The following is a 132,542-nucleotide window of genomic DNA, read 5'->3' as shown; positions in this document are numbered from 1 at the left end:
GTACAAAACCTTGTGGCCTGCATCTCCGCGGAGGGGTCCTGGCATTCCTCAGTCAGGGGCGAGGGTGCAGGGGGAGGACACGGGCCAGTCTTTTGCGGCTTCTTCCTCCTCTCCAATGCCACCTCCAGCCTGAGCCTGCTGGCTTAGCCAGGGTGTCACCCAGTGGCCCCTTGGAAATCAAGGGGTTTACACCTTGGGAATCCAAGGCCTCCCCTTCCAGGGCGGGGAGGGACCAGCGACACGGGCTCTGCAGCCAAAGGCAGGAATGTTCACAAGTGCGTCTTCAAGGGGGGACCTCAGCCCACGCGAGCTCTCGGGATGCTTCTTTTGAGTCAAGTCACTGCTGTATCTTTGTCTGGCTTACAGCACACTCGTCAGCTCAGCGAATCGAGGACTCGGGGTCTCTGATGCAGGACGGGTGGCCGGTGGAGACGGACGCCTGTGACGTTATGCACCACAGAGCACCCTGTTGCTCGTGGTGTGGTTCCGAGTGAGCACGGCCCAGCCACACCCGAGGCCCACAGCCACGTCTGGCCCCTTGTTTCGGTCTTTGGCACGCACCTCCAGGGACGCATGACTCTTCCGTCCCAACACCCCTGGACGGAGAGTTTGGGTTCTGCTCCCAGCACTGGTGGCTGTGGCCATCACACATGCTGGGTTCGGTGTGAGCTGCTGGTTTTGTACCCTCCTTGGGTATTTTCTGGTCCACAGCCCCCGTCCTCAGGCTGCGGGGGCCCTCGGCATGCATCTCTGGGTGCCGGGATGGGGCATTCTTCCTCAGAGTTCTCTTCTCATGCCCCCTCCCCAGTCCCACTTCCTTGGGCGGGAGTCTCCCCAGTGCAGTGTGCCCTGGGTTCTGGGCCGATCCTGGGTCGCCCCTCTGATAACCGAAGGCAGCTTCTGGAAGAGCTGCACGGCCTTTGCCATGGGCCCTGGGGGCTTGGCGGATCTACTTCGTGTCAGAGACTCTGACACCTGCGGGTTACAGGTCACTGTGTGGTACCCCAGCGTGGTTGGGAGGGTGCTGCCCCCCGACCTCCTCTTTGAGGTGGGCCACCTGAAGGTCCTCGTTGTCCCGGGAGCAACACCTGGTGACATTCAAACCCTCCCCATCAGAAAAAGCCAATCTTCCTCTTTTCTCCTCCTGCAATGAGGTAATTCCTTGGTCCCCTCTGCTGTGTCTGCTTCTCTTTCCCTCCGTTTGGTCTCCTCCAGTGGGACCCTGCTGGTGGGCGAACAGGGAGGCTGGTGCAGAGGGTCTGGCAGCGTCACCCCCGACCAGAGCAGACGAAGGGGGAAAGCCAGCTCTGCCCCTCAATCCCACTGTCTCGGTCTCCCAGCTCCCCACGGTCATGCAGTCCTTGCCTGGTGGTTCAGGTAGAGAGATGTTCGGACGAGCCTCTTGGCCAAGGGAAAAACAGGACATGTCCCAGGGCACCTGTGGGCTGATATCCCTGGGGTGTGACCTCGGGGGGTTCTCTTATCTCTCAGGTCATCAGCCTTTCTGTTTGTAAAATATAGGTACTAATTCCATCCCTGGCCATGCTGTAGTGGAAGTAAAACTAACCTTCGTGAGCTGCCTGGTACCCAGTGGGCTCCTTCTGGAGCGTCTGGACAGAAGTGACTCTGCTCTTTTGTCCTGATAAGACCATGCTGGGACCTGCTGAAAAGCCCCTACTGTGTGCATTCCCTTGCCCAAGGCTTGTCTGTGTCCATGTGAACAGCTGTGGGAGGTTTCCAGGCCATTCCTGGGAGTTTCCTGCACTTCCCTGAACCCAGATGGATTGGGGACAGAGGAGCCGCCTTGGTCCACAGCACCTGAAAGAGCGTGACCCCTGCTGCAGCCCAGCCAGGCTCCCCTGGAAGCTCAGACACAGATGGGCTGATACCACGGCTCCAGGGCAGGATGACCAGCTTTCCACAAGGTCCCGTGGGTGGCCGACTCCGTATGATTTCCTGTCACCCAAAGAGAGAACTTCGTAAGTGCTCAAGCTTCATCAGCACAGTCAGAAATGTGGCTTCGAGGAAAGAAGGACCACCATTCTGCTTGTCGTCTTTGGGACAGGTGGCTAATGGATGTGAAGAGCTTCCGGCCAAGGACACGCACACGGCAGTCCTCCAGCGCCCTCTGCTGGCCACCCTGGGAGAGCGCTGCCCCTGCCGTCCCCTCCTTGGGCATGGCGGGTGTCAACCGGCCGCGAATGTGTGGTGTCTGCTATACTTGGCCTCCCAGCGTCAAGAGAGTCATCTCGATGACTATTGTGACTAAACTGATCACAGAAGTCACCCTTCTGTGTCGTGAGATTCCTTCTTCGACTACGTGAGACAAGAACCCTGTGACCCTGTAACACTATTAGATCAGGGTCTTTAAGCTTAATTACATCTGTAACCCCACCCCCACCCCAACCCCATCTCCAAATACCATCAACCTGAGGACGGGGGCTTCAACATATGCACGTGGGGGGATGACCCAGTCACAGCATCATTAATCAGCTCAGTCTTTGCTCTAGTAACACTGATAATGCTAACAGTTAAACCTTAAAGGTGTTTTTTTTTTTTAATTAGCTCGATGGAGGTATAATTCAATATAATAAAAATTGCCTGTTTTAAGTGAATTGACTCGCTGAGTTTTGAAAGATGTGCACACTCACGGAGACGCTACCACAGCAAAGATGTCGAATCCCCTCTGCCTTTTCACGGTCGATACCCACCTCCCGCCTCCAGCCCCAAACACCAGTGATCCGCTTTCTTTCACTACAGTTTGACTCTTCTGGAATTTCACACAAATAACCCAACAGCCTGTGCTCCTGGGCCTGTCTTCTCTCACTCAGCACCACACTCCCAAATCGCATCCTGGTCTCTGCTCTGTGTGTGTGTAAGGGGGCTCCCCTCCTCTCCCCTGTCCCCCAGCAGGGACATCTGACACCGGTACCGCCCACCAGCTGATGGAGTCCTGGCAGGTTCCCGGTTCTTTAGTCTGAACCAAGCTGCGATGAATAATGACGTACAGGTCTCCCTGGACTTTGGGTAAATACCTTTTCTCGGGGTAAAAGTCCGCAGGTGAGATTGCTGGGTAGCATGGGAAGTGTCAGTGCTACTTTGTAAGAATCGAATAAACCCTTCTCCAGAGTAATTGTCCCGTTCTGCCTGCCCAGCAACAACGTATGAGAATTTCAGGCGTTCTGTATCCACTTCTATACTTGGTATCATTTGTTTTTCCATTGTAGCCAGGCTCCTGGATGTGATATCATATTTCATTTTCATTTTCATTTATATTTCCCTAGCAGCTAGTGACGTGTTGTGTCTTTTCAAAGCGGGCTTGTCTTTGTCTTACATCTTCTCTGCTAAAGCCTTTGCCCAAATCTTCACACCATTTTACTCAGGGGCTTCGTCCTCTTCACCCTGAGCTGTCGGGGCTCTTCATCTATTCTGCAAACAAGTTCTTCAGCTATCGGGTGTTGTGCGAACACGTGCCCCCGTCCGTGACTTGCTCTTCCCTTTCCTTAGCAGTACCTTTCAAAGAGCAAGTGTGTTTCCATTTGCTCAAGCCCACCTCTATGACTCACACTTTATGTGTCCCCCGCTAAAAAAAAATCTGCCTAATCCAAGGCCACAGAGGTTTTCTATTCTATATTCTTCTAGAAGGTTTATAGCTTTAGCATTTTGGGTTTACGACACTTTTCAAGTTAATTTTTCAGTATGAATTTGGACGTTTTCCTTTGTTTTTTATTCTCTGGAACAATCTCTATAGCCAAGGGACCACTTGCTGTTTGCAGCTTTGTTAGAATTTCCCTGCGAGAGTCTCTGGGCATGAAGAATCTCACAGGTGTGTGCCTGGGTAACGTTCTCTATTTCTCCTGCAGGTTGTTTGAGCTTTCTGTCTCTATTGGGGCAATTTTGGGGAACCGTGCTTTTCCTAGGGACTTCTCCATCTCATCCAGATTTCCCAAATTGCACAGAGTTGCGTAAAGTTGTGCAGAGTGGCTTCGTATAAGTTGTACAGTTTCCTTTGTTTCAGTAGGTGTTTCCCCTTCGTCAATCCTTATTTCGTATATTGGGGTTTTCCCCCCTCCTTTTTTCTCCCTTAATTAGGTTGGCTGGTGGTTTGAAATTTTAGCCGTTTTGTGTGGTTATTTTTTTGAAGAACAGGCATTTTGATGTGTTGCTTAATTGTACACTTTTCCCCTTAGCTCCTTCATCAAGTGCTTTATTTGGGCTCATGTGATTCCTTATGCCGGAAATTTAATCCACTTATTCTTGATCTGTGTTTAAAGCTATACATTTTACTGCCATCGATATTTTAAACATTCTTTATACATTCAGAAATTCGGTGTTTTTATTATGATTTTTTTAAAAATTCTGTAATTCTGGTTCATAGTTTATGTTTTAGCCACGAGTGTTTACTTTATATTTAAAGTATGTAAACATCCATGTGCAAAAACCTTTTAAAAATGTTGTCCTGACTTCCTAGTTTTGTTGTCTTTGACCACCGAGCGATTGTAAGGCTTCCACTCTGTGGAACATCATGCTTTCCTGGCAGGCAGGCATATGACAAAGTCTTGTGCTCCTTTCCCGTGGACACTTACGAGGTCACGTCGTCAGGACTGAAAGCCTCATGTGCATGTGTCCCTAAGATCTACCTTACTGATTACTCTGCTGGTGTCTCTATTTTCTTACTTAGTTTTCTGTTCACATGACTTGTCTTAGGCCCAGCATGGTGTCCCCAACATTCATCGATTGTGTTTTTATCCATTTCTGCCTGCATGACCCATTCTTTCTGGTTTGTAAAGTAGAACACCTTTGCCTAGCCTTTTATTGGTACAAACATGTTTATAACTGTTACATCCTCATTGTGACTTGCGGCTTATCTAGTGTCCTTCTTGGTCATGAGTGAGTGCTTTGGCCTGAATTCTATTTTGTGGGACCATCAAGATGGCACCCTACTCGCTCAGTGTCCTGCTGGATAAATCCCTTCTGATCATTAGTGTTTTAAAGTTCTATATTTTTAGATTTTTTTTTAGATCTATATTTTTAGATTTTTTATTTTAGATTTATTTTTTATTATTTTTAATACATATACTTTATTTTATAATGTATTATAATATAATATAGTCTATAATACATATTGTAGACTATATTATATATAAATATATATTTATTATTTATTATTTATATTATTGTATATTTATATTATATCATAATATAATAATATATATTATATATAATTATATTATATTATTTATATATAATTAATATAATATAATATAAATTTATTTTTAATAAATATAATTTATCAATAAATTCCAATTATTACAATTTTTAATCATGACGACTATTGGTTAAAAGCAGAAAGCAAATGGAATACTGGTCAAGAAATATAGGAAGCGAATGAGGAGAATCATAATACAAATAATTACAGTGAAAATCCAACTTTGGATCTTCAGCACGAGAAGTTATCTGATGGATTAACTTAAAAATCTTGTCAGGAGCATCCACATTTCTCCAGAAAGTGAAAACAATGTTAAAAAGAAAAAAAAATGGCCAGAATATAAACTATTGTGTTTTAAATGAAGCACTTATCAGAAGTGAAATATTCGCATATCGATGCATTTTACCCTGTACCCTGCAAAGTTACTACCAACTATTCTTCGTCATCCCTACAAAAGGGCTTGACACTTTGTTCTCCGTCAGAAGTGTCCACAGACGGGAGGTTTGGGACGCGTGGCTCGATGTCCGCTTCTGTACCGCCTACCACTCTTGACCCTCGTAATGACTCACGAGTGCTTATTGGCTCCAGGATCTGAACTTTCCGGCGTTGTGCTGCCCTGTTCTGCAAGATGGACCCTGGTGCACTGAGTGTGTTGAATCATGATCCAAAAATCCTTCGTCAAGGAAATGAAACCACGTGGCGTTCCGGTCTGCCCGCTCTCGGTTTGTTTTACCGGGGGGTCCATAAAAGTGTGATGATAAGCAAATTCTCAGCCTCCGCTTTCCATTCACTCGGTAGCCACCGGGCGCTTGCCTGGAGTGATGCCGTTTGCTGGGTAACTAGTGGATAATGTGGCCTCGGGGTGGAGCACTGTGTTATAGCTTCCTCACCCGTGAGCCTCAGGCCAGGTCCCTTCACGGATCCATCCTGCAGCCAAAAGCAGGCACCTCTGTCCTCCCACAGGTGGGAGCTGAGCAGCAAGTGGCTTCCAGCTCAGGAGAAGGGCGGGAAGGTCAGCTGAAGCCAGGGATCTGCTCCAGGACTGGTCAGCAGCTCTGGGCGTACAACTCAGGAGTCTGGTTAGCAAGTTAGACCAAGGCCCATGGAACTGAGTCGTGAGGGACGAGGGATGGCTATCGTTTGCACCCCCAGATCATCAATAAAGCGGTCACTGCATGGGCCCCCGTCATGTAGACAACGCCCCCGCTGCTGGGGAGAGGACGGCGTCCTACCTCAGGTCACACTGAGCGTCACTGCTTGACTCACGCCGCCTGGAAAGGCACCGTGGTTATCCAGCCGGAAACCGTGCTGCAGGTGTCCGGGGACACCCGTGGAAGCTCGAATCCCAGTCTCTGTCTCTAGACCGTCAGGGTCATCGTTTCTCAACCTTCCCACTCCACATAAAAGATGGGGAAGGGCCCAGGCCGTGACCACTCTGCTTGGTTCTTGCCACCTGGAAGCCAAGTACCGGGGACTCTTCCGCCCCCTGGCTACCTGGGGTGTCTTCCACCGCTTACGCTCCGCGTCTGGGGGTGTCTTGCTCCGTCCTGATGCCCTGGAGAGAGGCACCTGCTTGCTGCATCTTTTCATGTTCACGCAACACACCTCCCATCGGCTCGATGACATCCCTGCTGCCTGGCAGAGCCCAGTACAGAGTCTCCTATTCCTTCAAAACCACCTCTGTTAGAAGAGTGACGCGCTAACGTCGATACCCCACGCCCACATATCTTTCCTCCCTCAGCCTTCGTGTGTGTTTGTGACCTCATTTTTGAAATTAACATATTCGCCTGCTGGATCCTTCTCAGTGTGCAAGCCACCAGAGGGCACTCGCTGCCGCGGTAGGGAGGTGGCCAGATCCCACCATGGGATCTTTGACTTCGACTTTATGATGCCCTCTCCATGACCGCAGTTTTCTTATCAGTGTTGACCACATCATCTTCTCCCTTTATGACCTCCCACAGTACCTGGGCTGAAGCCTGTGCACACAAAGAATGTTTGGTAAATATTGACCGATTGTCCTTTGTTCAATAATTTATCCACCTATAGGAGCTCAACAAATATTAACGCTTTGGTAACGCAAGATGTTCAGAACAAGATATCGTAGAGTGCTACGTATGTGTGAGTAATCTGCTCATGAACCACAGTATTTAGCTTCTTGATGTTTCATATGCAAAACAGGGCTATCACGGGTCTTGAGGCCCGGTGGACGGTGGACGTCTTTGTGACTAGGAACGACAGGGAGGCATTGGCCACCGAGGCTGGCTCTTGCCTGCGGACGTTGCCATTGTTTGTGATCTCACACTTTGCTTTCAGTTCCCCGATGGATTACATGCTTAATGGGGTGCATACGTGACAGTAGGGCAAGAGCATTCTTCGAAACGTTGAGTGATGCTGAGTACTGAAAGGGCCAACGTGAGAGACATACTTGCTTCAAATCCAACAAATACCCATGTGGCACCTTTAACACAAACCAGCCAGAATCCCTGTGAGCAGCAGCCCCGGAGAGATGGCTGGCGGTGAGGAATTTCTCGCCCGCTCAGAGGACTCTCCCTCCCCCACATAGACAGGTGCAAGGAAGAATGTGGAGAATCTGGCCCAGGTCATCTTGCATGTTCTCTTTGCAGTTTTGATGGTCCAATAGGTTTTTCGCTTTTGACAAACGATGCATTTCTTAAGGATGGGATCTGCTTTCAATTTCTTTTGAATTCCCTAAAAACTACCGCAGCTGAGCTAAACCTTGTCTGGGATGTGGTGGAAAAGACCAGGTATGACATAAGGTTGCATTTTATGGATGTAAGATACTTTCAACTCTGATCATTCTTATGTACCTTTTAGTGAAAAATCTAATGGGCCATTTTTTTTCTCCTCGGATGGATTAGTGCTCATTTCTAGAAAGTCAGAATCATAATCTGTAGTTTATTCTCTCTGACGGACTTTGAGGTGAAGGCTGAGAGGATGCACGTCAGAGAACACCCCAATAGCACACTTGGGTTCAGAGAGGAATAGTATGAACCCAGATCGCTTGGCACTTGCCCGCCGGGATACCAAGTCATACGCAAGCACTCTCTTCCTCCTCTCCCAGGAACATAGTCAGGTCTCCATATCGAACAGATTTGGCAAACCTGCTAATATGGAGAGAGAGCTGAGATTGCACTGAAGAAGCCCAGGGACCTAGGAATCAAAATCAGAAAACTTGAAATGACTGGAGACTTTATTCACTGTTAAGATGGATGCTGGATGGGATTCCAGAGTGGTCCCTCCCTCCTCCTGGACCAGATAAGCCCCTTTGATATTGACCAGGCATCCCGGATGGAACATTAAAATGGCTCCTCCAACCCAGGACCCAGTGTTCAGATCCCGAGCCTCAGAGCTGGCTTCTCCCAGGCTTGGTCACTCCCAGCGCTTTCTCCCCTTGCTTCCCAAACCACCTTATGTTACCTGGATTTCAAATCCTTTTCCTCAGATAAACCGTATGTAAAGTAGTGTTCCCCTATATACACACTACCCAGATTTATTCATGCTGGACTTTTGCTCTATTTGCCCTGATACCTCTCATTTTATAAAAAGAGATAAAACAATCAAAGCACCACCTTTATGCATACTTATCCCTCGCTTCCTGGAGTAAACAGGCATTCTGAAGTCAGTGTACATTATCCCATGCATACCCACAAATGGTACCTGGTGCTTGTTGTTTTCAAATAATCAGAAACGGTATTATAATATACCGGCTTTTGATCTTATATTTTACATTTAACTTCTGAAATGTATTCCTACTGATAAAAATGGGTCTGTTGCGTTCATTCTGATGCGGAGGGCATCCCCTACTGATGAGCAATTATGTATCTTATTCCTGGTGTCTTCCTATCAGAACAACACGCACTTCCGTTCCCTACGTATAGTCAGAATGCTTGGCCCAAGCAGATGCATTAATTACACTTGGCAACTTTGAAGCAGAGTTCCTTTTTCTCTATACCCTTGTCGGTGTTTTGTGACATGGGTACAATGTCATCCCGACCATGAGAGACATTGGACGTCTTTCCACCTTTACCGTAAATTACCTCTGTGTGTATTTTAACAACCGTGTTTGTCTTTTTCTCATTGGTGTGTAGAAATTCTTTATGTCTCCCTGATAGAGATCCTTTGTCAATTGCACGGGTTTCAAATATCTGTTCCTAGTTTGTGGCTTGGCTCTTTTAGTCGCCTGTCACGTCTTGCTGAATAGGGAGCCTGGATTTTGATTGAGTCCAACCTATCACCGATACCTTCACAATATGTGCGATTTTAGGAAATCCCAAGAAATCTTTAAAACCACAAAATGACAGGATACAACGTTAATATAAAAATGAATTGTGTTTTCATATGTTAGCAGCAAACAATTGGGTGTAAAGTTATCACCCGTGAATAAAGGCAGTCTTACTTCTTCTTTGTGATCTTCATGCCTTTTTTCCCTCTTGCCTTATGTCATCTATTAGACCCACCCTTAAACGTTAAATAGAAGCGAGGGTAAGAATCCTTGCCTTGGCCCCAGTCTTACGGGGAGAATGCTCGTATTTTACCATGAAGAATGGCGCTGGGTGCTTTTGGTAAACGGCATTTATCAGCTGCTGAAGGTCCCTCTCTATTCCTATTGTCTGACGGTCTGCACCATGTGTGAGTATATGATTTCGTTAAACACTTGTTACACGTTTATTGAAATGATCACGTTTTTTATTTTCATTTTTTCTATTAGTGTGGTGAATTGCATTGGTTGGTTATCTGATGTTAAACCTACCTCGTTATCGTTGGATAAACCCTTGCCCTCCATGACGTGTTACTGTTCTTATATGTTGTTGGATTCCGTTTGCCAGTATTTTCTTAAGTTTTTCTGAATCTATGTTCATGATGGTCTTTCATAGTTCATAACATATTTGCCAGGTTTTGGAATTAGATTTATGCTGGTCCCATAAAGGGATCTGGGAAGCAGTCCTTCCTCATCTTTTTTCTTAGTTTGTGTGAGATGGGAGCTCTTTGACAGAATGAAATAGTGAAACCACCTACCTAAACCTGAAACTTAGTTGTGGGAAAGTTTTTGACAGTAAACGCAAAATTTTCCATAGAAATCGGGCTGTTTAGATTTTCTATTTATTCTTATGTCCATTTGGTAAATTGTGTTTTTCAAGGGATTTGTCCATTTTATCTGAGTCATCAAATTTGTTGGTATAAAAATTAATTGATATTATTCCGCATATTACCTGATTTTCCTTTTAATGTCTGTAGGACTAAAGCGATACCCATCTTTCATTTCTCATGTTGGTAATACGTGTCTGCTCTCATTGTTTTCTTGGTGGGTCTCGTTAGAAATGTACTGATTGTTGTTTCATCTTCTCAAAGATCCAGGATGGTTAATTTTTTTCTTGTTTAGCTGTTGTTGTTGTTGTTTTTCTATTTTATTTCTATTAGACCTTGTGATACTGTCCCCACATGTCCGGGAAGTTTTGTCTGATGTTCCCCTTTGCCCCTCTGATCTTCCACCAGGGGAGGTGGAAATATCTGTGAGCAAGAAGAGAGCCCTCACGGAAGGTGACCGCGCTGGCACCACGATCCTCGACTTCCAGACTCCAGAGCTGTGAGAAATAAACCCTGCTCGCGAGCTACCCAGTCCATGGCCTCTGCCAGAGCAGACTGAGCACCCGGCGGGCCAGACACACACACTCACACCCACACACGCGTTTCCCATCAGCTCACAACACGTATGTCAGAACGTGACGGAGCATGACGCACTCACGTTTGATCGCATGGCTTGTGTGGTTCCAGAGCTTTGAAGAGTGTCTGTGCTCCATCAAAGTCACACGGACTCGAAAATGACCGCTACCCAGTGGGGGGCCGGCGGGATGCCCGCTTGGCAGGTGGACTTCATCCCATTGGGCCGGGATGATCCCCGTTCACACTTCTTCTCTGACTGGTATAATCATTGTTCGTGCCCTCCCTGTAGGCTCTGAAAAGTGTCCCAGTTTGGACAACTCATGACACAGTCACCTCCCTAAGGGGCCTCCCCTGGCCTGGGGGGGTGGAGCCTGGCCCAGCTTCGACCAGGATATGGGAGTCTCACAGTTGCCCACCAGCCTGTGTTGTCTTAGCCTCCCCAGAGACAAGGAAATTAGAACAAAGGACTCCTTGAGGATTATTTGGGTGAGGTATGGGAGGGCAGGAGCGGGCTCTACAAACAGTGGTGATTGATTACATATGGCCAGCGATTTGTAGAGACCAGAGATCGACGGTGCACAGGGAGGGCAAAGGCAGGCCCAGGACGGGTGTGGAAGCACAGGGCTGTGGTTGGCAGGATGGACAGGGTCCCGGGTGCAGGGGCACCAAGCACCAGGCAGAGCTCCCGGGAAGCCCAGTCAGGGTGGGAAAGGGGAAGGTCCCCGGGACATAAGCTCTCCAGGTCTCTGACTGTGTGCTTTCCTCCCCCTTGTGAGAAAATGCCAGTGAAGGTAGATCTCAGAGCTAGATGTGCCTCGAGGAGCAAAGGCCATTGAACTAGGTGGTTCCCGCAGAGAGATCTCTTTCCTTGCAGTCTGGGGGCCAGAAGTCTGAAATTAAGGTGGCGTAGGCTGCGCTCCCTCCCAGGGCTCTGGGGGAGGGTCCCTTAGCCTCTTCCACCCCTGACGGCCGCAAGTAGCCCTTAGCACTCCTCGGGGCTTCGCTCCGTCACCCCAGCCCGGGCCTCCATTGTCACGTGTTGTCTCCCCAAGTGTCTGTGTTTCTGTCCTTATAGGGACGCCAGTCATATTGGATTAAGGGCCACCCTGTTCCAGTCCGACCTCATCTTCATTTCAATAATTACGCTTGCCACCGCCCCATTCCAAATAAGCCATGCTCGGACGTTCCAGGAAGGATCTGAATTTGGGGAGGACACGATCCATTCCAGCACACTTGGGAAGTCACTTGGTGACAACGGCTTGATTCACAGGGAAGAGCACACCGGCTGTTCAGCTCGGCTGGCTGAGGGCCATCTTCCGCCTTCCCTGGCTGTCCTCCTGGGACACGGCTCGGTGCTGGGCCAAGCGCTGGCAAGCAACAGGTGCAGGTCGGGGGCATCTCCGTGTTTCATGTCAGTGCAACTGCCAGAGCCTGGGCTTCCTGTTGGAGCTGGTCCAGCTGCTCAGGAAAGGCCCATCCGGGTCTGAAAGGTGGGGCTGTCCATGAGGGGCCTGGTACCCCCAGGCCCATCTGCTCCCTGGCTATTAGCTCTGTTGATTCCTGACTTATCTCTCTTCCTTTGGTGTCCTGGTCATCAGCTAACTTATTCCCAGGAAACTTTCCTGGTTGTTACCGCACCCCAAGGAGCTCTGGGGTTAGGGCTACTATCACCGAAACCACCAGCAGGAGACTTTGGGCTAGACGTTGGTTCCTCCAGACACCCAGAGACTGTCGCATGCCCCTCTGTATCGTAGGACAGACCCCGGCCCGGTGCCGGAGGCAGGAGGCACAGGCTCCATGAGGGGACTCCTAGGGCTCCTGGCCTCTGTTCTGACTCACCCTCTGTCCTCTACCCGTCCTCCTCCAGAGTGGGTGGGAGACTCATTTGCACAGTTCTGCCCCCCAACCCTACGATTGTCCTCAGTGTAAACCTCCAGGAAGGGTCTGGAAGCCCCTCTCCGGGGAGCAGGAGGAGATTCCGTGCAGAACACAGAGGGCGGTGCCTCACCCAGGGCAGCTGCTCGACGGTGTGACAGCCGGTCAATAGGAGGCTCCCCAGGGTGTGTGAGTCCAGGGCTAACCCCGGTGTAACCCATCTTTCCCTCCGTCGGGCTCTCTGCTGGCTTGACCCAGAGTGACAATCCCAGTGAGCTGAGGGGCAGCACGGGATGTGTAAGCCTGCGTAGGCCACGCTGACTCTGGTGCTTGGGCAAGTTAGCAGTGCCCGCCTGAGACCCCCTCTGACCCGCACCCATCTGTGAGCTCCTATTCACTCCTCAAGACCCAGTTCAGACTGCCCTGCCAGCGAGGAGACCGCCGGGCAGCGTTCCACCAGTTCTTACCACATTGCATCGCAGTCCACGTGTCAAGACTTACTCTCCCTCACGGGCCCGCGGGCTCTGAGGTTGGGGGCTCTGCCTGGCGTCCTTAGGGTCCAAAATTAGCAGGTGGAGCACCTTGCCTTCGACGCACACTCAGTCCCCGCTTGTGCCGTGTATGTGCCCATGGCCGTGCACCTTGCGGGTGGGAGGCTGCAGCCCCAGCACCCGGGGCCAGAACCCCCGCTGCTGGGACCCGTCCGGGAGCACCTCACCTTCCCTGGGACATCAGCACACGCAGCCCAGGGCAGGAGGGATTCATAGGGGAGGGAACCCGGGACAGTCCAGACACATGGCCAGGGAGACTGTGGCAGAGGTAAGATTTCAGAGGCCGAAGAAGGAGAGAGCCCCCAGCAGGAGCCAGGCTGACCCTAGATTCAGGGTTGCCCAGGGCAGCGCCTGGTCAGGGTGGGGCTGGCGACCAGTCCGGGCCTGCAGCTTCTGCCCTGCTTTTCATTCACTCCTGGAAGATGAACGTCCCCCAAGAGGAGCAGGAAGGCTGGGGAAGCCTACAGGCCCATGAGCTCCGGGAGGCGGGGTGGGCTCTTTGGTCCCCAACCTCTGCCCCGAGCGGGAGGGTTCACCAGAACAGAGATGAGGAACACACAGGACATTCCCCCCACAAACATTTACCCACTGCTCTAGTCCCCATGGGCCAGCTCGAGCCCGCTGTCCTCCAGAAGCCTGTGCGGTCTCTGCCCAGCAGCCCAGTTCGGCCCCAGGCCGCCCTATCAGACCCAGGGGTCCCTGAGCCTGGACCCGCTGTGGCCTCGGCTACTATGCCACACCCGGCAGGTGCCTGGCTCAGCTCTGTGCTACCCACTCGTGCAGCCCTGTGAGTGAGGCGCTCTGGGACAGGTGGGGAAACTGAGGCACAGACGGTAAAGTGACTCGGGGCCAAACCTCTCAGCTTCCCATCAGAATCCCAACATGACCCTGTCTGCCCACAGGAGGCTCTTCAAGGGCAGGGATTTGTCACCTCAGTGCAAGCCCCAGACTCCGTTGACATCAGCTGAGGTAAATCGAAGCAAAAGGCCCAGTGGTTTTCCTCCGTGGTGGTGGTTCTGGGCGCCAGCTGCCCGGGACGACTCAGCAATCTGAATGACCGGCCCAGGCTGGGCGGGCAGGGGACAGTATCCGTAGGGTTCCAGTTCCCCCGGGGATTACAAGTGCGGCCAGATGGAAACCAGGTGCTCCAAGAGCCTTCAAATAGCTGTTCCTTCTGAGCCCTATTCTGGGGTGTTTGTGCTTTCCTGGAACCTGGCTCAGCTCCACACCCAGGCCGGGCCTGTTGTGGGATGTTGTGGGGAGTGGGAAGGCGGAGGGTGTCCAGAAAAGGCTCCCAGGGATTTTCTCTAGGATGATCTTTTCATAATAAAATTTGTGCCATCTGTTAGCTTGGACGCGTGCTCTCCTTCTGGGAGCAAAACAGCCCTGAAAACAACACAGACATTGCTCTCTGCAGTCTGCAGTTATCTTGGGGGTGGGGGGCGCGCAGAGCAGATTGTGGGGGTCGCCTGGGGTCGGTTCTTCAGGGGCTTGCTGAGTAGGAGGGGCTAGGCCTGGGCTGTCGCAAGGCGGGACTCCATGCTTGATGCCAGCACGTGCACGGCCAGGCCCCATCAGTCCCTGCGTGGAGGGCAGCTCTGGGCACAAACTCCGGGGTAGTTCAGGTCCTCCTCCCACCCCACACCCCCACCGGGGGCCGAGGGGACCAACAGGTGCACCTGCTTCCATCTCCTACACAGCTTCCTGGGTCCCTGCTCTGCCAGGCCCACGAGACGGAGCCCCACACAGGCACCTTGTCTTGTGAGCCTTAGTGCGTTCCTCTGCAAGGTGGGTGCAATTAGTCCCATCTTGTTCTTGATAAGTTGTTATAAAGTAATTTCCAGGATCTATCCTTCATTAAAAAAAAAAAAGGCAAGCTGAGCAAAGACGTCTAGTAAGCTCTCATTTGTGGTAAACACATGCTTGGATCCAGAGAGAACATTTCTGGAAAAATACCTAAGAAAGTGTTAAACACAGATACCTCTGGACAGGAGGGCTTTTTTTTTTTTGGATTGTCTAATTTTCAAAATCTATTGCATGTATTCTATTTTTATCAAAATATTACAATTTATTAACCTAAATTTTATTAAAATATTGAATAAGTTTATTGAATACATTTATGGAAGTGTACTTAATGATGAAAATCAATCTTACTGTCAACAATAGAGACAGAAAGGACAGGATCTTAAGAGTTATGAGGGAGGAATGAGATCCGTGTGCACAGCGTGCCTGACTCACAGGCAGTGGGGTGTGACCCATCTTTTCAAGTCCCCAAGGCCGGTCCGGGACTCTGGGTGCTGTGGTCACTGAGCAGGGAACCTTCTGGGCTGTTCCTGGCTGGGTTTCTGGCTGCCGTCCAGCCCCACGCTGAGCCTTCATGCTGTCCCCGAGGCCAGGCTAGCCTGGGACTGACAGCCCTGCTCTCCGGAGAGGAGTGTTAATCTGGAGACTGGAGTCTGGCCTCTCAGCTGGCTTGCTCTGCGCTGGTGGGGTCAGACCGCCCTGTCCCCCTCAGGAAGACGAGCCGCTGGGGGCTTCCCAGTCCTGTGCAGGGAAAAGCAGGTGCGGCCAGAGCCAGAGGGGAGGGCTGTCCCCGAACAAACAGAAGCCAGAGTACCTGTACAAACACAGCGGTATAAATGCGTCTTCTTGGCTGACGCGGCACATCTCTGAGCAGACGGGTCCCCGGAGCCCGCCCGCCCGTGACCATGGAGGCCAGAGCGCTCTGGCTGCTGGTGGTGGTCCTGGTGCTGGGGTCCTCCAGCTGGACAGCGGCGTACCAGGGCCTGTGTGAGTACTTCCTCTGACTTCCTCTCCACGCCGCAGGAAGGAGGGTGCTGGTGGCAGAGTGGGAAGGGACACCAGATCCAGGCTCGGGGGGACAGCTTGGGGGCTTGGGGAAGGTGACCAGACCCCCACGTGAATTAGTAACTGCCATTTACCGGACCCTACAAACTGGGTCTTACTGTTTCCATTTTACAGACAAGGAAACAGAGGCTCAGAAAGTTAGTAACTGACCACAGGCAACCCTCCCAGTCGGTGCTGGACCCAGGTTAGCACCCAGGTCTTCCTGGCCTGGCCGGCAGCCCCTGCCAACCCTACTACCCCATTGCCTTCTTGGCTGCAGATTTCTGAATTACCAGCTAGGTCTTGACGCACTGTGTGGACACATTTACCAACAGAAAGACCAATGAGCACAGTTTCTTCCAGAACATTTTCAGTACACACCAACAATTTCCACTCAGCCCTGGCCTTGCACCTGCAGGTGGGGGGTGTGGCCGTCCCATCCACCCAAGTTTGAAGAAATTAGGGTGTGGCTCTTATCAGGTGCCAAAGGCAGTGGTTCCCAGCCTGCGTGCCCGCCAGGGTCACCTGGACGGCTTTGCTCCTCCTGCTGCCCAGGAAGTGCCCCCCACACCACAGGGTCTCTGGGTTCCCAGCCCTAGTGAAACTCGGAAACCACTGGAATGAGGACTCACCCAGTGGCAGGGATAGAGAGGATTTGGGGGATTTCCTGTGGTTTCTGTTTTCCTAGGGAAAATCCCATTAGGTGACAAGGCAAACATTGCAGAACTTGAGACAACATAGTCTTGCTTCAAAAACAATTGTTGAGGACGCAAGGATGTGCCAGGAAGATGGGACACACCAAGCAATCGGGAGACAGGAAGACATGGAAAAGGAAGGGAAAACAGCATGCATTGTGGTTTTCTATTTTGAGTGTGCATCTCCTTTATACTATTCATTTTTTTAGGGGGACAGTTCTTGTGGATAAAACAGTGACGGGGAACCTTGTTTCTGGGTTTGGGGGCCCCCAGATGGCCACGGGTTCCTGCCAGCGGGAGGGAACCATGGTGCGTGGACCCCCAACAGGGCACTGGGGACACACAGTGCGAGGGGCACCCTGGCGGAGGCCAGAGCTCCGACAGGGCAAGTAAACCTTCCGCGGGAAGAGCGTCCTCCTCGAGCAGGTGTTGGGGTACGGGTGGGGTCATGTGCTTCGAACTCAGAAGCGGGGGGCCCGCTGGCAAACGGAAGTCAGCAAACCAACCCGGGGCCAGGCGGGCTCGGCGCTGACCGGGTGTCGTTTGGGACAGCGACGAACCTGTGCGAGGTGTCGCCCAAGGACAGGGTGGACTGTGGCTACCCCGAAATCACCTCCGAGCAGTGCAACAATCGGGGATGCTGCTTCGACTCCAGCATCCCTGGGGTGATCTGGTGCTTCAAGCCTCTGCAGGATACAGGTGAGCCGCCCCGCCTGCCCGGCATCCTTCCTGGGTCCCCGGAGGCCACACACGTCCGGGCAGGACACCCGACGCCGTGGCTGTCCATAGGCGGAGGCCTCAGTCAGAGGAGCCGTGCCCAGGGGCTGTCCCCTGCTGTCCTTCTGCCGAGCGGTTTGTGCCGACTCTAAAAGCCGTTGTTTCGAAAAGGTGTTCAAAGTCAAGGTGCTTTGTACAGGGAGCTAGTTTAAAACTACCCTGGAGAGGAGCAGAAAACGCACCGGTGTGCGAAGCGGGGCCAATGTCTGAAGCTACATTCAGCAAACAGCACTGTCGTTTGTGATGCGCTCCTGGTGGTGTAGACAGTGGTGGCTCTGGGCACGGAGCCTCGGTGTCTCTCTGCACCCCCCCATCTTCCCCCACTCTGCCTCCACCCAAAGTGCCCCCCTTCCCTTCCTCCTCAGTGCAGTGGGGTCAGGACAGCCACTCCGGGGAACCCCGAGTCAGCCGCAAGCAGGTGTCTGCACACACGGGGTGGGGGCAGGGGTGGGGTGTGCAGCCCTGGCTCCGTCAGTCCCGTCCCACATTTGGGGCGTGACGTCTGCTGGAAGCCACCTGGCAGTCCCAATGCCAGCTCATCTTCTAAGAAGGACACAGGCGCCTACACAAGGCACCTTCCTGGAATCGGCACGCGCCCTTTGTCCCCAGTAATGAGGGAGTGGGGCCGCCTTCCAGCTGATGCCGATGATGGGGCCCCGCCCACGGCCGCAGGCCTCCTGTCCCTTCTTGGCAAATCCAAGCAGAGGCTCAGATAAGGCTTTGGGACTAGGAGGGAGTTGTCCATTGCCTCTTTGCTGGCTGTCCCCATTCTTTGGGGGCCCCTCAGGGGGGAGAGATGGGGGTGTTACATCTTCTCCTTTGGGTGCTGACAGTGGCCCTGCCCAGGCCCATCCTTTCTATCACCTGCCAGAAGCCCTAGGTTCTGGTGGCACATATGGCTATTCTCCACGAGGTCGGACACTCAACACTTTCCCAGTGACTTGGGGAGAAAGCAGCACAAGGCGCTGACCTTGGAGACTGTCTTCACCTTCAGAAGCCCGGCACGTGGCGGGTGAGGCCGAGGCTGGTCATGGGGATGCATGCTTGTGCTTTGTTTCCAGAATGCAGATTCTGAAGCAACGTCCACTGGCCCTGGACACCCCGGGATACAACCTTCTGCACTCAGGGCACCTGCCTGTGTCCTCTGCCAGCTGCCGCGCGTCCCCGCTCTTCTCCCGCCTGCTCCCGGCAAGCCCTGCTGCCAGCTAGCGCCTGGGGCCTGATGTCTTTACCAATAAAGATGCTGTACTCAGCCGTTCCTCGTTCCTGAGACTCGATGCTCTTGTGTTTTATTTCTGCCAAGGGGCTCTCCTTTCTCGGCCTCTCCCAGACGGGGGTGGCGGGAGGGGGTGCGAGTGCCTCTGGCCCAGAGCCTCCCAGGCCCCTCCGACCGGAAAGATGACCCCTAAGCAGCCGCATGGTTTGCGTGAGGCTGTCACCGGCCTCAGACCGCACCTGCCATGGCGGGGGGCCCTGCAGCCTTCTCAGGGCCACCACCTCGGGCAAACTCAGACAAGACATTTCAGATGTAAGGTGCAGAAAAAAGAAGATGATTACCGTCTTCCTTCATGGAGAGAGCAAACCAATAAAACCGTCTCACCAACTGGCACTTTTCTGTATTTATCCGCAAGTGAAGTGTAACTCCTGTGACTCGTTGGAGGCCTTCTCTCACCTGTTTCTTCTGAAAACGGATGCAGCTTTGTGAAGAAATGAGCTAGTCTCACCATGAGGATTCCATCCCAGGTTCTCAGGACGTCCTAACGACCCCTAGATACAGGGTTGTTCCCTCCATCCCTGACTTTCTGGGACATGTATCTCCCCACCGCTGCTACGCGGGGCCCCCAGGTGGGAAGCTTAGCGCGCACCCCCGCTCGGGACGGGGTCCCATGGGCTGTTCTGCCGGCTGCGCTCCCTCGGCCAGAGATGCGATTCCCCGCGTGCTCCTTCCTTCCGAAGGGCCTTCAGAAGGTAGTGCAGCCCACAGAAGTGGGGTGTCTTGGTCTGAGTCACCCTCTTACTGAGAAAGAGACCCCGGCTCCCATCAGAACTCCTTGTTTTGGGACCTGCACTTGGGGCCAGGTCCCCAGAGCTGACAATGTCCCGGGAGGTGAGATATCATTACCCTTGCCTTGCAGATAAGGAAAGATAAGGAAAAAGACTTTGAAAGTCCCGTGCAATGGGGTCTGCTGCGAGGGGGCCACGGCAAGACGCCCAGGCTTCTGAATCTAAAGCCCTGAGGTCCCGGGAGAGCAAGACCCCCACTGACGCGTTATCCCCCCCCCGAGCAAGTCCTCACACCTGGGTGCGGGTGGCAGCCGTCCTCCAGCTGCCGGCTGCAGTGCACTCGCCACACCCTCCCCCAGCGAGGGGACACCTCCCTGTCTTTCCTCTTGGAGGGTCCTGAGTCCGGATCTGTTCTCCGTGGCTCCCCGCTGACCCACTCCAGGGGTGAGCTGAGCAAACAGAGCCCCACCTCTGCGGGGCCACCTCACCCCCAGTGGCTCTCAGCGCGAGTTCCCACGGCCCTGGGTGGCCCGGGCTTGGACTCCGGGAAAATGCCCCGGCATCTTGACCGACAGCTGAGGAATCACTGCCCCCAGGCCAGCCGTCCCAGGGGGCGCTCGGGCGGGGGCGGGGGGGGGGTACCAAAGAGCTGCTGTATCCTCTGCCTGCGGCTGCCAGGCCCTCAGAGGAGGCTTGCCACCCGGTGACCAAACGGGCCCTCGGGGACCTGCAGCTTCCAGGCGTGGTCGCGCACCTGCGGAGTGAGGAGAGGGCTCAGGCCTGGCCGGGGACAGGGACAGCCCCTGGCCCCATGGAGGCACGAGGGTCCCCAGGCTCCACACCCCGCCCTCCCTGGATGCAGCTCAGGAGCGCCGCCCAGCAGCCGTCACCCCTCACAGACACTGCTGTCGCCACCTGCCGCCTCACTCGCGGGCTGGATCCGAGCCACAGACACCATCACGGGGGCGGTCCTGCCCCCTGCCCCCACCACCTGCGGCCATGTCTTCTAGCCCATTGCTGCACGCTCCAGTCTTGGAAGTGTCTTCCCGGGTAACTCGGGGAGACCCCAGGTCAGACTCAGACATGGAAACAACCTTCACCCACAGCACAGGGGCCTCCTTCCAGGGACCCCCCCACCTTGCTCAGGAGAATCAACCTGGGGGGTTTAATCGTCTCATCTTGGGGCTCAAAGTTCTCCCCCAAACCTCTCTCTGTTGTTCCTGCAGGGGGCACAGGGATCTTCATGCAAGTCATGCTTGACTGTCTGCTCCATGGTCGGGGAGGGGGGGGAGGCTGTCCCGGGCAGCGTGAATGCTAGCACCGCCCCCCCAAAGCCAATAGCCTCACGGATGCTTCAAGGAATGGATACAGATGTTACAGTCATCTGGGGAGCTTCCAAAAACCACAGAGGCCCGGCAAGCCTTGGTCTGCACGGTGGGGCCAGGCCCCGGCTCGGGCCAGCCAGGCAGGCAAGCTGGGCACCTCCATCTGTGTGGGGCAGACACGCAACAACGAAGCAAAGCGGGTTGTCGGGGAGGACGGGATCTCCAAGTCCGAAGTGCAGAGGCTGACCCAGGGCTCAAGATTGCCAATCCTCTCCAGCCTGTGTCAAACCAAAGCAGCCAGGTAAACCTGTGGCTCACGCGTCCCGGCAAAGCCTCTGGGCCCAAAAGCCTACAGACATCCGGAGACCCTGCCAGGCCACCTTAGAAAAATACTGCACTAAAATGCCATTTATCTATATCGCTCGGATTTAGGGCACCCCCTTCAGTTTCGTGCCTCAGCCTAGCCCTGTCTTGAGCCCATGGGGGGCTGTGGTATGCTCTCAAATGAGTTCACAGAGCGCCTGCCGCCGGCCAGACCGCTGACCCTGGTGGCAGGAGACACCCCCATGCCCCAGCCAGGGCACCGGCTGAGGGGCCAGCCGGCTGACCTGGTCCAAACCCCAGGGACCACCAGCCCTCTCTGCTGGCGAGCATGTGTACCGCAGCTTCCGACCCCTCCCAGCCGCTGCCTGGCTTCATTCCTCCCCCTTCTAGATAAGATTTATGAGGATACCCAATCTCTCGGCCACCTCTGCCTCCTGCCAGCTCCCAATCCTGAGCCAAGCCCCATTTCCTTGAACGTCCCCAAGTCACATAACACACGCCCAAGTCCTATAGTTGATCCTTCCTAACGCCGTCTTACCAAGGTTCCCCACTGAGTGGTGTCCCTTGTCGCCCCAAGTCCACCAACCTCACTTGACAGCATGTGTGTTCCTGAGGTCTGGCGCAGGAGGGCATCACCAAGACACAGGCTGAAGGCTTGGTGGGGAGGTGGGGGCCCAGAGACGCATGGTCTTGACCAGTGGTTCTCAGTGGGGCCTGCGCAGCCGTCGGGGGTATTTGGAAATTGGTGGCACGTTTCTGAGCATCATACAAATGGGGGGGGGGGCTACTGGCATCGAGTGGACACGAAGCCAGACACGGCAGGGGTCTGTGGTGCGCCAGGGTGTCCATGGACTTCCCGCTGGATGCCCAGGGCAGACACAAACCTGAACCTACTTCTGTCTAAATCCTGACATGAAGTTGTCGTCTGGGTTTTTGCAAAGTCTGGAGATGCCAGGGTTTCCCAGGAATGCAATCTGATGAGAATCGAGCGAAGGCTTCGCTGAGCTTGGAGCTTCGGCCAATGGGTCGTTTCAAACACGTCGTCGCTAGGGACGGGGCCCCACGTGGCTTGTGAGTAGTCGGCTGGCGCTCCCTGCCTTCCTAGGCCACGCACTCACGGGAGGGGCAGGGGTTTGTGCAGGGGAAGCCACCACGCCTGCGACACCTCCCCCCAGGCCATCATGCAGGGCACGCACGGAAACGCACGGTGTCGCTCCATCCACCCTCGCGCTCCCTTTGCTCCTCCTATTTTATGGGGCATTATGCACGTTTATTTTACTCTGTGTGTAGGCATGTTATTAAGTATAAAATTAGTAAGTGTAACTTCCTTTCAGGAGATCGAAATGGGTCTTGTGAAATCCTTGATAGGAAGAGCTGGATTCTGCTGGGATGAGCCTCATCTTCCACCTCCCACCGAGGCCTCCTGCCTCTTCTTGCCCAGCCCCTGCCCCCCCATGAGCGGGGCAGCCCCAGGAGACCCCTGTCTCCCTGGCCTCTGTTTGTTCCCCTCCTTTCAATCTTAAATCTGAATCATGCCTTTTGAATCTAAAAAGTCCCAAAGGCTGGCAGATGTGTTCTCTGGCTCCCCTAGGACCACCCCCGAAATCCCCTGCCCCCTCCTCCCCAGGTCAGATGAGGGAGGCTCACCAGGCCGCAGAAGCAGGGATACCAAGACCTTGGCTCACACCTGCCCCAGCACTCGACCTGGGAAGGTTGGGTCTGTAGCTGGGTCTGCGTCCCTCCAGGGCCAGGATAGAGCTGGTGAAAGCCCTAAAGCACCGTGGTCCCTCCCTTGCTCACCACCTAGTCCCTCCCTCCTCCCCCGTCCTCCCTCTCTCCCCACTAATACCACTGACGTACCTACCAATTCCAGGAAATCCTGGTGCCAACCTGACCTGTGTGTCAAGGACCAGGATCCCCGCAGGGGTGAGTCACACTCCCTCACTCCTGCCATCACAAACTGACCTCCAGTCTCCATCAATTAAGGGAAAACTCATCTTTGCCAACATTTCGAAGTTCTTCCTCATTCTCCTTTTCCTATGGTTGAGCCGGACCTCAGGTGTGGCCTATGCCTTCCATCTCCCACCGCCAGAGAGGTGCTCTGTGTGGGGGAGAGACCTGGACTGGAAGGGGGGAGGGTCTCGGGGGAGCACTGGGTGCCCTGCCCCCTACACATGATAAAAGAGCGACTTGGGCTCCTCTAAGGAAGGCTCCTTGCTGCAGGGCTGTCCTGTCTCACGGACTTTACTTCGCGGAGCCCCACAGCAGCCCTGCGAGGTATGGGCTACAAGTGAGCGAATAGAGGCACAGAGCATGAGGTCAAGAGCCCAAGGTCACACAGCAGAGAGGGGGTCGGGAGCCCCCAGTCTGGTTCCAGGGTCTGCAGACACTCCCCCAGTCCCAGCAGCTCCAAGCTCTCAGAGTAGAGGAGGGGGTCCTTCTCGGTTCATGGCCAGGGCACCGGGTGGGGTAGCCTCTGGGGGAAGGGGGGAGAGAGGCAGGCGGCTCCAGGGCCCTCAGGTCAGTAAGGAGCAACGGCTGCTTGGCTGCTTTGCGTCCCACCAGAGAGAGTTAGAGGAGCTCCACTGAACCTGCAGGAGACAGAACGGTCTGAGAGGACACCCCAAATGTCCTAGGACCCCACCTGGGTGTGCACTAGCCCAGGGGAAGCTGAGGGACAAGATGAACAGCTGTCTGGGGGAGGCTTGCAGAAGTCCTCGCCACCCACCCCAGCCCCCTGGGACTCACTGAGAATTCCCCCCAGGGTGGGCCAAGCAGGACCTGCCCCCTGGTGGAAGCCAGGACCCCCGTGAGCCCCCAGCTCCCTGGGCAGGAGACCCTGGACTGAATTTACCTGCAGGTGCCTGGGTGGGGGGTTTAAGTTCAGCAATAGAGAAAAATCAAGTGGCTGTTTTGTACAAGGAATTTTTAAGTGAGGGTGAATTATGTGTCCGTTACACATTTTGTGCGTCTGCCCAAAGTCTGCAGCTGCCTCTCATTCCCCGGGATCTGTGTGAAGGACCCCGGGGCAGGAGTAGGGACCTGGAGAGGGATGCAGTTCCCCAGAGTGTGCTGCGTCTGCGGCAGGGGCGGGGCGGGGTGGGTTCTGCCAGCAGGGGTGAGGTGTTGGGGGGCCTTTTGGTTTTGCCGCAGGTGTGACCGTCTCATGGTGGTGCCTCCAGCCACGCGTCACGGCGGCTGATGCCCAGAGAGGTTGGTAGAGCTGGAAGCCAGGACTGATGGAGCACCTGGCCGGTGAGACGCCGAGTGAGCACTTGAGATTTGCTAGCTCTCCAAGTGCTCCCACACGAGCCCACGGAGTATGTTTTTCAGAAGAGGAAACAGACACGAGCCAGGCAGTACTTTGGTAGGGAATTTGCAGCCAGTGAGGCTGGCTTGTGAGGACGCATCAGAAGGAGGCCTCCCAGGGCTCGGAGCCCTCCTGGAAGAGCGAGGTCGGGTGACGGCCCCTGCCACATGTGGGCCATTCTGCTCTGCGTCATGTTCCCAGCCGCATCAGACACGGGGGAGGACATTACCTTGGTCCTGGGTCTCAGCCTCATGTAAAGTCCCACAGTGATCTGCCAGCTTTAAAAACGTGACGCTGAAATGCACGAACTAAGTTTGAGCGATTGCTTCTAATGACTTGCTTGCCAGGGGCCCAAAGTCCCCCAGAGCCCAGTTCTTACCCTGAGTTCTGCGGGACCGGCCAGAGTGGGGGTGTCTCCCAGGGGGACGGGGACGTTTCAACAATGTTCTTGGCTGGGGACAGCCAATGTTCATAGAGCACCCAAAGAGCGTTTACCAATGTTAAAATTGGGGGCTGGGAAGTGCTAGGATGTGGGCTGGAGACTCTTTTTCCCCTTTACCCAAAGTGCAGTGAGAAATCACATATTTATTCTTACTTTGCAAACGATGACGTTGAGAGAAATTTACCCAAGGCCACAGCCTTGCTGAGGTTCAATGCTGGGATATGCGGGCTGCTTTTGTGGGGCCACGGGCCGCATGATGCCCCTCATGGCACCATCGGGCACCCTGGCCACTCAGCTGACCCCGGGGGGCCCCAAAGGGCACCCATTATGCCTCCACCTGCTGGTCAGAGCACCTCTGAAGTATGCACCCATCAGTGGCTCACAGTGAATTCACGTAATGAATTGGGTTCCATAGGACCCAGGGGTCATTTTGAAATCGAATACCTTCCTCACCGACTTGGACATGGTGTATGTATGTAGAACCTTCCAGAACCCACAGAACGAAAACTTTGACTTGCCTGGGAGAAGCCGAACCCCCTTGCTGCTGGCGTAAAGGGGAGAGAAATGCTAGGCTTTCCACCCCTTACACTCGCGCTGTGGCCATCGACCTGATTATTACTTCCTGTCACGTGTGCGTGCCTTTCCCCGACCCTCGGTACTGCTGGGCGTTAAGAGTGTGGCTTCAGCATTTCTTGTTTGGCAGTGGCTCCTTCTGCGTCGGCTGCATGGCTCTGTCTTGTCCCAGAAGACGCTGGCCGGTCACTGGGATTCCTCACTCTGTTCTAAGAGTCCTTAAACTCTCAGTGGCATAAAGAGGAAGGTTTTGCTTCAAACTCAGCCACAGGGTCGAGCTGGCAACAGACCCGGTGGGGACATTCGGGGGCGGGGGGAGAGATCAGGTATAGTGGGGAGTCTCAGGATGGCTGCAGGGTTGGCACTTCGGAGCGGAGAAACTGAAGGAACGAAGGGGGTGGGCGCAGCCTCAGACCACGGCCCAGTCCCGGTGAGGTCTCCAGCCAACCAAAGTGCCCCTTGGAGGAATCCCTTCGGGGCAAGACCAGCCTGGCCTGGGCGCCGTGCTGGGTCCAAGGGGCAGCAACTGGGTTTGGGGGGCAGCGGAGTTCTCTCTGGTTCCACCAGATTCTCTTGGATGGACTCTGGGTTGGCCCGCAGCGCAGCACTTGTCCCGGAAACTTTTCCCTCACTGCGTGTTTGCTCTGAGGCCCTTCAGGGTCCTGGGCGGCAGAGGCTGGACATTCTTTCTCCTTCTCAGACCTCTAGTCTTCAGGGTTAAAGAGGAGCTGTCATGTTCTGGAAAGAGTTAGACATCCTCCAAACCTCGTCGGCAAACCGTGGCCAACGACCGTGGCTACATCAGAGGGTGTTAAGTGGCTGTGACAGCAAGACACAGTCTCGGGAAAACCTGGGAGCTCAGAGCCAGCACACCTTGGTGGCCCGTAACGTTTTGGAGGGGGGGTGTCTCAACCTTTCTGAGCTGGGGCGATCCTTCTCGTATGCTGTGTGTTGCTTTTGAAAGCTACCGTGGTTTCTAAGTGAAGGCCATGTGCATGGTTGTACGCACACGACACGGCCAGAACAGGCACATCCCTGGGGACAGGAAGTAGGGTAGCGGTTACGGGCTTCTTTTGGGAGTGACGAAAATCTTCTGGAACCGGAGAGTGGTAGCAGGTGCGGAATTCTGTGAGGACATCGGAAAGCAGCGAGTCGTACACTTTAGCAAAGCACATTTCATGTTGGATAAGCTCTCTCTCTCTCCATATGTGTAAATATAAACCCAAATGTGATTGTCTCTCTCTTTGTTGATTTACTGACTTAGACAATGTCTGACTTTCTGCTCCAAGAATTGAATTTACTCCCAAGACTTTACCAAGGGCCACAGTCTGGGCCGGCTCGTCTTGTCCTCAATGCCATTGGTCCTGCCAGATGGCCCCTGGGGGGGCCTTGTCCCCTTCCAGGTGGACCCACCTCCAGCTTCCGCAGCTCGGGCCGCAAGGATCATTAGCCACTTCTCACGGGGCAGCTGCCTTTGCCCCTATTGGCCTGAACGCTGCAGCCTTTCTCTCCTTGGTTTGGGGGTCCCGGTGCCCCCCTTCTCCTCCATCCTACAAACCTGCCTCCCCGGTGCGTTGTCCCCCGGGAGGGGTGGGGGGCTCCGTGGCTGGCACTGCATGGCCCCAGTGCCCGCTAGAGAGAGCCCTCGGACACCCACATGACCCCTGGCTTCCGTCTTAGTTCTCACCTACCCAGGGGTATTCTCTGTCTTGGGATGTGCAGAGATCCCTTTTCCTTCGGCCACCTGTTCTCAAAGATGACAACCGGATGAGAGAATCAGGAGAAACGAGTCAAGTGCCGAGGTCACGGTGCCCACAGGCCAGGCTGCCGGCACTGCTGCTTGTGGCCAGATCAGCATCTCCCAAGAAGGCAACACTGAGCACAGACCACGCAGCTAGCGGCTCGCACAGCAGGAAGAGCGGATGGAAGGAAGCAGCTGGGGTGACGTCAGCTGATCCACCAAGAAGGTTCCCTGCCACAGGGTTTGACCCCCTATGACTTACGTCCTTGTCACTCTATAGAATGAGGTTGCCAACAAGAGCACTTACTTTCACTGCCAAGGCCATGGCCACGTTCTCAGCAAAGATTAGCACCCTTGGGTGGGGTAGGACCTTCTTGGGCTAATCTTTCCTGACCACATCACTGAGGCCCCCCCATTCCCATCCCCCCACACACCTGCAGCCCCTGAGTCACCATGTCCAGGTGTAGCAGGCCAGAGGGCTAGAGAGAGAGCGTTGGCCACGTGGGACCCTCAGGGCACCGTGGAAGTGCGGGGGCATGCGCCGGGGCTGCAGGTCCCCACCTCCTTCTCTACACACCTGTTGTACCTGCTGGATTTCCTTCCACTTGCGTTTCAGAAGAGCTTCTGTGATTCAAATTGTAGGTCGTCAGGATACCTACAAATTTTCAGATTTGTTAAAGCCTGGTGGTTATTGTAGAAACCACCACAGTGTCCATCAGAAGGCAAACGGCTGCAGGGATTCTGGAACATTCCCACGATGGTGTGCACACAGCTGTTGAAGCAAGACTAGGGAGCGCCGTACCCCCTGGTGTGGAGCGCTATCCGTGACGCCGTGTGAGGGAAGGAAAGTGAGGGGTGGAGGGCTGGGGGTGCCGTGTCCATCTCTCTGGGTGTGACAAGGGGAGAGTGGATAAACTGCTATCTGGTGTCAACTCTGGGAACCTCACAGGGTGCGCTTGGGATGGGCTGCGGGCAAGATTGTTCACTTGTGTATTGTTTGTTAAAACGAACATGGAGAATTTTTGTGACTTCAAGATTCTAATGAAAATAATTTTGGAAAAAGTGTGGAAGGCATGGGAATTTTGATGGGGGAAGGTGAGTGGTTTGGGAGCACAGCACAGCGTCTGGGGACAGAGAAGCTTGGGCAGGAAGAAGGGACAGGAAGTGCTGGGTCGACGGGGCCTGGCTTTTCTCTCTGTGTGTCCTGCACGCACACCTTCCTCCACACTTACGAAAGTAACCTGGTCCTCCCCGCCACAGTCTTGCCCAGGTGATGTCCCAGAGTGACACCTGCACCCAGACCCCCCTGAACCCCAGTGCTGAACTATATGGGGTTCCCAGAGCTGACTCCTGGGGACACTCGCCCATCATCCTGCCCCTCGGCAAAGTACCTGGGAGAAGCTTCCTCGGGTCATGGGGCATGGATTCCCCCAGGCACTTCCTATGACCAGACAGACCCTCCTCCTTCACTCTGGGTCCCAGAGAGTCTTCTTCCCACAGCAGGAGGGTGACAAAGGGGCCAAGAGCCCTGCTCCCCTGCTAGACCATCACCCTCTGAATTAAGCCTTAGCCACTGCCTCGGGCAAGTGGTCTAATGCCTCAGAGCCTTCCTTCCTCACCTGTGAAATGGGGCTGACTGGGCTCTCTGGCCCCGCCCCAGGAGGACGTTTAAATGCGATGGTGCATGAAAGTGCCCTGGACCCTGTGCTCCCACAGAGCAAGTGGGGGCCTGGCACGACACCCCTGTCACTCTCTTCTTCCCAGCTTAATACAAATCTGTTATAACGCTGACCCAGGAACTGCTCCATTAAGACGGAGGCCCAAGGGGGCCTGGGTGGCTCAGTCGGTTAAGCATCCAGCTCCTGGTTTCAACTCAGGTCGTGATCTCAGGGACGTTGGATCGAGTCCTGCATCGGGCTCTGCGCTCAACTCAAAGCCTGCTTGAGACTCTCTCTCTCCCTCCCCTTCCACCCCTCTCATCTCTCTCTCTCTCAAATAAATAAATAAATAAAATCTTAAAGAAAACCAAAAATCAAAAGTGAGTCTCCCCCACACCCCAGGCCAAGTTCTTCTGGCTGGTGTGAGAGCTGGTGTCATGGAAAGCAAGGAGAGAGAAGTAGAAATTTGAAAATAACAATGCTTTATTTGATATATGTCACATTTTCATAAGTGGCATCTAATTTCAGAAAACAAAGGTCAAGTCTGCAAAAAATGCACGTACAAATCTTCTAAGGAGAAAACTCTACAGAAATATGCACAACAGGACCACGGCCTGTAGGGTACAGTTAGAAAGCTCACATTCTAGGGTCTGCTTGGGTCTCTGCTCCAACGGAGCGGACAGCCGATGGCACAGGTGCCTGGGAGAGCTGATGTTATTTTTAAATATATATATATATATATGTATATATGTTGTGTTTCCCTACAAGAGTGCAAACCTCTCGCAGAATATAAGCGACATTATTCCCTAAGTAACAAGGCAAGATCACTGTAAAGTCATCCATACAGTGTTATAAAAACCAGGGATTATACAATCACGGATTAGATACACAGATGTGTGCACACGTTTGCGTGCTGATTGAAAACGTTACTTGCATTGACTCTTGCTTTGGAATGACCAAGGGCTGACGCTAAGTAGCTCTTAGGCTAATAAAAGGAACAGTTTGCGCCAGACTCCGCTCTCTCACCAGCCTGTCCGCAAAGGAAGATACAAACGAGGGGAAAAGGGTTGGTTACAGAGAGTAACTTTTTAAACATACATGTTCTGTCGAGAAACTTACCTCTCACCCCCTTCTACAAGGATCGTGAGACTCCAAAAATGGAAAGCCCACCGTGTGGCTTTGGTGGTCCATTGTATTAGCAGTTTGGATGATAGGATCCTTTCCATCATTTTTAATTGGCCGAGAACTTAAAAATGAGATATATATGATTAAACTCAGGCAGCCTCTATCCCAAACGTCACAGAAAAGAGATCCCTGCGGTACACGATGACAGAATTGTTCAAAAATAATGTAAAACTATAAGAACAGAAGAGCTACCATGACCATCGAAATACTTCCAGAAAAACCGAGACCCACGGCACTGTTAACGATCGGGCTGCAGTCTGGGGTCTCCAAGAACCTGTGAATATAGGTCTCTCAACCTTAACCCCACATTCCCCTGACTCACCTCTCCCTCAGGCCTAATGGATTCGTCCACCAGGAGAGGGCACCTTAAAGGCCCCCCAGGAGGGGAGGTTGTCTTGGTAACCTGTCCTGCAGAAATGGGCAAGCACTATTTCTAGAAACTCCCACTCTGCCCCACGGCTGGGCTAGGATCTGCTGCTGGGCCAGGGCCCCAGGCAGGGAAGGCAGGAGGAAAACCGTGCACCTGCATAGGGGCCAGCAAGGGCCTTCTGCAGCCTCCTTCCCGGGAGACCGGTCTGGGGGTCTCAAGAACCAGGCCCAGAGCTCCGACACCCACCAGCAGGGCCTCAGCATCCCACCCAGCTCGCCCGGCCCTGCTGCGCGTTGGGAGTGGCTCCCGAGTGCAGAGGTCACAGCAGGTGCCTTAAGGTGAACAGAAGGAGAAACCATTTAACTGTGCACAAAACCAGGGCCCCATTTAAATTCACGTGAAAAGTGTAGGCCAAGGGCACCCCAAGGTGATCAGCGGGATTCTCTCTTCCGTTTACACAGATGTTCCCGAACAGAGAGAAGAGCTGCTCTGCTGGGAAAACTTCAGCCGAATGTAAGAATTTTGAGTTTTGCTACTTCTTATTTATGTGGCTTGGGGTACGTGCTGTTCCCCAAATTTGGTGTTCCTGCTTAGGGCCTGAAAGCCCAGCTCTGAAACCAGAAGGCCAGTGAGAAACGCACGTGTGCTGTGGCCGTGTGCTCGGCTTGGGCGGCAAGCCAGGTGGTCGTGGGGTCATGGGGTGTCTCCCGGGAAGGAGAGGCAGATCCGGGCAAGCCCAGCCCTCTGGCGGTGGAAGGACCCCCAGGCAGGCTCTGCCTCTCCCTCCCCACAGCCTCAGAAAGCAGAGGACAGACACAGCCAGCAGGCTCCCCCGGGGCTTGTGATGAAACAAGGACACTTTTATGCCCCTGCTCCCTCCTCTTGGTCTTCACAATGGTCTTTATGCCACGAAAAGCCCCTACGCTGTGCCCCCCCCCCCATGGCAAACCCTGGCCCTGGCATACCTAGTATGCACCATTGTTTTCTCCTTTGATGCTGGGAGACTCTTTTGGAGACCAGGGAGGCATCAGGGGCTCTGAGCCAGACCTAGGCTCACATGCACCATGGACACTGAGCAGCTTTATGTTAATGCAAAGCAGGTCTCCTCGTTGGCCTCAAGTGTGCGCAAAAGCCACAGAAATGTCTGTTGGAGGAACGATCCAGGTTGGCATGTTCAGAGGTGACACACAAAATTGGGCTAACGCTAAACCTTTCCGTCTGCACAAAGATAAGGAAAAGGAATGGGAAGAAGGCCCAGTGTTCTCAGAAACTCCAGTTACACCCAGCAGAAGGCTGGGGGCGAGGGTGATCTTCACTCCGCCCTCGCGCCCTGCAGGCTTGTGTGGTACAGACGGGCGAGCTGAGCTTGCAAGTGTGCAACTGGGTTTCTTCCCCGCCTCCGGCTGCCGCTGGCCCCAGGGAGTCTCCGGATACGGGCACTGCAGAGGCCGGTTATCCCAGAGGAATCTCCCTGACACGAGAGGCCAAGGACAGTGACCCAGAAGGATCCTGGTGTGAATGTCAGCTGGGCCGAGGGACGGCAGGTGGGTCTGCAAAGGCAGGGAGGTGCAGAAGCAGCAGAGGGAGCTGGTGGGCACACGGCACCATTACAAGTGGGTTCCACACGTGGGGCGCCCACCCTCCGATTTTGCAGACCAGTTCGAAGGCCAGGCCCTAAGCCCCACTGCCCTTGGAAGTCCTGGCTCTGGGGGAGCTAAGGCAGCGCACAACACCAGGGTCCTTCGGGGTCCTGCTCATGTCCACTGCGGGGGCCCGACCTCGGGAGGATGTGCTTTCCCATCGCAGCTGTCTCTACAGAGACCAGGCTGGAGAGGACGGTTTCCAGGAACCGAGAGCCACGAGCGAGGGCTGTCCCTCTGAGGAGTCACTGCCAGTGCGCGTGTCCCCCGAGAACCCTCTGAGGCAGAGGGGACAGGAGGGGACCAGAAGGGAAGGCTCAGGTCTCAGCACGTGGGGGTCTTGGCAATTTCTGAGGTTGTGGCCAATGTGACCAGGCAGGAGGAAGCGGGTGGGGAGTCTGGGAGAACAGAGGGAAAGCACAGAATTTTAAGACAGTCCCGCCTAACACATGAGGGTGTCCGAGAGGGAACAGTGACTGTGTACCATCGGGGCGCTAGACCAGAACAGCAGGCAGTAACGCAGAACTCTTACTAGACGCGCAAGTATATCCAAAATGCAGCCTCCAAACCCATTTTGCCTGGTAAGAGGTAAGCAAATCATTTTGAATTTGAAGCATTTAACACTGAACACAGGTAAGAATTTTATATAAAATATTTTATTAGCAGTCTTTATTTCTTCAGTGTCTAGCTTTATACTCACACACTCCGCACCTCCCCGTCTTGGGGGCTCGGTTTTTCCTTTGTCACATTCCCCTTTACCTGGCATTGGATGAAAGCCTCAGCGGGCGTGGGCTACACTCGTCACCATCTGCCCGGCAGGCCTGAAGCGAGGGAATTCTGTCTTTCCCTCTGGGAGTAAAGGATGGTGGAGCATTTAGAGACAAAGCGAACGCCACAGAATAATACTAGGGGAACCCACACCTGGAGCAAGCCTGCACGTGCACGCGTGTACACACACGCACACTTATGCACACATGTGCACACGCACACACACCCCGGCCCTCTCGTGCCCGAGCCAGTCCTCAGGTACGCTGCGCTAAGAAACCAAGAGCGGGCAAGGGCAGAGGAAGGCCTCTCTCCACGAGACAGGAGTCAGCGCAGCCTCCAGGCCGGTGGGGACACCCCCCATGCCAGGCGATGGGTGGGGGGCTAGGGGCACAGGCCACCCTCCCATCTCAGCTTTCTGGGCAGTGACAGCAAGTCCATAATGAGTCGCCACTAAACTAGCATTGCGCTTCATGCTTTCCAAAGTATTTTCGTGTGTATTTGTGCATTACAAACAGGAGGCAATATGGCAAAGGGAAAAAAAAAGAAAAAAAAGGCTCTGGGGTCCGACTGTGGCCCAAATGTCAACTGCACTCTTTCCTGGCGTGAGACCTGGGACCTCGCCCGCCCTCCCCCAGCCCCACATTCTGCACCTGCAGGATGAATACACCCCCTCCCACACTGGAGGCCAAGCTACATCTGGGTTCCTTCCCCCCGGGCCCCCAGTGCCCAGGTCAGCACCCAGCACGTGCGGAGCACCAATGACCATGTTTGCTGAGTGAGGGGATGAACAGAGGACCGGTGTGACCCCCAGCGCAGGGCCCGGGACACCCCAGCGGGGAGAGAGGCTCAGGAGACCAGGGCTCAGTCTTTTCTTCTCTCAGCAAAACAACCGAAGGTGACGCCACCTGTCCTTGACCTCCTGGTAGTGCCCTTCTCAGGGTGGGAACACGGCCTTTCTGTGGTCTCTGGGATGGGCTTTTATCTGAAAGCTTAGGCTCCATTTCCTGACCCAGAAGGCCCCTCACCCAAGGTGACTTTAGCAGACTCCAGCATCTTTTCAGTAGAATGGTTACAGAAAAGGGTTTCTTCCCATGGCACTCATGCAGGACCTTTTCAAGGACAGACTTCTCTGGCTGATACTCAGTGAGGGCAGGAGCAAGGGAGGCACCAAGTGCTCTGAGTGTGGGCACAAGTGGAACGCTCCTGAGGTGGGGCTGGTGCCAGAGCCTGGGCCCTGCAGCTGGAGCAGGAGCAGGTGTGGGAGCAGGTGCAGATGCAGGAGCAGGAATAGGCGCAGGAACAGGAGTAGGTGCAGGAGCAGGAGCAGGAACAGAAACAGGAACAGCAGGAGCAGGAGCAGGTGCAGACGCAGGAGCAGGAACAGCAGGAGCAGGAACAGTGAGCAGGAACAGGAGCAGGAATAGGCGTAGGTGCAGGAGCAGGTGCAGACGCAGGAGCAGGAACAGCAGGAGCAGGAACAGTGAGCAGGAACAGGAGCAGGAATAGGCGTAGGAACAGGAGTAGGTGCAGGAGCAGGTGCAGACGCAGGAGCAGGAACAGCAGGAGCAGGAACAGTGAGCAGGAACAGGAGCAGGAATAGGCGTAGGAACAGGAGTAGGTGCAGGAGCAGGTGCAGACGCAGGAGCAGGAACAGAAACAGGAACAGCAGGAGCAGGTGCAGGAACAGGCACAGGAGCAGGTGCAGGTGCAGGAGCAGGAACAGGAAAAGGAACAGGAGCAGGTGCAGGAGCAGGTGCAGCAACAAGTGCAGGAGCAGGTGCAGGAGCAGGAACAGCAGGAGCAGGAACAGGCGCAAGAGCAGGTGCAGGAGCAGGAACAGGAGCAGGAACAGCAGGAGCAGGAACAGGCGCAAGAGCAGGAGCAGGAGCAGGTGCAGGAGCAGGAGCCGGAACAGGAAAAGGAACAGGCGCAGGAGCAGGTGCAGGAGCCGGAACAGGAACAGGAGCAGGAGCACGTGCAGGTGCAGGATCAGGGGCAGGTGCAGGAGCAGGAACAGGAAAAGGAACAGGAGCAGGTGCAGGTGCAGGAGCAGGTGCAGGAACAGGAGCAGGTGCAGGAGCAGGTGCAGCAACAAGTGCAGGAGCAGGAACAGGAGCAGGAACAGCAGGAGCAGGAACAGGCGCAAGAGCAGGTGCAGGAGCAGGAACAGGAGCAGGAACAGCAGGAGCAGGAACAGGCGCAAGAGCAGGAGCAGGAGCAGGTGCAGGAGCAGGAGCCAGAACAGGAAAAGGAACAGGAGCAGGTGCAGGATCAGGGGCAGGTGCAGGAGCAGGAACAGCAGGAGCAGGAATGGGAGCAGTGAGCCGTGGGCAGTGGGCAGAATCCCAGCTGCTCCCCCTTCTCTCCTGACAAATGTCACTTAAAAGTGATATTCTTTGGAATTCTACTTTCGCCTCTACTCACAAACACGGGAGAGGCTGCACATCTTCTAGGCAAGATTTAATTCTTCTAACTGAAGAATCACGATCCAAGATGAAAGGAATAGTTGGGGCATTACATTCAGAAATTCCGTATGAGAATGAACTCTGGCAAGCTGGCCTGTTTTAAGTCCCAATGTACGCAAGACATGGTCACCTACCTCTTCACCACAACGATTTAAAAAAACAAATCAGTAAGTTGTTTGGACATTATCTTCACCCATTGGAAAAGACATTTTATCTAAGGACCTGGAGACGCAAACCACACCGTTTGCAGCACTGCTGCAGAGGGTTTGTAAGAAAAGGCGGCAGCAGGGGGCACTTGCCCATAAAGAAGGAAAGGAGGCCTTCCAGAGCTGACAGAGCTTCGCTCGGCCCCTGGACATCTTTCTCAGCAAATCCTCCTGCCTGGCTTGTCCGCATACTCGCCACACCCCAGTTAGCGCCCTTCAAAAATCACCATATGACTTAGCATATGTGTTTCCCTTAAAGGAGCCGACAGCCTTCATGTCCCCCAAGATCAGCCCCTTACTCAGTTCCTCGTCTATTAAAGGGATGAATGAATTTATTAACTGGAAAATTGAAATGCGGGGACCATGACCTCCTGGGAAATGACCCCTTCTGAGGGCACAGGTGTACTGGAAACCAGGTTTTCAATCTCGAGGGATCTCACTGTCTCTTTCTGAAGTGGCCGAGACATGGCACGGTTGTCAGTGCAGGAGATGAGCTGCGTGTTGGCGGGGGCAGGAGCGGGATGGGGAGGAGCCTCAGCCCTGCAGTGTGGCTCCAGGCCAGCCCATCCTTGCAGGGTCACAGAGGGGAAGAGGCCTGTAAGTGCTGAGCGCACCTGCTGCGAGGTGGAGGCGGGATCACAGCCATCACCCCCCGCCCCCCGCATTTCACCAGGCTGTTCCTAGGTGGGTCTTCCCACCTGTGACGTCTTGCAGGCAAATCTGTCTTGAAACTAAATGAAGACTCTTTTTAAAGCCTAAGTTAGGTCCTGGGTAAACGATTAATCTGGAAGGTAATGCCACCGTCGTACAGAACAGTGAAAGTCAGAGTGACATTTTAACACACTCCAGTGTGGTTACCTCAAAGGACCCAAGGGTGAAACAGGATCGCCAAGCATTTGCAAGTCAAATCTGCATGTGAGTAAAACTGGAACTCTTTCCATTCTATCAAATTGGGAAATAGAAGCTTTGGGAACAGAACTGAGGAGTCAAAGACCCCTCTAGAGCTGCCAGCACCTTGGAGACCAGGCAGCGCTATTGTTCACGTGAGATTCCAAGCAGGGAGCGACTCCGTTTCCCTCCTTGGCCTCCTCTGAGCTCCCCCTGCGGTCGCACGGCCTCCGAAGGCCGGCAGGCTCACGGCGCCCGTGCGTAAGCCAGAGGCTGTTTACTCCGCAGATGCGCCCGCCGCTCCTGCCCCACAGGGCTCTTACTCTGTGGTTCCGTCACTGGGAAGAAGGAGCTTCTGGTCTGTGACATCGACAGGGGCCCAGCACCGAGAAGGCGAGGATGTCACAGACACGGGGCTTGGGAGGTGGCCTTGCCCACGACCCTGCGCACCGTCTGACCAAGCCACAGGAGCCAGGGCCACGCGGACTATGACGGCTGCTTGCGAGGCCTTGCAGGCCGTGAGGTCTGGGCGCCCTTCCCCCACTGCCGGCAGCTCCCTTCTCGGCATCCCGAGACCCTCCCCAGCCCCCGTGGCTTTGCCGCCCACCCGGCTCCCCCCGCTCCCGTGGACGTAGCTGATGTGCTACGTGAGGAGAGGGACATGTGCAAAAATCCAGCAAGGCTCATCCTCTAGACGGGCGGAATTTTTAGGCGATATTAAGGTGTTTAGAAAGTTAGGAAGAAATAAACAATATATTTTTGCTTAAAATAAGCAGCACGGGGTGGGGGGGTGGGTAGGAAGAAAAGACTTTGGGAAGGTTGGCCAATGTCACCCTCCAGCTTTCTGTACGACTTTTTGGAACGCGTGCAGCCCCAGAGACTTCTCTCTGCTGGGGACCGCGCCCGCGGCTTTCCCAAGTTCTGCCTGAAAATGAGACCCGCTCTGCGCCTTAGTTAAGCCCCCCGTCTCTAAGCAAAGTGTGTTATTTACCCTGAATAATTTCCTTGAACAAGTACTAAAAAGATACAGCTTCTTAAAATGAATGAGAGTTATCGGCTTTTGGCTTGGATATTGACTTCTCCCCGGAGGAGGAGGCAAAACCGTAGGACGACAGTGACAGGCACGAGACCGGGCTGCCCCTGGCCCGGGCCTTCCTCCCCGGCCTCCCGGCCGCTGCTCTGCTGCCCGCTCCCGGGCTCGGCCGCCACGGTGTTAAATTCTGCACAAGGATGTGACACCTTTCTACATCTTCTTCCCAGGTGAAGCCAGAAAGGGAGATGGGAGAGAGGCGCCAAGCCGGCTGGGCGCGGACGGGCAGCACGATGCCCGCGGACCGAGCGCACCGCCGGGGGCTGGGTGGCAGCTGTCTCTGCGGCCCTACAAGGGACCCTGGGCCGCGATGTCTATGTCCATGTCTCCCGACACTCAGGTGTTTTTACCTCTCCGCCCGGATTTTGTATCTCAGGACGAAATAGGCGATGAGGCGCAGGGAGATGAAGAAAACGCCCAGAACGATGAAGTCCAGGTAGAGCTTGGCGTCCTCCACGTCCAGCTCCCTCAGGATGGCCTCCGACTTCTGGAAGTGGCACGTCTCATCGATGCCACAGTGCAGGTCCTCTCGGTCCAGCCCGTAGATGGACAGGATGACCCCTTCGAACCCATACCTGGGGAGGAAGGCGTCGGCCGTGAGCAAGGCCCTCCTCGCGGCCAGGGGACCCCACGCCCTCGCGCCTGCCTCCATTTGCCGAGGGAAACAGGGCCCCCCGTCCGTGATCCACAGGGCGGCCCCCCTCCCTCCCTGAGACCCGTCTTCACAGAAATACTTCCCAGCCTCCCAGCAGCCTCCCAAGACAAACGCATCCAACGGCTTGGCTCAGGTTTTCCCGATTTTTGCTTCCTGCAGAGCCTCTTTGCACAACACCAAGCTGAACGAAGGGGAGGTATTTGTTCAGTGGGGAAACGAGCGGGAAGGCTCTTTGATCTCCTGATAGAGCATATTTTTTAACAGTTAGATATAATAAAGGATCTGATAGCCTTTGAAGGACTAGAGAGCATTTCAATAAAACCCTTCTGCACCATCTCTCACTTGGGTCCAGCCCTATAGTGTCAGAACAAAAACACCAATTTTGAGAAGAAAGACGTGGGTTTCTGATTTCCTGGCGTTGGAGCACGCGCAGACCGCTGAAACTCTGTACGGTGCTTTGTTCTGATTTTGTTTTCCTGAACAATGCATCTGGGTCTGAACTGACATTCTAGAAAAAGAAAGCTTGTTCCCGACTTTGGCTCTTGCGTGTCACATGGAATCACCACAGCTGGGGGAGAAGCGCTCTGAAGATGGGCGTTGCCGGGGAGGCCGACGCGCCAGGACCCGGAGCAGAGAGGATGAGGTCCGAACGCTGCAGTGCCCGGGGGCCAGGACGCTCTTGTTCAAAGATACTAGGATGTTTGAAACATAACTTGGTTTCCACTGGATTTATACAGAGTCAGAACCTTGCTACGAGCGCTGTTCATTCCAGAGACGGACGAGGTTCGTGAGGTGGAAATACGCCCCCACATGGCCCTCTCCAAAATGGGCAGAACATAGGGGCCCACCATGGCTTCTTCAAGGCACAAACTCCTAGTATTTATCTTATCCTTGTGTGTGTGTGTGTGTGTGTGTGTGTGTGTGCGTGTGTGTTCGAAAGGGTGCGGACACACGAGACTTAGGAAAAACTGAAAGGCACCAACAGTCTTGGATTCATGGTGCAAGCATCACGCTGGCATCGAGCTGGTGGCTAAGAAGTGGCTTCTGTCCTTTCCCTCTGTCCACACGGAGCCCCGAGCGCTCACACCCCACACACGTTACCTGACGTAGGAGACATACGACATCCACTGCAGGTAAGCCGGGATCGTGTCGAAGCTGACGAAGAACCCCGAGAAGAGGAGGACGGGGATGGCCGTTACGGGTCCCACAAAGGTCGCCACCTGGGGGGACACACAGGGGACGTGCTCAGGGGCAGCAGGTGGTTTCCTCATGTCCCCTGGGGGCCGTATCCCATGTGTCTGGGGAGAGTCACCAGCAGCTGGGAAAGGGCCAGGGCTCCAGGCTCACACAAGGCCAGGACGGCACTGAGGAGCCCCTGTCTTCCAGCCCGCAGCCTGTGTCCGTGCAGGGAGGGGCGGGGATGTCGTCTTCAGAGATCAGGGGGCCCCAGCAGAGGGAGGGCGAAGAGAGAGAGCCTCCTGCAGGAGGCAGGGACCAAGGCGAATGGCGATGAGGCCACGGGACAGCATCTGGAGGTGCTGCTGCTGTGTCCGAGGGAGGAAGGGGCAAGGAGCACCATTTCCTGGGCACTTGGGGCGTCGGTGGGGCTGAGTGTGTTCCATGGCTATCCGATACACACCATCGCTATGCCTATCCACGGACGAGGGGACCGCCCTGGAGGCTGAGCGATCACTGGCAGTGGGCTCTGAAGACGGAAATGGAGAGCCCATCACACCCAGCGGCAGGGGAGGGGCGTGTGTGGAAGGCCTGGGGTGCACACGATTCACCAGAGTGTGGCTTTGTTTTGGGGGACAGAGAGGCCACCCCTGCAGGAGCTGTAGAAGCACATGGGTTTGGCAGGCTGGGGGGCATGTGAAGCCCCGGGGCACAGGCTGCCGGTGGGGGGCCAAGGGATGGCAGGGTGGATCCCCCAGCGGCAGCAAAACATAGGCATTGAGAGCTTGGTCTCCGAGCCAGCGGCACGACCCTGACCAGATCATGATTCCTCTCTGGGCCTCAGTCTCCCCCACTGTGAAATGGGGATAGCGCCACCCCAGCTCGGGGTGGGGGGTTGCCTGGGGCTCAACGAGCTATGATGCAGAAAGCACTGGGAACAGCGCCTGGCAGGCACTAGGGCCACCTAAGGGCACCTGCTGTTGTCAGTGTGCCAACCCTGACCAGCCATGGCAATGAGGTTCCTTCCCTGGGCATCAACCTGGTGAAGTCAATCCAGGAAGTCGGGGCAGAATTAGGAGGAGGCATTTTCGGGAGGAGGTTCCCGGCCTCACTGGCCCAGGTGGAGAAGGAAGCCCCCCTCCCCGTGTTGTGTCCTCGGCTGGTACCTGCAGGGACGTGGATGCGGCTCCAATGAGCAGACCCAGGGACTGCGCCACCAGGGACGTCATGGTGCCAAGCGCCGCGAACAGCACGAACCTCACGGCGTCGGACGGCTGGGACGTCATCCAGTACACAATGCTGCAGTAGGCCACGGGGAACATGATCTGCAAGCACAGCGTCCGTCACCCCTCGTGGAAACGGGCGTCTCCCGCCCCTTCCACGGGGAATGACGGAGATCCCTTGCCCCTTCACCAACACACCTGGAAAGGCACGTCGGCCATGGTCTTGGCCAGGTAGTAGGCCTTCAGGCTGTACCAGTAATTCAGGTGCTCCCGAAGAAATACTCCCATCTCCAGGGGAACTAGGAGACAGAAGGAGGGCAAAGGGGTCAGGCAGACACAGCCCGCCAGCTGGACGTCCCCCCAGGCGTGCTCGTGCCGTGCTGGGGGCTGCGAGGCGCACCTGCAGTGTGTGGGGCACTCGGACACTGAGCTAAGACCCACGGAACGATTCACCAGCCTGGACAAGCTGCCGACCGTGTTTCTAACCCGAAGGGTCACCGGGCGGACAGTCGAAGAGCGGAGAACATCTACTCGGATACGGAGCATTATCGTAGTGACTCGCACAAGTGTTTCCTGCTAAGCTCGACACTGACCAGTGAGATTCCTCCCGTGGGCAAGATCCCCCAGTCCTGAGCATGCAGGGCCATTCAGGGAGGCGACACTGGGGCAAGTTTTATGCTGGGGTTTACTGTCAGCCTGGAGTGCGCGAGGGCAGCGTGCTCTGCAAACCATCTAGAACCATGGAAGTCCATCTAGAATAGCTTTATTCACTCACAAACCCTGCCACGGCAGGCGGGCGTAATAAGTGAATGAGGTAACAGTTAAGCAGTAAGATTCGAGGGGTTCCAGATTAGACAACTTTTTAGAAATCTCTCTCGTCAGTTTTCCACAATGCTCAAGTTGCTCCATTAGTGATTAATTCCTTTGGCTTAAACATGGCATGTATTTTCTTGTCTAAGAGAAAATACGATAGTCTCTGTCAACAAAGAAAGTGATATTTCAAAAAACCAAGATGTTCTGTGTCACAAAACTCATCTATCGGGCAAGCCATGACCTCGGTCCCCCATTGGCAGGTGGGTATAGGGTCAGGCACTCACACGTAAGAACGGTGGGCATGAGGGCCGCGAACATGAGGAACAGCATGGAGAAGAAGAGGAAGCCGGAGTTACTCAGGACCTTCTTGGCTTCGTTCCCAATCCCCAGGTACAGCAGGCCGATGAGGAGCCCGATTCCAATGTGAGACGTGATCCGCAGGTGCGTCAGGACCTGGGGGAAGACACGGTTCTCGCTGATGGGCGTGGGGGTCGGGCAAAGACCGCGAGGCCAAGGCCTTCGGAGGCATCAGGCCCCCGATTTCTCCTCCAGAAAAACAAGCCCCAGCCCCCCCACACACACAGACACACACACACAGAGACACACACAGACACACACACACACACACACACACACACACACACACAGAGTTTACTGTCACACAGAGACACGCACAGAGACCCACACAGACACACACATACACACAGACACACAGCAGCTTGCTGCTGTTAAAACAGAAGCACTTGCTGTCCTCTGTTAAATCACCTTCACGAATGGCGCGAAGGGCAGTCTGCCTTCAGAGGAGGGGACAGTGCTGGGAGGGGCAGAGAACGGATACAGCTGAGGCCCCTCCCCAGAGTGCTCTAGCCTGAGCAGCGACAAGGCCCCCAGCGGTCAAAGCAGTCCCAGAGGCCCCATTGGGCCCTCAGCTCTCCTCAGCAGGGAGCCTGCCAGATTGTCCACTGTGATGGGTGGACAGGATCACGGCTCCCGGTCTCTCGCCACCTCCTCCCCAACCGGGCTCTGTGCACCTGCCAGCGCCCTGTGCCCCAGGGCCTCCTTCAGAGAGGAGCACCCTCCCACTTGGGCTTGGCCAGAGGAACGCAAGCACAAGAGAGGGTTTGCCACCTCCAGTGGGAACTTTTACAGTGCCCTTGCCATGTTCCAGAAAAGGAGCCGTGTCTCCATTCTGGGTCCCAGGATGAGACACGTAGGGTGGGGCCACCAGCCACAGCCGCCAACACATGACCGCAGCGCAACCTGCGTATTTCCTGTCTAGCCACTGGGGAGTGTTTGTCACGGCAGCATCACAGAGGGAAAGCTGACCCATGCAAATGCAGGGAAAACAGCCTGAGAGCTCAGTCAGGATGAACTAACAGGGAAGTGACCCCGCAGCCCCCTCTGCCCTCAGAGACATTGGCCAACAGCCTTACCGAATCCCTCATGATACTGAGGAAAGTCCGCTTGAAGAGGATGCAGAACTGGGTGAGGCAGCTGGCCGAGAAGCTGTGGCAGCCCTCCATGGAGGTGGAGTCCTGCGGGCACACACAGGAACGGGGGGACATGAGCCGCCAGCCCCGACACAGCTCCCCTTGGCTGAGCAAGAGCCCCCATGCGGCAGGGTGCAAGGCGCAGCATGCAGCCGTCCCGCGGGGGGGCTGGAGCTTTGCATTACCTTTCTCCACCCCTTCAATTGTTTTGCCTGCTTTACCTCTTCAGAGGGCCGGTGCCAAAGAAAAGGGTTCACCTCGGCATCCCCCCCGGGCTCTCTCCTGTGGTCAGAGTCACACATGCCCTCCCGGACGGCTCTCACCAGGCGGCCGTTCTGATCGCCGTATTCGCCAGACGCGACCTCCATGACTGTGGGAGACACAGACGGGTCAGCCCCAGGCCCCCCTGGGGAGGAGCCCCCGTCACTAATGTGAGCCCAGGCCTTGTTCATTTTGCAACGATACAGCCATGAGCCTCGCAGGAGTACTTTTAACGGATTATATGGATGCTGCATGATAGGATAAGCTCATTCTGCAACCAATATTTCATCAGCTCTAAAACCCCCAGCAAGGCCATGTATCATGTCAGGATCCTAGAAATGCAAATTCAGATGGTGATGCCAGGGAGCCTGAGAGGTAACCAGCTCGTGCGTCTATTAACTTATTCACCCAGTGATGTTTCCTGAATGCCTGCCTCGGGCATTCAAGCCCCAGGATTGGAGGCAAGGGATGAGCAAGAGGGGGCTTGCGTGTCCTTCTGGGCTCCACAGGGAGCGGGAGCGATGGGCGCAGAGACAGAGCTTCAGCACCATGGAGAGGGGCCCAGAGCCACTGGCCAGCTTGGGACTGTCAGCCCCACCTCCTGATCCCCAGGGAGCGTGTCCTCCAGACCCGTCTCTGGATCCCACGGCCTCTCTGTGGCCCCTGGTTCCACACCCCACACAACTGCCGCTCCCTCCCACCGTGACCTGCGATCTCCCATGCCTCCTTCCCACGGCCCCTCCCCTCACTAACATCCTTGCTGAAACCCAAAGTCACCGGCCTCGATTTTTTTGGCCCTGCCCTCTGGCCACACCAGCTATCTGCTTTCCCCGAGCCCTCCTAGATCCTGTCATAAACCAGGACATGCTGCCACAAGAGAACGTCGTCATCGGTGATGCCACACGAGCCCAGCGTGGCTGGCTCACCTGCTCACTCCCACCCCATGCTCCACCATGCTCCACACGGCCACTCTCCCCTCCCCTCCCGCCCTCTCTCCCGTGACGCAGAGGGAAGAGAAGCTGCCAGAAGGGAATACTCTCACCTTCCTGAGACCTTCCCACAGTCCCGTGTGCCTGGTTTCCTACCCCCTAGGTTTTCTCCTCTTTGCAAGCTCTGGACCTCCCCACTCTGCCCCTGCTCAGTGGTCCCTGCCCCCACCTGCTTTCTCTCTCTGGGGAACAAGTGTGTGATGACCATTGGCTCCATCCACTGCCTTCAAAACACGCTGAAGCCTCTCTTTAGGTGAGACTTCCCTCTCCCTCGGCCCCTTCCTGTCCACTATGTGCCCCCTCTCTGTCATGACCCACGTCTCAGAAGATAGAGCCTGGCCTGGGAACCATGTTCTCGTGGAACACAATTTGGGGGATGATGTTGTAGAGATATGGAATCCCAGCAGTGCTGTGGCCAGCTGCTTGGGGGAGAAACATCTGGATGAGAAAGGCTGATGGCTGGGACAGAGAAGGAGTGCATTAGATTGAGAGGGTCCCCCCCATTTATGTCCACCTGGAACCTCAGAATGTGGCTGTATTTGGAAAATGCTCTTTGCAGATATAACTAGTTATGGATCTTGAGATGAAATCATCCTGGATTTAGGGTGGGCCCTGAGTCCCATGACTGGTGTCCTTACAAGAGGAGGAGAGGACATCCAGAGACACCGAGAAAAAAAGCCATGCAAGGACAAAGGCAGAGACTGGAGAGGCCCAGCCACCAGCCCAGGAATGCTGGAGCCTCCAGGAGCCAGAATGGCAGGAAGGACCCTCCCCTGGAGCCCTCCGAGGCAACACGGCCCTGCCCACACCTTGACTTCCAGCCCCAGCACTGCAAGAGAATGAATTTCTGCTGTTTTAGGCCAACCAGCCTGTGGGGCTTCCTTGCAGCAGACATGGGCAGGCAGAATGTGCTGGCCAAGACTCGACCCCAGCACAGGGGCTGAGGTGGGGGAACACGACTGGGTGGGGGGTGTCAAGCACTTGGCGGTCTAGTAAATATGAAGCTTGAGAAAAAGAGAAGGCAAGAGGGATGCCAGGCTCCCTGGCTTGCAGAGCTGGGTGGAGGAGGAGAATTGGTTTTGGAGACACGGTCTGGAGAGGCTGTGTGGCTTGCTGACAGGTGTATGGGGTATGGTGTGGAGGAGAGGTGCTGGGCCCAGAGCCCCAGCGGGTGGGGGGAAAGTGATGGCCACAGCAGTGGCATCAACGCCCTGGAGGGCATGGCCAGGGGAGGTGCCTGGGAGCAACTCCAGCATGCAGGTGTGGGCTCCTGCCTCTCAAGGGCCGAGACATGGCGCACTGGGCTGCCAACCCTGGGACCGCCAACTCAGGAGACGGAGCTCAGACCATCAACTTGGTCTCTGGACTCTGAGCATCCCCTTTTTTGTTCTGTTTGGTGGTAATTTAAATCCACATTTTAACACCTCAGTTCATCAATGTAAAAGGGTCATTTTTTATTTTTAAAGGTTATTTATTTTCAGAAATACCTTCCTTTAAATCAGATACCCAGTACGGCAAAGCATTAGGAAACACGGCTCCTAACCACAGCATCCTTGTTCTAGCTCCCAGATATCTTCTCTGGAAGAAAGAAAACTCTTATCTGTTCTTAGAAGTGCCACCACAGGAAGGGAGTTGAGCCATATGTGGATTCAAGGAATTCCAGATTTGGGGGCTTCAGGTAAACGCAGAAACCCACCGAGAGTGGAAAACAGCCCCTTTCTTTCCCCTCCAGCGGGTCAAGGCTCTACTTACCAAAGTCAGCTGGGTTGTGATAGGTTGGGCAGTTCAGACCTAAATCCCTCAAGTATGGTACGAGATTTGAGACTTTTCCCCGGTACACACATTGTCCTTGACTGAGGACGTAAAGCTGGAAAAAAGTAAGGAGAGGGAGAACATCAACCTCGTCCTCCTTTGTAAAGCAACAGGAGCTGCCAATCCATCGGCCCCTCGATCCATCACCCAGTCAAACTTCTGTCCACCCACCTACCCAACCATCTACACATGCATCCACTACCCACCCACCCATCCATCCACCCTCCCATTTACCCATCCATCCACCCATCCATCCACCACCCATCCAACCTTCCATCCAACCACCCATCTTTCCATCCACCCACCCACTCACCTACCTATCTACCCAGCCATCCACCCACCATCCACCCAACCATCCACCACCCATCCAACCTTCTATTTATCCAGCCATCCACCCACCCACCTACCCAACCACCCATCCACAATCAATTTCTCTTTCTTTCAGGAGAGTTTTATATTACCTCCCCAAAATGCTGAAGTTCAAAGGGAACTTTAAGACAGGGAAGATATCATATGGACATGTATTATATTGCTTTTCTTTCCCCTCACACCAACCAGCTGCTAGGAAAAATCTTGAAGCTGTACACATTTCATCCCTGGGCCTTTTTTTTTTTTTTTTTTTTTTTGCTTACAATATCAAAACCTACAATTTATAAAAGAAATGGTGTTGTACACATATGATAACCTGCCATTCAATTCTGTAAAACAAGTGTTCCCCCGTTGTTACAGGGGTGAGGGTGGAAAAGCTTTAGCAATGTCAGACCCCTCCGCCGGATATCAGCTCCAGAGGGAGAATACCGGCCAGCTCCTTCTACCCTCTCCCGCCCTGCCACCTTAGCTGCTTATGACTCCAGAGTCTTATGAAACATAACACTTAAGGCCACTCAAAAATGAAGACACCCCCAGGAACTGCCAGGAAACTGTGAGTCCCTGGGATTTGGTGTCACCTGGGCTATCACCACATGTACCTGGTCGAAGAGTTCAAAGAGCTTGGCGCTGGGCTGGTGGATGGTACAGATGATGGACCGCCCTCCTTGCGCCAGCCCTTTCATCAGGGAGACCACCTGGAAGCAGGAGGCGCTGTCCAGGCCACTGTAAGGCAAGGGGCACCGTGAAATGCCTGTGGGACCCCCCAAACCATACTCTGCATTCATAGCACAGTGGGGAGCTCCGTCCTGCAAACCTGAGCCCCTCATATCTTCTAGAGTCAGACAGGGAGGGGGGGAAGTCAGGTCTCTGCTCTGGGGCCCCAGGATAGGAGAAAAAGATGGGCAGGCAGAGCACATGCTTCCCCCTTCTGAGGTGACTCTAGGGGCTCCTGCAAAAACTGGGCAGGGCTCTTCTCCACTGTTCTTGATTACCTGGTGGGCTCATCGAAGAACATGACGGGAGGGTTGTTCACCAGCTCCAGGGCAATGGCCAGGCGCTTCCGCTGGCCACCAGAGAGGCTTCCAGTCCGTGTGTTGGCACAAGACAACAAGCCCAGAGCCGTCAGGATCTCCTTGACCTGGGGGAGCAGCAGAGCCAGAGCTGCCATCAGGGACTGCCTGCCGCGCCTCCTCACCTCCAGGCCATCTGGAAACGCCTGTGCCTCCCCCAACCCCCTCGCGGACACACGGATGGGGCTGCATATCAGGGCCCATCCCAGGCTGCCCGTTGCCAAGGGGGCAGGTGCCTTTCCAAGTCTGAGGTCCTGGTTTGGGCCCAGGAGGCTGGGGAGCAGTGCTGGAGCCAGGCCCGTTGGGGCCAGAGGCCCCGTTCTGCCTCCTGCTGGTGACCTGGCAGGCTCCCGCCCTTGTAAGCCTCGCTCAGGCCCGGGAAGGTGCTCCATGACCATGTGCAGAACGGGGGGATCGGCACACACAGCCAGCGGCTGATCAAGTGTCTGAGAAGCACAACGGGGAGGGCCATCGTGACGGCGACATGCGAGAGCAATGGAGCACGCGGCGTAAAGCTTGGCACAGAGGAGGCCCTGTATTCACCAGCAGCTATCAACGGCTGAGCAGGGCCCACGGCTCCCGCAGACCCAAGCCACGCCGGCCAGGCCTCTCAGGAAGAAGGAAAGCCTCCCGCTGGCACTCATCATGGAGAACCAGGGCTCTGATGGGGCAGTAAGGCCAGGAAACGGCTTGACGCAGTCACTCCTTCCACGGGGTCCCTGCCCACGTCCCTCTCCAGGAAGCAGGCCGGGCACCGAGATATAAACAGTCCACTGTGACTAGGCCTCCATGTCCACTCCAGATCACTGATCCAGTATTGACTCGGGGAACAGGAGTCAGCAGACTTGAGTGCGGTGTTCAGGTGTCTTCCTGGAAGCAGGCCCTGGGACAGTGGGGGTCTGTGGTCACCCACCCCGCCTCCACCCCAGGCTCACTTCCCAGGGCCAGCCTTCCTGGAGTTCCCGCGAGAACACGCCAGGCCACCATCCCGGCCCCTGGTGGTGGACCCCAGTCCAGGGGCTTCTGCAGGAAGATGAGGTCATCCAGAAGGTGAAAGAACTCACAGAAAAGAAAGTTTCCACTCCAGCTCTTGAGTTACTGACAAAATGCAGGCTGGGCGAAAGGCTGAGCCAGGGCACTACTGTCCCAGAGGCCAGGAGGCAGTTGGGTCAGGCGGACCTGGGTCCGAATCCCACGAGGCTTTTTCCTTGCTGATCTGTAAACCCAACCCGCTGCCCTTCTCGAATGCACTGCATTTGAGGGATCCCAATCAGGAAAGAAGGTCAGCGAGGTTGCCCAGGAAGGGCCATCAAGGCAGGGCAGGTGGGGAGGGCTCTCTAGCATGGCTTTCTTCCCCTGCAGCCAGCATCTGTTGGCTTTCCCAGAGCCACCAAGCTTCTACGGCCTTCTGGAACCACAGGCCGAACTTGCCGAATGAAGAGTCACTCCAGTCACTCCAGGCTCACCTTTGGGGCCCCCCACGGCATGGCACATGCCATTCCCTTCCACCATCTGTCCTCACAGAGCTCCCTCCCTGTGGCCGGGCGTGCCCCGCCCCTCGTGCCCTCGGCCGCCATGGACAGGATGCTGGAGGTGGAGGCAAATGTCGATGCCGGCCCTTCCCCTGTCCCGTCCAGCCCGTTTCTCCAGCGCTCTCTCCAGAGGGATGCTCTGCAGGCTGGTTTTGTAGTAAAACTAGTCAGAAAGAACAATGTCCCAGCCCTGGGAGATCTCACTCCAAACAAGCCCCTTGCTGGGAACCCTCGAGGGCTGAGGCTGCTTTTCTGGGAACCAAGGAAGGCTGTGGATGACACATTCCGTTACCTACTAGAACATTCCATTCTATTGTTTCCACGAGACACAAACAACCGCAGCCTAGGTTCGAGGGAAATGAGTCAGGGCAGGCACTGGGCCGCTCTTTCATCCTTGAAATAACCACACAGTCCTGCGGATGCTTTCTTGGGAGAGGCGGGCCCTACACTTGGCCGGACTGGAATGGGCGCTTCCGGTGAGAAGCGTGTGTGGGACCCGAGAGCAGCTCCAGACCCCACGGGGATGGCTTGGCGCCTTGCTCAATCCAGCAGCAGACGAATCTGGACAGGGGCAAGGCTCCCGCTCCCACGGGAGGACTCAGTCACACAGTCGGCAGAGAAGACCCTCGCTGACTTCATGTCTTTGCTCTTGTAAACCCAGCTGAGAGCAGCACGTGGGTGTCCTCATGTCCGCGTCTCAGGCCAGCATATGGAGGACGTGCCCGTGGGCCTGGCCCACCGGAGACACCTCCTTGCCTTACCAAGAAGGCAGTCTCGCCCCTGTCCCTTCCGTAGAGCAGGCAGAGTGGGCTCCCGTGGCCCTCCCCAAAGACCCTGACCGGCTGCCCGATGGCGTGGTCCCCACACCTGCCACGTCTCTGTTCTGGGTTCCAGTAATCCATTTCACCCCTTTGGACCTCAGAATGAAAGCTCCCCAGGCAGCACCCCAACAGCACAGGGGTCGTGCGCCCTCTCCCACCTGCACAGGGCAGCTGACCCCCGACTCCTGGGCTGATCCTGAGGGTTCTGGAGGGTGGCAGCCGGGTTGGGGGGCCGCGGGAGAGAGGGGATGCCCCAGCGATGCCCAGCACTGTCCTCATGACACATGTATGTCATGTTAACTATTATGCGCTGCAGGAAAGGGAATGGATGCAGTAAATAGAATCGCTGTTAATAGTTCTTGACGGCACACGCCACATCACTCTGATTTACAGCAAACGTGAGGGGCAAGTTGCAGCAGGGTGCTAGCCTACAGACCCTCCTCGTTCCATGGCCGGACCCTCGTCTTCCAAGGCTATAGAAGACAAGATGGTATCGTGCATGAGTGGGATTTCACCCAACGCTACTCTTGCATGGAAATCCCACTAGCGCCAGGCTGGCTGGGGAGCAGAGGAGGGAAGCTGAGGTTCCCCCAGATGATGTGTACGCATAAGTGCCCCCCCGTGCTGCGTGGGGCTGCGTGGGGTTGTGTGGGGCTTCCCGCCTCCCAGGGGCTGCTTCCCGGCACCCTCCCTGGGCCCCTGGCTTTGGGGGAGCTGCGGAGGGGGGATGAAGAGGATTAGAAGGTCTCCAGCATCCCAGAAACTTGTTTTTTGATATATATTTTTAAAGGCTGCTTAATAATGTGTAAGAACCAAACTTCTTCTTGTGAGTGTGTGTGGGTGGAGGCTGGTTATTTTTAGGGGAATGACTAACCATCTTCACTGTTAGCGTTTTATAAGAACAATGGAGTGTAAAGCATACTGAGCACTAAAGGGGCAGAGCGCCTGCTCGAATGTCGAGGCTGGCGTGCTCGGGCCACTAAGCTTTCCTGCCGCGTCCTTGCCGGCTGGTGGCCGCGCCAAGGTCTGAGAGTCTGGGCCCCCAGCTGCCAGGCCGGAGCGCACACTGAGATGTCACCGTCCCCCGCACAGAAGACTGGGTGACAAACAGCAAACAAAACCAGTGCCCAAAAGTCCCTCCCCATGCATTTGCCAAACGAATTTCGTGCACTTTCGGGACTGCCTGCGGCTCAGCGCACACTCACCATCTCCCTCCGGCCTTCATCCTTCTCCTGGAGCTTCAGGTGGGCGGACACCTGCGGGGGTGCAAATCAGAAGGGATGGCGGTCAGCAGGGCAGACCTCACTCTGACGTGACAGAGGACACCCGCGGAGGTCTGGGCTTCCCACCCTCCTTGGCCAAACAAGGGAGGGCCCAGGAGAGCAGTCAGTGTCTGGGATGCTGCCTGTCATCTCGACGGCTTCTCTGCTACGCCCAGAGGGAAGGCAGGTGCGGGCAACGGACCGACCGGGAGACTCCAGGCATCAGTGAAGACCACTGCTGTGGATGTGGGGAGCCACGGGCCACCTGTTAGAGCACCGACAGATGACAATGCTCCGTAGTGCAGTGTTTACACCACAGACATTGGTCAGAGCTAAATGCAAGGGCTCCGGTTTTGTTGTTGTTTACTTTTGCTTGAGCTCCTGTTCGCTGGCACGGCACGGGGCCCCTGGCACTGCTCGGTGAGACCGCGAACGGCCATCAGCCTCCAGTAACAGCCCCGGGTCTGCTCTGCCCCCTTCTGGGGGTGGCCTTGGGGGACAAGGACAAGGGGGACTGCTCCGTTTCCTCCTGGGCGCACTTTCCAGCTGGTGAGCTGGGGAAGACGCCAAGCCTGGGGGGTCGCAGGGCCAGCCACCTGCCGGGCAATACCCAGGGTCACTTTGTGGTCTGCCCAGTGGTCGTGAGGGTCAAAAGCAGCACGTGGAAACGCATAGCTGTTCTGACACGTGGCTGGGATTGGGTCCCTACGTCTGTGGCAGGACGTTCAAAAGCAAAAGGCAGGATTCCCTCAAGTGAAAGGTGATTTTCAAAGGCATCATAAACCTCTCAAGATCAAAACCTAATTTCATTCTGAAAATGAATTTCACAGCAGAGCCCGGTGACAGGTTGGGGACAGGCGCCAATCTTGTCTGCATAAGAAATCAGTGATCGAGCTGGAAGTCAAAGGGAAGATTCTTGGTCAAGTAACCAGGTGTTTAGTCAATAGCTGGTTGAGACGCTAAACTCTGGTCACCGGAGAGAAGGCGAAGTCGCAATTCAAGAATCAGCAAAGCTTGGGGTTCCCAAATGTGCTGTTCTATTTGAACCCCTCCTGAGCTCCCGGTGCCCCGGTCAGAATGGCCATGCAGAGGCTGGATAAACTCTTAGGGGCCCTGAGCATGTGTCTGCTGGCGAGGCCCAGCCTGGTGGAGAGTTCTCCCCCTTCCGGAACACTCGGCCCCCAGGGACATGAATGAGGAGAACCCGCAGAGCAGGGGAGGGGGCAGCCTGCGTACCCAACATCTTGCCCGCTGCCCTTTGAGGAGGTAGAATCCCCTGGAGTGCCCTTCAGAGGAAATGCCAGGCAGCCACTCTCCAACTCCGCAGAGAGGAAGCTTTGCCCCATCCAAGTCAGAAGCACAGGGCAAGACCTCTCTTGTCAGGGAAACCAAGGCAAATGCCCATTGATTGACCAGGGCGTGAGGCAGAGCAGCTGAGAACGGGGAGGGGCCTGGAGGCTGGGCCTGGTCTTTTGCAGCGGGCGAGGGGAAGGCTCGCTGCCACGGTCCTGGTGACCGTGGGCCACTGCGTGCACAGGGCTGGGAGGCAGTGGTGTGCAGCAGAGGCTGGTTTCAATCCCCCCGACCCCGGCCGGCAGGGGGGCCGAGGACCAGACACTCAGGGCCTGAACCCAGGCGCCAGGTTGGGGAACTCGGGCCAAGAGCCACAAATAAGGACAGCTGATGGCCCACGGGTGGTAGGACTGTGGACACCAAGTGCTCACCCACGAAGGTGGGTCCATAACCTCCTCACACATGTGGACACGTGGCCACGATTCTGCCGCCCAGAGTCTACGAGAACCCGGGGTGTTGGGAGTTTGTGCTCAATGGAGCTGTCCAAACAGCAGGCCTGGTGTCGGAGCCCCACCTGACAGCACGCAGGTGACCCACAAGCCCCGGCCCCACACTGGGCCCTGCTGTGTCTCACGGGGGAGAAGGGAGGCGGGCCGGCTGGGCGCAGGCCAGGGGGGTGGCTCACCATCATGGCCTCCTGCACCGTGAGGTGCGGCAGCAGCATGTCGTCCTGCATGATGTAACAGGACACCTTCCGGAAGCAGCGCAGGTCCCGGGGCAGCCCGTTGATGAGGACGGCCCCCTTCATGCCCGTCTCCCTGCAAAGCCCACACAGCATACCGTCAGCAACTCCCGCAGGGCCTCGGGGAGGGGAGTGGCCCCTTCCCCGCAGCTTCCCAGCTGGAGCGTTTATCGCAGGGACGCCAAGGGGCAGGAAGGGATGGGGGCCCAGAAGAGCACCGGGACCCTCAGGAAGGAGCTGCGCGGAGAACATGCCCAGGACGGAAGGGGAAGCTGTACCGAACCCACACGTAACAGGTGCTAATGAGCAGGGGTACGCGTGGGTGTTCCCACCTGCGGGCCCAGGTCGGACGACACCCCAGCTGTGCTGGGCTTTGTGAGACTGGCTTCCAAATGATCTCGTGAGTAGCCAAGGCTACACCAAGGGCTCCCAAAGGCCGGGACTCTGCCACCAAGGAGGTGGCCATCTGTCAGAACCAGCTCCTGAGGGCGCGGAAGGAGCAGGCCCCCAGTGCACGGGTGGCTCAGAGGAGGGGGCTGGGCCCTGCACCCCTGCGGCCATGGGGATGCTCCTTCTCCACAGGGGAAGCTGTCCCCTCACTCGACAGTAGGTCAGGGCACGGCGTACGCACCCCAGAGACACCAGCCCCCCTCTCTCCCTCACCCTCCCAGACCCACTGTGCGTCTGCGCTGCCCCAGGCTCTCTGGGTGCGTCATCTCAGCCCCGGGGGGGAGCCACAGGCATCCCCCTTAGGGCTGCCTCCTGGATGTCCTGGAGCACAGAAACACCAAGGGGCTGTGGACACCAGTGAAATCACATCTGGTTTCCAGCTTCATCCCGGCCAGTACTGCGACCTTAGCCTCTTTCCTCCTGGCCACTCTGGGAGCCAGGCTCGGGGCCCAGGCAACTCCAGGCAGCGGTCAGCGGCCCCAGACTGCCCGAGCACCCCCCGGGCCAGGCAGCGGCGGTGGGTGTGGATGTGCTGAGAGTGGGCACCCCCACCCCTGCCACGCGTCCCCATGATGCTGGGCATTGGCCTCAACCTTTCGACATGAATGCAACAGGCAGAAACTTGTCATAGGAGAGGTTTTAAAAAATCCTAATTTGTGGTGTTGAAGAGTAATTCAGAGGTCCTAAGGAAAGGGGTGATAGTCGCCTTTTTTTCCCCAGGAGATGAAATTATTATTAGTATTAGCAGTACTCGCTAACGTTGGCAAATGGGAGCCTGAGAGGGGAGGCCAGCCGACTCTAAGAGGGCACCTGAACGCTTGGAAAGATTCAGCTTTCCAGCCGCTCCCCCAGGAAAGACACCAGGCAGGATGTCGGGGGCTAACACAGGCCCAGGCTAGAGCACATGAGCCCCGGGCCCCAGCCTGATGGTTCTCCTGCTGCTCAGCTTCCATTTTTTTTTAAATCTCTTGTTTTCTTTATCTAGGGAGAGAGCAGAGTGCGATGGGCAGAGGGAGAGAGAGAATCTCAGGTAAGCTCCCCACTGAGCCCAGAGCCCGATGCGGGGCTCCATCTCATGACCCTGAGATCATGACCTGAGCCGAAACCAGGAGTCGGATGCTGAGCCACCCCGGGACCCCAATCCTCTGCCTCCTAATGCTCGACCCCGCAGGCCTCAGCAGAGTCTGTGCAGAACCTCAACGAGTGACAGGACAGACCGAGGTGGCCTCGCTTTTCCAGGGGCTGCCCCCAGGCCAACAACGGGGCGAGAACCCCGTTCTCCGCGGCAGGTGAACTCACCTGTATCCAGCCAGAATGTTCATGAGCGTGGACTTCCCAGCCCCGGACGGCCCCATGATGGCCACCAGCTCCCCGCTGTTGAACTTCCCGGAAATCCCTTTCAGGAGGGTCTTGTATCCTGCAGAAAGCACATCACACTCATTTCCAGCCATGGCAGGGTTCGTGGGCTCGACCCCCAGCAGGAGGGACAAACCCACAAGTGCACTAACGACACAACCAAGGCTAAAAGCAAGGTCTTGCATGCGTGGCGTAAAATGCCGAGCTCTGAGCAAGCAAGTCAGCCTCCTCTGTGTCCTTCCTCAGGCATCTCGCGGCATCTCCGCATCTCGAGGCTCCCTTAGCAGCCCCCAGCTCGTGTGCGCCCCTGCAGGGCTCCGACGCGCTTGCACGTGCGTTATCTGGCCTACAAGGAATCCACCTCATTGCACCATGAGGAAGCAGGTGCCTCCTAGGACCCCAGCCGGTGTGAACAGATCTTAACCCAGGGCCACACCACCCGCCACGCTGCCTCCGCCCCCGTGACAGTAAGCAAGTGCCTTTATTCGTTAAATGATTCTTATTTCATTTATTTATAATTTATATTCATATAAATTATTCATGTAAAATGTATTCATAAATCATTACGTTGTAATTAAAATAGTAATAATTAATTAATAATTAAGAGTTTATCATTTTGCAGCCACACCAAATTGCTCTGGAATTTCTGCCAAGTCTCCCCGAGAGCTTCGTCAAAGGAAAACTCTTCGCGTCGCACACAGAGCCACGTTCATCTTTCTTCCAGGGGACTGTTCGATGTGCTATAAACAAAACAGAAGCAACTGGACCCACAGGTGAAGACTCCTAGTTCAGAAACATTTTCTCAGGGGGCGCCTGGGTGGCTCAGTCGTTAAGCGTCTGCCTTCGGCTCAGGGCGTGATCCCGGCGTTATGGGATCGAGCCCCACATCAGGCTCCTCCGCTATGAGCCTGCTTCTTCCTCTCCCACTCCCCCTGCTTGTGTTCCCTCTCTCGCTGGCTGTCTATCTCTGTCAAACAAATAATAAAAAAATAAAATCTTAAAAAAAAAGAAAGAAAAGAAACATTTTCTCAGTTCCTAAGGAACAGCCTCAGAGCAGACCCTCCGATAATCACAATCATGCAAAGTATCTGACCCCCCACACCCAACGGTTAAAGGGGCGAGTGAAGCCCTCCACGGAGCCCCTTGTTCTAGGCTTTCTCCTGTCACTGGCCACATGCTCCCTGCACCCCCAAACCTGCACGGGCCTGGGGAGTTCTCGCCCAGCTCTCTACTTGTCTCTCACAGATGGGACACTTCCACACCCCGCCTGTCGCCAGGTGCCACCCCGACTTGGACAGGGAGTCCCCAAGGATAGTTTCATCAGGCAGAAAGGAGCGGAAGCAAAAGGCAGGAAGCTTGTGGCCCTGCGAGCTGCCTCATTACGGAGAGCGACAGTCGCCGGGGGAGGGCTGACAGTCACCGGGGTGGGAAAGGGGCAGAGGAACGATGCACGCACGCAGTCTGGAGGAGGAGCTCACATGCCTACCCCTGGGACGAAGGTGACTCGGGTCAGCAAACACGCACCAGAGCAAAGGAAGACCAGTGCAGGGAGGGGCCGGGACCCCAAAGCATAGAGTCTGTGTCTGCCCCTTGGTGGACAGACACATGGAAAAGCTGGGGGACAGCAGTGGCTTCTCCTCTGCAAGGTCGAGCTCCTGGCAGGGGCCCTTGTCAGGCACCCCGAGGCCTGGGCCACAGGGACCTGCATGACATCACCGAGGGAGCGCTAATGCCAGGCGGGCATCTGTTCCTTCATTCCTGGCCTCCTGGCGGTTCAGGTCAGCATCGGGGTTACTCCTGAGCAAACCCTCCCTTAGGCTGTTCTCCTGTGAACCAGGAACCACCTGAGGGTGCAGGTGAGTCCCTGCGCTGACCACGAGATGACCACGGGCTGTTTGGAGGCCAAGGGCAGTCCCCTGGCCTGGGGGCGGCCCCACACCCCGGGGTTCTGAAAGGCCCTTTCCTTCTGGGCAGAGCCCACGGGGGATCCTCTGACAGCACCCTGGGCTGTCCCTTGGTATTGGGGTGCACACTGCGTACCAGATAATAGCACAACTCACACAGGCTGTGATGCCCAGGGCCAGCTCGCCAGGACGTGCACCAAGGGTGAGGAAGCTGTGGGGGCAGCGGGCCCTTTCAAGGGAGAAGGTGGGACCCTCGGGTGTAGCCTGTGGTCTTGCCATTTACAGCCCGTGACTGGGACGGTGGGTCTACCCATGGACCCCCATGCTGGCTGCACGGATACACGGCCAGATCACACGAGGCTCGTGAGGCTCAGGGCTCGTGCCTCCAGGAGGGACGCTGGCTCCCAGCGCAGCCTGAAAGGACAGGTGGCCGGTGGCGGGCTGGCCGGGAGGGGTCCTCCCGTGTGGGGCTTGCACGGGATCAGGCAGCCGAGAAGGGGCAAGACCCGGCTCAGGGCTGCGCCTCTCTCATGTCAGAAACCTGCTTTTCTTTAGAAACGACAAACACACGTTTGGGATAGAAGAATCATAGAAGTGACAGTGGCGACAACTGGAGAAGTCTGTCCTACTTCCAGACCCGCAGTGGTCCACGTGCACACTCGGAGTGGGGACCTCGGTCTGGAGCCGGGGGACTGGGAACCCCCTTAGAGGGGGGTTTGTGGGGGTCCCACATGTGCACAACTCTGTCTTTATGTAACGAAACTATCCTTGTCTGCAGAGCCTTGCACGTGTCCCCTTACAGAAATAGGAAGTGGAGATGAGGCGTCCCAAGCCCCGGCCCTACCTCCCACCCAGGAGCTCCGCCCAGGCCCGTTCTGGGCACCGTGGAGGGGCCGCCTGCCTCCTCCTCCGTGCGCCGCGGACACTCGTTTACACAAATGCTTGTCCTGCTGCTTCTGATGGGGGTCGTGATGCGCAGGGGACCCGGGAACAGAAACCACAGAGGGGCAGAGCCACACAATGCCCATCAACCCCCCGCAGGGTGCGGGCAGCCCGTCTGTAAAACAGCCAGGCCAGAAGCCAAAGCAAAACCCAGACAGGAGAGGAGAGGAGAGAAGAGACAAAGACAGAGAGGACAGTGCCCCTGTCCCTCCATCACCGGCACGGGAACCCTGCTCAGACACTCGTCTTTCCATCTCAGAGGATGCTGGCAAAGCGCTGGCACTAGGACCCAGGTTGGTGCACAGTGCTTTAGAGGGACACGGTGTCTGTCACACCTACAAGGTTCAGGGGACACACGGCAGCATAACTTCAGTTGAATGGGGGGCACACAGATGTCTTCTTTTGTAGAAAGGAGCCGTTGAAGGAGAAGCTCGGAGAACAGCTCTGCTCTCGGGCAAGTGCCAGCCCTGGGTGCACAGGCCCGGGGTGAGCCCGGCCCCAGCATTGCCCACGTCTTCCCCTTCATGCCTCACGGCAAGCCGAGCACTAGCTTCTTCTCCGTAGTTTGCAGACAAGAAACCAAGGGCTCAGAGAGGGTTATTGATCTGCCCAAGGTCACGCAGCAGGTCAGCGGAGGAGCCAACATTCCAACCAAGCTGCCCAGCCCCAGAAGTGGCTCCTCCTCCCGGGGCCTGAGCCTCTGGCAGGGCCAGCAACGGGCTGAGACGCCTGGGAGCTGCAGCGGCTCCCAGGGCGGGCTAGCTCCTGTCAAATCACCACTGTCAGCTCAGCTTGGGAAGCTGCCTTCAGTCCGCCACACATGAACACTGCTCAGGCAACGGGAAGACACGACACGCCTTTCCTCCCCAAAAGACAAAATCGCCCCTTGCCGAGGATGCCCCCTGGCTCCTGTTCTGGAAGCTAAGGCCAAAATCCCCTGTGTGCATCAGAAGAGCTCTGAGCGGGTCAAACCCTCCCTTACCCTTCAGCTTCTTCATTCCGTAAATGCCCTTGAGTTAGAAGCAAAAACTTCTTGCCAGGGTGAGGGAGGGGTTCTGTCACTGGGGGGGCACCCAAGCCTGGCCTCTGTTCTGGACCCCTGGATGCATGAGGCCTGGCGTGCCTCCTCTGATGGGACGGAGGCTCCCTGAGGCCACGGGCTCTAGACGCGCCTCCCACCTCCTGCCCCCAGCCAGCTGCACCAGAACCGCGTTCGGCAGACGAGTTTCGGAGGGCTCCTCGCGGGCAGCACCGGCAAACCAGGGCCTGCCGTCTGAGCCCTTGGGGACCCATCAGGCCCCTGATCCTGGTTACCTGCAGGAAAGAATCAGCAGCCTGTCCCGCAAACTCCAGCAAGAGACTCGCTCACTCGGTTTGGTTTTTCCCAGCTGCGGCTTTAGAAGCTGCGGCTGTTTGGAGGGGTCCCAGGGTCAGTCAGCCCCCAGGTCTGGTTTCGGAGCCGCACCAGGCGAAGGCGAGCGGTCTCCTTGCGCGGGACTGGGCGGCCGATGGGAACGGCGGGAGCCCCGGGAGAGGAGAGCAGACCCCTCCGGGGGCAAGCACGCCACAAACGTAACTGTGGACAGACCACCGTGGTGCGCGGAGCCCCGCAGGGAGGGCCACAGAGGGGCCACTGTCCTGGGTTGGTTCCCTCACTGAAGACCTTGCCCAGGGGGCTGCACCACGCAGAATAGGAGCCACCGGGCTCTGCGGTTTTCCCGCAAAAGCAAATGGGCATGGCCACGTGCCTACAAACCTTACCCATAATCGGGGGCGGTGGGCTCATTCGGTCCCCAGGCCACAGCTTGGGAACCTGCTCTCGAACTTCGGAGCGGGGTTTGGCCCTGGCACCCGGGGCAGCTGGGCTCCTGCCAAGTCATTTCTCTCCGGCAGGCGTGCTTGTGAGTTGAGGAAAGGCCAGGTAAGGATGGGGTGCACCTGCTCTGGGGCAAACAGGAGAGCTAAGGCAGCTCGCAGAGGAAGTGAGCTTCACTCTACCTCCAGGGGGACTCCGGCCGAGACCCAGCTCCGCAGTTGGCCTGTCCATGCTTGCTGCTGGACGGCTTTAGGGCTGCTGCTCCCCGTCACTCCCAGACTTCCCACGGTGCCATCCTAACTAGGGACCATGCTGCTGGGCTCACGGAGGGGAGGCATCCGGGCCACAGTCTCCAGAGTCACCCACAGGGGCCACCTCATCACGGGCCCTCAGGGCAGCTGCTATCAGGGGCCCCACTTCCATGGGAGCGCGAGGAAAGATGACCTCGGGGCCCATTCTCTGATAGAATGTTCTAGTCCATGTCTCCAAAGCTCACCCAGGTACACTAGAAACGCGTTCCTTCAGATCAATCCCCAACTGCAAGTCCAGGTGTTTTTCAGGCCTTGAGTGTTGGGGGTTCAGGATGAGGAGAACTCTGGGTGGATGGAGGTATGGAGAGAGGCAGGGAAGAAGGGATGGGGTGGAGGGATGGGGGAGGGAGGGGATGTGGGAGGTATGGAAAGGGTGGAGGGATGAGGGAGGGAGGGGATGTGGGAGGTATGGAGAGAGGCAGGGAAGGAGGGATGGGGTGGAGGATGGGGAGGGAGGGGATGTGGGAGGTATGGAAAGGGTAGAGGGATGGGGAGGGAGGGGATGTGGGAGGTATGGAGAGAGGCAGGGAAGGAGGGATGGGGTGGGGGATGGGGAGGGAGGGGATGTGGGAGGTATGGAAAGGGTGGAGGGATGGGGAGGGAGGGGATGTGGGAGGTATGGAGAGAGGCAGGGAAGGAGGGATGGGGTGGGGATGGGGACGGAGGGGATGTGGGAGGTATGGAAAGTGTGGAGGGATGGGGAAGGGAGGGGATGTGGGAGGTATGGAAAGGGTAGAGGGATGGGGGAGGGAGGGAATGTGGGAGGTATGGAGAGAGGCAGGGAAGGAGGGATGGGGTGGGGGATGGGGAGGGAGGGGATGTGGGAGGTATGGAGAGAGGCAGGGAAGGAGGGATGGGGGTGGGGGATGGGGGAGGGAGGGAGGGGATACAGGATGGAGGGAGGGAGTGATGGGGGGACAGAATAATAGCCATCAAAGATGTCCACATCCTAATCCTTAGAATCCGTGTTACTCTGCAGATGGGATTAAATTAAGGATCTTGAGACGGAGATATTATCCCCGATTATCCAGTCAGGCTCAAAATAACCACAAGGTCTTTCTAAGGGAAAGAGAGAGGCCGGCGGGGCAGGGGCAGGGCTGGGAGATATGACCCAGGATGCAGAGGTGGGGGAAAGAGAAATCGGAAGATGCTACCTGCTGGCTTCGAAGACGGGGGAAGGGCCGCAAGGCAAGGATGTAACCACTGAGGTTGGGAAAGGCAAAGAGGAGCTTCTTCCTTGAAGCCTCTGGAAGGAACACAGCCCTGATTTGGGACCCTAACATCCTGAGCTTGAAGACAGTACCTGTGTGTAGTCTGAAGGCACCAAGTGCGTAGTGATTTGTTGCCATAGTGCCCGGACCCTCACATGCTCAGTCCCGCCCTGCTCACAACAGCTCACGCCCCGTTCGTGCCCCTCGAAGACGACACCCCCCCACTCTGTGCACACGGTGTGAAAGCCAGCAAGCCTTCACGAGGGGTGGCTTGATGGACCGTCTGCCCTGCGAAAGCGAAGCCCCGGCTGTTCTAGAAGAAATGCCTGCTGCCCTCTGGTCACTCTTCCAGAGGAAGTCCTTCTCCCATCCAGGGTCATCCTGACTTTCTTGGGTAGTCCATATGGCAGGCAGCCTGGTTAGAACACGTCCCCGGTGCAGAGTTTTCCTAAGGAGGTTCAAGGAGCAGATTAAACTCCGTGCCATTAAATGTAAGGACGAAAGTGAGGACAGAGAAGAGCGAGGCAGAAGGAGGCAGCCCAGGGACTCATCCAGCCATGCTCAGGGCCAGGGAGTGGCCGTGGACAGGCTGCCCACCCGTACTGGCCTCAGCTTCCCCAGGATAAAACCCCTTCTAGCACTAGAATCCTCCAGATGTTGAGTCACGCGTAGCTTTCTTTCCCTAGACAACCAGGCGGTAGCTAGGTTCGCACGCAGTTCCCACGGGAACAGCCGCGGGGTCCTGAGACAGGGAACCCCCCTGCACGCGCCATGCTCATGGTGGGTGTCAGACCCAAGTTCACCATCGTGCAGGGCCTGACACAGCATCTTCCCTCAAAATGAGCTGGGGTTTCATTCCACATGGATGTTCTCTGCCCCAAGCAAATTAGAAAGAGCCAGGTAATAAACAGATTATTGGCTATTTTTAAATAGATGTGATTTTACTCTCTGTATTTTTTAGAGGTAAAATTTTGCACAGCTAACTCACAGACTCCTAGCGCTACATAGACCTTTCCTCGCTCTGCCAAGCAAGACTCACGCAGCCCTGATGCACGGTCCCTCTGACCACACACAGTCCCTCTGACCACACACGGCGTGACCCCTATCACCCACAACTGTGTCCCACGGACACTGTATTCTCTGCCACATGGCAGAGATGCAGTCAGAACTTCCTACCCAACCGATCACGATGAACGCCGACGTCACGGACGCAAAATGACACCAATCCGAAGACTGCGTGATCTGGTCAGCACGAGACACTCCAGATCACTCTCAATGTTTGGAAATCAGGAGAGCAAATCGGTGGAAAGATGGGACGGGAGGGGGGGCACAGAGAAGTCCTCTGCGTTCTGGGGCAGGGGCTGGCTTCCATGGCTCGAGTGTGGGCCCGTGTTCTGATGGCTCACGTCCCCACTGGAGTGTAAATGTTTCCTGTGCGTGCCAGTGCCGTCCGTGCTTACACAGACGGCACGGAGCCAATTTAGCCCATGCGCATGTGCTCCCTCCGTATGAGGCTTTATTCCCAAGAACGCTTTTGCTTGGGACGCCTGGGGGGCTCAGCCGGTGAAGCGGCTGCCTTCGGCTCAGGTCATGATCCCAGGGCCCTGGGATCGAATCCCGCATCGGGCTCCCTGCTCAGCGGGAAGTCTGCTGCTCCCTCCGCCTGTTGTTCCCTCTGCTTGTGCTCTCCCTCTCTCTGTGTGTCAAATAAATAAATAAAATCCTTAAAAAAAAAAAAAAAGAACGCCTTTGCTGGCACAGTGGCTGGGGCCTCGCCCCCACTGCGCAGGGAGGTAGTTCTGGACTGGGCACATTTCACGGCCAGGTTACTCACAGCCCAGAGTATGTGAAATTCTCCCTGGCCCCTAATTTAAACACATTCCCATGAGGTCTCCGTTCTGAGCATCAGCATCGGAGTGGCTGAGAGCCCAACCCGGTAGTGCTGGCTTCACGTGCCTGTGGCCTCGGGTGACCCGCATGGCATGGGTGACAGGTCACAGTTCACATCCCGTGGGGTTCTCTGGGATACTGACCCGCTGAGACGGCCATGGGGTTAGACGGCGTGAGTGGGGCGGGCAGACACTGCAGCCTCGCCAGGAGGACGGCGGCACCCGCGGATGCGCCGCTCCGTCCCAGCCACAGCTCCTGCAGCCCAGGCCCGCGGTCCTTCGCGGACTTGTGCACAGCGGCTGAAAGCCCCTGGCCCCTCCCTGGGGGGTGAGACAGATTGTCCCGCCAGCGGCACCGTCAGCATCTTTCCACGTCGCTGTCATGGGCTGTTTGAGGCTCAACCTTCTGCGTCTGTCACTGACGTTGCCTCAGTGGCCACAGCAGCCCTGGGAGGGAATTAATGTCAGAGTTGGGGGCCAAGGACACACAGGGAGGAGGTGTCCACACCTGGATCCATGTCAGGGCCACCCCCTTCCCAATGGGGCTGCCTCTCCGGAGGCGGGGGGGGCGTCCAGGTCCCAGGCAGCCCACCATGGGGGCGACGGCGCACGGGCCAGATGACAAGGCGACAAGGCGGGGTGCTTGGCATATAACGAAAGTTCTCAAAGACTCAACTATGATTCCTTCTCTCGAATCCTTTGTAGAATCAATCAGGCTGTAAAGTCATCACACATGAAGGAAGCCCCCGGAAGCGTTTCTGTTACACTGAAGAGATCAGGGGAACAGGAAGAATTTTAGGTGAAGCAGGGCCACGCCCTCCTGGAACCAGTGAGAAGCTTGCCGGGGATCGAAGGGAAAGAACAGCAGAGACACACAGAACAGCGATCAGTCTCTGAGGGTCACTCCGTGATTTCTATAAGCCCCAGCCCGGAGCGGTGAGCGGAGAGGCCCGCACATTAAATCCTGACTCCATTTCAACTTCCTGTGTCCTCTCTGTAATTCGTATGTGCAAGAGCCGTCACAGCAAGAACTCGCCGTGCACCACGCGTGTGCGTGCACCCCACGTATGCGCACACACATGCCCCAAGCACCACCAGGTACACACACACACCCCACCAGGTACACACGCACACACACATGTCCCACCAGGTACACACACACACACACACACACACCCCACCAGGTACACACGCATACACGCCCCACCAGGTACACACACACGCCCCACCAGGTACACACGCATACATGCCCCACCAGGTACACACACACGCCCCACCAGGTACACACGCATACACGCCCCACCAGGTACACACACACACCCCACCAGGTACACACACATACACGCCCCACCAGGTACACACACACACCCCACCAGGTACACATGCACACACACACGCACACACACACCCCACCAGGTACACACACACACACACCCCACCAGGTACACACGCACACACACACGCCCCACCAGGTACATACGCACACACGCGCACACACATGCACACACGCCCCACCAGGTACACACGCACACACACACACACACACACACACGCCCCACCAGGTACACACGCACACACACGCACACACGCCCCACCAGGTACACACGCACACACACACACCCCACCAGGTACACACACACACGCCGCACCAGGTACACACGCACACCACGCACACACGCCCCACCAGGTACACACGCACACACACGCACACACGCCCCACCAGGTACACACACACACACACACGCACACACACGCCCCACCAGGTACACACGCACATGCACACCCCACCAGGTACACACGCACACGCACACCCCACCAGGTACACACGCACACGCACACCCCACCAGGTACACACGCACACACACGCACACACGCCCCACCAGGTACACACACACACACACACACGCACACACGCCCCACCAGGTACACACGCACACACACACACACCCCACCAGGTACACACACACACACACACACGCACACACACGCCACACCAGGTACACACACACACACACACGCACACACACGCCGCACCAGGTACACACGCACACCACGCACACACGCCCCACCAGGTACACACGCACACACACACACCCCACCAGGTACACACACACACGCCGCACCAGGTACACACGCACACCACGCACACACGCCCCACCAGGTACACACGCACATGCACACCCCACCAGGTACACACGCACACACACACACACACACACGCCCCACCAGGTACACACACACACACGCCCCACCAGGTACACACGCACACACACACACACACACACACCCCACCAGGTACACACGCACACACACCCCATGCCCACACACCCCACCAGGTACACACGCACACACACCCCATGCCCACACACCCCACCAGGTACACACACACACCCCACCAGGTACACACGCACACATACCCACACACCCCACCAGGTACACACGCACACCCCACCAGGTACACACGCACACATACCCACACACCCCACCAGGTACACACGCACACACACCCCACGCCCACACCCACAGGCTTGCTCGAGCCCCGCCCCGGCGCAGGCCCTGAGGGACAGATGAAGTCATTTACATCTGTCTGTCAGGCATGAAGCAGTTGTTATCACTGTTATTTTTATACTTCTAAAAGCAGAACTGGTCCTTTTCACACACTTCTAAACCTGGCTAGAACAATGAAGAAAAAAAATCCTTCTGATTATTCAAATGATGCCAAAAGTGCCAGTAAGACGCCAAATAATCCCCAAGTGTCACATCAAGCTCCTCGGAAAACAACACCCGTACCTGCTCTCTGCACCCAGTGGGGAGTTTTCTCTGGAGGCCAGTGTTTGTAAGATAAGCCCGGCTGCACACCGCCCTCCTCCCTTCTTCCCTTCCCTCTCTCCTCCCCCTCCTCTCCCCCTCCTCCTGCCTCCCCTCCTCCCTCCTCCCCGCCTCCCCTTCCCCCTCCCCACTACTCTTGGCCCTAGAGCTAAAAGGAGCTCTTGTTGAAAACTGACCCTCATTCTCCAGACCCTTCCTCCTCCCTCTCCAAGAGCAACCTCAAGGCAAAAAGGACCAAAGTCCATACTCCTATACACCCAGCCATTTCATTTTTACCCTACCTGTTTCTCCCTTCGATGCCCAAGGGCCTTCACACCCTGGTCTCTGTCTCGGTTTTCCTCATTAAGCGGCAAAGCCACACCCACAGACCAGACCTCTTCTCCTGTGTTCTGTACCTTCTGAAACGCTAAGAGGGCTTTGAACCGACCGTGATAGCAGAAGCCCAGTGCAACCGGGCGTCGTAGCGTGATCCAGGAATGAGCAAGAGCCACTCGTGACATGAGGACGTTACCGTGTGTCCCCAAACCATGCAAACGTCATGGCACCCCCCTCTACCACCCCAGTTTGTGTTGGGGCGGAAAGCCCGGTCCAGCCTCAGAGCAGCGCAGTGACCTGTCCGACTAGGACAATCGACCGCTGGTTTCCCCGGGGCCTCATGCCCGAGGCAGCAGGATAGCAGACAAAGCGCCAAGCTTTCGGAGGCCTTTCCCCGGGCCATGACTTTAATGGACTCAAAATGGTCACCTGGCCACAGTTCGGAAGGCCTTTCCATCCTTCCTTCCTTAGAGCCTCTCAGCATCGTCGTCCCAGGTCGGTGGTCTCCCTCAGAGTCCTTGTCCCCTGTCCACCCGTCAGTCCGTCTGTCTGTCTGCTGCCCCAGCCCAGGGCCCTCTCGGGTCCCACCTCTGCCCTTGAGGCAGAAGCAGCTCCCTCATTCTTTCTGCCTGCTTGGGTCTAAGTATTTTAACCTGCCACAAAGTCCATGCGAGACGGTGCTCAGTGTCCCGCGAGCGCCCCGGGGACGCGCGCACACCCCTCTGGCCTCCTGCCCCAACAGTAAGGTGGCAAGCCCATCACCTGAAACACTCCTGACAACACGGGGTCTCGCCTGTCCCTCAAAGCCGAGTTACTCTGCAGCCTCGGACGACAGCACTGCATCAGGGGACACTCGGCAGAGTCGCTGAACCACAGTTCGCCTTCCGTGTCCCCCAGAAGCCAGTCGCGGCACCAAGGGTGCTCATCCCGCTCCGCTGCGCGCAGGGCTTTGGGTCCGGGGGTCAGTGGGGTACGGACACCCTGGAGGGTCGAATGAAGGCCCTTCTCCCTGACACGAGCCAAAGGGGCCCTTTAACGGCCCTTTAAAGCCCTTTTCTTGCTTTGGGCAAGAAAACCATGACATGGGCATTATTATCCCGTGCCCGGCTGAACCCCGTCTGGCGTGGCTGGGGATTACTCCCCACCGTCCGCAGCGGCTGGGCACGCTCTCCCCACCGGAGCACCAGCTCAGCCCCGGTCACCCGCCCTTGGAGATGCCGTGTTTGACCAGGCACCCATAGCTTTACAGCACCTGCCTTCTCTGTCCACGTGCCCACTCTGACCCCGGTGTCTCCCACGGGAGTCGTGACCAGCCCTCGGCTCCGGGCAGAGTAGATGCACGCCCGGGGGACCAGCAGCCCCAAGGCTGGGATCTGGATGTGAGATGCCCTGACCACGGCATCCTGCGGGTCCTGCTCCGTCCAGCCCGCATGCGGATGCTGCACACAGGCAGGGGGGACGTTGGGAGACCGAGCATTCACCGGGCAGCCCACGGCACCAAAGTTCCTCCCTGCACAGCCAGGCCAAGCCGCAGCTTCCCCGCACCTGCTCCTTGCTCACCGCCACCGCCTCCTGCCTGGGATGACAGCGGGAAGAGGGCTTCCTGCAATGACTTCCAAACCCTCCCCCGAAGTGGGTTAAAAGCCCAGTGATGAACCCCAAAGCCCAGAAGAGGCGGTGGTGGCTGAGGTTCTGAACAGGGATGGTCGCCTGCCCCCCGCAGTCACCGCACCAGGAAGTTGCCCCCGGCCTTGCAGGCGGCTCTTCTGTGAGTCAGTTTATCCTGGGACACATTTCAGAACGGAATGACATTCGTGTCACCTTCCATTACGGAAAAATCACGGTACAACTCTGACCACCAGCCACACACTCTCAGAAAAGGCACCGTGAAGACTGTCAGACAGGATGGCCCTGAAGTCTGAGCCCACAGCCAGGCCGGACCCGCATAACGCATGTTGCACTGGACCGAGCGCAGGCTTGCCTTGCGCTCTGAGGCCTCCCCGTCCTCCTGGGCCGATTCGTGCTTCGCGGGGTCTATTTAACGAAAGTCACGATCACTGCTGGGATAGAGCAAACGACTGCATCCCCATCCCAAATTCAAACTCTGACGGAGAAAGGAAGAACAAAGCAGCAATCAGCACACGCGCCACTGTAGGTCCAGAGAGCCCTGGACGGCTTCCAGAAGCAGCCTGGGCTGACGGGCGCTCGGCTCTACCACCCTCCCTGATGTTACGGTGATGACGCTTCTCAAACAGAAAATGGCAGCCAACAGCTCGTTCTCCCGCGAGGAGCCGTGCAGAGCTGGGGACAGCTCAGCCCCTCGCTGCTGTGCGTGGCCACATCCGAGAGGCATTCTGGGACAGCTTCAGAAGTTCAGAGCACTGCTGCATTTCCACATTCGGGACTTCCAAGGACCCAGGGCCATGACCCAGATGGCTGCCGAGCTAGGCGTGCTCCTGACCCCTCCCCGCTTTCATGAACTTTCCCCGGTGTTCCAGGTGAGACCGCCGTGGGGACGCCCGCCCCCCCCACCTGCATGTTCGAACTCATCTTGCGGGTAACTCAATGTCACGAGTGAAAGCATGGCGCCCCCTGGACCAGTGGGGCCTCCGGGTGGCATCCTGAGCCTCCTGAGGCTCCCTCTGGATGAGGCCCCACTATCTCCATCCAGGATCTACTCTAGGTGCTCCGGCCTATGGTTCAGGGCCTTCCTTCCCACAACTGGCCCTTCTAGGCCCATCTCCCATCACCCTTCAACTGTCCCACACACTGGGCCAGTCTGCTGGGGTCTCCCAAACACGCCTGGGCTGGTGCACTTCACCGCAGAGAACGCCCTCTCTGTGCAGGCTCCATCCTGGTCCTGCCAGTTACAACGCCCGTGGAGAACAGAGTGACCTTTATACGGTGACCGGCCATAGCTCAAATCCTAAATCTACCGTTGTTTCTCATTTGGCCTGGGGCAACTGACATATCGCTGTGTGCCTCAGTTTCCTCATCTATAAATTGGGGATAACACCTACCAGGTGCTTCTTGGCTGGGCCTCCGTGAACAGGCCCCTCCCTGCTCCCAAACGTCTTCTTCCTCCAAGCCCCGGGCCTATTTTCATCTGTTTGTTCCACTTGCCAACTCATTCACCACCTTGAGAGTCAAAGCAGCGGGCCTGGAGGCACCCGGTCAGATCCTGCTCCCGCCTTCCTCCAGGCACCGCCACCGCGGGGACAGGGCCATCCAGTCCCTCATGGCGCCAGGGTCGGGGGTCCGGTGGGACATAGGCCCAGCCACGCATCGGCAGCCGGAGTGTTCGTTACGTCATTGCCGTGCTGTTGCAGTCATTCCTGTTGTTAGCTCTGGCCTCGTGTCCCCCGCAGGTGGCTGGTCCCCCGGGTATGCGGGAGACCGACACAGACACGCATGTGTGCCAAGAGCACGTGTGGCCCCTGGAGTCAACTGCAAGGATCACGCACGGCCATAAAGAGAACTCTCGAGCCAGCCGGAGACGGGGTGCTGCCCCTGGACAGACGGGCTTGTTCTCTGGACGCCCCGGTGCCCATCTTCAGGGCCCACGTCCCAGGAGCTAGCCTGAGTGTGTCTCTTCAGTGTCTGCAGCCGCTGGGCCCTGGGCAGCCCGGAGGCCTCGTCTCTGGGCAGGACACCCACGGACACCCACGGGAGAACAGAGAGGCACCCAGCAGGACACCGAGATCAGGGTGGGTTCGAATCTGGCTTCTGCCCATTGAAATGCCTTCAGAATGTGGCCAAAGGTGCCACACTCCCCAGGGCCCCTGGCCAGCTCCCCCCAGCAAGGCAGCCGACACCACCAGTCAGCCCCACGGGGGTGCCAGTCAGGAGAAAGGAGACCCGCCCAAGCAGGGCTCATCACACCTCCTTCCAGGTGTCTCCCCTCCTGTCCCCTGTGGTCCGCAGTCCCTCGGCTTGCAGTCAGAATCCCACTGCACGTCCCGGACGCACACATACTTGCCCTCCCTTAGCGGGAGCCCTCCATCCTATCCCTCCCTCCGTCCTGTCCCTCCGTCTGTCCTGTCCCTCACTGCCCTGTGGTTCCATGCCTTCTGCTTCTTTCTTTCTGGATCTGGAAGTGCTTCCATGGCAGGACGGTGGTGACCGCAGCGGCCGGCGCTTACACAGGCTCGCTGCGCTGGGCACTGCTCTGCACTCCCATGCTTATCTGATTCCCACGCCACACTCCGTGGGACACACTTTAATGCCCCCACTTTACGGATGAGAAAATGAGTCATGGAGAACTAAATGACCTTCCCCGGGTCCCGCAGCCAGCAGGTGGGAAGCCAGAACTTCAACCACGCAGCCTGGTCCAGAGTCCCTCCAGCACCATGGCCGGGCACTCAGCGGGGCCGTCCAGGCAGCTCTGACCCCTTTCTTTTCTGGGGATCTGGGCTCATTACACATCCATCCCCTGCCCCAGCTTCTTCGCAGTGGTACTGATGCCCAGCCCGCTCTGCTCCCCATTCCCAGGACCCTTCTCGCTCACCCCTCCCCGTTTCCCACGAGCCACTGTCCCAGGGAAATCTACACCTCGAGGACTGTACTTTATCCACTTTTTCCCTCCCTAACACTTAGCAAAACTACTTTGCTTGTAACAGAGAATTCATAGGGAATGTGTCGAGTCATGAGTAGATGCTTTATCCCCCATCATGAGAATGGGGGAAACTCAAGCATTTTCTACTCTGAAAATTGCTCAGATGGGGAAAGAAGCACAGTCACCAAGAAGCAGAAAACGCGTTGGCTAGAAATTACATCTCGACAGTGTATAGCACCTCACACCTCTTACCTTACACATCCCTGTCTGATTCGAGGTAGAACGGGGTTTTCCTAGTGTCACTTAAAAATCACGGTCACATTTACTGTCGTTTGATCACAGGCTTTGCCTTTTTTTCCTTCTTGAACTTCTCCTAAGCTGGTTACCTGAGGCTTTAGGACCGGCAGTAGTCAACGATACATCACCTTCTCCCTCGGAACGAAACAAACGTACGCACAGGACACAGAAGTTTGGATGCAGCCGGGATAGCGTTTGATCTCAAAAGCTGATTTCTCTCCAAACAAACTCCGTCGAGCCTGGGCCTTCGTTTTCTAGAAGCCTGGCTTCTGTGACTCTTTACGTTCTTTCCCTGACTTAAAAAGAAACACTCACGTATAAACGCAAGCATCCATGTACGCACCGCGTAGACCGGCATGAATGTCTGCACGTGTCTCGAGATGACATCTCTTACTCTCTGTGAGGCAAAATCATGAAAAAGAAACTGAAAAGAAGCTCATGAGACAGTCCATTCCTTTCCACCAGGGAGTTTACGCTGTGCCTGACAATCTTCTCTTCGCCCCGCAGCCCCGGGGACGCTTCTCGCGCAGAACTGAGGTCACTGCATGAAAATACTCACGAATAGGTCGTTTATCATACAGCTTTAGTGTTTGGCCGGTATCATAAGTGAAAAAGCTCTCAAGGGCCATACATCCTTTGAAAAGCTGTTTTATATCCACCGATGACTCTTCCTCTTAAGAAACAGCCTTGGACACACGCCTGTGTAAAAATCCCCATGTTCACTCCTCTGAAGTGCGGGGATGGCCACACCGCACACCTCGAAGCTGACACCTGCCGCTGCAGTGAGCCACTCAGGTGTCGGGGTCACTGTCCTCGGAGTAGCGCCCTGCCCCTGCACCCCCGCCTGCCGCCTCCCCTGCCTGCCCAGGCTCTCTGGGGTCTCCTGACGGGACCACCGCTCCTGACCTAACTCCAGGATGCTCCTAGGGAGAAGAGGTGCAGGCACAGCCCCCCCGGAGCTTGTGCAACCCAGTTCCACCAGGACACCCAGCTGTGGCGGTGCGCCAGGATGGGCAGAGCCCAGGAACATGTAGGAAAATGCTTCAGTTGCGTGGTTTTCCCCAAAGGTTGGCCCACCTGGCCTGGCTGCATCCCAGCCCTCAGCTGCTCCCTCTTCTCTGTCTCTAGTGAGGCCCCCAGCCCCCTGCCAGCCTCGTGGGCCTCTTCTGGCCTCCCCCACAGCCTTTGTTTCTGCTCTGCCCCCTGCCCTGACCCCTTCCTGTCTCCTGGTTGGCCTCTCCTCTGTGCTGGGTTGTGGGAAACAAGGCAAGCCCCAGCTTACAAACGAAAGGACCCCACTGTCCACAAGAGAGCTCTGGCAGGCAGTAGGCTGAAGCAAACTGGGGTTAAGTTCCCCCCCCGGGTAGTCCCTTTATCTGCATGGGATGACTAAGGTCTGCGGGAGAAGAATGCAACTTTCCAGCTCCCTTCTAATTTTTAGGACTTCAAAAGCCCCACCCAACAGCTTCTTTATAAATCAAGCTGATCCACAAGCCAAATGAAAGGCTCAAGTTTTCATGTAAACCCCGTTTTCTTTGGCTCTTCCATCTGTGAAGTTCCAAAAAGCCTTCTGATCCTAAAGGTCTGCTCCATCCTACATGCTCCGGCACAAAGCACGGGGTGTCCAGAACGGACTGGAGCGAGCTCCAGAGGCAGCCCGGGGGACCCAGGGTCAGCAAACACAGCTCCTAGGATGGGTCTGACTTGCATCTGGGGGTAGAGCTGGGCCAATGATTGGGGAACCCAGGACCCTGCCAGGCACAGGTCTTCTCACTTGGAAGTCCCCCTCAGCCGGCAAGTCGGGAAGGGAGGGAGTTCACACTCTGGTTTCTACTCGTCCCTCCTGGGATGACTCTTGCCAAGTCAACAGCCCTCTCTGAAACTCCAGCTCTTCCAGCAAGCCTGGGGTTCTCTCTGCCTCAGGTCTGTTGCAGGTGAAGGGGCTTCCCCGCTGGTAAAGTCACCACCAGCTCTCACCAGTTTCTTCTAATGGAGGTACTGTTGTGGCGTCAACTATTCTGTGGCAGGGAAACGGACGCCCCCTAAGAGCCCCTGCCCTTCAGCGCAGAGGGGAGAAGCCTTGGATCGTCCCGCTCACGCTCCAGCCATCAGGACCAGCCCTGCGCTCCCAGGATGATTTTTAAAATTCACGAAGTACAATCCCATGATTCAGAACCTACCATCTGTGAGCCGAGGAAGACGCTCAAGTTCTTTGCCGAAAAGGGAGCGGGGACTGCAAAGTAAGACAGCGTCCACGGGAAGGCAGTGCAGAAGAGAACAAGTTTTGGAGGATTCCAGACGAGCCGATTCAGCGGCACAGCGACGACCGTGCCAACCGCCGTGTTTCTTACCAAGTCCCTAGAGCTCGTGCGGAGGATTTTGGAAACGCGACCTTATTCTGACGGAGCATTTCTAAATCCTGACAGATGGCTCAGGTAGGCTCGTGTTGGAGCCCCGTGCCGGGAGGGGCGAGGAGCCGCTGGGGTCCGATGGCCCATCCTGCAGACCCACGAACCCCCCGCATCTACTCTGGCCTCGCTTTTCCATCCAGATGCTGCAGCAGACCCACGGCCCTTCACACGGCCCTCTTCCCAGATCTCTCGGTGGAACTGGCCAGTGTAGGAATCCGACAGCGACAGAGCTCACGACGGCTTTATCTGGGGGCTTGAACAGGTTGGACAAATAAGCAGGAGGAAACCTACCTTCTTTAGCCCACACAGGTGACATTTCAAACGAGCACACGCGTGCGGGCATACACACACGCCCTATCTAAAGTATCGTTCTCTGGATCAGATGAAGATAAAAATACAACGTGTACTCTCTTAAGTAAGAGTAATGAATTTGCTGAATTTACCCAGCATCCCGAGCCCGCTCTCCCTGCAGAGATGCCCTGAAGGACAGTGAGCTTTTAGTCCCCAGCAGAAGGGAGGGGACGGAGAGGCTCTCTCAGGCCATGTGGGGCTCAGAAGCCTGGGCCTGGCCCCTGCCGCACGCAGAGCAGCCCCCGCATCCTCGTCCCACCCTCCTAGAGCCCTACAGATTTCCAAACCCCCAACAGACACACAGGCCCACATGTCCTCCCCTTTCGGGTGACAGCGAGCTCACTGATGTGACAACAAAGAATGTCCGTTTGGCACTAGTTTGCATGTACCCGCGTCGTGAGAGGCAGTCACTTTGGAAGGTGGGCATCGCTGTCACAGCGGCCCTCCCAGGCTGTTCCGGGCTCCCAGACCCCCTGTTCTCCTCTGGTGAGTCTACCCATGCCCTGCGCTGACAAAGTGACAAAGTGGCTGACTTCACCCCCCTTCCCCCACTGCCCATCTCCACCCGGGGTCACACGGGGGAGCGAGTCCCGCGGCACAGCTGCACACGCACCCGGGAGAGTCTGGGCCAGGTCAGGAGAACCGGCTGCAGCCGCCAACACCCCACAGTGCTCCGAGCTCCCCAGACTTCTGTCCACACTGCCGCGTTCTCCCTGAAAATGGCTTTAGGGCACACGCGTGAAGGAGGGAAACGTTTTCATGTAGGGCGTTGACAACACATGACCGTGGGCCTGGGTGGTCACTGGATCTGCTTCACATGCCCAAGGGCAGAGGAAGAGCGTGGGGGTCGGCCAGGCTGGCCTCGATCCCGGGGTCTCCGTGGCCCCCGCAGGAACTCCGAACCTGGTGCTTATACGGTTCCATCATCGATGACGTGGACACGGTGCCCCACGTGCTGTTGGGGACGCGGCAAGGCAGGTCATGCCACCGCCCTCCTGTTCTACCCACACGGGTGCCTCAGAGCCCAAGGTGGCTCTACGACAAGACCTAGAACCTGTGACTGCGGCTGTCCCACGCGGCTGTCCTCCCGTCCCCCACGGGGCCAAGGTGAGGGTCACGTGAGCTCACAGCTCTGACATGTCTTTACCGTCACCGTGATCTGATTTTTAAAGCCTAAGATTTTACCCCAAACTTACTTTTAGAATGATAACCAAATGGCTTTGATCCAGTCTGTTGATTCCAGGCTACAGTGATTATTTTATTACTATATCACGTATAAAACCATTCGTAAGGATAGTAGCCACTATTTGTTAAACACTATGTGGGGGAGGGGTGCCGGGGGGGCACAGTCGGTTGAGCGTCCAACTCTTGGTTTTGGCTCTGGTTGTGAAGTCAGGGTCATGGGATCGAGCCCCGGGTCAGGTTCCACACTCAGCGGGGAGTCTGCTTGGGATTCCCTCTCCCTCTGCCTCTATACCTCCCCCTACTCTTTCTTTTTCTTCCAACTAAATAAAATCTTAAAAAAAATAACCCAAGACACTACATGTTGGGCACAGTACTTCCTATGTATGAAGTAATTTGATTCAATGAGATGGATATGATGATGGTGGTGATGATGGCCTTTCACAGCCAATGAGGTCACTCCCCCGGCTGCCCAGGCCGTAAGAGGTAGGGCCGGGCTGCGAACACACGCTCCCTTATTCCCAAGCCCAACCCTCATCCACAGAGTGCACGTTGCTAGCAGGTGCTGGACCTGAGATGTTTTTATTAAAGGAAAGAGAGAGAGAAAGAAAGAAGATTCTACCTAAGCCCATGTCTCATTCAGTTCGTCTTAACCTCCGCCTTGTTACACATTCACTTATGACTCAAAGGAAGGGATATGCGTTTTTTACAAAATTACAACCTGACGGATTTCACACTTAACATCTGCAGATGCAAGAGCGAGATCCACATGCAGGTGATGCAGCCGCCACGCGGAGACCACGGCCCATCACCACCCACGCCCGAGAAGCCACCGGACCCACCACGGCTGCCTGTGCGCGAGCAATGGGCACGACGTCCTTAATTTGCAGCCATGAAAATCTAGCCACAAGACTCACACACACAGCACCTGATTACATCTCACACCCTCCTAAGATAAGCCGCATGAACCTCGCTCCTGGGCCAAATTCTGAAGTGTAATGTTGCTGGGAACATTGTTCCTACGGTGGAAATTTCCATCCGGTCACCGCAACGTCGATGCTTCTGTCGTCAATAGTCTCAGTGACACAACCCACATCAGCTGGTGAGCTGAAAGTTCTTGAAAGACCCCGCAGAAATAACAGGACCTCTGCTTATCTCATCCACGGAACTGCGCAAGCCTTAAATAAGGTGTTTGTTCGCCTCCCTGAAATGGTGGGGGTCAGTCCTGGCAGTAATCATGAGCAGGAAGCCTGGGACGCCTTAAAGAAAGAACAATACAGAAATGCCCTCAGAGCACAGCTCCTGGCGTGCTTGTCAAGGTTTCCTCACACAGGACAGAGAGCCCAGGGCATGGGGATGCGAGATTGTGGGTCCCGGGTAAGAGAGGGCACTCCGTGCTGCGAGGACAGGGGACCTCCCGGCTCTGAGCCGCAGGGGAACGGTAAGAAGAGCTTTCCATGTGGTTGCTGGGAAGACAAACACGCTGGTATCACTGTTCTTATTCAGGAGTAAGACCCTCAATGAAGCCAAGAAGACAGAAACCAGCAGGTGGGCAAAGTCCGTCCTAGAGCACTGAAACGCGCCCCGCTGTGTGCCGCTCCTGGTGTGGGGGGGGCCTCAGCCACTCCCTGCACCAACCCCCTGATGGTACTCTCCTCACCCCATTCTGCAGATGTGAGGACTGAGGCCTAACGCCCCATGGCTCACAAGGGGTGGAGCCAGGATTCACAAGCAGGCTGCCTGGCCCGGAATCCAGACTTCCACCACCCAATCCCCCACCCACCGGCCAGCCTGCCCCTGCCGGATGCTGTAAGGTGAGGCCCTAGGCTGGGCTGACCCAAGAAAAAAGCAGGCAGCCCCTGCTCCTAGGTGGTCGGCCAGAGGTGGCTTGTGGGCTCCACGCAGCAAGGGAAGATCCAAGTGTCCCACCTCCTCGAGGCTCCTGCTGCCCTGAGGTCTCTTCCGGGGTGAACATATGCTCCTCTACTGTGACCTAGCCTTTTGCTATTGCATTCATTCAACTGGCAGTGAACACCCACTGAGCCAGGCCCTGGGCAGGACTGCAGGGCTAAGGGGTAACTTATTTCCTATTTGGAAGCAGAGAAGAAGAAAAACACAAAATCGTGTGCTGAGTGCCATGACCGTGGGGGCAGAAGGGCATGGAGGCACGATGTGCAGAGGGAAGCACGGGTGAAGGAGCGCTTCCCCCACCTGGGGAGGCAAGGTGGGTTCCGGCAGGGGGCATGGCGCAGGAAAAGAGTGAGCAGTTCTGCCTGGCTACCCCTGCAGACTGGCTTCAGAGAGAAGAGTCTGGAGACAAGCAGGGGGGGGCCCAAGGGGAGCCTTTGAGACATACCCAATTCCAAAATCGAGACGCACAGAACATTCATATGAACAGAGAAAGAGACAAGATGATCGGGATCATTCTCCTCTCTGAGCCTGATAAAAATGAGAGGCGGGGGGGGGGGGGGGCTTTGGCCCAGAGCATGTGGCACGTTCGTGAACAAGTTAAGGGAAGCAGGGCCAGACCCAGATGAGGTTAGAAGGCTCACTGTTCGCACCACTGAAGACGTAACCACTTTCTGGACAAGCTGATATGTAGCTCGTAGAAACAGGAAACCCGCAAGCTTCCTTTGCATGTACATTGGGCCCCCCACTTTTCAACCAGACTTCTGTATATGGTATGGTCTTACTTTAGCAACATGCATTGTTGTGGTTCCTGACGATGGACTGTCTCAGTTATCAGAAATGTGCACTTCCTTCTTTTTGCCAAAGTTTTTACCCTCCGCACCAACAAATCCTCCAGAAAACGTGAGAGGGAATTTATGGTGATGAAACTTACCCGCCGCCGTCTCTGACTTCCTGTATATTCTACCTTCAGCTCAGCAAACCTCAGAGACTGGGGGACTCTGTAGGTCCCTATGTCGGTTTACAAAAATGTCAACACTACAGTCACAGAATCAAATAAGCAAGGCAGGAAAACCCAAGCCTGTGAGAAAAATCATTGGTCCTTAGTCTCCTTGCGTTGGGTCAGGAGCCCAGAAGGTTGAGCAAAGCATATGAGTGATGGTGTTTAGTGTTTCATAACACACGGAAATGAAGCCCAGACACACCAGAGCTGCATATGTCTGGAGAAGGCCCCGTCCCCAGGGAGGGTGAAGGACGGCACCCAATCTCACCGCGACATCCCGGGGTTAACTGCAGAAGTTGTGCTTATCATCACATTTGTGGGTTCACAGAAAATGTGTACTGGCTGCTCCAGAAAACACAGGGTCAATTTCGGCTGTTCTTCCTCTGCCCTGGCTGCCACGCCCAGCATGGAAGTGACTCAGCAGGCGGCAGGGAGGCCGCAGCCTGGCCCTCGGGATTCCCGCCCGCTTACTGGATCCCCCGCTCCAGATTCCTAAGGGGAATTCCAGGATTCCAGAAGCCGCCCTGGTCATTTTTAAACGCTGACCCGCCCCGGTGGAGAGGGCTCCACGGCTGGGCCGGGTGCTTCCCGCCCGACCTGCTCGGCCCCACCCTCTCAGCGCCTTACATACAGGTGAGCCTGAAACAAAATGATACAGGAACCTTTTACAGGGAATCAGAAGTCGGTCGTCTCATAAGGGAACGACCTAATGGCGCCACCTTCCACTTTAAATAGAAGTCTGGAAAATTCGTGAACCCTCCCCAGGCTGCTGATGAACGCTTGCAAGGACGCACACACTACACGGGACACCCGCCGTTTCCCTGCGATGGCCTTTCTAAATGTCTGTGTGCCGTTCCCACTCCGGCGGAGCCTCCCAGTTACGCTTAAACGGCCATCAAAATAATAATCATCGAGTGAACATTCTCTCCATTCATCAGATCCATTTTAGTGACGTCTCCGGGGTAAACTCAGGCTCCCGGACCGGAGCGCGCGCTGCGCGGGCGCAGGTGTTCGTCGGGCCCGGGGCGAGCACCGGGTCTGCGCGTCCGGGGTCTGCACGCCCGGAGGAACAACGGGGAACCGGGCCGGGGAGACGGAGACCCGGCCGCCCCTGGGGCCGCAGCATCCCACCCGCGCTCAGCCCTCGGCTCCCTCCCGCTTAGCAACAGCGCCCCGCGCGCAGCCAATCGCGCCGCCGAGGTTACTCGCGAGCGTTGACCGAGAGTAACCCCGGCGCGGGCGGTGGCAACGTTGGGCGGCGGCCACTGCGCACGCGCCGCGGCGTGCACCTACCCCGCCCGCATCCTCTCGCGAGCTGGGGGCCGGCCGAGTGGGGCTCTAGGAGCCCTTCAGAATTTAGGGTTCCCGAGGCACACGAAAATCCTCCCGGGCAGCCCCCAGCAGACCCGCAGCCTTATCTGCATGTGCGAGCAGGTGCGTCCGGCCCACCGGCGGGGACGCGCGCCTCACCCTCCCCTCGCCCCCCCCCCCAGACCCCGCCGGGGCAGCAGGCCTGCAGAGTCAGCGGGGGAACAGCGCAGCCCGGGAAAGGGGTGGGTTTTTACTCCGTCTTTAAAGCCCGCTGAAGAGCCTCCTCTAGGCCCTTGGCCAGAATCTCACTTTCCCAAGAAGGTGCAGGTGAAAATGGGTCAGACTGAATTCGTTCCTTGGTAATAAGCCAGGCTCGAAGCCCTTGGAAGGACCGTGCAGGTGGAGGGCAGGTGGCGCGATACCCCCATCCTGCAGGGGGAGGGCAGGCAGAGGTGCTCAGCACAGTCCCCAGACCAGTGGCAGGAGCTCCTACCCAGGCCAGAGGAGGAAACTGCTCCCTCCCCCAGCCTGCTGTGTGCCGGAAATCTGGGAACCGCCTGGCCAGGGAGGTGGGGAGGCCTTCTGTGGTGCCTCAGCGCTCCTCAGGGCCTGGGGTTGTGTATGTCACAGGCAAAGAACATTTCATACAGTTCGTTTGACGTGGGCCCAGGAGATGACAAAGGGAGGTGAGTTCGCAGTGGAGCTTGCTGAGACGCAGGGAGTTAAGACTTGAGATTTAAGCCTGAATCTAAGATCTGCCTCCCTGGAAACCTTTACTCCTGGATGAGATGTCCATACTGATCTGCCCCCAGGACTCTCCCGTGAGCCCTTCAGGAAGCAATGTGCTCAGGGGCCAGTTACCTTTCTACTAAAAAAATAAACACTTCTCCTAAAAAAGTGGGAGGGCCAAAATAACAACTGAGAAATCCCACAAAACTCCTGCTCAAAAGATTCAGTTTCAAGATAAGCCACTGAGATATGAAGGTGAGGGACTTTTTGTTGCCTCATGACAATAAAAGAAACAGACGGCCTCACGTTCTCCTCGGTGAAGTTCCTCTCCTCCTCGGTTTAGGGACAGAGAGCAAGAGCTCAGCTCACTGCCCTGCCCCCAGGGATGCTGTTGTGATGCCCACACCCAAAGCAGGACTCGAGCCTCCTTTCCTCCAGGGGCCACATGCTCTGTGTCTTCCTTCTCAGGTGGCCCTTGGTCTTGATGCACTTGGTTATGGTTTTGTACTTGGTTCAGCTTTTCTCTTCCTAATATGTGAGCTTATTTCAAGACTAAGATTATAAGTGTTTTGCAAAGTTCCAAAAAGCGGAACTTGGATCAACAGATGAACTCAGATTCAGTTTCAGCTCAACAGACAGGAGCCTTTTCTGAGAATGACATTGTGCGAGCAAGGACCTGGCCACCCGGGGAGATGTCGGTCCCTGGTTGTTGCAAGAGCTCAGACAGAGCAAGGACCTGGCCACCCGGGGAGATGTCGGTCCCTGGTTGTTGCAAGAGCTCAGACAGAGGCCGGCCGCCCGTTGGTAGGGATGCAGCAAGAAGAGTTGCTCCACAGTGGGAGGTCAGACTAAGGGAGCTTCGAGGCCCCCGTGGGTCTCCAAGATTCGGACTCTAAATCTACGTCTCAGTTGGACATAGTAAGAGTCTCGCGGTCACTCTTAATGTTGACGCAGAACGCCGTTCACCCCACAGCGTCGCAGCTGGCTGACAACACAGCTGAAGGGTGAGAAGTGAAGCTAACGGTTGGGGTCACACTGGCCCCTGCAGGCACGCCAGCCTCCACCCTTGACTCTGAAAACTCCTCTTGCTGCCTTTTCTCATATTATGAGCAAAACACTCAGCATTAGATATATTTCATTTGGAGGTAAGCTTTCCTACAAAGGTTTTGGAAGCCGGTCAGCACGGATTTGATAGAGAATGCACCTCCGTTCTACAAGCCCTGGATGGGACAGGTCCGGTTTACCCTGACCACGTGGTTACCTTTGTTCCTTAAATCAGCAAGTCTGCTGGTTCCAGAACTGAACTCGTAAGGGCAGGTGTATGGTTACTAAACATTTCTTTCTGCCAATTTATAAACAACAGAAATGGTTTCGTGTTCAGCAACATGTCACCTCGGGTTATTTCTTTGCCTTCGCAGATTAGGTTCTGGTTTATAACAGAGGACTTGAGTTCAAGAACGTGCAGTTCTCAAGACACGAGCTTGTCTGGGGTGTTAAAGGAAGGCAGGAGGGCACCCACCTGGCAGGTGAAAACAAGGGTGGCAAGAATGTCTTCAAAAAAGTGAGACGGTGACACCAAGCCACCAGTGCCCCGCTGAGCAGAGCGCAGCCCTGCAAAGTCTCCTCGAAGAGACCAGATGGCCCAAGAACAAGCAAAGTCTCTGGGAAAATGACAAAAGGGGAGCGTGCCCAAATAGAGACGCTGCAGATGGGAGGGTGACAGGGTGGCCAGGCGTGGAAGCGGAGGAGGAAAGGAGACCTCAAGGCCAATGCTGGCTGGGCCACCAAAGCCAGGGCTGCAGGGGCCCTCAGGCTGACGGGGCCACACCTTTGCCTTGTGCACCTGACTGCAGGTCCCAGCTGGCGATGGTGGGGCTTCCGCGCAGGGTGCCGGCGGGAGAAGGGAAGCATCGAGACTCTTGTAACGTTCTCCTTGTAAACTAGCAACCCCCTGGTGTGGAACGTGGTCACTACGCATTCCTCTGTTATGATTCTGTGGGAGAGCCAGCCCGTCCTCAACATGTTTTCAAAGCCTGTGAAGCAGAAGATCAACACTGTTCCAGAAGACCTCATCACCACAGGGCCTGAGTGGGTCGCTGGCCGGTCTGCCCCAGGGAGCCACCAAGTACTGAGGACCGAAGAAGTGGCCCCAGAGGGGAAGGGAGGAGCACTGCAGTGTCTGGGCTCTCCACGGCAACGGCAACGTAGGGCCATTGGGCTTCCTTTGTAAACGCCTAGCCTCAAGCAAGGAGCCCTTGTGAGCCTAGGTTCACCACGCTCCACCAGAAGCCTGGTCACAGCCTCAGATAAAGACAGTAGTACAACCAATCTTCTCTTGTACCCAAAGGAAGTCCACCTTTGTGTGATGGTTGCCAGGAAGCACAAAAGTCATTCATTCATGCTGGGGGTTATATAACCCTCTCGAACCTGAGCAGCCCCACCCCTCTGCAAACCCACAGTGCCATGGGACCCCCACAGGCCTCCCGTCTCGGCCTTCCCTCCCCACCCCTGCCCCCGTGGGCCGCATCGAGCCAGCCAGCGCTTGCTTGGAATCCAGTCCTCCCCTAATGGAATTCCTGAAAGGGCTTTATTAGTGGCACATTCCACTCATGTTAGCCAGTCTGTCATTGCAGGCCCCGGGAGGTAGCTTTGGAAATTAAGAGAAAGCAAACTTTAATATCAGAAACGCATTTTTAAAGCTTAGACGCAAACCGGGACAGATAATCCGATGTGGGTCTGCCCAGAATGTTCTAACGCCTCTAGCGAGGCGGAGGCTGGGAGGTAGGGTTTCAGAGCAGCCCAGGCTATTCCGTTCCATCAGGAGCACCATGCTGAGACCAGTGCCAGGCTGAGGAGTGGTAAAGAAAACTCTCTAAAGCCCAGACAGGATTCCTTTCCTTCTCAACCTGAACTTTGTCACCTGATAATCATGGGATGTGTATTTAATTTCTAAGAATCATGTCACCTGTTTGTATGAAAGCATGCCACACATATCAGCTCACCTCCCTGGTGAGGGGACAGGACAGCTGGAGCCTCTCCCAGGCCTAGGAGATCCTTCCTGGGTCCCTAGGAATGGCAAAGGGGACTGACATCCCCACAGGTCAGGTAAGAGGGAAATCTATCAGCGTGAACGGTCAAGGCAGTGCCTCGTGGTTTCATCAAACGGGGCGCGGCACCCCCAGGCCACGGTGGTCTGAGGGTGTGCCGTCTCGGGGCCACGAGCTTACCAGGTGCCCCGTTGGGTCTTGGCCTCAAATTGTACAGACCCGCTTTCCAATTGCCATCTTCTGTGCTCCTGGGCCAGGCCCTGTCTCTGAACCTCATGTATTCCACGGGGAGAGAGGGAAGAATTGGCCCCTGAGCCAAGTGGCCTCACAAACTGCTCTCATTCTACAGATGGAAACCACTGGGGTCTCCTTGGGGAGCAGCGTTACCCAGTACCCCAAGTATCTTCTTGTTCCTTGCGAAGGGTCACATCCTGCCGAGAGCTCTGAAAGCCAGGAAGTGCCACGTAAGTGTGAATGTCCTCGTCGCCTCCCGCAACGGCGTGTTCACCTGAGAGTTTCATGATGTGGATTCTGTTCTTCATCGGGGGTCCTAAATATTCCCAGCACTGTGTCTTCTTTACAGGAATGGAAGCCGCTTTCAAAGTAAGTCACACTGCGGGTGAATGGGGACCTCCGGCCGACACATCCCCGACACTGGCTTGTGTGGCCGTGCCAGTGTCCACGCTCTTCCAGATCATTTGTCCCATCAACTTGTGCTATGTGAGTGCATTCCTTGGGGGAAAGTAATTACTGCATCAGAAGCCGGCGAAATTATCCTTGGGGTGTGCTGTGTTCTCCTGAGAACACTTCCTTTCACAATTATGCTCTCTACAAGGAATCCATTATATGATCTAGTTTTTCCTCCAAAGACATCATTAATCATATGGTGAAAATGTTACTACAATTGAAAATGTAGAGATGTTTGTTAAACGCCATATTCAATGTTGGCAATCGTCCCGCTCAAGGATTTTAAAGAACCAGCGCCCGACATCTCACAACAGTGCCACTGATTCACCGGCCACTTTTCTTCCAAGGATTAGGATGCTCCCTTTCTTTAAAACGATCACGTGGGGGTTTATAATATCATTCCCGTCCCACCGCCAAGCTCTGCGACAGCGCTCTGTGTCGAGTTGGGTCCCAGCGCCTGGTTCTGGGAGAAGCCGTGTGAGAAAGAGGCTGGTCTGGAACGTACAGAGTGGTCTGGTGTCTTTGTGGGGGAAAGAGAGCTGGAGCAGGAGTTGGACCGCGGGTCCCGCCTTGGCTCTGACCTTGCACGACCACTGTGGCTCTCTGGAGCCGGGCCCTCCAGGAACTCACGTCCCGGAAATGCCAGGGCGTCCAGGCCCAGTGCGGTCACTGCCTGGAGCTCCACACGTAAAGCTGAATTTTAAACAATTAAACACCGCCGCAGGGGCACCTGGGGGCTCAGTGGGTTAAGTGTCTGGCTCTTGGTTTCAGCTCAGGTCACAATCTCAGGGTCGTGGGATTGAGCCCCACACTGGGCTCCGTGCTCAGCGCAGAGTCTGCTTGGAGATTCTCTCTCTCCCTCTGTCCCTACCCCCCGCTCTCTCTCTTTCTCTAAGAAAAATAAGCCTTAAAAAAAAAGTCAGCAGAACCAATATGGTGAGAGAAGTAAGAGGAAGAGCCCCTGCCCTGAAGGTCAGCCACGCGTGGCCTCAGACAGAGGTGCTGCCAGAAACACGACGGCCACAGTGAGAAACGGGGCGTACAGAGTGGCTGGTTTGACTTCTCAGCTTAGCCAAATCCTGGCTGGGGGCTGAGGCAATCACCAACAATCAGAGGAACAAAAGCAGGAAAGCAGGATCCCGCGCTGAGGGCAACGGAGCGGGACCCCAGGAAGGAGGGGGCTCACCGATGAGGACGTGGCGAACTGCGTGGGAAAGGCAGATTCACAGGGACCACCCCCGGGCAGCCCCAACGACCGGTTCCAGATTTCATGCCTGCTTCTGTGATTTGTCCTGGGGGGCTCTTAGTCGGGGAGATGTGGTCCCCAAGTTCCGAGCCCATGGGACGTAGCGCTCAGGAGCCTGTTGGGGATGACGCAGTGAGCACAACCGGCGTCAGCAGCTACCTTTCTTCGTTCTGGAAGCCCTGGGTTTCCCTGGCCACAGCCTGCAGCCTAATGGGGCAGCCAACCCGCCAAGCAGCAGCAGCGAGGTTCTGTGGGCACTCAGCCTCGAGGGGCAGTGCCACGTCCCTGAGGCCCTGCACCAGGCGAGGCATGGGCACCCAGGTGGGCCACAGAGTTAAACCGGCCCGGCTGACGAGCTCAGGGTCACGGGCAAGCCCCTCCACCGCTCAGTTTCCTTTCTGTTCAGTGAGAAGCATTTCCCACCCTAAATTTATGGGGAGCGGAAAGCCATCTAAGTTCTGAATTGCAGGGTACCAAGAACGCAGGAAACGATGGGGCGCCCAGCGGGGGAAGGGCTAGGGGAGCAAAGCGGAAACAGGTGCTGCTGAGGGGGGCAGGGAAGGAAGCCAGGCCCCAGTGGTTCAGAAGCGAGCAACTGGGACACACCAGCCCGATCTTGCCATCTTCCCCTCTAGCCCTAACCATCTCTGACTCACCGGCAGGTCCCGTGGGGCCCACTTCCTGCTCCTCCCCTCCGGAGCCCACACAGGTTACTGTAGGGCAAGTGTCTGTCTGGAGGCCACCTGGGCGGGGCTCCCAAGGAGGCTGCTGGGAACAGGCTGTGGGGGCCCCTCCCTCACTATTGAAGAGGCCGTCACCCCGGACCAACTTGGACAATGAGCGTGACCGGTTCTCACATGTAGAGAGGATGGGATTCACAGCCCCCTACCTAATGGGAAATGCCGTTCTCCACTTGCAAACCATGAACACTTGCTGTCTTGGATGTCAAACCAAGAGTCTGCCACCGTTTTCCAATGTTTGCATGTCTGCTCTGCAAGCCACCTTCACCATACCGGACACCCATCAAGACTCATGACCGTTTCCGTGGCCACACGTACCAGGCATGCCGAAATCGACCTCTGCCACTCATAGGCCTGCCACGCTTTGTCTCTCTAGGCCAACCAAGCCAACATAACAAGGCCCTCCCGGTGGCTTGGCAAGTTTGTCCCTAAGTTTTTTCTTTCACGGTGAAAAGGAAAAGGCCATAAGCCTGTGTTGAAATTTCAACGGGCTCGCATGCACGGGCCCAACCCTGAGCCTGCCACAGACTTTCTTTCTTTACAACGCTGGTTGGCAAACTCTGATAATGTAAGTATCAGATGGCAACGTACAGTCGGCCTTTGATAAGTCTCAGGATGTGTTCCTACTTGTACAAACAGACATAAAGTCATCCAGCAACCAACGTGGTGAGCAAGTCCTGGGAGCCAGTCCATCAAGGGTCCAGCCCCGTGGTCACAAGGAAGCCAGAGCGTCCGCACCAACAATCTCAACAGCTTAGCTTCAAAGGAGTAGGAGAACAAAAGGAAGGTAATAGCGGGAAGAGACAGGAAAATGAAAACTGAAAAAGTCTTGGCGGGTCTTCCTCGAAGAGAAGGAGGGGCTGGCTCTGGATTTCAGTGGAGAGTCCTAAAATGCAACATGCCAGTGCTCCCTGGGCCAGACTCCTCACAGATGTCCACGTCATTGTAAATGACTCATGAGAAGCCACGGGCTGTTGTTCCTGGGGGATATGGGACATGCCCTCTCCTGACCGGCCCCCCACCCGCCTGAAAGAGGGGTGCAGGGTGGGCACACGGAGCAGAGGGACATACGGAGTAAACTCCATGGGAAGAAATAGGTCAGGCTGGAAAAAGAAACACCAGCCCAGGGAAGCATTAACTCTACACACTTTGAAAATCGAGAGCTAGCCCAGAACGTCGAGGTTGCTGAGAAAACTCAAACTACCGTCGTCGGTCGCCAAATCCCGTGAACACGCAGCAAACTGCGGCGCACTCCAGTGCCTGCCAGTCCCGTCCTCTCTCTCGTCTGTTGTCATTTCTGTGGCTCTTTTGACAACAGCCTATTTATAGCCCATCGGCACCACCCGTGACGTAGATGACAGGTGGCCAGAGAGGCCACTCTAGGGCACCGGCTACTTTGTACCCCTTCAAACTTGGGAGGCAGCACGTGCCTTCCTTTCCCCTCTGAAACAGTAAGAAATCGTGTCTCTTGCTAGACCAGCATGAAGGGCACCCAGCAAAGGGGCCGAGCCCACACTGGCAGCCAGGACACGCAGACGCTGGCCAGCCTTCCCAAGCGTCTCTGCCGTCAGGGCGGGACTGAAGAGCCACCATGAATCCAGAGTCCTCTAATCCAGCCTGTTTGCATCAGAGGCGAGGACAAGTCTGGCATGAAGCCATTAAAGAAACGCCACAGCAGCCGCCGCAGCACCAGCGATGGGGGTGGCAAGGCTCCCCGCCTCCCGACTTCCAGACCCCGATTGTCCCAGACCACCTCGCCTCCCCCAGCACGCACGGCAGCCCTCCCTACCTTTCTTCCTCCACCAGGGCCCTTCGGGGACCGAGTACGAGAGGTCCTTGAATTCGATGTTCACGGCCGCCCTGCGCGGCAGGGACGAAAAGCGCTGGGCCTCCGTGAGCGTGTTGTCCACCTTCTTCAGATGTCCGTTCAGCAGGTCGGTCTCGGAGGCTTCCATGTTGCCAGAGACCACCTCATCCACCGACACGCACACGGACTTGGGCTCCGTCATGGCCGCGGAGTAACTGCTGGCATTCTAGAAGAAATGGGGAGGAAGCACCAAGAGAGGTTAGCGCTCCACGAAGGGAAGGGCCCCAGGGACCGGCCATGAGGCTCGGGGTCATCGGCTCTCCGCGGCCACACTTGTGACTGTACCGCCACGTGCTTACGCAGAGGGATTTGTCATCTCTAGCCATCGCGGCTGCTTCTATTTAAAAAAAAATGCTTAAGATAGAATATTAAACGAATCTGTCGAAGTCTCACTGTGGAATCATCAGATCGCCTCACAAAACTGTAATAAACGAATTGCTTGTCTCAAAGAGTCAGACACCGGCCACCATAAAAAATTACCTCTTTACAGTAAGTACGCTCATTCAAAGACCCAGGGAAGGTGCATGGGGTCCCTAAGAAATGCATAATTGAAAGAGTTTTACTTAAAATGAGCTCTTTTATTGCCTTCCTCTGAAGCTCGTAAACATTTCCCAAGAGCCACGACTCCACTCGAACCGCGCTGTTTTGTGGGAGTCGGCTTCGTGCCTTCCCTGCAAATGTTCCAATTCGCTTCCAACTCTGCCTCTCACTGTCTCTTCCTGATCGCACTGGAAACTTGGAAAGGTTGGTTTTCTCTCTCTCTGTTATACACACGAGGAAATGGAGACACAGACACTCTAAGGAGCTTGCTCCGAGCCCTACAATCGGGAGAGGGGCAGAACTGATCCCCGAATTGAGTCATCAGAAAAGGAGGCGTTCCTCCCACTGCAACAGCAGAGGACCTGATATTTTGTAGCGACCTTGGCTTTTTGAAGCTTCCATTGGGAGTCACTGAACTGTTACAGATACGCCAAAGAACCGAAAGCATTTATGCAAAGAAAGGAAGATCCTTATCTAATGGCTTGGCAATGCGGAGCCCATCGACGTGCTTCTGGTACCTCCAGAACATAGAGGAACCCTGGGCAGGCCAATATGCTGTGCTTTTCCTGGCCATCCCTCGATCCAAAGAGAACATTCCACAGTGCCAAAAGTCTGGGCCTTTGGCACCTCTCCTCCATACGGCTGCCTGATTGGGAGAGCCCATCGATAACCCTCTTTGATGATTCAGGCCCTTCCGCCTGCCATAGGACTGCAGGCACTCTGCTCTTCCCCCATTAGAGTGCCCTCTTTAGGGTCTGTGATGGAAGAGCTGGCATTATTTCCATCATGATATTGAAAGCCTCAAAAATCTCAGAGGGCTGGGGCGCCTGGGTGGCTCAGTTTGTTAAACGTCGGACTCTTGATTTCAGCTCAGATTATGATCTCAGGGTTGTGGGATCAAGCCCCGCATTGGGCTCCTTACTCAGCAGGGAGTCTGCTTGAGATTCTCTCTCTGTCCCTCTGCCTCCGCCCCCTCCCCTCTCTAAAATAATAAATAAATACATCTTAAAAAAAAAAATCTTGGAGGGCTTGAAGGTTCCGAATATTGGAAGCACACACAGGGCAAGGGGAGGTGTGGGCACAAGGATTTCTGGTCCTCGGCGTGTTTGAAAATGTTGCTTTGCTGTTTAAGTCAATGACATACACACACAGCCCTCCCAGGCATCTCCTACCTCTGAAACGCTTAACCAAATCAAAGCTTAGCTCACTGACTATAACATTCTGTGGATAAAAATTAAAGTGCAAAGTAAAACTGAGAAAATTAAGTTCGGTTTGCTGCTGGCACGGAGCATGTGAAACATTTCACACGCAAACATAAGTAGGTTCCTACGTTCCCGAGGCAGAAGCAGGCAAGGCTTGCGTCTGGCCGGCCACGGGCTCCTCGGAGCCTCTCCACTCTGGGGGGAGCTGCAGGACGCGGCCTCTGCCGTGGCTCTGCCCACTGCCTTCCATGCTGGGGCCCCTTGAAGGAAGGACGGCGGGGCTCACCCTCGCTCAGCACACTCTTGGCTTTGGCCGCGCGAGCAACATCGCTGCAACACCCACGGTGGGCTCCGAGTGCCACCCCTCTGCCCACCCACCCAACTTCACACCCGCTCTGAGTCCATCGGCACACCGGGGGTTAGTGGAGAGAGCAGTGGGGGAAGACAGGGAGCTCCAGACCTGGTCCCCAAAGCCCATGCTCCCCCCACCTGCCACCTCTGCGGAAAGGCTAAATGTCTGCTTCCAAACTCGCACCTGCGGGCAGACCTGGCTTCAGCCATGGGGGGTCAGCTGGGAGCATCAAGCAGCCCCTCACCAGTGGTGGCCCCAGGAGCTCCAGGCTCCCATCCCAGCTGCCCATCCAAACTGCACCCCTCTCCCTGGCACCCACCACAGGACTACAGCAGATGCTCAACCCGTATTATGATGCGGGTTTAGACTCCAGGCCTATCTCTTCTCTCGCTCACTCACTCATTCAGAAATGAGAGCACCCAGCAAAGCCCTGGGGGTCAGCAGTCAGCCAGGCAGATGCAGCCTGTGGCCTCAGCAAGCTCCCCATTCAAGGTTGGGCCCCAGGCAAGAATGCAGGCAGTCACAATGCCCTGAGGCCAGAGCTAGAATGAGACCAGGTGGGGTGGGAGCAGGGTGCCTGCTAGGGAACAGCATGTGCAAAGGCTCAGCAGCAGGAGGGAGCAGAATCTCTGGAGATCTGAGAGAAATTCAGAGGCTAGAGCTCAGATTTCAGGTGGTAGGGAAGGAGGGAGGGAGGGTCAGAGGAAACTGGAGACACACAGGGCCTGCCCATGAAGTGCTTGCAAACGCTGTGAAGAGTTTTGCACTTTATCTGGAAGTCTTGGGGGGCACCCGGGATCTGAAATGGAGGTAACGGACCAGAAACTGTAATTAAAAACCATCTCCTGAAGCAACATGCAGATGGGAGGGTGACGGTGGCCTTAAGCTGCTAGTGGCAGTGGGGAGGGAGGCAAGTGGACAGGCCAGTAGGACAAAGCTGGGTGACTAAACTGATCTGGGAGAGAGAGAGGGAGGGAGGAGGCAGAGTCAAGCACTCATTATTTGAAGTATTAAATACTGCTTCCTGCGTACTAGGTGACTGATCATAAACAATTGTGACTGTTGGTTCGGTAATTACCTGTACCCGGTAAACTCTAAGCTACAAAGAGGATGCGTCTTACTATCCCCACACCAAGGGGGGATCGCCATCTCGCACTCCATTCAGAGTTGGGCTCTAAGACACTGAGACTGCCTCCTGCCCGAGACCCACAGTTAATGAGTAGCCAAGCCAGGGTCCAGCTCTGTGTGGCTTCTGTTCTGCACCCTGCTGTCCCAGCCAGTGCCCTTAACAGCACTCGAACGTTGCTTAGGTTTCTAGAGGCAAGTTTTAGGTGACCCGGGGTCATCACAGCCCCTGCCCATTAGAGAAGAATCCACAAGAAACTGAGGAAACCAGACAATCCCGCCCCCACAAAAAAAAACTGACGCCCAAGCAGTGCATACCATTATCCACCTTTCTTCCACGGGTGTCCAATGACCTTGCCCAATTAATAAAATCATGAGACCTTGGATGATGGGAGGCGGTGGCTGTCATTCTGAAATAGACCAGCTCTCTGGAAACACATCCTCAGATGAGCGCGGTCGGCAATGTAGGTTACAGCGAGCTTGTCCTTAGCCTCCTGAGCTCATTAAAAATGAAACAAATACATCTTCCTTCCCCATTTGTTCCCTTTCATTGTATGTTTCCCAATCTTTTCCTTCTAAGCATTGTCTTTGACCTCCCCATCCACACACAATTTGTGCTGCATAATAAATGATAAATGATAGTAAGTCCATTCATGGGTGTTGAATGCCGAGGAGACCCTATTTGGAATTGTTGCTGCCTGCCGTTCCTGAGAACATTTTCTTGGGTGCTGATTTCAACTGGAATGCAAGCATACAGAGATGCCTGTGTAGCTGGGGAGGGTCTCTCACAGTCCCCCAGGCGACTGTGAGGCGGGTTCACGCTATTTACCCAAGGACATGCAATGAGAGAAACTTCTTCCCACAGCCCATGGGGAAGGGAGGAAAAGGAAGAGGAAGGTGCAGGCAGCAGGCATTGGCACACTCTTCTCTCTCAGTTCTCTCTCCCGCGTGTCACTGCTGGGCTTGGTGCCCACCTAGACCAGTGGACCCTTCAGTTGGAGGGCAGCTCCCTCCCGGGTACCCTGCCCACATAAGAGGAAAACGCTAGCCAAGAATCCTCAAGGCCACTGCCCTGGGGAAAATAATCCAAATGTCACACCCTTAACTAAGCTGAAGGCTGGTACTACTTGTGTGGTCACTTAGACTGCTGACCTCATCACCAAGCCCCACTCCAGACAGCCCCGAATACCACCATCCTGTTGGGACCTCGTGCCTGTCCTTCCCAACCCAGCTCAGGGCCAGGTGCTTCTCCCATCCTGCAAGTCGGCTTTTCCGGGCTCACACCTGGTGCAATCAGTCCCAGGTGGGACCCTAGAGCAGGGGGTGAGGGAAGAGCTCAGGATCCTGGGGCTCTCTCAAGGGCTCTCTGTTTATGACTTGGGTACAATTTTTTAAACTAAAAAAAAAAAAAAGTACAAGATTTTCGAGAAGGAAGATGATTTGTCAAACAAAACAACGTTCCCTGAAAAAATGAGCCCAGCCCTTAGTGTCTCCACGTCGAGTATAGAGCACTGGAGTTCTGCGTCTGTATCAAACTATCACATAACATTAAAAAATCCTGACATAAAAACATCCACATCTTAAAACATCCCGATTCGTCATTTTTCCACATGTATAAGCCACTTTTGCAGCTTTGAAAGGACTTCAAGAGTTACCCGGCATCGAAAAGATCTGAAACATTCCTTACCTACAGCTAACAATAATAATCTCCTGAATTTTCCATTATCAACATAATTTAGGAAGCCCAAAAAGATGGGTAAATGTAAAAGGAAGAATGGCCAAGCATTACCCAAACATTCATCCAGATAAAAGCAAATGTCAGGAGGAGGGGCTGCCTCTCCTGTTTCCATCCCCCCTCAAACGTGAGAAGCCAAGTAATGACGGCAGGGCATGCCCAGAGAGGGGACCCGGTCGGTGAGTCCCCCTGCCACGGGCCCCTGCTCCACCAACGACCTAAACACGTCTGCGGCCCCATTCTATCGGTTTACACAAAATCATTATATAATGAGCTGGCGCCGCTCGGTATGTGTTCTACAGTAACCTGTTTGGAGGCATAGGATGCAGTTGTAAGAGAGCGCATGCGCACACAGCAGCTATGCTTTTTTTTTTCCTTGGGCTCAAGGCAAGAGGTAACTGTCGGTCAAATCCTGCGGAGCCCTGCTGACTTCAAATACAGGATGCTAAAAATGAAATAAGGCGAGGGGTGGGGGTGAAACCCCGCTGCGTGCTGTGCACTGTGGGCTTACAGCCTATGGAGAGTAATTAGCAGGATAGTAAATCCATAGGCAGATGATAGAAAGAGGGGTGGAAAGGGAGGGCGAGGTGGGTTGGAATACTGAATACTTTATATTTGTACTTTAGATGACCTGAAATCTAGTCTGTGAGTACCTAACTGCAATGTCGGTGTGCTAGGCATAAAAATAAAAGGCCGATGGTTAGTTTGTTGTTTGGTGGGGGAGGGCGGGTTTGGTTTTTTTTTTTCCCCCCCACTGATGTGAGTTTATGGAGCTCTTATAAAGGAGCAAGAGGAGACTTTGGACCACCCCTGGGAATAGCACTTGATGTCAGTGTGTCTAGCACTGAATCTGCCGGCCCGGTGGTCCCTCCACGGAGCTGGCACCCTCGGGAACGGAAGATTCCGCGTCCCTGTCCCCACCCTGGTCTCTGTCCAGGGTGCAGGAAAGGTGGCCTGCAGGTATCCAGGCTCGCCCCTGGGCTGCCTCCCCGGAATCCGCCGCCCCCTCCCGAGCAGGTCCAGGAGAGGTTGTCCCCGGGGAGCGCCAGGGGCAGCGCAGACTCTGGTTCTCAGGGAGCAGCTCTCTCTTTTGTTCCCCGAGACCATGCCCGGCGCTCCGGAGGGTGGCGAGAGAAGTGCCGGCTCCCGGAGTCCGGGCCGCGCGCTGACTGAGAGAGAGGACCTTCCCCCTTTCCTCGGGCCCAGGCTGCCACCCTCCCCAGTGAGCTCAAGAACCCAGGCCCCAGGCCGCTACCCGGAGGGGGCCGAGGTGGGGCCATCGGTGCACTTGTGGGGCTGCTGGCCACCTCCCGCACACTCCTGGCCCCTCCGCCTGCCCCGCGTCCCCGGCGGGTGCAAGGAGCATCCCGAGGCGCCAGGTGGACAGGACGGGGGGCAATGGGAGGCGGACTTCTCCCCGGGGACCCAGAGGCGGCTGTAAGGGTGAGGGTGCGGGTCTTTGTGCGTTTCTGGCTCTGCTGGAAAACAGAAGCAAGCCCCGGGGGCGAAGGATGCGCTCACTCACCATGGCGGTGCCGACCGAGAAAGCGGCCATCAGACAGGCCATGCCCCGGGGGCGGCGGGCACGGGCGGCGGGCGGCGGGCACGGGCGGCGGCGGCGGCGGCGGGCACGGGCGGCGGGCACGAGGCTGCGCTCGCTCCAGGCTAGGCTGCTGCGTCCCGCGCCGGCTCCAGCTTGGGCTGCCGCTGGGGCGCTGGCCCCGCCCCACCCTGCCGTGCCGGCCCCGCCCCACCCTGCCGTGCCGGCCCCGCCTACGCCCCGCCCACGCCCCTCGATTGGCCGGCGAGCGGGGCGGGGCGGAGCCGGCAGGTGCGCGTGCTCTTGTTTTGCTCCCGCGGAGGGCTGCGGGCTAGCTCGAGGAGGTCCCTGCTGCCCCGCCGCCGGCGCCCGGGGCCGGCAGGTGCTGCGGACCCTCCCCAGCCCCGGAGCCCCCGCGCCCAGAAACTGGAGGGGGATGGACCAGCGGCCCTGAGCGCCAGACGGACAGCGGGGTCTCACTCCAGGACTGCCGCCTCCAAGCCCGCGCGGCTGTGTGGATGGGGCCAGAGGGAGCGTAGGGAGGCTGGAACGGGCGGGGTGGGGTGGGGGTGGGGGGCTCTTTTCTTGTCTTTTCTCGTTGTCGAGTACCTTTCTGTCAGATAGGAGTGTGAGGACTAAAGAAGACATGGCCTTTCCAACGCCCGCCATCCCCCCCAAATACAGCTCTGTATCTGGGGTGACCCGCCCCAGCACTGAGACAGTGCAAACACACTCATTCCTGCACCACTGTTGTGGCCAGCTGCAGGACTAAATGCTGGGTAACAAAGGGGCGCTAGGTGAAGGTGCCCAGGCCTCTGTCCTGCCACCGTCCCGCCCACCCAGCCCCACTAAAAAAAGGCTGGTTTCCAGTGCCTGGCTCTGTCCCTGGCCCGCAGCTGTGTTCAGGTAACTGCATAAGGAATGTCCCTCCAGACACCCTCTCATTTGGCCCCAGATGAATATCAGATGGCCTGGCGTCTGCTAATTCCCTTATTATATATAAGTGGGACCATTTCCTGGTAACCATGGTGACAAGGCATTCTTTCTCCCAATCTCAGAGGCTAATGCTTTTGTTCAGCGGTTTGCATGTTGCGACTGCAGGTAGGAATGCACCTCTCCTCACCTACCGCACACCTGGCAGGTGGACTTCACACCCAGAGGTCTAACAAACATAGTCCTATTCTCCTCTCAACCCAATGGAGGGAAAGGGAGTATGATGTCGAGTTCAGGGGGAGGGGGGCCCTGCTCTTGTCTGAATAGTTTCACCCAAAGATCAATGCATTACCTTTATTCTCTTTGTCCGAGAGGAAGGAAGCATGACTACTGTATTTTCAGGTGCCACTCTGCACATTCGGCCCAGAAGGCTGTGTGGTACCTTAAATGTACTGAACGGGGAAGCCAAAAAACTCCAAATGTTCTGGAAAGAGGATTCAAATCCACAAACCTCCTGGGGAGAGTTGAGGTCAAAAGGCAGAGACAAAGGTGCCTCACTACTGAAGCTCAGGGCTAGTGGCTAGCCCTGCAGCCCACCGCCTGCTCCAGGGGCAGACAGGACAAGAAGCAGAAAGAGGAAGACATGAAACACAGCAGGGGAGGATTTCTCCATAAGCATCTGGCTGGACACCACCCTGTTCTGTGGTCAGGGCAGGCAATGTGACATCGTAGTCTTATGGCTCTGGCCTCTGTTTTCTGTCCACTGTCCACTGTCCTCACTCCTATGGATGAGCGCAGAATTTCCCTCTGGAAACCTCCCGACCCCACCCCCACCCTGTTCTGCATCGTGTGATTTATAGCAACGGTTGGTCAGGAACTAGAGGTGTAAGGCAGTGCCTGCCAGGCTTCTGGGGACGGCCACGGGGACAGTGTGCAGAGCCCGGGTATGAAGCCAGAGACGGAAGACAGTGGGAAAGTGAGTCCTTGTTGGCACGGCTTGAGCTGCTGGCTTTTCCATTACATGCCTTGAAAGAGTCCTCACTTACACATCTGTAGGCTGGGTAATAAGACTCTCAGCCATGTGGGAAATAGCGCATATCTTACACTTTCCACCATGCACGGCACCTAGCAAGCAAGCCAATCCCAATCCTTACTGGTATCATCCTTCTAGTGCCAAGTCAGGGAATAAGCAAACAGTAGAATAAGTCGGATCTGTGACATTTGTATCGGGACTCCTGGTTGTAACAGAAACCCAATCCCAACTGGCTTACACTAAAGGTAAAGCGTTGTCTTAGGTCACAGAAAGGTTCAGAGTGTGCTGGTTTCAAGCCTGCCAGGGCCAAGGACCCATATTCTGTCCTCAGCTCTTGGTCTCTAGCTCTTTCCATGCCTCTACTTTCCATTTGCTGGCTTCCCCCTCAGCGAGGCTGTCTCTGCAAAGCAGCTGCAGGCTTCATCCTATCAGTCAGCAGCCAGTCACTGTCCCCAGGTGGAGGGGGTTGGGGGAGGGGTGCCAAACACTGATTAGCTGGGCCAAGAAGGCCAAAGGGAAGAGCAGCCCATTGGAACCATGCAGAAAGATTGGGACACGGGTGCTTCACGAGGCCATTTGGGGGCACTCTGAGCAGAAGTATATGTGTCAAGCAGGCAAACACAAGAGGAGCTCGTCACAGGATTGTCCAGCCCAGACCCCAAACCCAATAGGGATTTCTGCTAATACATCAAGTGACAGAGCCAGGCGGCACCCCCTCCCCACAGTAAACCTTGAGGTATTCGACCAAGGCACCATATTTCTCTCTAGACCTTGGCTTCTCTGGACCAAACATCCCTGCCCCCAACCCAACGGTTCTTCTTAGACTGTGCGCCTTCTTCCTGCTTACCTTTCTCTGCATGGGTTCCATTTACTCAGTGTCCCTTGTGAAACTTGAGGTGCACGACTGACCGCCTATTCAAGGCACTCCCTCCTCTCGCTGAGGAGCCAGTGGCCCCAGGCTCCACTCAGACTGCCGGTAAGGACAAGCTTCCCTGCCACAGAACCGGCCACCTGCTATCTAGGGACAGGCAGGTCCGTGGACTCCACCACCGGGGACTGAATTCACTTTCCTTATCATGTCATTTCAGTTGCCTGGTTTGCACTTTATGCCCCAAATTCCATTTTAAGGACTGTCCAATTCATCTCTGCCAGATATCTAGCCACTGAGACCGGGAAATGGTGGGGAGACAGGGGCACCCCGAGCACCCAGTCTCTGGTACAAGCTTTCTGCTCTTGGTGTCCAGTGAAGGGGGTAAAAGGGGTGACAGGTAGGTCAGACATCCAGATGGGCTCACCGCAGGCCTGACTGACATGAATGAGCTCCTGCGGGAGGCCGGCCGCAAGGGGGTGAGGCTGGGCTTGGCACCGTGGATTGCCCCACCCCTGCAGGTCCGAAACACAAGATCCCTCCAGAGAACCCTTCGGGGACATCCCATGTCTTCCCAGCCCCCCTGCTCCCAGCTGGCTAGGAAGAAATCTAATGAATAGATTCTTTACTAATACCGTCTTCTTCATACCATGGTGATTTGGCTTTCAACAATTTCGACCTTGAGCTTTCTTTCTTTACAGGGAGTCCAGCTCTGAATGAACCATCGGCTGACTTGCTCCCGCTCAACTACAGGCTGCACCAGCTGAGCTTCATTTTCCAGGCACTACGACGTTTGCCCTGCACTCAGTGGACACTCAGAGATCGCCTGCCCTGGGGGCGCCCGGGGGGCTCAGCCGCTTGAGCATCTGACTCTTGGTTTCAGCTCAGGTCATGATCTTAGGGTTCTGGGATCAAGCCCCTTGTTGGGCTCTGAGCTCAGCACAGAGTCTGCTTGAGATTCTCTCTCTGTCCCTCTCCTCTCCCTCCATTCACATGTGCACCATCTCTCTCTCTCTCTCAAATAAATAAATAAGTCTTTTAAAAAAAATTGTCTGCTCTGCCAGGAGCTGATCTCTGCATTGGAACAGGGCGTGGGGGTGGCAGGGAGCAAAATGGAGAAAGCCCCGCCCTAAAGAGTTGTCAGGCAGTAATGGGGAGCGATCAGAAAGCTGAGGTTCTCAACTAGACTGGGTATGTTTCTAACTCATTCCGTGAGCTTAACACACTTTAGGGATCACTCTTTCCCTAAAGCTGCAGGAGCTCTTGTAGTTTGGGGGAGAGGCAAAGTGGGGACACATGGGCCTCCCGGTCTTCGGTGGCCCTGCCCCTTTCAGAGCCAATCCTTCAGGCTGTTTCCAGCATACTCAAAACTCCCAGTGTGGAAAAGTGCCCCCCTGCCCATATTCTGCCGCGGGAACATCTCCCTCATTTGACATATCACCATTTCATGGAGGAAAATGAAAAACTAAAGAAGCCTGCTCCCCTGCCCCGTCCGCAGCCCCTCTTCCACCACATCAAGGGCTGCACTGTGACCATGTGTGAGGGTTTGTGCGATGGCTTTCCCCAAAGCCTCAAGGAAACTCGGTTCTGGAGGGAACGGTGTAGGGAGGTGTTTGCTTGTTTGCTTGCTTGCTTTTTACAACCCAAAGCTCTGGCTCTGAAGGTAAATGTTTTCAGACAAATAAAAGCAAACTGTTGGTCTGCACCAGGCAGCAGGGACGGGGCTCGTTCCTTCTCTTGGCAGACAGAGGTGGGAGATGTGACGGGGACTCCTGGAGCTGGGCCAGCGGGGATGAATCCCACCCCTGTTGTATCCCACACCTACGACCATCCAACAGGTGCGCATTCCTGGAGGCGTCCCTGTGGGAAACCCGCTGGGCCCGGCTAGACACCTTCCTCTGGTCATGGCCCCTGACTTGTTGGCATCTCTGATCCTTTCCCTGTCATGTTAACAGAGAATTAGGGCCATCGGGCCTTTTCTACCTCTACATAAAAGCCAATGCTTCCACTTTAAAAAAAGGAAGAGAGAGAAAGAATGAGGGAAAGGAAAGAAGAATTTGGGTGAGTGGGAAAATGAGAAAGAGAGCAAAGGCAGGAGGGGTGGGGAGGGAAGGAAGGAAGAAAGAATATTAAGAAGTAGGAGGAAGTGCAGAGGAAAACCTTGTCCCAGCCCTGTGGGTAGGGATGGGAAAGGGCAGCGGGCACAGTGCGATCAGGGAGGGTGGCAGCCGAAGCCTGGGTCTGAGTACCGAATGGGAACTCTCTGTAGGCTGGTTCATTTTAAAGAAACATTGTTTTCATCTCCATGGTTTGCTGGATTCCTGTTTTGCTGGCCCTCCCGCCCCCTGTCATGTTCTGCCTCCAGTGTCCCGATGTCCCCACACTGCATCCTCTGGCCCAGCTCCAAAGGGGCCCCTCCCTCCTCACCCTCCGGGAGGCGGGGGCAGCAGAGGAGCCACAGGTGCACGCAGGGTGGAGGTAGGAAGTGGGGGAGCGCCAGAAGATGGAAGGATGAGGTTAATGAAGGATGTTTTCAGGAAAAAAAAATGCAAGCAAATATTCATAAGCTAAGTTAGGAAAAAGTAAGTGTTGCAGATTATTCCTCTTTTCTTCCATTAGCACAGAACAGAGAGTGGCAAGAAAGTTCTAGGAAACAATTTCCACAAATGAAGAAAGAGGAAATAACATCTGGCAATGAAACGACCTTCAAAGCTGAAGACCAGGACAGAAGTCTCAGAGTCAGACACCGGAAAATTACCGGAGGCCTCTTCCCACACAGAAATAAAAGCCTCCCGCTGCCCCCATTCAAGGGTCCAGTAGGGAGAAAACAGGTAGCTCGGGGTGTGCACCCCACTTTTCCTCTACAGAGCTGCTCTGTCCGAACTGCATGTGATCGATTCTAGAATGCAACCCCCACCTGGAACCAGTCAGAACATTCCATCCCTAAGGCCACTGTGTTTGTTCTGGAGAGGATTTACCAGCCCAGGGCGGGGGGCGGGGGGGGGGGGTGGCATCAGAGTTCTCCCTGGGACTTGCCAGAGCCCTGAGAAGGAAAGTGTTTCTTCCCCTTTGGGGATTGACAGCCCTGTACGTTGGCCACCTGCTCTGCCTGCGGAGACTGGCCAGCTGGGAAGGGAAACCACGGAGGCACAAAGGCTGCGAGGCATGGCGGGACGTGCTGGGCACCTTGAACAAGTTCGTGCCTCTCGGTGCCTCCATGACCACAGCTATAAAGGGACTGGCAGCCATGCCCATCTCAGGATCGTTGGGAGGACTAAATGAGTCAAATTTGTGATAATCACGTCTGGCTCATTGTGTGTGTCTTACACACAAAGGCTGGTCATCCTCATTATGAGAACCAGTTCTCTCCCTCTGACCTTGAGCTAGCATAAATTAGGTTTCAGTCGCTTACAGCCTAGAAATCCTCATTAGGACAAACAGGCTGTTAAAAGTCGGGGCCCCTAAGCCAGGATATGGAGAAATCCTATAACCCTTTGTTGCCTTCGTCTCTGTTCACCTGGCACTTGCCTTATCTCCCTCAGGAGATCATAAATCCCAGCGTCTCTGGATTATTTCTTTGCCTCCAACATCGTTCTTAGCTTGGCATCTAGCCAAGTAGGTGCTTGATAAACATCACGAGTTATGTTGAATAACCTCCAATGTTTGGGAAAGCGCTGAACCAGGCATTATCGCATGGGACACTCGGGACGCCCCTGCAGGTTAGGAGAGCAGATGCCATCACTGGATCACGTGAGAATCTGACACCCCAGCCCTAGATACAGGGCAGGCCACATTTTACTTTCCTTAGCAGTCAGATAATGTGCCCCTGGTCCCTGGAAGGCAGTGCCTCCATGCCACGCCAGCTCAGGCACAGATCTTTTCCCCCTGGCTCCAAAGACCACAGCTCAAGTCCTGTGTGCTAGGTGCCCAGAAGCCCTCTTGCTTCCCTGAGACACCTGAGCTCTCCTGTGATCTGCAAACCCTCCCCCTCCCCTTCCCCAGGCCTGGGATGTTCTTCCTGAGCCCCCTGCCTCTCTCCTCCAAGTCCCCAGCTCCCCTTCTCCTCCCTCCCAAGAAGACCTGGGCGGTCACCTACTTGAACTTGAGCTTTTGAAAGCAAAAATTTGGTTGGGGAGATTATCTTCTGCATGTTTGGAAACTTCTGGGCAGGGACCTGCACTCGGAAGTCCCCAAGGCAAAAGAAAAACAATTTAATTAAAAAAAAAAAAAGACTTGGCTACTTTTTAAGGGAGAGGAGTGGAAATTATCTAAAGGAAGGAAATTAGCCTCAGAACTATCTCAGTAAATGATCCTGCCACTTGGAAACAAGGCGATTGAGGTTCCGTGAGGTTTGAAAAGCCCCAGGTCTCCTGCCTCCTGCTGAGTCCTCTCCACTGGAGGGTCACGGTTCCTCCAAACAGGGACAGAGATCTGAAGACGCCCACGTCCAGCTGCTGAAAATCACAAGCAGGCTAGTGGGGAGAGGGAGTAGATATATGTTATTCCCCCCACCTGAGCACCGCTAAAAACTCTGGACATTGTACAAAGCACATGAGGAGACCCTGAAAGGTGGAGAGCACAAGGCAGATGGCCCAGGGACCTTGGGACCCAAGGAACCACGCTGTGGTGAGGTCCCTGGGTTCTCTTTGTGCCTCATATAGCCCAGACTTTCATTTGAAGAAACCAACAACCTGGAAATGCTCATGGGCACAAACAAAGTAAGCCCCAACAAAAGGTTACTCTCTCTGGCCAAAAGAACAGAAAAGGGGCACCCTAGAAATATAGACGTTTTTTAGACAATTGCGCTATTCCAGTCAAACTCCACACCCTGCCTACACCAATAAAGATGAGTGGGGAGCCAGGTTTCCACCCTCCTCAGACTGTAATGAAGCACCCCAAAGTGCCCCCATCCCTAGTCAAAATGGTGTCAGAGAAGGCCATATCCAGAGGCCAGAACCATCCCCACCAGGCAGTAATGAGGAGCTCCTCCTTTCCTCACTGGGGTGGTGGCAGAGGAGATCCAATAGACTCAGGATTTTCACCACCACACAGGGTTAACAAGGACACTACACTCTCCCCAAATCATGGTGTCAGTGGAGATCATGCTCCCATCATCAAGGGAGCAATAATGAGGTCTCCTACCTTTCCTGGCCAAGGCGGCGTGGGTGGTGGCCAACCCTTCCAGCGGTAATGAGGATGCCAGCAAAGACTGAGCAGGGAACCTGGACTTCTGTGCTCACCTGGCAGTAATGAGGCAGTCCCCCCCATTTCTCCTACCTGAGTGATGTCAGAGGAAGCGAGCTAAACGGAAAGCTTTAATGAGATCCAGAGTCTCCTAACAGTATACCAAAAATATTTAGGTTTCCATCAAAAGTCTTTCATTACCTAAGAACCAAGAAATTCACAATTCAAATGAAAAAAGCAACCAGTCAGTAGATGCTAACACCAAGATGACTTACCGTTACCTAGCAAAGATTTAGAAGCAGCCATCGTCAAAATGCTTCCGTGAACAATTATGAACACACTTGAAACAAATGAAAAGACAGAAAGTCTCAGCAAAGGAATAAAAGATATAAAAAACAAATAAAATGGAATTTTAGAACTGAAAAATATGATACCCAAACTGGGCTCAACGGCAGAATGGAGAGGAGAAGGGAAAGAATTGATGAACTGGACAATAGAACAACAGAAATTACCCCGTCCAGACAACAGAGAAAAAATATGTTGTATGAAAAATGAGCAAAAGCTGTGGGACATATGGGACCATAACAGAAGATCTAATGGAAAATCTATAGTTCCAGAAGGGTGGTTGGAGGTTGAAAATTCTCAAAGAGGGGTGCCTGGGTGGCTCAGTCAGTTGAGCATCTGACTCTTGGTTTTGGGTCAGGTCATGATCTCAGGGTCGTGAGATTGAGCCCTGGACAGGCTCCACAGTCAGCACAGAGTCTGGTTGAGATTCTCTCTCTCTCCCTCCCTCTCTGCTCTTCTGCCTACTCATGCTCTCTCTCGCTCTCTCATAGAAAAATAAAATCTTTAAAAAAAGAAAATACTGAAAGAAATAATAGCTAAAAACTTTCCAAATTTGGCAAAAGACAGAAACCTCCAAATTCAAAAGATTCAAGTAGTTGAGTAACTCCAAATAGGCTAAATCTAAAGAAATCTACAATTAGACACACCATAGTCAAACTTCTGATACTAAAGGCAAAGGAGAGATCCTGAAGGCCATGAAAGAGACATGACATCTTACCAAAAGAAAAAGCAATTCAAATTACAGCAGATTTCTCATTAAAAACAAGAGTGGTCAGAAAGAATTGGCACGACACTTTTCACTTGCTGAAAGAAAAGAACTATCAACCCAGATTCTTATATCCAGAAAAATATTCAGGAATGAAAGGGAAAATCAAGACAAATTTAAGAAAATTTGTTACCAGTAGACCTACCCTAACAGAATTGCTGAAGGAAGTTCTCTAAAAATAAAGAAAATGGTAAAAGAAGGACATTTTATGTATCAAAAAAGAGAAAGAACACCGTAAGTAAAAATATGAGTAAACAAAATAAATTTTCCTTCTGCTCTTGAGTTTTTCAAATTGTGTTTGATGGTTAAAGCAAAAATTGTAATATTGTCTGATGTGATTCTAAATGTGTGTGGAGTAAATATTTATTTAAGACAATTAGAGGATAAAGAGATATAGAGGGAGGCACAAGGCACGCCAACTTATAAAACTATGACACCAAAAGACTTATGTTATGTATATGTAATGTAATACCTAGAGAAACCACTAAAAAGGCAATACAAAGAGATACTCTCAAAAACATTATAGAGAAGTCAAAAAGCAATTCTAAAAAACGTTCAGGTGACTCCTAGGAAGGCAGGAAAAAGAAAACAGGAAAATGAAAAACTGAGAACACAGGAAATAAAAAAATAAAATACACGCTTATGTCCAACATGTCAATATTTACATTAAATGTAAATGAACCAAACAACAGAACTACAAACTATGTGAAGCAAAACTTGAGAGAACTGAAAAGAGAAATAAATAAATTCTCAATTACAGTTGGAGACTTCATCACTTCTCTCAACAACCACTAGAACAACTAGACAGAAAACTTAGCAAGGACATAGAACCCAACAGCACCACTGACCAACAGGATCCAGTTAGTATTTATAGAACACTCGACTCCAGCCAGAGACAGGAGAATACACATTCTTCTCAAACGTTCGTGGAACATGTACTAACATAGATCATATCCTGGGCCATGAAACAAGCCTCAACAAATTTAAAAGAACTGAAATTATGCAGAATGTGTTCTCTGACCCAAATGGAATCAAACTAGAAATCAATATAAGGAAGGTAATAGGAAAATCTCCAAATACTTGGAATCCAAGTAAACACATTTCTACATAATCCATGAATCCAAGAGGAGGTCTTAATGGCAAACAGAGTAACTGAATTGAAATGAAAGTACATATCTCAAAGTACACATGTGAGAGCTACATCAGTGTGGAGCAGAAATTTATAATGCTAAGGGTATATAAATTAAAAATGAGGAAAAGCCTCATCCATAATCTAAAGTCCCACCTCAAGAATATAGAAAAAGTAGAGCAAAATAAACCAAAATAAAGGAAATAATAAAGACAAGAACTCAACGAAATTAAAAATAGAAGAATAAAGAAAGCCAAAGAAACACAAAGCTGGACTGATCATTTAGAAACGATGAATAAAATTGAAACACCTCCAGCAAGTCTGACAAAGAAAAACAGGGAAAACACAAAGTACCAATATTAGAGATGGAGCAGGAGATATCATTACAGATCCCACAGTCATCCAAACGACAATAAGGCAACACTACGAACAACTCCGCACATCTAAGTTTGACAATCTAGATAAAATGAATTAATTCCTCAAATTCACCAACTCACTGAATATAAAATAAGTTATTTGAATAGTCCTATAACTATGAAGGAAACTGAATTCATCATTTTAAAAATGAGAGAGAAAAGGAACGATGGAAGGAAGGAAAGAAGGAAGGAAAAGAAGTCTCCAGGCCCAGGGGCGCCTGGGTGGCACAGCGGTTAAGCGTCTGCCTTCGGCTCAGGGTGTGATCCCAGCGTTCTGGGATCGAGCCCCACATCAGGCTCCTCCGCTATGAGCCTGCTTCTTCCTCTCCCACTCCCCCTGCTTGTGTTCCCTCTCTCGCTGGCTGTCTCTGTCAAATAAATAAATAAAATCTTTAAAAAAAAAAAAAAAAAAAGAAGTCTCCAGGCCCAGACAGCTTCCCTGGAGAATTCTCAGTGTTTAAAGAATTCACATCAACTCTCTACAATCTCTTCCAGAAATAGAAAAGGAGGGGACTCTACACAATTCATTTTATTTAACTACTATAACCCTGGTATCAGAAAAAGATAGTATTTTTTAAAAACTACAGATCAAAATCCCTCATAAATATAAATGCAAAAATCACTAACAAAATATTAGCAAAAAGAATTCAGCAATCTACATTTAAAAAGATACTCTATGTCCAAGTGGGATTTATCCCAAGCATGCAAGTCTGATTCAATATTTGCACGTCCGTGTAGTACACCGTATTAACAGACTAAAGAAGAAAAATCACACAATCATGCCAACTGATACGGACAAAGCATCTGACAAAACTGAACACCTATTCATGGTTTTTTTAAAAAACTCAGAAAAATAGAAATAGAGAGCAATTTCCTCATTTTCCAGCAATTGTGCTCCTGGACATTTGTCCCAGAGAAATGAAAACTCACATTCAGACAAAAATTAGCACACAAACGTTTACAGCAGTTTTGTCTGTGATTAGCCAAAACCTACAAACAGCCCAGATGTCCGTCAGTAGGGAAAGAGTGAAACTGTGGTCTACGCTATGGAACACTACTCAGCAATACAAAGTATGAACTACTCAACACCCAACAACTTGGATGGCTCTCCAGAGAGTTCTTCTGGAAAATGCCAATGTGAAGAGGTTAGACATTGTACAACTCTATTTATGTGACATTCTTGAAATGACAAAATTACACAAATGGGGACAGACTGGTGATTATCAGGGGTTAAGGAGGGGATGGAGTGGAAAGAAAGAATGGGGCTATTGGAGGGTGGCGTGAGGGAGCCTTGTGTGGATGGCATCCTGTGTCTGGACTAGACCAGTGTCAACACCCTGGATGTGATGTTGTACTCGTTTTGCAAGATGTGACCAAGAGGGGAACTAGGTCAAGGGCACATAGGGTCTCTCTGTGTTCTTCTTTACAACTCCATGGGAGCCTACAATTATCTCAAAACTCAAAGGTTAATGTTTTTGAAGTCACAGGACAGTCCTGAGTGAGGCCACTTCGGATGAGGTGACCTCAGATCAACCTGTGGCACCAAGTAGACTTCATGTGGACTATGGGGAACGAGGAAGTAAGTGGCGGAGTTTTGGGGATGAATAGGGAGAGGACGTGAAACCAGGGAGTACCAGGTCACTCGGGACCACACAGTGGGCCGCTGGACCAGGAAGCATTTGTGACCGTTATTTGTCAACTGTCAACTTGAGAAGGTTGGGCCGATGCTCCTCGTCCTTACTAGAACCCCTGTGTGCGCACGTGCTCCAGTGCCCAGGCACCTGCAGGGACGCCAGCCCCATCATTAGCCATCTGTGGTGCTGGGCTGGTCTCACCTCTCAGAGCCTCAACCTTCATCTGTAAAATGGGAATACTAACAGTACCACGATGACGGTTGAGGAAGATGGAGCGGGTCCAGTGCCCGGAGCTGAGAAGAAGGAAGAGTAGGGCACTCGTGTGCATCTAACCTTGTCTTCCAGGTCCTGAGACCACAACCCTCCCCTGCCCCTCCCCTGGTGTTGCCCTTGCTCACCATCTCCCCAAGTGGCTTGCTCTTCTTTTCCTCCTGTGATGAACCGTGCTGCCTGGGACGTTCTACAAGGAAAAATGGGTGGATAAATGTACAAAGGGCCTCCTAGCTCAGAGGGATAACATTTCGATATCCAATGTGAAGGCGTCAATATGGCGGTCCGAAGGTTAAAACGTCCAGTTCTAAGACAAATACGTCCCGGAGAACATAACATCCAGCATGGTGCATGTTACTGTAGCGTGTTTCCGCAAATTGCTAAGAGAAGAAATCTTAAACGTTCCCATCACAAGAAAAAAATTATAACTATGTGAGGAGATGGGTGTTAACTAAGCTTCTTGTGATGATGATTTTGCAATATAAACGTTATCAAATCATTATACTGTACACCGTGGGACTCGTGCAATGTTATATGTCAGTTCAGTCTCGACAAAACTGGGGGAAAAATTGAGGCATCTTGCTTTTCATAGAGAGGCAACCCATCCCAATTCACAGATTGGTTGTATTTCCCTCACTGGTCTGTGGGCCCGGAGGACACAGGGAGGTTCTGGCTCGTTCTTACTGAGCCCCCACCTCCAGCAGGTGCCTGCCTCCCCCAGTATTTGCAGACTGACTGACTTAAATCAGAGACACTTTACATCACAGCTCAAATTATAAATCATTGTTTGGGCCTATACGCACACACGGCATATTTTCTTTGACCTACAACTAATTACATTTACTCTCTACATTTATATTGAAAAAACATTTTTTTTTACTAAAAAGCACTTTGTCAGTGACTTACCCACAGCTTAGATGCACACACTTCCCAGGGAGCCCTTCTGCTGCAAAACAGACCCTTCCGCAGTGAGATGTATTTATTCCGCAATTAATAAAGGGAAGTAACCCTTGCCTTCTGTAGGACAGAATTTCAATTTTCATCACTGCAGACATGTGAAAACCCCCAAACCACAAACAATGATTTCAGTTTCTGCTCTATGCACATACAAGACAAAAGGTTTTAAAATAGGCATAATGCAATCATATGTGTAAGAATACGGCCGGTGTCACTGTTTCTGCAGCAAACAGGAAGCCTGTGAGGTTACTGAAGGTCAGTGTGCTCCCTCCAAGGTTACTGGCATAAAAGAGCAGCCACTACCTGTCCGTCCACAGATGGGCCAAGTGTGAAATCTACTTATTTCCCACTTTTGGTCAGATGATAGATTTCACATTTGCGAACACTGTGGAATTTACTTATTTTTTTGTAATGCACATTAAAAACAATTACAGCAAAGACTAAAAAGCATCAGGGCCTCTAGGGTAATGGTTAAGGATAAACGGAGTATGTCCTAGTGGAAGGGCTAGAATGACTTCAATAACATTCCATCACGACAGCCCTGGCTGGCGATTGTTGCTGCAAAGTGGGGGCCAAATGAGCTGGTGGGGCATCTGAGACCTCACTGCGTTAGGGGAGCTCACATCACCTGATAACAGACACTGATAGCCTTGGAGGCCATGGTGGGTTCCAGAATTGTGCTCTGAACATTGTAGCCATTAACTCATGTAATCCTCACCACAGCTCCACGAGCCAGACACTGTATTATCCACAATGGGGAAGTAAGGCACAGAGACGTTATGTAACTTGCCTGAGGTCACGCAGCAAGAAAGTATCCAATCTCAGATCCGAAACAGTCAACTCTGGCTCCAGAGATTGCAATATATTTTTCCCTGTAAGGAGGGTTTTTTTTTTTCTTTCTTAAAGTAAAGCACAAAAATTGTAACATAAGGCTTGGTGAATTTTACATATCTATACACTTGTATATTCACCACCCAAGTCACGATACAGAACATTTCCACCATGTGAAATATTCCTTGTGCCTGATCCCAATCCATCCCTGTCTCTAAAGGTAAGCACTGCTCGGCTTCAATCACCATAGATCAGTTTTGTTTATTCTTGATCTTCATATAATTGGCACATAGTAGGGACTTCTTCGTGTCTGGATTCTGAAACACACCCATGTGTTGTGTGTACCCACAGCTCCTCCCTCTACAGTTTACTTTTCCTTTCTGCTACTGACAGACACGGGAGCTGTGGCCGGTTTTCAGCCATCGTCAGTAAAGCCACCGTCCGCCTTCTTGCTCACGTCTCCTGGGGGACACGGACATTCATTTCCCTGGAGGGTACGCCTAGCAGTGAAATCCCTGGGCTACTTGAGTGAATACCACCAGTCAGCTTTCCAAATTCCTACCAGTTCATACTCCCACCAGCAAGGTAACACCGCTGCTGCTCCACACCCTTGCCCCTCCTCGGCATTTTCAGGTGGTGGTTTTTTTTTTTCAACGTGGCCACCCTGATGGGTGCGTGGTGATTGGTCAGCAAGGTTTTAGCTTCCTTTTCTGTCCTGACTAATGATGTGCCTGGTTAATCTTCCCCTCATTTTAAAATTGCATTGTTTTGCTTTTAGGATGGGTCTGCAGGATTTCTTGATGTATTCTGGATATGCGTTCTCCGTCACGGATACACCTCTAATGTGTTCTCCCGGTCCGAGCTTGCCATTCAGTTTCTTAATGTTTTTTCATGATAGGAGTTCCTCATTTTAATAAGATCCAATTTATCGCTATTTTCCTTTACAGTTAGGGATTAGGGTTGTTTTTGTATGTGTGTCTTCTCTAAGAAATCTCTGCCTACCACGAGAAGATGAAAATAGTTGCCTATGCTTTCTTCTAGAAGCACCGTTGTTTTGGTTTTCACATCTAAGCTTATGATCCATCTTAAATTAATTTCTGTGTGAAAGGCAGAGGTCGAGGTGCACATTTCCATATGCTCGCTCCACCGCTCCAGTGCCGGTTTACTGAAACCACCATCCTCTCTCCATCAGATCGCACCCGCACTTTGACATCACCAAGTAGCCGTACCTGGGAGGAAGGTGCGTTTTTGGACTGTCTATTCTGTTCCATTGGTCTGTCTGTCTGTCCTTACACCAATACCACGCCACCTCTGCGGTTTCCAAATAAGTCCCGAAATACACAGTGATCTAGATCCTTTGTATTTCCATATAAATTTTAGAATCAGCTTGTCAATTGTCATCAAAAAGGGGAGAGGAGAAGGAAGAAAGCAAACGTATTAGCGTTTGGACAGGGGTCGCGTTGACCTACAGATCCCTTTGAGGAGAACGGACATCGTACAACCCTGAGTATCCTCACCCCCGTCTATGGACTAGCTCTCCATCCACTTGTCATCTCTGGTTCCTCTCAGTGGTGCTATAAAGTTTTCAGTGCATAGTTCTTGTCTGCCAAATCAATCTTCAGTTACGTGTCTTCTTTTTTGTATTTTTGTATTATTGTAAATGATCTGCTTTAATCTCACTGTCCAGTTGTTTCTTGCTACAATATAGAAATAAAAATTGGTTTTTCTACACGGAGACTTTGTGTCTTGCAACTTTGCTAAAACCAATTATTTATTATTTCCAATAATAATCTCTGATCTTTATTATTTCCTTCTTTCTGCTTGCTTTGGGTTTCGTTTGCTCTACTTTTTCTAGGTTCTCAAGGTGGAAGATAAGGTTATTGATCTGGAGATCTTCTTTTTTAATACTGGCACGTACAGTTCTAAACTTCCTTCTGGGCACTACTTTCTCTGCACCTGCAAATATTGGTATGTGGCGTTTTTCATTTTCGTTCATAGCTAAGTGTATTCTAATTTCCCTTGCAATTTCTTCTTTGAAATATTGTTTAGGGGAGCGTGTAGTTTAATTTCCACATATTAGTGAATTTCCTAAAATCATCTATGACTGATAATAGTTTATAGATTGATTTATAAATAGTTTTATTATGATGTGCCTAAGTTTGAATTTTTTAAAATTATTTATCCTGGTTGGATTTAGTTTCTTGAACCCGTGGGTCACTACCTTTCATAACATTTGGAAAATATTTGGCTATTATTTCTTCAAAGGCTGTTTCCCTCCCCCCTTCCCTCTCCCTCTCTCTCCCCTCTTTTTCCAGGACTCCAGCTTTACCTGTGTTGCTCTCGGTCCTGTCCTACCTACGTGTCTTACATTTATTCTGTGTTTATAATTTTTTTTCTTTCTGTGATTCACTTTGGATATTTTCTATTGATCTATCCTCAAATTTATTTTCTTGTGTTCTGCTGTATTCAGTCTGCTGGATCTGAAATACTCCCATTTAAAATATCCATTTGATGATTTTTGTAGATTCCAATTCCCCTGGGAAAGGCCCCCCTTTTGCATGGATTTTATCCATCTTTTACTCTATTTTTCACTTATTTATCGTGGCTACTTTGAAATCAGGCACTGCTAATGCTTTTTCTGAGTCAGTCTCTGAACTGTGACCTGTATACATGCGAGCCATTTCCGCAGAGACAATGATGTGTTACTTCTCACCTACAGCTTGTGGCTGCTTGGGGTGGTTTGTCTCAGGGTGCCGTTACTGCCCTCCCAGGAACTGGTCAGGGGATGGATGTTGCAATCCACCCTTTGTAATAACACCCAGGCAATAACCCGAACCATGTTGTCACTGGAAATCAGGAGGCATCTGTCCCTTCTGCAAACAACACTCAATTCTCTTGGCAACACCAGGTCTACAGATAAAAATCACTTTCACCCTTTTCCTTGAATTGGACCATCGATAGTGAAGATTGCCAATTCCTCTTTTTACAATGCACAATTTGAGTAAAATGTTCCAAAACCTGGTTTCCTGGCAGAATCTTCTGGGAGGGGCTCTTTAAAACTATCAACACCTCTCTTCACCCCAGAAAGTGTATCAGCACCACTGGGGGAGCCGGGAAAGAGGTCCGGGGCCATGCCTCAGAGCCATTGCTGGGCCACTGGAGGTGGCCCAGGCTTAGAGGGCCGGGTGCCCCCCATCTCTTTCACAACCCTTGGCTGCCACCCCACCCACACTCCTGGGAGCTTTGCACCCCGGCTGGAAGTGGTTGATCCTCTTTTCTAAGCTGGCTCGCCGATCGGAGTCTGTCCAGCTGCCCCAACCCTCTGTGCCCGTCCCCCGGGATGGTGCAGTCTGAGGTCACTCTGGGGCAAGACTGTGGCACACAGGCTGACGCCCTTGAGGACATGGGGATGAGGGTGGGGCTTTCCTGATGAACCACAGGTTAAGAAATGAGAAGTAAAGCATGAGCCCCAGTCAACTGTCTTATTTGCTCTTCCAAAAAAGTCCTGGAATATTTTCTTGATATGCCAAAGGTTAAATGGGGTTGACAACAGGCACCAAAACAACAACAACAAAAACCCAAAACCAAAAACAACAATGAAAAACCAGGAAGCTGGGGGCAGAGCCTTTTGTCCCCAACACCAGAAGAGGGGTCCTAGGATGTTTCTCCCTGACTACAGCTGGTTCTTACGGCCACCTCCCTCTGCTGGGTAATTTCAGAACACGGACACTGGCGCAGCACAGAAGAATATCTCACATGGTTGGGATTGAAAAACCATACGTATGCAATTTGATATAAGTCACAAGCGTGCTGGCAAAACCTCAAGTCCGCTCACCCGCGGGGACAGTCACAATGGCCATGGGAAAGGCTGTTGGTGCAGCCCTAGAGCCAAGGGGAGAGACAAAAGCAAAGGAGCAAGTGCCTCCCCGGGGTCAGAGGGCCTGGAAGGCAGGACGGCGGGCTGTGGTCTGACGCACTGTGCTCTCCACGCGGTCACCACCAAACGTGGACCTGGGTTGGTGGCAGTCAGGTCCCTGGGCTAATCCGAGTGGGAGGGTTTTACAAGCTGGCGATGAACATGGAGCAGCTTGCAGACTGGGCCACAGAAACATCGTCGAATGTCTAGAACCCGTGAGAACCAGCCTGGACTGCTGAGTGTCTAAGAAAATTCCATCCGGGCAGTAGGAGTCCTACTGGCACAGAGCAGAGCCTAAGGCTCCGTGAAGGCCTCACTGCCCCCCCCCCAGCCCACTCTGTAGGCCACACCCACCCAGAACGAACGTGCGCCCTTGGTATCAGGACATCAACTGCCAAACGCTTTGCTGGTTGAATCCTAGAAATCCCAACCGACAGATTTGGGCCCTAGAAGCTCTTTACAAAATGCTGGTGGAGCACGGCCGAAAGGACTTCTTGCGCTGGGTCGCTCACCAGCCCCGCCCCCCGCGGAGTGCAGGACACAGGGTGCACGGTGGCGGTGTCACCCCTCCACCTCGGCCCGGCCCGGTCCAGGGGGGACGCACCGCCTCCGGGGTGCTGGCAGTCCCTGCACTGGGCGTGCCAGCACTTTCTGCGGCTTATTGTGGAGAACTGAGAATGCATTTTCCCACAGACACAGGGGTTAGGTTCCCAGGCCAGGCCATAAAAGCCCATTCTTGTTTCACTTGTAGAGACACTGCATTACTGCAATTCTCCGCCGTACAAAATTGTGGAACTCAGGAGAGAGAGCTCTACGGCACTGTGTTTGTCAGAAAACTTCCCCAACTCAGCCTCCGACCTCCAGGACACGGGCTATGTGCTGGGTCCTCCTTCCTGCACAAGACCAAGCTTCAGTGTCGCCGGCCCTGGGGCTCGCACCTGCGTGCAGGTGGGGGCGGGGGCGGGGACCACCATGGCCCAGAGATAGCAAGGCCAGGGCCACAGGGGCAAAGCAGGGAATTGGTAGGAAAAGCTGAGTCCCAGGCCGACGCCGTGTTTCGTACATAAAGGTACTAGTAGCTTCGGAAAGCAGAGGCTTGGGGGCTGTGCGGGTTCGTGGATCTCCCTCGCGAGCAAGAGCAGATGCGTGAACCAGCCAGAGCATTGCCTCCCGACCAAGGATCTCACCTGGGGGAGGTCAGCTAGGGATGGCCTTGCAGGCCGAGTTGGATCAGTCAGGATGGCTGTCCTTGCCTTCATCAGGGTCAGGCCACGTCTGCACTCAGCGGGACTCAGTGCTCTGATCCATTAGTGATGTCTGCCAAGGGAAGGGACAGGGACAGTCTGTGGGTGTTTGCCAACCCAGGCTACACCCTCCCTGGGAAAGTCAGTACCTGCCATATTTTTAGAATTCCCCAAGGAAAGATGTGCTCTTAGACGCCAGAAGACACTTGGATAATTTTCAGACGTCCCTAATAGAAGCATTACTTGTCAAGGATTCCACAGTTGGGCACATAAAGCTGAAACTATCATGTGCCGAATGATGTCTATGCAGTGCGGGGGAGAAGAAAGTGATTGTGTTCTGGGGGACTTTCCTATACATACAACTCACGTGGCCTGGAGAGCTGAAATCCCTGCTGTGTGAGGTTCCCGTTTCTTGCTTCAGGTCCAGAAAAACTTCGCTACCTGATACACCTGTCGCACTATGCGCTCACCTGAATTCTCGCTGTAATTTCATCCTACGATACTCTGTGCGTCTTCATAATTGTACATTAATGTATTTGGGGAAGTAAAGTAGTACTTTCCTGATTGATTTACAAGATAATGTGGAGACGCTTTCTCTCTCAGAGGCTGGAATTCTATTACTGCCATGGGAAAATGTTTCTCATTGGCAGCTACCCCCCAAACTCGATGTTTCAATGGGTGCTTCTCCCGAGGCAGTTCCTGAGGTGCGACCCAGAGCTCCATGGCTCAAGGTCAGCGCACCGTGACTCCTGTGCGAGGGCCATATCTTTACATCGCAGAAACAGCAAAATTCCTGACACCCCACTGGAAAAGTTCGCTTCGCACAGCCCAGCTCAGAACCGAGATGGGAGACTGTGGACCTAAAGACATTCACGTGACCTGCAGCCCAGCTCTCCAGCAGAGCTCGTGCTGGGCCTGCAGCTTCGGGTGGGAAGAGCTGGCTGGTTCCCCGACCCCTGCAGCGGTCAGGTCTCCCCTGAAACCCACTGCAAACCTGTTCTGCTTTTTAAATAAAAATGTCTTGTTACTAACATAGTGAGCTCAACTCACAGGAAACAACCACATTGAAGATGGTCGGATGGCTGGGTGGATGGATGGATGGTGGATAGGTTTACATGGTAGATGGATGGATGGAAAGAGAAAGAAAGAAAGAAAGAAAGAAAGAAAGAAAGAAAGAAAGAAAGAAAGAAAGAAAGAAAGAAAGAAAGATAATGATAGATTTTAAATGAGTAAACGTGCAGGCTAGGCCTTCTTGCTGGTCTGTATTTGACTTCCCCGCTTTGGTCTGGGAGGCCAAAGCCGCAGGCTGCAGGTCTGCTCGACCTTCCAGAGCCCTCTCCATAACGACGGGCTGCCCCGCTCCCCCACGGCTGCCTGGCTGTCACAGCCTCAGTGGTGACATTTCATCATGGAAAATGCCCTGGTGGCTCCTTCTGACCTTGTCATTGCCAATGCTCCTGCAGTGCCTCTCCACCCAGAGAGGACAAGGGGACACCAGTCAGGCCCCTGCACCCTCTGTAATCTCAGCCTGCGAATGGCCAGGCAGGTGGGCCTCCTGGAGTGTGGTCCCCGGGGCCTCTACCGCTGCCGCTTCCTGGGTGAGCGGCTGCCGGTGTGTAAGAGGCCTCGAGGTGTCGGCCCTGCCGTGGCAGCCAGCGCCCAGCTGTCCCTTCGGCCAGCACTGGGCTGAGGAGTTCAGGAAAAGAGAAATATGGCCCTTCTGCCTCAAACCACGGAAGCCGGCTTGTTTATAACCCCTAAGCTGTTTTGTGCACCAAGTTTTCATGGTTCACACCTCGTCCCAAGTAGAAGATGTCAGTAACTGTTTCCATGATGCTGAAAACAAGTGCCTACCCATGCCGGGCCCCTTGCTCAGCGGTTCACATGCTCGTGCGCCTCACTCCTCAGGACAACCTGGAAGGGGAGGTATGATTTCCGGTGACCAGGTGTCCTGGTTTTCCCAGGTCTGGGGGCAGCAGCGACAGGAGGCCCTGGGACTTGGGACTTTTGGTGCTAAAGCTGGGATCTGTTGGCCACCCCATAATATTCCCACTTTGCAGATGAGGTGGCCAGATCCCAGTCCTGCTGGCTCCGAGTCCAGAACATTCCACCATGGCTTTCTCGGAGTGTTCTTATTTATACAGAACTATCAAAACACCTTTTAAAAAAGAGATTTTTCTTTATTATTTATTTGAGAGAGAGAGCACAAGCAAGGAGAGCAGCAGGTGAGGGAGAAGCTGGCTCCCCACTGAGCGAGGAGCCCCACATGGGACTCGATCCCAGGACCCCAGGATCATGACCTGAGCAGAAGGCAGAGGCCTAACCCACTGAGCCGCCCAGGCGCCATTCAAAACATCTTTCTTAATGGTCTAGTCACAAACTGAGAGTTCTGAGAATGTCTCTCTCCAAGCCTTATATTAATCCCGAAGACATAAGGAACAGAAAGTGGGACAGGCTCGCCAGGACATCAGCTATACCGTGCAATCCCTACGGTGACACACTCTTGCCCTGACTGGGTATCGCTGCCCCCACCTCAGACTGGCTCCTACACCCCACCGCACCCCCGCCACCTCTCCCCTCCATGCAGACGACTCCCCTTCTGCTCAACACCCAGCACCTCCCTCTGACGACAGAAGCAAGCTTGTTGATGGTTCTTAAGGCCGGGTGGAGGATACATGACAGTTTGTCATACTATTCTCTCTGCTGTGATGCTTGGATGTTTTTGTATTAAAATGTAAAGAGAGGCGCCTGGGTGGCTCCGTTGGTGAACCGTCTGTCCTCGGCTCAGGTCATGATCCCGGGGTCCTGGGATCGAGTCCGGCGTCAGGCTCCCTGCTCAGCGGGGCGTCTGCTTGTCCCTCTCCCTCTGCCCTTCCCCCTGTTCACTCTCAATCTGTCTCAAATAAATAAATAAAATCTTAAAAAAAAAAAAAAACAAAGAGAGAAAGAGAATGAGAAATAACAGGAGGATATTAGCCAAAGAATACATATTAATATCAGACAAAATAACATTTAAAGCAAAAGCGAGCAGTGAATCCAGAGTACTGGTGGCCACACTAAGGCTCCACGCACAGGACAATGGAACCCTCGCCTGTGCAGGGCCGAGGGCACGTCCTAAGTTCCCACCTTCGCTCTTGATGGCTCCCCCGGGGCTGTCGAGCCAGGCCTCTCTGCCCTGCTCTGCCTTCTGGAGTTCCAGAAAAGCCTTCAGACACTGAGATGCGGATACCGGTAGTTGGAAGTTGGACGAAACATCCCAAATCTTCAGTCCCCGAGGGGACCTGGATGGGCGCAGACAGCGCCCGCCATAAGAAAGAACACAGGGAGTTCTCAGGACACGCAGAACACGTACAAAAGTTCACCTACATCCGGGGCACGAACCTTAAAAAATCCTGGTTCGGTTTCATTCGTATCACATTCTTTGTCCATTCTTAGGTGAGTAATGAACCATAAGGATAATGCAGGAGAAGGCGATGTGTGTGGGAATTAATATGGACACTTCTAACTAACTCGTGGGCCAAAAAAAGAAGCTATGTTGAAATTAGAAAATACCTATTGAAATAGCCCTATTTCTGAAATCTTCAGGGAGGCAGGGGCGCCCAGGGGCACACGGGGCTGAGCCTCCGACTGTTGGCTTCAGCTCAGGTCCTGATCTCTGGGTCATGGGATCGAGCCCCACCTTGGGCTCCGCGCTCAGTGGGGAGTCTGCTTGGGATTCTCTCTCTCCCTCTCCCTCAGCCCCTCCACCTCCCATCCCGGCTCATGCTTGTTCATGCTCCCTCTCTAAAATAAATGATTAGAGTCACTCAGCAAAAGCGTGCCGGACCCATTAAACAAACAAATAAATAATTTTTTAAAATCTTGAGGGATGCAGATACTGTGCTTCTCGAAGAGATCTTTGAAAGATTCCATTAGAAAAGAGGAGGGGCTAAGATAATAACTAGATTTCCGAATGTAAGAAGTCAGAAAAACAATGAGCAAATAAGCCCCAAGAAAATGGAAGGAAGTCATAAATGCCGAACAGACATTAATAAATTAGAAAACAATTTGCACCAGATGTCTGGTCTGCAGCTCAGATCCGCCCATGCCAGCTGTGGCCTCGGCAAACAGGTGCGTGCAGGTTTGGCTCCCTTCCGGCCTGTGGCTGTCACCTCAAGCTGGCCCCGCCCCACGTCTCTGCCCCGCCCCACCCCCGCCTTCTCCGATGCCTTAGAAGGAGGTGGCCAGGAGGACCCTACTCGCAGCTCAGCCCTGGGTTGCCCAGAAGCAACCAGGACGCGATGCCTCATGGAGGAACTTCACCAGTCAGGAGGCAGGAGCCCCGAACTTCCTTCCTTGGACAAAGAAGTCTGGAAAGTTCTATGCCCTTCCCAATAGGTCCCAGCTGGGTCAAGCCCCAGGTGCTCACAGCCGTGGCCATCATCTAGTGTCTGAAAGGTGGAAAATGTGCATTCTTTCAAGTACACATGGCACTAGGCTAATTAACCACAAGGGAAGAGTTTCTTTTTTTCCAAAAAGTTTCAACACATTTTAAAAATTGCCATTATCCAGAGCACATTCTTAGACCTCAGTGCAATTACATTACAAATCAACAACACAAACACTTCAAAAGGACATTGAGAAAACGTAAACACTCTGCTAAATGACTCTGGAGTTAAGAAATCACAATCGAAACCATGCGGCACCAGCCCCCTGAATGGCTGGCCAACGAGGACACATGATTCTGTAACAGCTAAATGCCACCCCCAAGCAACGGCGAAAATCAACACACCTAAAAGTGAATTCTCTGTAAAAGCTCAGAAAATAGACAAACCTCTAGCCTGAGAGATACAGAAGAGAGGGGGTGGCCGGGCGGGAGGGAGAGAGGGGGGCAACAAATTATGACTAATAGGAATGAAAAGTGGGACCTAATTACAGGGGAAATTAAAAACACACTCAAGAGATACTATGAATAACTTTATCCAATGAATCTGGAAACAGCGATGACATGGATGACCTTTAGAAAAGTGAAAATCACCAAAATTGAATCAACAAGAGAACAAAAGCCCAAATAAACCCTTAGCCCCTATATAAATAAAATCAGTAGCCAAAATCCTCCCACCTCCCCAGGCAGCCCAGACTGATCTTCAGGTGAATTTTATCAAATCTTCATGAACCAGGTCCCTTTCATCTTATATGAATTGTTTCAAAGAACAGAAAAGGAGAGAGTGTAGAACAATTTGTTGGGAGAAGCTAGAATAGGTTTGACAAGAAAACTGGACTGGGAAGATACGTATGTGCAGCTCAACCCCAAAGACTTAATATCCAGACTATATAAAGAAATCCTACAAATTAACAGCACACACAAAAAAATCTATCATTTTAAATGTGCAGAATAGATGAATAGGACATTCACGGAAGAAACTCAAGCGTCTAACAAACACGTGAGAAGGTGCTCCACTTTGTCCGTAAGCATGGAGCTGGAAATGAAAGCCACAACCTCCCGTCACACTCCTCAGACTGACAAACACTCGAAATCTAGAGGTCATAGTGTCCCCAAGCGTGTGGAGGGGCCAGACTTCGCGTACCTTCAGTGGGGGGCGTCAAATGGTACACCTACCTAGGAGGGCAAGTGGGCAGCATTTGGTGAAGTTGAAAACTCCTGTTCCTGTTCTTTACAACCTGATTCTTTCAAAGCTGAAGGGAAGGGGTGTGCAGTCCTGGCTACACGGTCAGTGCCTGGCAGCGCCTGGCTCTGTCCATCAGGCAGTCTCCTCTCAAATGAGGAGGACCTCCATGTACGGCGACTCATCTCTTAGTGGCATTTGAACATTCTAATAAAACAAGATTTTTTTCACTTGAATGATTGTCTTATAATTAAAAAGAAAAAAAAAGAAAAAGAAAAACCTCCGAAGGGTTTAATCCAAATAGAAGATCTAACCATCCAACGTCAGCTCCTTGAATGTGTCGGTGTAGGTGATGTCAAAATTGCTGTAGGGGGAAAAACAGTGGGTGTATTTTTAGCTTTCATGCTAACATGAAGCATCTAGTGCGATCATGTGAAAATGTTTCCCAGAACATTTTAACCACTTAAAAATGGCCTGTTTACTAAAAGGAAACCAAGGGTACTTTGCTGGAGGAGATCCATGTTTCTAAGAAGTTGAATTGGATTTTGAGTGAACGATGTCATGAAAGAGACCGCTTTTAGGAATTGTTCCTCTCCAGCCCTGCACGTGTATACGGGGCGTCTAAGTCAGGCTTTTCAGCTACAGGGGCCACGGGGATTATCACGCTGAGCTCCTATTTTACAGCTGAAGACCATCATCTGACCTTCCTTCTGTCTCACTGTGAATTCTTTGGGAGACCTGGTGTGTCTGCCCAGCTACCCGGTGATCTTTCTCACCTTTGGGGGACTGTAGCATCCCCCTGGGGAAGCGCCAGTAAACCTGAGCACTTCCAGGAGATGCACTGATACCTCCGCGTTGGGTTTTCTGCATTTAGATGTTGAACCTTAAAGCAGGTACCACTTTGAGGTTCCAGGAAGAAATGTGAAAGCAGTTCCATACACCCTCCCCCCAACGGCAACTGTGTGGCTCTGGGGGCCCAGAGTGCGTAGGAGCAGCCTGACATGTGCGGGTGATGAGCGATGATCTGTCAGGGCAATGTGCAGGGCTTCGGAGAGCACCCGGAAGACACTCTGTAAACATCGGAATAGTTCTTCAGTTGATTTGAAAGCATTTACTGACCATCTGCTATGATGGAAGTCCTCATGCGAGGGAGACCCTGGGAGGAGTCCGGAGCCGTGGGACACCTGTCCCCAACTCAATCTTCACCACCTAAGTTCCGTGAACACATGAATGCACACGGGGACGCACAGGCCCACATGCATCCAAAACAACAAGCCTTTAACCAGCGTTTGAGCAAGTGTCTATGGTTTGTAGAAGCCTGAAGAACGTCGTTTCGGTGAGATGGAGCTGCTGGGTGACTTCTAGAAGGAGGTGGACGTGTGTCAGGTGTGTATTGGAGTTAAATTCAGCTGCATTAATTATATACCCATCGCATGCAGGGAAGAAGTCACTGAGTGGTATTGCCAAATGACCAAGGATAGGCTCCCTAGCTTTGAGGACTTAGAACATTTCTTCACTCCTTTAGAAAGCCAACTTCAAACCTGCCATGTGAGGTCATTTTTTCTAATAATCCATCAGATTAAAATATCTCCATGGCAGCTAAGAGAAGGCATGAGGAGCCAAGAAGCTGCGAGGGGAACCGAGCTGATCACGAGGCTTCCGCAGCAAGCAGGTGGCCTAGGGCGAAGGTGTGCAAGCAAATGCTAGAGAAAGGCCGTCAGGAAAGTACATTGATGTCTTTAAGAACACTGCCAGAGAGAGCAAGGTTATCCCTGTAGGCTCTCCCGCAGAAGTCAATCCCGGCAGGCGGAAGGTCTGCGCGCTGGGAATTCAGGGGGCCAAGGACAGCAGGTGGAAAAGCACAGATTGCAAAGACATTCCCGTGCTAAAAGCTCCCAATTTAGAGATGTTGCCAAATCTCTGAATTCTTGAAATCGAGGTTGAAGTGCGTTGCCAGAATAGACTGTGAAGAAATGAACCCAGGAAGCTGAGTACCATGAAAGCCCTGGCCACGGGTACAGCAGGCAGCAAGGTCTGACAATGAAACGCGGTGTGTAGTTGTACAGGTGTGCACTGACGTCCAGCCTTGCTCCAGAAAGGGTCGGGTGGTACAGTATCTGTGGGCCTAGCAGTGTTAAAGGTAATTGAAGAGACAGACTAGGGGAAAACAGGGTGTAAGTCTGGTGGGGTTTGTGTCCAGCACCTCTCTTGCCTTTCTTTAGTTGACTAACCCCTGTGTCCTGGGAAGGATCCCTCTCCCCTTGGCGCAGGAAGGGCTGCCATCTTGTCAACCTTGTGATCCAGTCCTGACCAATCAGAGCCCCCTCTCTCCCAGACACAGTGATTGGTTTGGACGTTTTCCTGTGACTTGGGCTGGGCCAATCAGAGTCCTTCCTGGCCTCGGCCCCTGGAGCCCGTGGGAAAGCTGTCTGTGTGCCCCGGTGATGAGCGAGCCCGGCCTGGAGAGCAGCCCTGCGAGTCGGCGTTACCCCAGCCCTGCCAGGGGCCCGCCTGCACGGCCGGACTCCCCACCTGTGTGAACCAGTAAGCGCCCTGTTTTGCTCAGGCTGGTTTGGGGTGGTTGCAGCTCAGAAAGACTCCTGACTAATACAGCCTTTTATGATACTGGTTTTTAAAGGGCCATTTTTGGGAAATTACAGCTAATAGTTGCCTGAAATAGAAATAGAACCGGCTGTTAATTGAGGCCATTGAGAGAGAAATGATCTACGTTTTAGAGGTCCAGATAAACCTTTGTGTTTATGTATTATTTCCCCAAACTCTCACTCTCCTTCCCTCCGTTTCCCTCTCCCTCTCTGTCTCTCTTCCACAGGTGCGCGTACACACACACACACACACACACACACACTCACACTCACACACACCCTTCATAGGGTGTTAAGAGATGAAATCAGTTTTCCCAGGTGCTAGGATGTCGTTAAGTACTAGAGAGTAGTAATTTACCAAATGGCACCTTATCATTTTGGAAGGGATGATGGGGCTTCTAAAACAACACCTGGCTCACTTTCTCAGAGCAGTTTTTGAATTGGTCGAATCAGGCTGTCTAGTTCCAGAAAATTCTAAGCTCCACCCATAGATGGCCATTTTAAATGCAGAGGAGACAGGGGCACTGTCTTGTGTGGTAGAGCTGCTGGGGGTCTTAGATGACAATCTGGAAAGTTCTTCCGGAGCTCCCCGATGGGCCACACAGAATGTCTCCTGAGGAAAAGGCCCTACTACAAATCCCCTGGCAGGGAGGGGGAGTCTGGATTCACTGACCTCTCTGTGCAATGTCTAGGTTAGAGGTCCCTTTGCCCCTGCCAGCTGCCCCCGGCAGCTCTCCACACTGACCAGGACCCAAATTGACCGAGAATGGGCTTTTTGTCAGATCCTGGCCTAGCCTTTAGGCTCAGAGATGCCCCCTGGATGCTGGGAGTTCCAGCCACTGACTCAGGCAGTCCCCACTACTGCAGCCCATCAGGCCGCTGTCCAGGCGCTCAGCGGTGTCAGCTGCTTCCCAAAGCAGCCCCTCATCTCCACACCCACTCCCCTGGCCACCCCAGAGAGACAAAGTCTGGAGAATGTGGCAACACTGGCCCAGGAGTCACAAGGCCCCATAATCCAGGACAGTTCTGACACAGGGGCTGTGGAGCATTGGACAAGTCACCAAGCCTCTCCGGGCCACCACTTCCCTGTGTATAAGTGAATAGACTGGACGGGGTCAGTGTTTCCAACTGTCCACAGCCCAAGGTTGGAGCCAGGCGGTGGGGCAGGGGGGAGGGGGCAGAGTTGCACGGGTCCCACCCCCTCTGCAACCACGCAGTCCAGTTCTATGTGCATCATTGAACAGTGGCTCCTGGGGGAGGGGGGTGAAATCCACCTCAGTCCATTATCCTCAAAGGCCTTTCTAGTTCTGGGATGCAGTGAACAGGGAAACCAACGGCTCATCCATAAATGCATCAGAAAGACCAAGACAAACCTGGTGAGAATTGGTAGTCATTTGGGGGGAACAGCCCCATACCCCCCTTTGGCCGTGAAACACTGACTGCATTCTACCAGAGAAGTAACGGGCACATGGTCCCTCCTTATCGCATCACTAAGTGCTTAGTACATATTGTGAAGTAAATAAAATAGGAAACGAGAAGATTGTTGAACTTAGGTTTAATTTTACATTTGAAAGGAAATTGAGTTTTGAAAAAACTTTATATACGTAGTAAAGATCCCTCTTTGAAAGAAGTTCTCCCCTATGACAGAAGGCTAAAACTAGCTGGAAGGGGTAAATATTATTTTTTGGTTTTCTATTTATTAATGTCGATTTTTTTTAAAGCACATAGTGCACATTTTTATAATCCTCCCAACATTTCAAGGATTAGAAAATTAGAGAAAGGTCAGCAAAGCAGAGTAAAATCCATAATGCTCTGATTGTTCTGAATTCAAAATGCTAGAAGAGAAATATTTTCACATCCACGTTTTCAGAAGGACTCACTGTTGCCCATTGTGAGCCGGCGTTAACTCTTCCTGGGCCGCTCAGCCACGGCGGGGAGCGTCCGCGTCTAACGTCGCAGCTGCGGCCGTGAAATGTCCGTGCCCCAGGTGGGTCGTGCCACCTACATTATCAAGCAGTCGGGGCTCTCGTGCAGCTGCGGAGAAGCCTTTGCATTTGAAGAAACTGCTCAGCGGCCCCTGTTGCCCCAGTGAGGTCAGGAGCAGTCAGGTCCCGACTCAGGCAGCAGGCTCGGGGCTCGCGCCACTTTCCCAGCCAGCCACGGCACGATCCCGAGGGGCCCACTGCATTCCCAGACCCCACCCAGGGTCACCCTCGTTCACAACATAAGCACATCTAAGCCTCCAGACACAATGACATACCCAAGGGGACCACGCCTGGCAGCTCCTGGAAGGTGGCCAAAGTCACTCCTGATCTGGGACCTGAGTCCTGATCTGTGACCTTTTAAGTTCAGGTCTCTTCGAGGTCCCTGTTTTCCACTTCTCTCCTGCCAAGTTGTGACTGGGAGGCTGGTGGTGACAGCGGGGCAGAAGGAGACGAAACGTATATAAAAGTAATTAGGAGCCAGTGTAGACGTCGTCCGCCTGCTGGAGGGCATTCCACCTGTGCCTAGTAGCCGCCCCTCAGCCGTCTGGGCTCCCTGTCTGAGTAAGTCAGTCAGGAAATCAGTGAGTCCTACGACGTCTGTTGCAAGCCCCAGGCACTGTGCTGAGGCTACTGGATGAATAGATACTGTTTCTCCTCTCAAGGGCTTTATTGTCTGATGTGTGAGAACGACAAATAAATAATAACAGCACGAAAATGCTGCAAGCACAGTACAGACAGTCTGCTCTGGAAGCAAGAGGAAGAAGCCATGCGCTTGCCATGTTTTGGGGGCATTTTATGTTCATGGTATTTTTATCTTAAAATTATCTTTCCATTAAATTATGGTTTGAAAAGACCTGCTAAAACACGATCACCACGTACTGTGGGATTCCTAACACGTGTAAAGTAGAACGTGTGAAAACACCACCACAAAGGAAGGGATGGGGAAACAAAAGGACATGGTTTTGGTTGCAAGGTCTCAGCTCTGCAGGGAAGTGGCGCGGCGTCACTGACCGTGGACTGCGGCCCGTTAGAGGTGCGGTAGAGCAGAACACGAGAAACAAAGGCGTGCCTAGGTAACAAAGCGAGCGAATACGCACTCAAAGTGGAGATGTCCAAAGTGGAGACAGCAGAAGTACGAAAACGTACCCGATGTAGAATACGTGGTTATGTATATCCTACTACCACAACGGTAAAAGCACTCGATGCTCGCTTGACTAAAATATGGGATGAAAAAATGGAGAAAGGAACAAGATGATAGATGTAAACCGACCATGCCCTGAAATCATGGCAAATGTAACTGGGCCAAGCACACCGATTAGAAGGCAGAGATGATCCACGTGAGCCAAAAAGTAGAGCCTAAATGTATGTTTTCTACAAGAAACCTGGTTCAAATATAGTGACACAGATTAAAAGGTAAAGGAACGAGGGGCGCCTGGGTGGCACAGCGGTTAAGCGTCTGCCTTCGGTTCAGGACATGATCCGGGCGTTGTGGGATCGAGCCCCACATCAGGCTCCTCCGCTATGAGCCTGCTTCTTCCTCTCCCACTCCCCCTGCTTGTGTTCCCTCTCTCGCTGGCTGTCTCTCTCTCTGTCGAATAAATAAATAAAATCTTAAAAAAAAAAGGTAAAGGAACGGGAGGAGATACACGTGCAGGAACTAGGTGCGAGAGTCGCTGGACCAGTAGGCTGTAAATGTCAGACAAAGTAGACTTCAGAAGAAGGCATATCACCCGGGATGAAGAGGGAGATTTCAGAATTATAAGTAAGTTCATCATGAGGATATAACAGTCCTAAATGTGTACACACCGAATTACAGAGCTTCGAAAATGCATAAAGGAAAAGCTGACAGACCTAAAAGGAGAAACAGACAAATCAACAGTTTGAGTTGGAGACTTCAGTGCTTCTCTCTCAGCAAAGTTAGTACTGAGTAGTTAGTCCACCTTCACTCAGGGACATCGCATCAGCCAACTTGACTGATTTTCGGTTGTGGACACTCCACCTGACACCTGCAGAATACATTCTTGCCAAGTACAGGCGGGACATTCACCAAGGGAGACCATGTGCCGGGCCATGACCCAAGTAACTGCTTCAAATTATGTAATATCTGTTCTTTGAGCATAAAAAAATTAAACTAGAAATCAGTTAACAGACAGGTATGTGGAACAGCTCCCAAATATTTGGAAATTAAATAACACACTTTTAGATAACTCGAGGGCCAAAGAAGAAATTACAAAAGAAATTAGAAGATATTTTGCACGGAATGAAAATGAAATCACAGCATACTAGAATTTGTGGAATGCCGCTGCAGCAGTGCTTAAAAGGCTATGTATAGCTTTTGATACTTAGGTGCCCCAAAGTTAAATTTTTAAAGAGCTGTTTATTTGTAGCTGATTGTTCCAGGGTCAAAAAATTATCCACAATACGGAGTCTTCAGTGTTATCATGTTCATCTGTGAGCAAATAAATGTTGATACACAAATATTCACCCGGCAAAAATCCATCTAATTTTTTACTTGACAAAGGAACAAAAGTAAATGTCTAGGCACCCACAAAAAGATGTTCAACATCATTAGTAATCAGGAAAACCCAAATAAATCACAAGCTACCACTGCACATCCACCAGAGTGGCTAAAATTAAACACCAATTCTAGGTCAAGACATGCGACAACGGGAATCTCATACACTGGGACGGAGGGAATGGGGCGACATTGGAGAAATGTCTGGCAGTGTCTTATAAAACTGAACATCCACCCACCCCACGAGCTGGCCCTCCACGCATAGGTACTTACCCAAGAGACGTAAGAGTATCAGAAGGATTGTACAAGAAACAGCAGCTTTTCTCCATGCCAGCCAAACACCGGAATCAGCTTGGGAGAATATCATCAGGAGAATAACCAAGGAGTGCTACCCTTTGGTAGAAAAGCCAGTGCTACTATGACATGAGACAGTGTGATTCTAAGATGTTACGCAGATTGAAGGCACCCTCACACATAAGAGTACGTAGGGTGCAAGTCCGTTCTATGGAAGTCTCGAACTGGCAAAACTGACCGATAGTGACCCAAAGTCTGAACTGTGGTCGTCCCGGTGGGGTCATAGGGCCTGGGAAAGGTCATGGGCACTTTCTCTGTCTTGATAGACATTTGGATTAGACTTAAATTTTATACATTTTGCTGCTGGTAAATTTTAGAAAAAACCCCAATAATGAACTCTGATTAATGGTATGCGTGCTGGAGCATTGAAAGAGTGAAATGCAGTCATGTCTGCAATTTCAAAAATGCATCCAAAGTAGTCTGCAACGATGCACGGGTAGAGGGATGGGCAGACGTGTGATAAAGCAATTATAGAAAAGTGTTCATTTTAGAATCTAGGACAGGGGTCGGTTAAACTTTTTTCTGTAAAGGGCCAGATAGTGAATATTGAGACTTTCTGGGCCATACAGTCTCTGTCCATCCTTACCTTGTCCACTGGTGCAAGAAACCAGCCTAGACCACGTGGAAATAAATGCATGGGGTCTGCATTTTGGAGGCTGAAACGTGGATTTCACATAATCTTCATGGGTCACAAAATATTTCTCTTCTTCTGATTATTTTCCAACAGTTGAAAAACATGACAAGGAGGCAGTGGGTGAGTTGAGCCCACAAACTCTTGTTGGCTGTCCGCCGAGGTGCTGGGGGGCTTTATGAGTGTTCACTGTATCGTTCTTTCAGCTTTTCTCTGTGCAGTGGACCCTTGAGCCACGTGGGTGTGAACTGCACAGGTCCACTTAGACGCAGATTTCTTTAGAAATACAGTACAGTACTATAAATGTATTTTCTCTTCCTTATGATTTTCTTAATAACAGCGTCTTTTCTGTAACTGACTGTACTGTGAGAATACAGCATATGGTCCATGCAACACACGACACAGGTGTCAATCGACTGTTTAGGTTCTCAGTACGGCTTGTAGCCAACAATAGGCTCTTAGTAGTTAAGTTTTGGGGGATCTATACATGAATTTTTGACCGTACAGGCGGTTGGCGGCCCCAACCCTTTTGTTGTTCAAGAGTCAACTGTATTTGAAACTTTTTCATAGTAAAATACTGGGGAAAATACCAAAAAGTTAACGAATACACCGTAACAGTTATTTTCTTAAATGCCTGCTGTTAATACTGTGACCCTGCGTACCCGCAATTTCCTCTGCTATAACTTTTGCTCTGTCCGCGTTGAAACGTGTTGGGTACCTAAGTATTCAGAGCTGGGATGAGTTGTTATAAATTACATTCTTTATTACCCTAAAGAGCCCTTCTTGGTCTTGCTCGATGTGTTTGCACCTAAATTCCCCCTCCCCCGACATTAACTACCTGTGCCTTCCCGTCCTTTGGGTTTTCAACTCTCCTCAGTCCCGCGGGATTAGCAGCGACTTCTTGCCAGGGCGCAGACCTGGGAGTTGGGTGTTAGGTTTGTCTGGTTTACGTAGGTGACCTGACATGCACTTGACCTTAGTTCCTCGAATTTCTGTAGGTTACACTCTCTCGTTTTGTAACAAGGCGCCACAGCCACACACGGCTTCCAAGTAATTCCTCATCCAGCCCATGGGCTCTGCTCCCCAGCACCAACGTGGGCTTGGGGGAGTCCCCTGCGCCTGCGCACTGGCCTCGCCCGCCCTGTCCATTCCAGACCCCTTCCCCTGGCGCGTGCTCTTTCGGTGCCTTTTCTAAAATCCGCCGCTGCAGGATCCTCCCTCCACCAACTACGCCCTGCTTTCCGTGTGCCTTCCACCTGTCTCTGGGCCTGCGGTGTCGTGTGTGGCCCCGCTCATCAGAGGGAGACTTCGCGCATCCGCCCTCGTTGCACTAGTCTTTGCGCATCTTCCTCCGGGCGGAGGGGGTGCCGACTTAGACCACCGTTTTTTAGACTGGAAGTCGTCAGTGTATTTTAGAAGTCTACCAGCTCTAATTGCCGGTTACATTTTCACTGCATTGTTTTCTATGTAGGAGCAAAACCAGAGATTATCCTTATTAAGAGAAAATCTAAAACCGTTTTATGTCGCTGCTCGGGTTATTAAAACAAGAGAGTCTGTGGGTTAAATATAATGAGGCCGATGAGTAAGTCTAATTTCCCATAATGAAGGAAATGGGAGGAAATACGATTTCTCAGCACAAGTAAGTAAAACGAACACCGTAGTCTCCATGCTAAGAGTTATAGAAAATAAACCATCGTAGTTTAAGTAGAGGCCTACAGGGAAGCTTCTTGCTGGTCGTGACTCAGTTTCCCCACAGCAAGACACAGACTAAATGTCAGTTTGTTTTTAAGTAGAATCCCAGAGAACTGCGGTTCTGTTTGTTCTCAGAGTCACACGTTTTCAGCACTCAGTTCTCAGAGTCACACGTTTTCAGCACACTTCAACAACATCAGATGGGGTCCATCCCGGAACATTCTCAAACACACGTGTGTCCACCAGCTATTCACCCCAAGGTTGCCATGTGAATATCGTTGGAATGGGTGGCCTCCAGTTCCAGCTGCGATTTTGCACGACACTAAACTAAGGTCTGCACAGTCGGGTTAGTCTCTTTCTCCCCCCTTCCTCTGGTCGCTGCTCCCTGACTTTGGAGGGCTGCCCTTGACCAACGGCCACTGCGTGCAGGCTTAGGGGACCATCAGCCAAGGAGCTTCTCCCCCTTGGCCAAGGGTGGGGCTTGGACAATGGAACTTTCTCAGCCGGGACCCTGATCAGGGTGAAGTTGGGGTGGGGGCAACTCCTCCCAGGGGCAGTTATCTGGATCCCTGGAGCTGCCTGGAAACTGCCCTTTCTAACTTTGTTCTTGGCTGTTCCACCAGTCTGTAAGTCCCCCTAACCTGCCTTCCCATCCAGATCCAAAGACACCTGATAACCTGGCTGATGGCTAGCTCCATGCTAGTCCCTGAGGCCCGCCACAGACACTAGGGGTGGCCCTCAGTCGTCCTCCCAGGTGAGTCTGCAGGTGGGGGGCTAGGTCTTCTCCGTAGGTAAAGATGGCTTTAGAACAACAACAAGAACATCAGGAACATGGCCACCAGGGGGAGAGGGAGTGCAAGAGAGGGGCTGGGAGAGCCTGGGTACCAAGAAACCTGGCACAGTCCAGAGTCATGCAAGGGGCACAGTGGTGGGGGCGGAGAGAGAGCAGATCTCTCTGAATGGTTTCTCACAACCGCTCGTGAACCTACAATGCTCTCAAAATAACACATGTTTAAGATGGCCGGAAGTCATCAGGCCCCCATCTTTAACTGCTCATCACACTGCCTGGTCCCTTGCTCTGAGCTCTCACGGTGTCACCTCCTGCTGTGCTGGGACGTGAACCACCCACTTCCTACTCCACCACGTGGCACCACACTCTCCCCACTGAATCCACATGCTTCCACTCTCCCCTCCATTTAGGAGCCGAAGTGCCCCCACCCCGCTGACACCATTCACCCAGGGATTGCCCCCCCACCCCCACTTCTCCAGCATCCACTCCCTCCCTCCCCACCAAACCTGCCCCTGGCCCCAAGCTGAAACAGAACCCTCCTTTAAACCAGCAGTGTCTTCAGCCACAGATTTGGCTTGCCTTCCACTGCCGGACTCCCTAGAAACAAGGCCCTCTTTGCCTCATGTCCTCATTGCCCACTCACTCCAAGCCCACCTGCACCCGCTCCCTGAGCTCAGGGCCGCCTGCATCCCGCTGCAACCCCAGCCCTCTCCTCCTCTCCCGCCACCCTCACCTCCATCCCTCCTTACCCGGCCCCTCTTCGCAAGGGTCTCCTCCTGAACGTGAACAGGGAAGAACAGAGCCTTCCTTAAGAGATTGTTGGAGGGAGGGTATTATAGCAGCAAGTACTTAAAAAATTCGAAGGGGTTATGTTTGGACACGTTCCTGCAAACAGGAGCGGCCTGTGCAGGGAGGGGGCAGGGCATCCCCATCCTGGCCACGGGGGGGCGGTGTGTGTGTGTGTGTGTGTGTGTGTGTGTGTGTGTGTCTCCCCAGCTAGGGCAGAATAAACAAACAGCCCAGGTAGCCTGGGCCCCGAGACTTGTTGCCACCCCGAAGGCCACTGCTCCTCTGACCCGAAGCACTTCTGTGATCGCAAGGTCACTGAAAAATCTGGCGCTGTCCCCAGCTGGAGCCTCTCCAAGAACCCTCCCTGCCCCTGGTGTATTGCCCCGGATTTCTGCAGCTTGTAGGAGAACGTGGGTCCCTGTGGCCACAGCATGCCGGCCACAGCCAGGAGGCTCTGCAGGGATGCAGGGGAGTCCTGCAGCCAGGGGGGAGCGTGGGGCTGAGGCCGTTCTGCTGCCCTGCCTATGACGGCCGCTTCTTCTGCGACTGGGCCATGCCTCCCTACCTCTCCTTCCTCCCTGCCCTGGGCCAATAAGTTTTCCTGGCCATTCCTGGTGGTTTCCCCTGGCTCCATCTGGGGTCTAGCAGGGACAGACGAGGAGCCCCCAGCAGTTGAGGACAGAGGGCCGGACATGTGCCCTGTGGGAGTTCTGCAGCCCCCGGCCAGGCACCCAGTATTTAAAGGCCACAGTCAGGAAGTATTTTGCGGTGGTCTCAGGGCTTGGCCCCAAGAGGCTGTCCGGGCACTGAAGTTCACCAGGTGCAAGCCTCAGTCTCCCCTCTGTAAAATGGGAGACCCTGAGTGTCGGCCACGTGGATTTGTGCCTGCGGGAAGAGCCTAGCCCAGCATCTGGGACGGCAGGGGGCACCAGCGCTGCCGTCACTTACCACAACCTGACTTGGCATCTCTTCTGGATCCCATCTGGTCTCCCCTCCACCCCCACGCCCCTGTCCCAGCCACAGGGGAGCCGCGACAGCATGACATTGGGTGAGCTGCATTGCCTCCCGTGAGCACTGCCCACCCTTTGCCACTGAGCCCCGGTGAGGGTGGAGGGGCCCATGCGGACAGCCTCCACATCTGGGCTGACTGTGCCAGGGGCTCCCCTGGGAGCTGCTTCCCTATTCACTGCCTCACCCCCATTCCTGTTTATCCTCTGAGCACACCTGGGCAGGATCTCAGTGCCCAGGATCCCCCCTGGGGAGGCAGCTAATCTGCCCTAAGGGGGCTCCCTGTCCCCTACGGGTCCGCATAAGGAATCCCTGCGTCAGGGATGGCAGACTTTGAAGGAGGTGGCAGGGGTCCTTCCTCCAGACATCCGCCTCCATGTACCCAGAAGACCTGCCTGCTGGGAGCCCGGGCTGTCTTCAGACCTGTGTCTAGATCAGTGCCTGGTCTTCCCACCCATTTCCTTCCGTCCTGGGAGAGACAGTCAGGCCTCCCTGAGTCAGGAATTATTCCTGCTCCTTACAGGAGTGTTCTACCAATCCGTGGAGTGACAGACGTCTCTTGAGCACCTGCCAGGTAGGGCTTGTGCTGGGCTCGGTGCCTAGCGATGAGAACACTCAACCCCCCGGGGCCAGGACAGCCTCAGGGAAGATGGCGCCTGGGCTATGCCCCCGGGACCAGCAGGAGCAGCCAGCAACGGATGGGTGGGGTGGGGTGGGGTGGGGTGGTTCGCACCACACTGAGCAAACAGTGTCTGTACAAGCAGGGAAGCTTCTGGAAAGTGTGAGTGGCTCAGCGGGTGAGCCCACAGCACACAGGTGCTGGGAGGGGACGCCAGGGGAGGGGGCAGCAGTGTGTTGGTGAGGGTTTCACAACCAGCCCTCTGCAAAAAGCAGTGTGTGTGTGCACCTGTGGGTCAGTGTGCTCTCCACTCCGTTGGTCTAAAGGGAGCGTAGCATGCAGTCTGCAAGTAATAGTAAAATAGCACTTTTTACTGTAAAGTCCATAGAGCCAACGGATTTACACAAAACACTTTCAGTCATTTTGCCAAAATGTTATAT

General features: G+C 53.9%; 3 protein-coding genes across 6 annotated transcripts; 2 read left to right on the top strand and 1 right to left on the bottom strand.

Annotated features, from left to right (window-relative positions):
- Positions 1-15,959: 15,959 nt before the first annotated feature.
- Positions 15,960-18,911, top strand: TFF3 (trefoil factor 3). Its single transcript, XM_026499381.3, has 3 exons — positions 15,960-16,107; positions 17,412-17,558; positions 18,698-18,911. The coding sequence occupies exons 1-3, from the start codon at positions 16,026-16,028 to the stop codon at positions 18,709-18,711; spliced, it is 243 nt and encodes an 80-aa protein (XP_026355166.1). The 5' UTR covers positions 15,960-16,025; the 3' UTR covers positions 18,712-18,911.
- Positions 18,912-32,845: 13,934 nt separating this feature from the next.
- ABCG1 (ATP binding cassette subfamily G member 1) lies at positions 32,846-107,548 on the bottom strand. 3 transcript variants are annotated; one of them, XM_057306685.1, is made up of 16 exons: positions 107,469-107,548; positions 106,691-106,752; positions 87,413-87,656; positions 54,883-55,000; positions 53,077-53,209; positions 51,042-51,092; positions 47,406-47,551; positions 47,013-47,136; positions 45,985-46,099; positions 43,168-43,352; positions 42,926-43,027; positions 41,777-41,945; positions 40,878-40,978; positions 40,623-40,781; positions 39,382-39,500; positions 32,846-38,200 (listed from the first exon to the last, which is right to left on the bottom strand). In XM_057306685.1, the coding sequence occupies exons 2-16, from the start codon at positions 106,691-106,693 to the stop codon at positions 37,972-37,974; spliced, it is 1,998 nt and encodes a 665-aa protein (XP_057162668.1). In that variant the 5' UTR covers positions 106,694-106,752; positions 107,469-107,548; the 3' UTR covers positions 32,846-37,971. The 3 variants fall into 3 exon arrangements, with proteins under 3 accessions (XP_057162668.1, XP_026354852.1, XP_026354877.1); XM_026499067.4 differs by lacking the exons at positions 106,691-106,752; positions 107,469-107,548 and adding an exon at positions 93,970-94,048; XM_026499092.4 differs by lacking the exons at positions 106,691-106,752; positions 107,469-107,548 and adding an exon at positions 93,970-94,048 and having other exon boundaries at positions 43,204-43,352.
- On the top strand, positions 78,004-97,846 carry LOC130542633 (uncharacterized). Of its 2 annotated transcripts, none has more exons than XR_008957305.1 (3): positions 78,004-78,496; positions 83,300-83,414; positions 83,534-89,048. XR_008957305.1 is itself a non-coding variant. In XM_057306686.1 (3 exons), exons 1-3 carry the CDS (start codon positions 78,077-78,079, stop codon positions 97,678-97,680), a joined length of 696 nt encoding a protein of 231 aa, XP_057162669.1. In that variant the 5' UTR covers positions 78,004-78,076; the 3' UTR covers positions 97,681-97,846. The 2 variants fall into 2 exon arrangements, 1 of the variants encoding a protein (XP_057162669.1); XM_057306686.1 differs by lacking the exon at positions 83,534-89,048 and adding an exon at positions 97,520-97,846.
- Positions 107,549-132,542: the final 24,994 nt, after the last annotated feature.

This window comes from Ursus arctos, unplaced genomic scaffold (assembly GCF_023065955.2).
Source record: "Ursus arctos isolate Adak ecotype North America unplaced genomic scaffold, UrsArc2.0 scaffold_4, whole genome shotgun sequence".
Taxonomy (NCBI): Eukaryota; Metazoa; Chordata; class Mammalia; order Carnivora; family Ursidae; genus Ursus; species Ursus arctos.
The sequence above is the reverse complement of the archived record's forward strand: the minus strand, read 5'-3'. Positions and strand labels throughout refer to the sequence as shown.

Excerpts from the sequence above, each read along its gene's own strand:
- TFF3 (XM_026499381.3), top strand. The coding sequence starts at position 16,026 with ATGGAGGCCAGAGCGCTCTGGCTGCTGGTGGTGGTCCTGGTGCTGGGG. Across the intron at positions 16,108-17,411 it reads AGCGGCGTACCAGGGCCTGT|CGACGAACCTGTGCGAGGTG; the intron begins GTGAGTACTTCC and ends CGTTTGGGACAG.
- LOC130542633 (XM_057306686.1), top strand. The coding sequence starts at position 78,077 with ATGTCTGGAGAAGGCCCCGTCCCCAGGGAGGGTGAAGGACGGCACCCA. Across the intron at positions 78,497-83,299 it reads TCTCAGCGCCTTACATACAG|ATGGAAACCACTGGGGTCTC; the intron begins GTGAGCCTGAAA and ends CTCATTCTACAG. Across the intron at positions 83,415-97,519 it reads TGAAAGCCAGGAAGTGCCAC|GGAGTCCAGCTCTGAATGAA; the intron begins GTAAGTGTGAAT and ends CTTTCTTTACAG.
- ABCG1 (XM_026499067.4), bottom strand. The coding sequence starts at position 94,011 with ATGGCCTGTCTGATGGCCGCTTTCTCGGTCGGCACCGCCATG. Across the intron at positions 87,657-93,969 it reads TCTCGGTCGGCACCGCCATG|AATGCCAGCAGTTACTCCGC; the intron begins GTGAGTGAGCGC and ends CATTTCTTCTAG. Across the intron at positions 38,201-39,381 it reads TCGTATGTCTCCTACGTCAG|GTATGGGTTCGAAGGGGTCA; the intron begins GTAACGTGTGTG and ends CTTCCTCCCCAG.